The sequence below is a fragment of the Puma concolor genome, chromosome E2, assembly GCF_028749965.1.
Source record: "Puma concolor isolate L17-30 chromosome E2, mPumCon1.1.hap2, whole genome shotgun sequence".
NCBI classification, from domain to species: domain Eukaryota; kingdom Metazoa; phylum Chordata; class Mammalia; order Carnivora; family Felidae; genus Puma; species Puma concolor.
This window is the reverse complement of record NC_141681.1, coordinates 54,029,482-54,138,381: the sequence shown is the minus strand read 5'-3', so window position 1 is coordinate 54,138,381 and position 108,900 is coordinate 54,029,482. Positions and strand designations below refer to the sequence as shown.

The following is a 108,900-nucleotide window of genomic DNA, read 5'->3' as shown; positions in this document are numbered from 1 at the left end:
TTATTTCCGCCCAATGAATGAGCCCTCCCTTTGCCTTAATTACAGAGAAAAGAAGAAAGGGCTTTTTGATGCCCACCTCTCAACAGTGCAGCCTTTGAGCAGGAGGGAGAAAACTTTTTATTTTATTTTTTTAAGAAGGTGAGAGCACGAGTGGGGGAGGGGCAGAGGGAGAGGGAGAGAATCTCAAGCAGGCTCCATGAAGGGCTTGATCCCACAACTTGGCAATCCTGACAGGAGCCAAAATCAAGAGTTGGGATGCTTAACTAACTGAGCCACCCAGGGGCCCGGAAAACTTTTTAGCTAGTTCTGAAGTCAAAACTGTTTATAATAACAAGGATGCTACTTTGGAACTGTGAAACCCTCTTCCAAGATGGTTCCCAATGACTTTAGTCCCCAGGTATATTCATGCCCCTGTGTAGGGCCCTCCCACACTGAATAGGGCTAACCAGTGTGGCCAGTAGGGTATTGTGGAAATGACAGTGTGATTTCCAAAGTTAACTCATGAGTCACTGCAGCTTCAGGATGCCTGGGTTAAGCGTCCAACTTCATCTCAGGTCATGATCTCGTGGTTCATGAGTTCGAGCCCCGTGTCAGGCTCTGTGCTGACAGCTCAGAGCCTGGAGCCTGCTTCGGATTCTGTGTCTCCCTCTCTGTCTGCCCCTCCTCCACCTCTGTCTTTCTCTCTCAAAAATAAGTAAGCATTAAAAAAAAAAACACTTTTTAAAAAGTGTTTCTTGGGCGCCTGGGTGGCGCAGTCGGTTAAGTGTCCGACTTCAGCCAGGTCACGATCTCACGGTCTGTGAGTTCGAGCCCCACGTCGGGCTCTGGGCTGATGGCTCGGAGCCTGGAGCCTGTTTCCGATTCTGTGTCTCCCTCTCTCTCTGCCCCTCCCCTGTTCATGCTCTGTCTCTCTCTGTCCCAAAAATAAATAAACGTTGAAAAAAAAAATTAAAAAAAAAAGTGTTTCTGGGGGCGCCTGGGTGGCGCAGTCGGTTAAGCGTCCGACTTCAGCCAGGTCACGATCTCGCGATCCGTGAGTTCGAGCCCCGCGTCGGGCTCTGGGCTGATGGCTCAGAGCCTGGAGCCTGTTTCCGATTCTGTGTCTCCCTCTCTCTCTGCCCCTCCCCCGTTCATGCTCTGTCTCTCTCTGTCCCAAAAATAAATAAACGTTGAAAAAAAATTAAAAAAAAAAAAAAAGTGTTTCTGTGAACAAGGAAGAAATTGCAGTGCCTTTCCCACCAGCCTCGCAAGTCATGGAGCATCCGTGTGGCAAGGGTTACGAGTGAGTCATAAGAACCCTCCATTTTCAGGGAAGAGGAACTAGACTCCAACTCTCTTTTTTTTTTTTTTTTTTTAAGTAGACTCCATGCCCAGCGCAGAGCCCAATGCAGGGCTTGACCCTGAGATCGAGACCTAAGCTGAGATCAAGCAGACTCCAACTCTTAAAGGGGGAAGTAAGCAGGGACAGGACATATCTTTGGAAACTGGGAAGTGGCACACCAATTCAGCTGCTCTAGCAATGGCTAATGTAAAAGTGGCTTAAATAACAGTGAAGTTGATTGACCTCTTGTGTAACAGTCCGAGAGAGTATGCAATCCCCGGTGACATTAACAGGGAGTGAATTTCCAGTGTCAGGGACTGCCTGCTTAATTTTCTTTGTCAACTTGACTGGGCCACAGGGCACCCAGATATCTGGTCGAACATTCTCCGGGTGTTTCGGGTGCGATTAACATTTAAATTGGTGACTTGGTAAAGCAGACTAGGCTCCCTGCTGTGAGTGAGCCCATCCAATGAGATGAAAGGCCCATCCTCCTCAGAGGGAGAAAGAATTCTTTCTGCCTGATTGCCTTCGACCTGGGACATGGGCTTTTTTTCCGGCATCCAGACTCACACTGAAACATCAGCCCTTCCTGCATTTCCAGCTGCCCGCCTTCTGATGAGACCTACACCATCAACTGTCCTGGTACTCAGGCCTTTGGACTCGGACTGGAACTAAACATCGGCCTTCCTGGGTCTCCAGTTCACCAACTTGCCCTGCGGATCTCAAGGCCTGCCTACCTCCATAATTGTGTTTTTCTTCTAGCCTTCTAGCTTGTGGGTCCACCATCTGCAACACGTGGTTTCCATCTCGTGGGGGAAGAGGACACGCCAATGCCCGACACAGCTCTCTTCCAGTCCCAAGAAGGGAGAGGTTGAAAGGGAGGCCATCCTCTTTGCCTAAAAAAGGCCATAACTCAGATGCTGCACACATCCCATTGGCCAGAACCCATTCACGTGGTAAGACCTAGTTGCAAGGGAGCCTGGGAAATGTGGTCTTTAGCTGGGCAGCCATATGTCCAGTGAAAACTTTCCTATCGTACATGATTGAAGGGACATCTAGCAGTGTTTGCCACACAAAAGATTGAAACCAAGCAAACAGAGGGCTGAAGCCAATGTAGTGATACCTGAATGATGTGTAAAGAGACTTGGAATAGAAAACGCATTTGATTGACATCTAGTCCCTCTCGTTTGCCCACAGTGAGAATTATTCGTGCAAACCCAACGTATCCATCTCAATCTTCTAGAACCTGGCAGAATTGAACTTCCTGGACTCTCTGTGACTCACCAAGGTCACGTGACTAGTTGTTGCCAATGAATTTCACGAGGTTATGTATGTTGTTTATGTGTTAGGGCTTTTTTTTTTTAACGTTTATTCATTATTGAGAGAGAGAGAGAGAGAGAGAGAGAGAGAGGGACAAAGCATGAGCGGGGGAGGGGCAGAGAAAGAGGGAGACACAGAATCCGAAACAGGCTCCAGGCTCTGAGCTGTCAGCACAGGGCCCAACGTGGGGCTCGAACCCGCCAGCTGTGAGATCATGACCTGAGCCGGAGTCAGACGCTCAACTGCTTGAGCCACTCAGGCGCCCCCATCAGTTAACATTTTTTGAGAACCTACTGGATGCTGGAGGCTGTTCATATACTATCGCGTTTATTCCTCCCCAGAGTGTGGTTGGTAGTATGTCTCTTCTTTACCGATGATGAGAAGACGGGCGCAGGGAGGAGCTGCGGCAGAGTGCAGTTGGGGACACCTCCTACCCACCCACTCTTCCTTGCCCAAGGTCACAGAGTCTATGCTAGGCAAACCAAGGATCTGCCCACAGGTGTCTGCTCCAAAAACTTGTGAGAAATGTGGTCCTGACTCTGCCTTCCTCCCCTTCCCCACATCCTTCTGCCAAGTGTACTCACTAGTGACCCCTTTGATGGGTCGGCTTGCTCCAGCTCCCACCAAACCACCGTTGGCTAAGATTTCTGTGGCAACCATGCCTTTATTTATTCGGGGCATGCATCAGCATTTGTCTTGGGGGAAGGCGACCCCAATGGCCTTCCTCGCTTCCTCAAGGATGTCAGCCAGGAGTTCACTTTCCGCCAGGGGAATCACAGGACTCTCCTTCAGGCCTGGGGGAGAGTACAGTTGGGGACCCCTCCTATGCACGCCTCAAAGATCGAAAGAACTACCATCCCCAGAATCCCATGAGGCACAAAAGTAATACATGGGTTGTGCGGATGGATGCCCCCCAGGGGATCCTGGGAGTTGTAGTTCCAGACCGCTATTGGGAGTGGCCAAGGGGTGAGGAGTGGCCCACTCCCCTACCAGGCTTGCCTCTCTCCGCCCTGCCACCCTCTCACCCCTCCTCCACATCCTTACCCTTTCGTAGGCACTCCCGGACATGCTTGGCCTCATAGGTCATGCCCACTCCGTGTGTAAAGTTGAACTCCTTGCCTGGGGCTGGGGGCAGTGCAAACTCCTTACGCTCCCCCTTCACCACCAGCTCTGTTGGGCACCAGCAGGGGCTGAGGATCTGGGGACAGACAGGAGGTGGCTGCCTGGGGGGCTCCAGCCTAATGATGCTTAGGGGCCTCCCTCTCACACCTGGCGGCTAGAGGTTGGTTACCCTCCAACCTCAGGAGGGCCTGCCCCCCCTACCCCCTCACTGGGGGATTTGTTGAACAGCATGACTGTCCCACTAGAAGCCTTGTCTGTTCATCTCCCCCGGGGCAAACCCCTCTCTCACCTGATGCTTAGGCCCAGTGAAGACAGCTTATCTGTGTGTGAATCCCCTTTTCAGGGAGGAGACTTAGATAATCCAGCACCTTCTTATCTCCTAGGCGACTTGAGTTTTTGGCCCCAGAGCCCTGGGAAGCCTCCATTATTTCCATACCCAAGTCTAGGCCAAACTGGAAATAGAGATGTGGCCAGGGCAAGGTCCAAATTTTGCAGTTCAAGTCTGGGGCAAGGCCCAAACTCTTCTGCTAAGAACAGGATTTCTTTCTAGCGACAGGGCCCCACGAAGCCCAATGAAGCCGCTCTTTGGTCAGGCGCAGATCCCGTCCTGGAAGCAATCCCAAAGGCCACAGCTGCCCTCTAAGCACGGTCGATAACGGTTTCTCCTCAGGCCTAAGGGTTTCTGACGGACTAAGTTCACGGTCAGGAAGGAGCCCGGAGAGCCAAACCCATCCCAAAGCCTGGTGGTCAGGGATGGATTCCTCAGCAGTGCTGGGGGAAAAGGCCCACAGCCAGCTCCAGCAACCAGAGCGGGCCCACTCCTGTTGCCAGGGGCCACGGTTCCCGGTTCCCAGTTCCCAGCACTTGGGACCAGTCCCACTGGCTTGGCCAGTCCCGCCTCACCTGGGCCATGCCCTTGGTACCGCTCACAGAGTTCACATTGGAGAGCTCAGCGGTGATGCTGCAGGTAAAGCTGCTGTGGACCCCTCCTGGGTACTGGAGGAGCACAGTGACAGTGTCGTCCACACCTGCGGAAGGCACAGCACGGGAGAAGGCCTGGCCTCAGAGCCTGCCTAGGGCGCCCTGGGCAAGAGGTCTCATCTCTAACGCAGCCGCGAAAAAGCACCAGGCGAAGTGACAGAAGCCAGACATAAAAGTCGGCCTGCTGTCGGGCTCCACTTGTGTGAAGTGTGCAAGATTGGGCGGACCCCGAGACAGGGAGGAGATCAGTGCCCGCTTAGGGCTCAGGGCCATGGGAGGACTGGCTGTGGGGATAGGTTTTTGGGTGTCTTGTTTTTTGTTTGGAGTGATGAGAATATTCTAAAATGGATCCTGTTAACTGCACAACTCTGTGGATATACTAACGCCATGGAATTCTACACTTGGAAGGGATAAATTCTACGGTGTGCGAATTCTATCTCAGGAAAGCTGTTACCAAAATAAAAGAAAAAGAGAGGGACGGAGACTTAATGTATCAGAGCCTCAACATCATCCTCTGCAAATGCCCGTTTTATAGGTTTGGGAGAATCCGTCTCTTCGGCTCTAAAATGGGGATAATTGGGGCATGTGGGGGGCTCAGTTGGTTGAGCGTGGGACTTCGGCTCAGGTCATGACTTCACAGTTCGTGGGGTCAAGCCCCACATAGGGCTTTGCACTGACAGCGTGGAGTCTGCTTTGGATTCTCTGACTCTCTCTTTCTCTGCCCCTCCCCCACCAATGTGCGTGCACGCTCTCTCTCTGAAAAATAAACACTTAAAAATATTTAAAAATAAAATAAAATGGGGATAATAGAGGGGGGCACCTGGGTAGCTCAGTCGGTTAAGCGTCCAACTCTTGATTTTGGCTCAGGTCGTGATCTCACGGATTGTGAGTTCGAGCCTCCACACCGTCAGCGTGGAGCCTGCTGGGGACTCTCTCTCTCTCCCTCTCTCTCTGCCCCTCCCCCACTTACTCGCTGTCTCAAAATAAATAAACTTTTTAAATTTTTTTTTTTCAACATTTATTTATTTTTGGGACAGACAGAGACAGAGCATGAACGGGGGAGGGGCACAGAGAGAGGGAGACACAGAATCGGAAACAGGCTCCAGGCTCTGAGCCATCAGCCCAGAGCCCGACGCGGGGCTCGAACCCACGGACCGCGAGATCGTGACCTGGCTGAAGTCGGACGCTTAACCGACTGCGCCACCCAGGCGCCCCTCAAAATAAATAAACTTTAAAAAAATAAAAAATTTTATTTTTTAAAGTTTTTATTTATTTTTGAGACAGAGAGAGACAGAGCATGAGCAGGGGAGGGGCAGAGAGAGAGGGAGACACAGAATCTGAAGCAGGCTCCAGGCTCCGAGCTGTCAGCACAGAGCCTGACGTGGGGCTCGAACTCACAGACTGTGAGATCATGACCTGAGCTGAAGTCGGATGCTTAACCGACTGAGCCATCCAGGCACCCCAAAAATTTTTTAAATAAAATGGGGATAATTGAAACTGTCCCATCCAAGTTATTACAACTATTACATTAAATGACGTAAAATGCACAAAGCACTTAGAATGCTATTTAGATTACAGTAAGTGCTACAAAAGCATTAGTTGAGAATTAAATACAGCTTGTGGAGTGGCAGCCTGGTTCGGGAACACATCATGCACGCCATAGATGGAAGAACCTACTGACCTAATTCTCTTTGGTTCCAGATAAGCCCAAGTCCTTATGCTGGATCGACTCTGTGAGCCTGGATAAGTCACTGTCCCTGTCTGCAACTCAAGTGTCCTCATCTGTAAAATGGGGGCAACTATAATATATCTATCTCAGGGGGATCATCCTTATAATAACCCTAATGCAGAAGACGCACTTGATAAATGGAATCTGTCATTTATTTATTTATAAATTCTGTAAAAAAATTTTTTTAATGTTTATATTTGAAAGAGAGAGAGAGAGAGAGGGGCGCCTGGGTGGCGCAGTCGGTTAAGCGTCCGACTTCAGCCAGGTCACGATCTCGCGGTCCGTGAGTTCGAGCCCCGCGTCAGGCTCTGGGCTGATGGCTCGGAGCCTGGAGCCTGTTTCCGATGCTGTGTCTCCCTCTCTCTCTGCCCCTCCCCCGTTCATGCTCTGTTTCTCTCTGTCCCAAAAATAAATAAAAAACGTTGAAAAAAAAATTAAAAAAAAAAAGAAAGAGAGAGAGAGAGAGTGCTCGAGCATGGGAGGGGCAGAGAGAGAGACAGAGGCAGAATCCGAAGCAGGCTCCAGGCTCTGAGCTGTCAGCACAGAGCCTGATGTGGGGCTCAAACTCACGAGCCATGAGATCATGACCTGAGCTGAAGTCGGACGCTTCACCGACGGAGCCACCCAAGCACCCTTATTTTTAAATTATTGTATTTAACTTTATTTATTTATTTTGAGAGAGACAGAGAGCCTGAGCAGGGGAGGGGTGGAGAGAAAGGGAGAGAGAGAATCCCAAGCAGCTTCACACTGTCAGCACAGAGCCCCACATGGGGTTTGAACGCGCGAACGGTGAGATCATAACCCGAGCCAAAACCAAGAGTTGGACGCTTAACTGACTGAACCACCCAGGCGCCCTGATAAATAGAATCTGTTTTTAGAGCTACTATTTAGTCTAAAAGTTGGCCAGATACTAGCCTGAGAAGGTTTTCTAGGGTGTGACCTTCACCCATATATATTTTCCTGGGTAGTCATTGCCTCCTGGGGTACTGTTTGCAAAGATGGCCACAGAATTCCTCTCCTTAACCTGTGAGGGCCCCTCTGCAGTAGGACTCTGTAGCTCCTCCCATCAGGAGGTATAGTCTATTGGCTCACCTCTGAAATCAGGTGACGTTGGGCCATGGAACAGTAGCAAACAAGGGACAAAACGAAAGTTTGAACAATGCTTGCACGCTGCGCCCTGCCTTCTGTTTGTTGCACCGACAGCGTGCACGAGGCCGAACCAGCTAGCTGAAAAGACTTCGTTAATGAACTCTTTATGACAACCCTAGTATTATCTTCCTTCCTCCCTTCCTTCCTTCTCCACTCCCAACACGAGTCTCAAGCTCAAGACCTCGAGATCAAGAGTTGCATGCTCTACCGACTGAGCCAGCCGGGCGCCCCTACGACCACCCTATTGTCGACATTTGGCCAGTAACCAGGACTCAGAGCCGTTGAGTCCCTTGGCTAAGATTGCACAGCAATTCCCAGTGCAGAGCCTGCCCACACTCTCAACTCTGATCCTCTTTGACGTCAGGAAGAAAGTTCCTCCAGCTGTCTAACCTGATTTTCATGGGCCAGGAGACTTATTCCCGGCTCAGGGCTCCCAGCAAGAGAGGATGACTCTTACCTCTCTTGTATAGTCCGGGATAGACGGTACCTGTTTCATGGCGCCTTCCCATGGCTACAATCTTCTCTGGCTTCTGCCCACCAAAGACCATAGAGATGAACTGGATACAGTAGATGCCGATGTCCAGTAGGCCACCGCCAGCCTGGGCCCAGTCTAAAGCCCGGGTGATGTGGGTGAGGTCCTTCCCAAATTCTGCCCGAGCCACCCGGAGTTCCCCCAGAGTTCCCTGAGACAGAGTGGACCTCAGCGCTTCGGTAGCAGGAAAGAAGCGGGTCCAGATGGCCTGCACACCACAGAGGGAGAGAGCAAGAGCATTGAAAAGAAAGGAAGGGCGTCAGGACCCAGGAATTAACCAACCAGTTCCTCTCCCTTCTGCAGCCCAATCTTGAGAGGGTCCCCGCTCCTCCCCACTATCTAAACAAGACCCCTCCCCCTTCCTTGCACAACCCATCAGTCCCCAAGTTGTGCCCCTAACTCTCCCTGGCTCCACCTCGCCTCTCCATTCCCATAGGAGCAGCTCTAGCCTTATCTTTTCTCATCTGGACCATTACTCCAGTCCCCCAATGTTATAGACTCAACTGTGCCCCCCGCCCAATTCATGTTGAGGTCCTAACCCCCCAGGACCTCCCAAGGTGAATGTATCCAGAGACCAGGTTTTAAAGAAGTAATTAAGTTGGAATGAGGTCATCACGGTGGGCCCTAATCCAACAGGAAGAGGTTAGGACGGCGACACACATGGGGAAGGCCACATTTAGACACAAGGAGAAGACGGCCATCAACGAGCCAAGGAGAGAGGCTTCAGGAAAAACCAACCGTGCTGATATCTTCTAGCCTCTGACTTCTTCTAGACTTCTAGCCTCCAGAAGTAGGAGGAAATAAATCTCTGTTGTTTAAGCCACCCAGTCTGTGGTGGTACATTGTAATGGCAAACTGATAACATACAGACTCCCCCCCGGTTCGGACCACCCCCGACCTGGCCCCAGAGGCATCTTTCCTTCTCCTAGAGTTGCCCCTGTCCCACCCCTGCCCATGGCTCCCCAATGCCTAATATCAATTCCCATTTACAGAGCATGTATTAGGGGCAAGACACATACTTTGCATAATGATTCCTCCCAATCTCCCTGCCAGGTAGCTATCATATGTCCCTTTTATAGCCCAGAAAACTGAGGCCCGGTTGGGTCAAATTACTTGCCCAAGATCACAGAGCTAGGAACTGGTGAGAAGTCTAGAGTCCTCTGACTCCAAAGTCTGTCCAAGGTCAAGTTCACACTAAATAGGTGAAATCTGCCCATTCTTGTCCTCTTTAAGTCTTAACTCTGCTTTTCCTCTCTGGCCCATTTCCCTGTGCAATTTACTTTTCCTTTAAGGCTCAGTCCCTACCTGCACGAAACTTCCTTGACTATCCCCTACACTGGGCTGGTGCCCCCGTGCTGTGTCAACCGCCCGGTGCTGTATCCACGAAAGTCCGTGCAACTGGGCATTGGGAGAGCCCACTTCTGTGACCGTAGCGGATCTGCAGCTCGTGGAATTCTGAGCCTGTATCTCACACCTAATGAACCCCGGCTCCTAGGGTTGGATCTGAAATGTATTAGGTGCTAATAAAAATGAGGAAGCAATAAATTCAGAATCTTAGCACTGTCCAGGCACAGTGAGAACCAGAAGCACTGAGTAACCCTATCAAATCTTGACCGTCTATTTCTGAGGCATAGGGAACTTCGCAGACTAGGAGCAATATTGGGGACAGGGCAGCTAGATAGAACCTGGGGAGGTAAGAGGCAGCTGTTGCTACTACTGGCAGAACCTACAGCGAGGTAGCCTTTAAGAACCAAGAGACTCCTTAACATGAAAATAGCTTCTAGAGGTCATTTGGCGGCCATCTTAACTGCTGGCGCCATCCATTGCCATTTGGCAGCCATCTTAATTACTGGCATTCTGCAAGCTGTCAAATGGCCCCTGTAAGTAGCCGTGTCTGATAAGGGCGAAAACAAAGGCAGTTTGACCTTGAGAGTTGGTAGGTGTGCCCTCGGCCTTCTGACCGCTATCCTTGGAAATCCACCGAAAGTAAGCCCATTGCTCTTCTGTGCCATTTTCACGGCTGGCATCTCTCTTTGAAAAGCTGAGCAAAGATCTTTCAGGCTGCCATGTTTGCTAACGGCCAAAAGCAATGGCTCTTACTCCTCATAGATGTTGCTAGTAGGTTTCATGGCATCGCTCAGCCACGTCCGGGAAAACACACCAACCCCAGTGCACTTTGTGGACAACTTAATTCTTGACAAACCCTGCCTTTGTGTTCTTCCAAAAACGTCCACTGGCAACCATGTTTAGTAATGGCGACAAGCGCTACATTGGAGGTTGGAAGGTCGCACCCTCACCTCCATAAGGAAGAGACCTCGGGACCGGGCTTCGGCAACCATTTCTCGAACTTCCGCAGCGTTCACGCCCATGGGCTTCTCACACAGGACGGCCTTGCCCGCTGCCAGGCATAGTAACACCGCGGCCTTGTGCTGGGGATGCTGAGTGCCAATGTAGGCCACCTCTAGTTGGAAGGGAGAAGGTCAAGAGATCAGAAGCCCTGCCCACCCCGGACTTCCAGGACCCGCCCCCAACTTAGTGCTCCCGCCCCCAACATCCTAAGACCTTGGGCAAAGTTCTACGCCAAGAGGTAGCTACCATTATTTTACCAGCTGAGGCAGCTTAACTCCGGTCAGGCTGCTGTGCAACTACACTGTCTTGCCTTTCCATCCAGGCCATTCCAGAACACAGCAGCCCTGGCCCCAGAGCTTACTTAAAGCCTGAAAGGGCTCTCTTAGAAACTCAAGCCCCTCCTGGACTAGTCCCTAAATGCAATTTCATACCAGACCGCTAATCCCAGACCAAGCCCGTTTCTTACTGTTCTGCCTGCCAGCCCCAGATCCTTCCAGAAGCACACAGGGATTGGCCCATCCCGCAGAGCCTTGCTTATCCTACGGAGCAGCCTAGCTAGAGGCAGCGCCGCGGGGGCCTCGGAGGCCCTTGTCACTCACCCACATTCGGGTCTTTGGCCAGCTCCTCATAGGACCCATAGGCCTTGGGGATGTCATGTTTCCGCGCAAATTCCTTCGCCCGGCTCAGGTCGCGGGCTGCTACCGCCACCACCTGGAGGGGCGCTAGGGTCAGACTAGAGGGACTGGGGAAGGCGCAGGCGCGGGGCAGGTGGCTGGGAGAGAGGTGATGGAGAAGGCCCCGGGTGAGAAAAACTATATCCCCCAGGGCGGAGGCGGGGAGGTACGGTCCTGGGGAAGGAGGTGAGGGGGGCTGGACACGGGTCCTGGGAAAGAGAGATCTGGGACAAGCGACTATTTGACCCCTTAGCACCTAAATTTCTTCTCTTCACAGTAGCTCAGAACAAAACCCTCCCAAACTGGACGAAACTCCAGTTTCGGACAGAAGTGGAGAAAAGACTAGGAAACCCTAACTCCCTCCTCCCTCAGACCCAGGAGCCCCGGCTCCCCGGCCTGCTCTTCCACAGGATTCCGGAGGGAGTGTGGACCTGGTGCTCGGAGCGAGGCAGCGTCCGCAGCGCCGTCGTGAAGTCGCTGGAGATAAGGCCGACTGACACGATGCCCCAGCGCAGCGCCATCGCAAAAATGCTGAGTCCCAAAGTCCAGCCGCCTCTTGTTGCAAATTGAAAGCCTGACACCCCGCCCACAGGGGGGCGTGGTCATTTCTCCTCCCCCGTTGCCCCTACGCCACGTCTCATTGGCCACTAGGCCTGCGCGCCCCTCCAGTCCCAATGCAAAGGAGGAGGTCTTTTAAATGTAGCATCCCCATTGGAAGAGCGCACCGTTGGCTCCGCCTTGCAGGGGGTGGGATCAGAAATGCTTCACACCTCGCGGAGGGCGACTTCTCACCACCTGACATAACGAGAGGTGCTTTTTTTTCTTTTTGCTTGTGTAAACTCTATACCAGATATAGGGCCCAGGGATCAAGAGTCTCATGATCTATGGACTGGGACAGCCAAGCGCCCCAAGAAGGGCTTTTTTTCTTGTCAACCTTCCACCCTTAGGGGCTGTCCCTATTCCTCCTTCTCCCAACTCTTTTGCTCAGAAAGCTGCCCACCCTTAGGAATTGTTCAGAGGGAGGGACAAGATAGTAATAGAAAAGATAAGAACCACTAATGTTTCTAGAACACATGTCGTGGTCCAGGCCCCCAGCTCCACGCTTTACTTTCGTCATAAAAAAAAAAAAAAAAAAAAAAAAAAAAGTTAAATTTATTTATTTAGAGAGAGATAGGGTAAGCGAGCTGGGTAGGAGCAGAGAGGGAGAGAGAGAATCCCAAGCAGGCTCCACACTGTCAGTGCAGAGCCGGAAGCAGGTTTGGATTTCACAAAGTCGGAAATTAAGACCTGAGCCCAAATCAAGAGTCAGATGCTCAACCGACTGAGCCACCCAGGTGCCCCTTACTTCATTTCTAATTTCTCAACAGGTCTGCAAACTACATTCTACTGTTTACAGAGGGAGAAGCAGCCCCAGAGAGCCATGGGATATGACGGCTTGCAAATTGGCTGCTTCCAAAGATCATAGCTTATTTTTGAGAGAGAGAGAGAGAGAGAGAGAGAGAACGCATGGGAGAGGGGCAGAGAGAAAGAGAACCCGAAGTAAGCTCCAAGCTGACAGCAGAGAGCCCAATGTGGGGCTCGAACTCACGAACCGCAAGATCATGACCTGAGCCAAAATTGGACGCCCAACCAACTGAGCCACCCAGGCGCCCCAAGACTATAGTTTTAGAAACCAGGATATACTGCTTCTTAGGAACCCTGGAGCCAGGCTGATGGGTTCCCAGCCCCTTCTTGCCACTGCCTGACTGTATTGCTTTGTACAATTGCTTTCCCTATTGGAGCCTCAATGGCATCTACCTGCTGCAAACTGTAGTAAATTATATTCTTCAAGTCAACTGGCAGAGACTGGCCAACTTTACCCACAGCAAATCTGTCCACTTCTCTTGCCTTGTAGACATTCAATTAAAATCTGACTTCCACAGACTCAGAGGTTCCAAGTACACACAAACTGCTGAATAAAAATATTAATGGATCGCACCGAGTACGCGAGATCACTGCTGTGATGAAAAAGAAAAAAATACGGGGAAGATGGTCTTTGAGACATTAGTCCACCAGCTCCCCAGGTTGCCTGCTTCCTGAATAAAAAACTTCCCTTTCCCACCATCACTTGTGTATCGAGTATTGGTTTTGCAGCAGCGAGCGGCCGAACCTGAGTTTGGAACCTATTCTCTATCTAGTAACAATGGTGAGAGAGAACAGACCAGTGGTGTCAAGGGGTTAAAGTTTGGGGAAGCGTGCTGTTAGTAGCGGGTAACCGGAGGGAGTGTCCCTTGTAGGGATGAAACATTTCTGTATCCTCATTGTAGGAATGGATACTGGAATATTCACATTTGATAAAGTTTCATAGAACTGTATACCAGACATTTTTAAAGTGCATGTAAACCCAAAGAAATGCTGGAAAAATCCAAATCAGATCTGTACCTGATTAAACAATGTAGCCATGTCAATTTCTGGCTTCCACAATGCACTGTATTTACCTAAGATATCATCCACATGGTGGGGTTTGAGGGGCAAGCTAGGTGTAGGGTACGAAGGGACTCTCTGTACTATTTCTGTAAGTTCTTAAACAGTTTCAGAATAAGATGTTATGACTTAAAATTGTTGGCAGTGAGTTCGCGTGCCCAGAGGAATCATTTTTGCGATACCTGGTCAAGAAAAAAATAAGGGTATCTTCATGGTCCAGTGATCTCTATTGTGGGTGGAAGATACATACCCGTGAGAAACTGTCAAACTTGCGCTTGAGATGTAAGCACGTTTACTGCAACATCGAGTGTGACAGCTCAAAACTGGGAACGGCCATCAGTAGAAAAACGTATGAATAAATGGTGGGAAATTTAACAACAGAAAGAAATCTCATCGCAAGAAATCTCAAGAACTTAAACTTCACTGAAAAAAAAAAAAATCAAGGGACATCACAGAGATATAGCGCATGCACTGAACCGTGTCGGCTGTGTTTAACTTAATTCATAATTGAGTTTGGAAAAATCACCGACCTGGGACGGGAACCTGGTGCTCAGCAGGTCAGGCACCTTCTATTCCTGGGAGGCAGGCCATGAGTGTTAAGCACATGACTGCATTTCTGGGACCTAGAGCGAGAGCCAGGAGATTAACAAAGGGCGTAAGACAAAGTGAGATTTAAAGCAGAGCATTAAAATAAATAAACAAATAAATAAATAAACAAACGAAATAGAGGCAGAGCATCAGTGAATAAAAAGAAGTTCATTCTCTCTCCCTTTTTTTTTATGTTTATTTCTTTATTTTGAGGGAGAGAGAGTGGGAGGAACAGAGGGAGAGAGAGAGAGAGAGAGAGAGAGAGAGAATCCTAAGCAGGCTCTCCACTGTCACAGCAGAACCCAATGCTGGGCTTCATCTCATGAACCATGAGATCACTACCTAAGCTGAAACCAAGAGTAGGAGGCTTGACCTACTGAGCCGTCCTGGCACCACCAGCCCATTCTCTTGATGTCTACTGACAAGGGCTGCTTGGCTGGGCTCAGGCTGCCACACTGTGGGGGCTGTAATCTTAGAAAGACACCCACCTCCTACCTCTCTTACTCTCTTTATAGAGTCAAGAGAAACAGTGGTGTTGGAAGTGTGGCAAATGCAGTCCGAGCTTGGGCACCAGCACTTTCCAGGACTTGCTGGAAACATCACGTACAGACTTCAACAGGAAGTTGAAGTCGTGATCCTGTCCCAGTCAGCTCATAGCCAGGAATTCCAGAGAGAGCCTCCAGGATCGTTCCACAGACAGTCCTCCTGACAGAACACAAATATTTGTTGAGCATCTAATTTGTTCTGGGTCCTGAGGACACATCAGAAATGAGACAGACTCTCTCGGTCTTCACTCAGCTATCAGTCCGGTGGAATTGATAGTGTGGGGAACAGCATGACCAAGAGCTCTAAGGTGGAAAAGAGCCGGTTGTGTTCCAAGAACTGAAAATGGGCCAGCGTGGTTGAAGAAAAAAGACGGTGGGCAAGTGGGATGGAAAACAGGACGAGGGACACAGGCAGGGGCGGAGTCATGAAGGGTTTGGAGAGGACACGAGAGGGCTTTCAGCAGGAGCAGGGGCAAAGATCTAATGTGGGCAGCTTTCTTGTTTCAGCACGTACCACTGGCCTGACTCCCATATTCATTCAGCAAAATTTTTTACTCTTGACTTGGCCCTGTGCTGGTTGATGGTGGGTACCCAGGGATGAGCCTCACTCCACTTCCTGCTGCCCTCCAGTCGGGGAAAGAGACACAACCTGTGCTGGGCACAGTAACGCCCACCCCCTAAGCCCCCGCACAAAGATGTTCACGCTCTGATCACCAGAACTTGTGAATAACGTGACCTTAGGTGGTAAAAGAGATTTGGCAGATGTGACTGTTAACGCTCTGGGGATGGGGAGATTATCCCGGCTTTTGCGGTGGGCTCACTGTAATCACAAAGGTCCTGGCAGGGAACTCAATCAGAGAAGATGTGACAACAAAAGAGAGTAAGGGATTTGATGGGGCACCTGGGTGGCTGGGGGCGGCGGGGGGGGGGGGGGGGGGGGCGGGGAGTCGGTGTTAAGCGTCCGACTTTTGATGTCGGTTGAGAGACTTTTGATGTCGGTTGAGGTCATGATCTCTCAGTTTGTGAGGCTGCTTGGGATGCTGTTTCCCTCTCTCTCTGCCCTTCCCCCGCTCATGATCTCTCTCTCTCTCTCTCTCTCAAATATAAATAAATATTTTTAAAATCTTTGAAAAAGCTGTGCTGCTGGCTTTGAAGCTGGAGGAAACGGCCATCAGCCAAGGAATGCAGGCGCCTCCAGAAGCTGGAAAAACAAGGAAACAGATTCTCCCCTAGAACTTCCAGAAGGAATGTAGCCCGGCAGACATCTTGATCTTAACTAAGGAAGACGCATTTTATACTTCTGACCTCCAGAACTGCGACATGATACATTCCTGCTTTAAGCCATGAAGTTTGTGTTACTTTGTTGTAGCGGCCATAGGAAACTAATACACAGCTCCAGACCTTGTAACGAATACACAATCCTGGACACCCGCCATATGGTGGAAACACTAGGCAGTGTAGAGGCGGGTGGGGGGAGTGGGGCTACCCTTAGCTCAAGCTGGGGACCAGGGAAGGCTGGGCAGATTGATGCCCAAACTGATTTTTAATTTTTTTACTATTATTTTTTTATGTTTCATTTTATATTTGAGAAAAAGACGGAGACAGAGACAGAGAGCGAGCAGGAGAGGGGGCAGAGAGACCCCCCCAGGCCCCCAGAATCTGAAGCAGGCTCCAGGCTCCATGCTGTTAGCATCTCGCCTGGTGCAGAGCTCGAACTCACGAGCCGTGAGATCATGACCTGAGCTGAAGTCAGACACTTAATCAACCGAGCCACCCAGGCGTCCCCCAAACTGGTTTTTTTTTTTTTTTTTTTTTTTAAGTAGTATTCATGCCCAGCATGGAGAGCCCAACACCGGGCTTGAACCCATGACCCTGAAATCAAGAGACACTTAACTGACTGAGCCACACGGGTGTCCCTGCATTTTGAAAGATTTGGGTGGAGGTTTAGAAGGAATAGAAAGAGAGATGGCATTCCAGAGGAAACAACTCTTGCCAGCAAGAGAAAGCTGGATCATTCAGAAGTAAGAGCCTGGGGGCGCCTGGCCGGCACCTTAGGTAGAGCCCGCGACGACTCTTGATCTTGGGGTCACTGAGCTGAAGCTCTTTTAAGCAGAGCTTACTTAAAAAAAAATAAAGTAAGTGAGAGTCTGGAACCCAGGATGGGAGTGGGTAAAATGAGTGAAAGATAAACCTGGAGGGGTCAACTGGGCCATTTGGGAAGGGTCAGGAGCTCACCCGGCAGGCGATGGAGTGTGAAGGTGAGAGCAAAGGAGGTGAGGAATAGGGTCTTACTTAAGTGTTAAAAAAAAAAAAAAACACACTGGGGCGCCTGGGTGGCTCAGTCGGTTAAGCCGACTTCGGCTCAGGTCGTGATCTCGCGGTCCGTGAGTTCGAGCCCCGCGTCGGGCTCTGTGCTGACAGCTCAGAGCATGGAGCCTGCCTCAGATTCTGTGTCTCTCTCTCTCTCTGCCCCTCCCCTGTTCATGCTCTGTCTCTCTCTGTCTCAAAAATAAATAAACATTAAAAAAAATTAAAAAAAAAAAAAAAAAAACACCGATGAAATCAAAGGTCACACAGAAACTGTCAACCACATAACAGACGGGTGGACAGCATGCCAGGCAGAGAGCAGAGCATTTATTCATTAACTCATTTATTTAAAAATTTTTTTAAAAATATTTTATTTATTTATTTATTTTGAGAGAGAGAGAGAGAGAGACAGAGCGTGAGCAGGGGCGGGGCAGACAGAGAGGGAGTCACAGAATCCAAAGCAGGCTCCAGGTTCCGAGCTGTCAGCCCAGAGCCCAATGCAGGGCTCGAACCCACGGACGTGAGATCATGACCTGAGCCGAAGTCGGCCGCTCAACCCACGGAGCCACCCAGGCGCCCCAAAAAATTTTTTAATATTTTATTTATTTATTTATCTTATTATTTTTTTGAGAGAGAGAGAGAGACAGAGCGTGAGCAGGGGAGGGGCAGAGAGAGAGGGAGTCACAGAATCCGAAGCAGGCTCCAGGTTCCGAGCTGTCAGCCCAGAGCCTGACCTGGGGCTCAAACCCATGAACCGTGAGATCATGACCTAAGCCAAAGTCAGACACTTAACCGACTGAGCCACCCAGGCGCCCCTATTCATTAACTCATTTAAAAAAAAATTTTTTTTTTTTAAAGTGATCTCTGTGCCCAACACGGGGCTTGAACTCACGATCCTGAGATCAAGAGTTCCATGCTCTGATTGAGCCAGCCAGACACCCCTCATTAACTCACTTATTCACCAGATTTTTTTTTTTTTTTTTTTTTTAAGCACAGATTCAGTGCCCAAGAGAACTTAACATGATACTTCAGAACATGAACTTTGGATCCAACCTGCCAGCGTTCCAATCCCAGCCCTGCCACTGACCAGCCTGTGGGATCCCAGGCAAGCCACTTAGCTTTCTCTTATTAACTTCATCTGTAGAATCGGGTTGATGAGGGTAATTACCTCGCAGGGTTTTTATGAAGAGGAAATGAACTGCTATTTATAACGGGGGCTCCTGGGGGGCTCGGATGGTTAAGCGTCTGACTCTTGGTTTTGGCTCAGGTCATGAGCTCACCGCTTGTGGGTTCGAGCCCGGCCTGAGGTGCTGCCCTGGCAGCTCGGAGGCCGCAGCCCAGAGCCTCCTTTGGATTCTGTGTCTTCGGATTCTGCGCAAGAGGAGTGGAGCCCCACATCTACTACAGCGGAACTAGGACATTGGGAGAATGTGGTTCCCTGCAGGCCCCGGAGCCACGCTACCTTGGGACGTCTTGTGTTGGGAGATAATACTTTCCCTAGGCTCAGTGCAGAGCCCGATGTGGGGCTCAAACTCACAAATGGTGAGATCATGACCTGAGCCAAGACCAAGAGTCAGACGCTTAACGGACTGTGCCATCCAGGCACCCCTTTTCTAAGCTTTGCGGTCCTTGTGGCTGAGATCCTGCTGAAAGGTGTGTGTGTGTGTGTGTGTGTGTGTGTGTGTGTGTGTGTGTTCACACTGGACACATCAGGAGAGGACAAAAAGATGCCAGGATGTGGCCGCTCAGATACTATGCTTGAATTGAATTTTAAAGAATGAGGAAGACTTGAGGCGCCTGCGTGGCTTAGCGGGTTAAGCGTCTGACTCTTGGTTTCCGCTCAGGTCATGATGTCACGGTTTGGGAGTTCGAGCCCCACATCGGGCTCTGCACTGACCGCAGGGAGCCTGCTTGGGATTCTCTGCCTCCTCTCTCTCTGCCCCTCCCTGCCTTGTGCTGTCTCTTAAAAATAAATGAACTTTAAAAATAAAATAAAACAGGGGCGTCCGGGTGGCTTAGTCGGTTAAGCGTCCGACTTCGGCTCAGGTCATGACCTCGCGGTTTGCGAGTTCGAGCCCTGTGTCGGACTTTGTGCCGACAGCTCGGAGCCTGGAGCCCGCTTCGGATTCTGTGTCTCCCTCTTTCTCTGCCCCTCCCCTGCTCGTGCTCTGTCTCTCTCTACCTCTCAATAATAAATAAACGTTTAAAAAAAAAGTTAAAAAGTAAAATAAAACGACTTAAAAAAAAAAAGAATGAGGAGGACTTTAGCAGGTGAATTGGGGATGGGGCTTCAGAGGGAACAGTATATGCAAAGACACAGAGGCATACATTGTTCCAGAAAGTGTATTTGGATGGAACCGGAGGATAGAGCAGAACTGGGAGCTGTAGGAGATAAGGCCAGAAAAGGGGGGGGGGGGGGGGCGAGGCCTCCCACATGAGGCCGAGGGAGGGGCTGGAACCTGATCCTGGGGCAGAGTTGGCTCCAGGGCCCTTCTGGGGCTGTGGGGGGAAGGGGCAAGGAGCCAAGCAGTCAGGGTGGAGGTGGAGGTGGCTGGAAGCCAGGGTTGCTAGTTATCAGAGCTAATCAGCCCTGCTTAGGATTCTGCTGGCCTTCACACCCAGCCCAGGGGAAGACCCCGCCTTTGAGGCATCGGTGGTCCCACAGAAGGGAGGGAAATCTCTCGAGGGACCACCCAAACTGGGCGGCAGGCAGAATTCCAGCAGCTGTGGGGATGCAGGGTGCCAGCCAGAGTGGCCACAACCTGGGCAGCTGAGGCCTTACCATCTAGGGAGGCAGGCACGAAGCAGACCCTTCCCGGGAGGGAGGGGGCTTCTCTAAGTTGGGGTGACCCAGTGAGGGCCCTGGGCAGAGCTGAGAAGGTAGGTCCTTGGAGGGGATGGGCAAGAAGGGGCCGCAGACTGGGAGGCTGTGAAGGAGGAGGTGCAACACGCTGAGAGACGCGGGCTCAGGAAGCATCGTGTCACATGCCACCCTCCCCTCCCCTACCCCAGTAGGCCACCGGCATATTGCTGGCCCCCAGAGGGGGTGGACTGAGACTCCGCATCTCCCTCGCATCAGCTGCCTCAGTAGGAACCCAGAGTGTCTTGGGGGGTGGGGTGGGGAGTGGGGAGGAGTCCCAGGAGGATCACAGATGCTGGGTATCCAACCGGGGCAGCTCGGGGGGCTGATCGGGAACCTTCTTTTCTGAAGGGTCTACATCCTTCTGGTCACCAGCCGGCGCTGGGACAGGCGCATCATCTGGAAATGGAGGGAGGAAATGGTGGCGGTAGACATCCCAGTGTCTTTCTCCCGCGGACACCGACTGGCTCCCGCCCCGTGCGCCCCAGGGCCCACCAGAGCACCTGTGTCCTGGCTGAACTTGAGCTGTCCCTCAGGGCCAGGGGCTGGGCCGTTCTGGCTTTGCTGCTGCTGTTTCCTTTGTTCCATTTGCAGAACGGCCTGCAAGGGGTGGGGGAGATCGCACAGGCTAGAGGGTAAGGCGGCAGCTTGCTAAGTGGTGAACCAGCCCCTTCTCTATGGGCATCTTTTTTTTTTTTCTCTCACTGAGAGTTGAGCTTCATAACAGTTAAAAAGACCCAGTTCTCCCTCCTCTGGCAGGGCTCGGGTCAGACGCTGGGACAGGGAAGCCTTCCCTGAACCCTGGCTGAGTCTAACCTCCCCCTCTGTTCTTGACGTCTTCCTCCTCCCTTCCTGCTTACAGCCCCACTGCCCTTATCCAATATGGCAGCCACAGAGCTGTCAGGGATGGGGACAACGTCTGCCCTTACTCAAGATGGCGGTCACCACCTGAGGCTCTACCAGTGATCAACACGGGGGGCCACAGGCCTTCCCAGCCTCTGAACACACACGGATAAAGGCCACCAGACTCAGAGGATGGCCCAGCCTCCCTGGCCGGTCACCTGCTGCAGCTCTCTCTTCTGGGCCTCCAGGCGGCCCTGGGAGCGCCCTAGAGCCTCTGTCTCCTGGCTGAGGCGCTGAGCCTTGGCATTCAGCTCTGCCTCCCGGGCGGCCAGCTCCTCCTCAAAACGCCTTAGTTCCTCCTCTGTGTAGGCAGGGTGCATCTCCACTGTCTGCCGGAGAGGGGACAGGGGCCATCAGCAGGGCCATGCCGGCCTTGGCCCACTCACGTTCGAGACGGCGCCACTAACAGAAGGTTTGGGCAAGGCTGGGAGGCCTGGGCCACGCGTGTGGATGGAGGAGACTGAGTGCAAGCCGGAGAGGGGGATAAAGACCCAGAGAAGTGGGGGGAACAGAGACCTAGAGGGGGCACTGAGACAACCCAGAGGCAGAAGGAGGCAGAGACCCATGGTAGGCGAGCAGAGGCCCAGACAGTAAGAGAAGTGGCCAGAGAAGGGTCAGGGCCGGGGGCCAGAGGTATTCAGGACCCAGAGAGTTCCTCAGGTCCTCACCTCCCAGCCTTCCCCGGTGTCCCCGAATTCCTTCCTCTGGGTGGATGCGAGGAACTCCTCCAGGGTCACGAGGCGGTCCTGGTTAGTGTCCACCTACGGAACCAGGGTGACAGAGCTGGGCCTCCCTCCGGCCCTGCCCCCTCCCGCCCCATCCATGGCCCCGGCCCCCTCCTCTCACGTTCTTCATCACGTGCTCCCTCATGCGAAGCCGCTCCTCCTCCATTTCCCTCATGTCATCTTCTTCATTCTTTGGGTCATACACCTTCTCCAGCTGCAGGGTCAAGTGACAGGCAGGACATACTGAGGGGTCCAGGACAACCTCTTCCCTTGGCTACTCCACCTCCTCACTCACACAGACAGGCAACTTCAACTTCCAGCAGCCCTCGGGGCACCTGGCCACGCGCGGCAGCCTCTTTTTGCCGTGGGGGCTGCTGGGAGTTGTCGTTTCCCCTGAATTCACCTCCAGGGGGACCCGAGGGGACGCAAGGCTGACTGGGCATCTTCTGCACCCATGGCTTCCAAGATGCTCACCTCCTTGGTGAAGAGGGCCTCCAGCTCCTGCTCATCCAGGACACCATCACTGTTGATATCTGAGGGGGAGACAACAAAGTATCTTGGGGGACTGCGTACAGGGTGGGTACAGGTGGGGCTAGAGAAGGAATTTGGGGTTGGTGTGGGCTCCGTGTTCAGAGGTCAGGTGTCCCTGGGTCCCCAACGACAGAGTGATATCCTTCCAGCTTCAGCACCCCATTGGCTCATTGCTTGGTCAGCCAGTTCCCTACCAACCAGGGTCCCAGGAATGGAGTAAATGAATGTGGGCTTCACCAGGACTGTTCTTGGGGCAGTTGTCACACAAGACAACTTGATCCCTAACGCCTGGTGATCTGGGCACAGGATCAACTCCCTTGCCCAGGATCCAGGGTGTCAGAGGCCTCTGCCTCCCAGAGAACCAGGCCAGAGGAACCCCTACCTGCCTCTCCGCGTGTACAGCTACAGGGCTCCCGGCTTCTCAGCCACGTGGGCCATGTTCACTGTCTCCCCCCCTCTGCTTACTCAGATCAGCACCCACCCTGGTCCTTCATAGATGGCCAAGAACCCTGACCTTGCAAATCCAGCGCTTAATTTTTTTTAAAGATTTTATTTTTAAGCAATCTTTACACCCAACGTGGGGCTCAAGCTTAAACCCTGAGATCAAGAGTTGCACGCTCCACCGACTGAGCCAGCCAGGTGCCTCGCCAATGGTCAATTTTTAACTCACATTTTACTGGACTTTCTGCCCTTGGCCTCTAGAACATCAAACGCTTTTCTCCAGATGCCCCTCGTTCTCCTTCATTGGCTCTGTCCTCCTCCTGAATGCTACATATTGGTGCACCCCAGGGCTCAGTCCTGGGACCTCTTGTCTAACTAAGCTTCAAGTCCAAAAGTAGGCTTCATGCCCAGCAAGGAGTCCAATGCAGGGCTTGAACTCACGACCCTGAGATCAAGACCTGAGCTGAGATCAAGAGTCAGACGCTCAACCGACTGAGCCACCCAAGGCGCCCGTGAATTTAAATTAAGATAAAAAAATTTCAGTTTATCAGTCCCACTTGTTACATGTCAAGCATTCAGTAGCCACACGTAGCTGGTGGCTGCCATATTGGATGGGACGGGACATTCTCCATCGTTACAAAAATAGTTTGATTGGCCAGCGCTTCTTTAGATGGGTTCCTCCAATCCCTGGGCTTCCAGTGCCATCCACGAGCTGCTTCCACACCTGAATATCTGACTCCCAACTCTCATCTCCACATGACTGTCCAATCGACATCTCCAATTTGACCTGAACGGACACGGTTCCCAACTTCCCCTGCCAAATATGCTTGCTCTTCCCCATCCATCCTTCCAGTTGCTAGGGCCAAATACCTTGGAGTCACCCTTGACTCTTGCTCACTCATACTCCTCATCCAGTCCATCTGTGAATCCCACCAGCTTGACCTTCCAGATAAATCCAGTCTCCAACCATTCTTCCCTACTCCCCATGATGCAGCCACCAGCATCTCCAGCCTTCTCCTGGCTTTGGCCCTGACCCCGCCAGCTGGACTCTGTCAACCCTTAAGGCAGATGGTGTCAGTCCTCTGCTCAACACCCTTTTGCGGTGTCCGATCTCAGAGAGGATAAAATCCAGATTCCTTAACCCAGCTGGAAGGCTTGGAGCAAGCTGGCTGTTACCTTGGAGACCCACGTTCACTCTTCCCTGGGTGTCTGCTGTTCCCGCCACCTAGAACACTCTCCCCCCGAAATGTCTGCAAGGCTCAACCTCACTTCACTGAAGTCTAAGTTCAAACGTCAACTCTCTGGAGCTGCACCGCCCAATAGAGTAGCCACTGGGACACGTGAAATGTAAATGAATAACAATCACATACAATGAGAAATTCAGTTCCTCGGTCGCTGCAACAGCTCGGTAGCCAGATGGGGCACTACATGCTCCAGGCCCTTTAATGGGCAGCTTATGTACAAATTCTAGAGTATCTCACACTCCCTGGTTTCTCAGATTCACTGGAATACGGCGTGATCTATTTGCCTGATCACCGGCTCTGTGAGAGGGGGGACCTTTGTTTTGTTCGCAGCAGTATCCATGGGGTCTCCGTGAAGCTGGGTCTTTAGAGGGAGCTTAGTAAACGTCTGCCGAATGAATCAGCCGTGCCCTGTTAAGCCTTGCTGACCACCTGCAGCCTCTGGGACAGGGTCCTAGGCACATCTGAGGTGGCCTGGCAACCCCAAGCTATGTTTCTAGATGGGAAGAGAATGAAGGGGAAAGTGCCTTTAAACCACCATGGGGAAGGTGCTTCCCAGGTCCCTGGAGGCCTGTTTAATTAGGGAACGGCCCACTGTTGGCAATAGGGTTCCTGGCGGGGACTGGGGCTTCTGGGCTGCTGTGGGAAGGGGGGACCCAGGCCTAGCCAAGCCTGAATTGCTTACTTGGTGGACATCAGCCAGTCCTGAGGACGGAGAAGTCTGGTGTATCCCAGAAAAGAGGCCTAGCTCTTCTATGGAAGATCCTAGCAATGGGGAGGGGTGCAGCCTTCTAGACCAGCAGGAGAGATGGGCTCAGGTCTCTTTGGCCTGCCTAAGCCCCAGTGTCGGAGCTGCCTCCTTAGTATTCAGACCCCAGAAAGGCCAGAGGCTCAGGGTTCAGCCTGGGTCTTGGGGCTCCCTCCCCACCTTACCATGCAATATGAAGAAGGTCTTGGGGTTAAACCTGTTGGGGTCCAATCCATCCAGCTCCTCCCACACCTCCTTCAACTGGGCTTGGCTGCCCTGTGGAAGGGAGAGCCAGGGGCTCATGAGCAAGAAGTCTGGGTCCCCCCCCCCCCATCCCTCAAATGTCATTTTCTTCAAGCAAGCAAGCCAAAAAAAAAAAAAACTCCCTAAAACTACAACGCCCAGCAGCCCCTGGAGTGACTGGGCATATTTAAACGGGCTTTTGGCCTCGGGGCCTGCTGGGAGTTGTAGTTCTTTAGCTACTTGTTCATCTCATGGCGCTTGGAGAGTTGAACTCGGCTGTGGGGTGGGCACAAAAGGGGGTCCTTACAGGTACATTGACTTTGGGATGCTCTCGGTGCCGGCGCTGTTGCTCTTCCAGCTTCCTCTCTGCCTCCTTTCGCTGTTCCTCTCCCAGTGACTCCAGATAACGGCGTCTCTCATGTTCCTTGAGCATCTCGTAGCGTTTGAACTCTTCGTGATGGGCTGCATCATACTGGGCAAGGTCTCGGGTAGCCTGGGGAAAGGCAGACGGTCATTCTCATCTCACTGCCGTACACAGGCCCTAAGTTTCAACCTCCAAATTCCAAGCCCTCAGCCTTGAACCTGGGCAAGGGCCGCCCCGACCTCCATCCAGTCCTGAGTTCCATGTCCTGAGCTCAGTTCTTGATCTCTATGACCCACTCTTGCCTCATAACATAGCCACCTCTATTTGTTCAAAGGAGATTAGGATGGTTACACAAGAATGATTTTTTTTTAAGTTTATTTAAGTAATCTCTACACCTAGCACCAGGGCTCGAACTCACGACCCCAAGATCAAGAGTCACACACTCTTCTGATTGAGACAGCCAAGCACTCCTACACAATAATAACTTTAACCCACCTCTTTCAAGTCCTCCACAATCTCAAGATCTCGGAGGAACAGGGCACCTGGCTGGCTCCATAGGTGGAGCGCGTGACTCTTGACCTGGGGGTTGTGAGTTCAAGCCCCACATTGGGTATAGAGAGCACTTAAAAATAAAATAAAGAAAGGGGCGCCTGGGTAGCTCAGTCAGTTGAGTGTCTGGCTTCGGCTCAGGTCATGATCTCACGGGTCATGGGTTCAAGCCCCGCATTGGGCTCTGTGTTGACAGCTCGGAGCCTGGAGCCTGCTTCGGATTCTGGGTCTCCCTCTCTCTCTCTGCCCTTCCCTCTCAAAAATAAATAGACATTAAAAAAGGAAAAGAAAAGAAAGATCTTGGAGGAATAAGCAATAAGGAACAACATACGAGGCAGACTATGGAGAGCAGCACAGCTAAATGGTAAAGAACCCTGGGTCTCCAATTGTTTTGCCCAGGGTTCAAATCCAGGCTCTGGTGTGTGAACAAATTCCACTAGGCTGTGTGATCTTGGGCAAGTTACTTAGCCTCTCTGCGCCTGTTTCCTCCTCTGTAAGATGGAGAAAGCAATACCACACTGGGTTGAATAGTATCCCCCCACCCCCCAAATTCATGTCTACCCAGAATGTCGGAATGTGAACTTATTTGGAAATAGGACTTTGTAGATGTAATTAGTTACAATGAGGTCCTACCAGACGGGTGTCGGCTCTAAATCCAAATGATTGGTGCCTTTATAAGAAGGGCACAGAGAAGATGCAGAGACACAGGGAGAATGCCATGTGACAATGGAGACAGAGGCCGGAATGATTTGTCTACAAGCTGAAGAGTGCTGGTAGCTTCCGACAGCTGGAAGAGGCAAGGAATAGGTTTCCCCCTAGAGCCTTTAAAGAGAATAGCTCCGCCAAAAACAAGGTTTTAGCTCAGGGATACTGATTTTGGACTTCTGACCTCCAGAACTGAGAGAGGATACATCTTTGTTGTTTTTTAATTTTTAAAAAAAATTTTAAGTCATCTCTACACCCAACGTAGGACTCGAGAACTCATGACTCCCAGATCAAGAGTCGCATGTTCTAAGGACTGAGCCAGCCAGGTGCCCTACATTTCTGCGGCTTTAAGCCACAGAGTCTGTGGCAATTTGTTATGACAGCCACGGCAAACTAACACACCCGATAAGGTCCTTCCTGGCTTCTGATCTATATTATAAGATGATAATTTCAAGTTGTTTTCAGCTACGAAGTTTGCGGTAATTTATTCGTGGGCAGCGCAGGAAACTAACACAGCTGTTATGTGGGGAACAGAGCACTGCAGGGTTCTCAACCCGGGGAGATTGGCCCACAGGACACCACTGTCAAAGGCTGAGGGCATTTTTGGATGCCACAACGGGGGTAGGTCTACAGGTGCCTAGTAGGTAGAGACCAGGGATGCAGCCAAACATCATACAACGGGGGCGCCTAGGTGGCTCAGTCAGTTGAGTGTCCAAGTTTGGTTCAGGTCATGATCTCGCAGTTCATGGGTCTGAGCCCTGCATCGGGCTCAGTGCTGACAGCTTGGAGCCTGGAGCCTGCTTCGGATTCTGTGTCTCCCTCTCTCTCTGCCTCTCCCCTGCTTGCACTCTGTCTCTCTCTCTCTCTGTCTCAAAAATAAATATAAGCATTAAAAAAAATTTTTGGGGGGCGCCTGGGTGGCGCAGTCGGTTGAGCGTCCGACTTCAGCCAGGTCACGATCTCGCGGTCCGTGAGTTCGAGCCCCGCGTCAGGCTCTGGGCTGATGGCTCAGAGCCTGGAGCCTGTTTCCGATTCTGTGTCTCCCTCTCTCTCTGCCCCTCCCCCGTTCATGCTCTGCCTCTCTCTGTCCCAAAATAAATAAATAAACGTTGAAAAAAAAATTTTTTTTGTTAACATACAATGCACAAGACTTCTCCCACAACAAAAGATTATTCAGCCCCAAATGTCAAGAGTGCTAGGTTGAAAAGTCTGGCTGGTGAACTTGGAAGGCAGAAGCAAGGAGCCCAGTGAGGAACTGGCGATGAGAAATGATGGGAATTAAAACTAGGAGATGACTGGGGGCCTGGAGAAAATGGACAGTGTCTGGAATGTTCTAGAAATATGTGGCAAAAACATCCCTCAGGGACGGAGTCCAATGCTGCATGGACTCAAACGGCTGCTGCTATTATCTTCACGGCCACTAGATGGAGCTCCAGTAGGCCAGAAAAACGGGGCTCAGGCCAGGAGGAGGGTGGGGGCTTTGCGCTGGGGGTGTTGGGGACTTGCCGAAGAAAGAGGAGGAGGGGAGAGGCAGGGGCAGGTCTGGGCATCCCCTTCCACTCCCCAACCCCGTGGCCCTTGGCCTTCCTCATGAGGCTGGGCTCGAGATCCCATTTCTCAGATAAGGTCTCTATTACTTCTGTGCCTGCTGTAGCAAATTATCATAAATTTGGAGCCTTAAAACAATACACATTTAGGGGTACCTGGCTGGCTCCGCCGGTAAAGTGGAGGACTTTTGATTTCAAGGCTGTGAGTTCAAGCCCCACACTGGGTGTGGAGAAGAAAGAAAGAAAGAAAGGAAGGAAGAAAGAACAATAGGGGCACCTGGTGACTCAGTCGGGCGACTTCAGCTCGGGTCATGACCCCACAGTTTGTGGGTTCGAGTCCCATGTCAGGCTCTGTGCTGACAGCTCGGAGCCTGGAGCCTGCTTTGGATTGTGTGTCTCCTTCACTCTCTGTCCCTCCCCTGTTCACTCTCTCTCTCTCTCTCAAAAATAAAGAAACATTAAAAAAAAGAAAAAAGAAAAAAAAGAAAAAGGATGTGTAGGGTGTGACGTCTTTGGTGCGGGGGGGCCATTGTTCTGCCTCCCACAAGGACACAGAGGAGACAGCCCCACGCCCCCCACCCTCACAAGTCATAGGGGAAGGACGAGCCAAGGAGGGATTTGAATCCGGGTCTGAATGGAGCCAAGCCCACCTGCCTGTATCTGTTTTCCCAGAGAGAATCTGGGGAGGCCTTTTGGGCACCACCCGGCCCTCTGCAGCCACCGGCCTCACAGAACACCAGGCAGGGGTGAGCGGGCTCACGTCCCAGGCTCCCTTCCCTGCTCCCCTTCCACAAAGCCTCCTTCAGTCCTCTGCCTGTCGGCCCCTTCACGGCTACCGTCTGGATCAGCAGCTCTAGGTCCCGAGCCTCGAATGTGTGCTGATTCTGAGGGTCCAGGTGTTCAAACTGCTTCAGGAGGCTCAAGTGATCCAACTGTACATCTGGATGAGGGAGAGGTATTAAAAAAAACAAAACAACAACGACAAAAACTCAAAAAGAACACCTCATGGAACGTTCTTGCTTTTAAAATCCCTACCCTGGGCTAGATGTGCTCTAAAGGAAGTCAGCTTAAAATAACAATAACCATAATAATAACTAACACGTATCGGGGCGCCTGGGTGGCTCAGTCGGTTGGGCGTCCTGACCCTTGATTTCGGCTCAGGTCACAGATCTCACGGTTCGCGAGTTTAAGCCCTGCATCAGGCTCTGCACTGACTGTGCTCTGCCTGCTTGAGATTCTCTCTCTCTCCCTCGCTCTCTGCCCCTCCCATGCTTTCTCTCTTTCTCTCTCTCAAAAATAAACATTTAAAAAAAAAAAAAAAAAAAAAGAGAGAGCCCAGAGAAACAATGTCCCGGCACAGGGAAATGCATGGAGCCAAGGTCCAGAGGTGGCCGGGGTGTGTTGTTAAAACTAAAAAACACTGACATGAGAGGATGAGGGAGAGGGCGCCTGTGAAGGGAGGGGCAGAGGAGCAGAGATGGCTGTGGGCTTGGTCCTACAAGCACTGGGGAGCCATGGTGGGTTCTAAGCAGAGGAAGGACAGGACTTGGGTTAGGTGCCGTGGTGGGCTGGGTAACGGCCCCCACGATGCCCACGCCCTAATCCCAGAACCTGTGAGCACGTCACATGGCAAAAGGGACTTTGCAGCCGGGATTAAATCAAGGATCTTGGGATGGGGAGACCACCCCTAACTGCCCAGGGGACCCTATGGCATCATAAGGGTCCCTATACGTGGGAGGCAGAGGCAGACCCGACCACAGGAGAAGACTGCGAGACTGAACACAAATGTGACACGGCTGGCTGGCTCTGAAGACAGAAGAGGAGGCCACCTGCCAAGGAAGGCCGCGGGAGCAGCTGGACAAAGCAAGGCAGCAGGCCCTCCCCTAGAGCCTCTGGAAGCAGCGCAGCCCTGCAGACGCCTCGATTTTCGCCCCGTGACACTGATTTTAGTCTGATCTCCAAACCCGTGTGTGTCGTTTGAAGCCACTCGTTGTGCTAATCTGCTACGGTGGCCACGGGAGACCAACACGGGTGTTAGCAGCACCCCACTGGCTGCCGTGCGGGAAACAGAACAAAAAGCCAGCGCGGCGGCAGGGGGCCCGGGGAGGAGGCGACCATGGGGCTCCAGGCAGGGCCCGAGGGGCGGCAACGGACGTGAGAAGCGGTCAGATTCTGGAGATGCCCTGAGCTGGTGAAGGGACAAGAGTCGAAGCGCGCGGCGTAGTGCAAGGGACACAACAAGCCGCCAATTCACAGGCGGGATTTTTTCCCATTAGTGACGAGGGGACGTCTGGTTTCCTGGAGAGCAAATCGGACTCTGAAACTATACTAATTAAAACAGCACGACAGGGGCGTCTGGGTGGCTCAGTCGTTAAACATCTGACTTCGACTCAGGCCATGATCGCACGGTTCATGAGTTTCAGCCCCGCGTTGGGCTCTGTGCCGACAGGGCCTGCTTGAGATTCTCTCTCTTTCCCTCCCTCTCCCTCTCTCTCTCTGCCTCTCAAAATAAAGAAATTAATTACATTAAGTAGCAAATAAAATACACAAATAAAACCGAAGGACGGAGAAGGCGTGGGTGCATAGTGTGGAGGAGGCTGTCGGGTCACCTTCGAGATCTGGGACCCGCCTGGTACCCAGCACACGGTAGGACTCAAGGCATGTTTGGAGGATGGATAAATGGAGGCAGACAGAAATGAAAACAAAGTTCAGTTGTCCCGTTGACCCTCAACGCCATCCACGCCATCCGCCGATGCCCGCCATCCCCGTCCGGAACATGGGAGCCTCAGGGGGTGTCAGGAAACGAAAGGAGAGGCGTGGGTGAATCTCAGTAAAAGGGCCACGTTCTTACACTTAGCGACAGGCGGGAAGCTGTCCGAGCGGCGCCAGAACACCACAAAGCTACGGGAAGTATAACACCACGGCCCGTCATGGCCAAAGCGGGCAACCACCGAGGAGCCCATCAACTGATGAATGGAGAAACCCCGGTGTGGTCTATGCACACCGTGGAATATTACTTGGCCCTAAAAAGGAACAAAGGGCCGATACGTGCTACGTTTCGGCTGAACTTGAAAACATTATGAAAGAAGCCGGGCGCAAAAGGTCACAGATGGCATGATTCCATTTATGTGAAATGTCCAGGAATAGGCGAATCCAGAGAGACAGGAAGTAGGTTACTGGTTGCAGGGGCTGGGTGGGGGGTGATAGCTGAGGAGTTCGGGGTTTCTTCTTGGGGGCGATTACAACGTCCCAAAATTGACTTGGGTGATGGTTGTATATACCTGTGAATATACTAAAAGCCCATGAATTGTACCTATTAACTGGGTAAACTATACGACATATGAGTTACATTTCAATAAAGCTATTAAAAGAAATAGTGTGTGGGGGGGTGCCTGGGTGGCTGTTGGTTAAGCATCTGATTTTGGCTCAGGTCACGATCTCAGGGTTTGTGAGTTCGAGCCCCACGTCAGGTTCTGCGCTGACAGCTCAGAGCCTGGAGCCTGCTTCAGATTCTGTGTGTCCCTCTCTCTCTCTGCTCCACCCTGCTTGTGCACTTACTCTCTCTCAAAAATAAATAAATAAACATTTAAAAAAAAAAAAAAGAAATTGGGTGGGATCTTGGAATCTAAAACTGCCTCTCTCCTCCAGGTACGTTTTTTTTTTTTCTTTCTTTTTTCCAACCAAATCATTAGACTATAAAATATAGTCTCAGATACAAATGCCTACAAATTAGAATCACGCCAGCTGGGGAGATAGAGAATAACAGAGCAAGGAAAAATACAGTGCACCCTTTGAAACTTCCTGACTTTGATCACTGCATTGTGGTTATGCAGGACCATGTGGCCGTTCAGAGGAAAATCACATTGAAAAAGGGGGGAGAAAGAGATACAGTCTGCAAGGAACTGGCGAATGTCGCTGAAAGGCAAATAGAACAAAAGCTAATAACTGGAGAATCCAGGTCAAGGGTATTCAGGGACTTTGCGCACTATGCTTGCAACTTTTTTTCTGGAAGTTTGAAGTTACATCAAAATTTTGAATGACCATGGTTTTTTAAAATAAAAATTAAAAAAAAACCCAAAAGACTGAAAACAAAAAACCCGGGTGGCTCAGTCGGTTGAGTGTCCGACTTCCCCTCAGGTCATGATCGCGCATGCATGGGTTTGAGCCCCGGCATAGACAGCTCAGAGCCAGGAGCCTGCTTCAGATTCTGTGTCTCCCTCTCTCTCTGCCACTTCCCTGCTCATGCACTGTCTCTCTCTGTCTCTCCAAAAACAAAACATTAAAAAAAAAAAAAAAATTAAAAAAACAAAAAACTAAATAAACCCACCAAGCAGTTATGTTAGCGGTAGAATGTTCTAGAAAGAAAACTCGATCCCTCTTCTATGTGTATTATGGGGCAGGGAGGCCATCCCACCCTACCTGCCCCTGCTTACTGGGCTCCTGCTCGGCGTCCATCTTGGCCTTGAGGAGCATCCGCAGCCGGGACACCTCTTGCCGCTTCAGCTCGTCCAGCTTGGTGCGGACATGATGGCTGACAAAGTCCAGCTCCCGGCTCAGCTTTCCACTCTGCCCGAATAGGGACGAGACACTGGTCAGGCTGGGAGCCTGGGAGGGGGCACACTGGGAGGCCTCATCCTTTCTCTGCCCTCTCCGGAACTTTCTACCAGCTTTTGGATGCTGGAAAGCTTATAGACCCATACCTGCCCCCAGAGCCTCCGACATAAAATCCCAACCCCTCAGCCTGGCATTTGAGGCCATGCCCACCTCTGTAGCCCCATCTCCCATCATCCATCAAATCGCACTTCCTTCCGGCAACACTAACGGGGCATCGGCGCCTACACTCAAGGCTCCTTCCCACCTCTTGGCCTTTGCACACGCTGGTTGGTCCCTCTGCCTAGGATTCTCTTCTGCCACCACTTTTCAAGTCTAAGCAGATCCTCACTGCTCTTCACAATTCAAAGGGCGGGGGGCGCCTGGGTGGCTCAGTCGGTGAAGCGTCCGACTTCAGCTCAGGTTATGAACTCATGACTCGTGAGTTCGAGCCCCCCGTCGGGCTCTGTGCTGACAGCTCAGGGCCTGGAGCCTGCTTCGGATTCTATGCCCTCTCTCTCTGCCCCTCCCCCACGCACGCTGTCTCTGTCTCTCTCAAATAAATAAATAAATAAACTTAAAAACAAACAAACAAAAACCCTCAAAACAGATGGCACCTCCCTTGGAAAGAAGCCCCCCCCCCACTAACTCCCTGTCCCCCAATACACACACCCCTGAATAGGGTGCCTTCCCTGAGCCCCCTTGACTGTCACTACAGATTATGTCTGTTTCCCAGAGTCAACCCCACCCCTCTCCGCTCAAGGCCCCCAAACCTCCCCAGTGCCCACAGGACAGAACCCCTGTCTCAATAAAATCTCAATTTATTGAGAGAGACAGAGTGCAAATGGGGGAGGGGCAGAGAGGGAGGGAGACCCAGAATCCCACGCAGGCTCCGAGCTGTCAGCACAGAGCTCGACGCGGGGCTCGGACCCACGGATCCTGAGATCGTGACTTGAGCTGAGGTCGGACTCTTCACCGACTGAGCCACCCGGGCGTCCCCGACTACTTCATTTGTACACACAGTTCCCACTGTCTGAAATGCCACCGCCCCACCCCCCCACCGCAACTCTACACCACAGACCTTCCCACTGAGACTTTATACCTCACTTGGGGGCATCCATTTTCTAGAAACCCTCTCTCACTTGTCAGACTGGCCTTGGCCCTCCCTGAGGCCTCCCCAGCACCCTCTACGATCTGTCATTGCTCAGCCCGCTTTCTCAGTCACTCGAGACTCACACGGTCTCTCCAGCCCGCCTGGGGCGTGGCCCTCGAGAGGCAGCAGTGACAGTCATATTAACCTCAGCCAGTGAAGCATCTACTATGGGTCAAGCCCTGTGCCGGACTCCCTGAGTCTGTCCCCTAATCCTGCCTACAACCTCATTTTACAGCTGGGTAAACTGAGGCCCGGGCGGAGACGCCACTTGTCCCAGGGCCCTCAAACAGCGACTGGTACCAGATCATGTCTCCCCACATCCTTTTCCTGCTCTGGACCTCAACACTGGAGCGGAGAGGTGCCTGGGTGGCTCAGTCGGTCACGCGTCCGACTCTTGGCATCGGCTCAGGTCATGATCTCGCGGTTTCGTGAATTCGCGCCCCACGTTCGGCTCTGCGCGGACCCCACGGAGCCTGCCTGGGATTCCGTCTCCCTCTCTCTCTCTGCCCCTCCCCAGCTCGTGCACTCTCTGACTCTCTTAAAATAAATAAACTTTAAAAAAAAAAAAAAAATGAGGATTACCTCAGTTCCTCGGGAGGCCTTCCGCGAGCTAGAGGTGGTGCTAGCTAGTGCCCCCAACATGTCCAGGGTTTGAATTCTTCCCGAGCAGAACGCACGACACTGAACATTCCGGGGAACCAGCACTCACACGGCAGGTCCGAGGACCGCTACCCCGCATGCCTCAGCCCTTTGTGCGTCTTACCCTTGGATGATCCTAACCCGAGCCCTGTCATGCAGGTTCTAGTTCTAACCCTCGGTTTTACAGATGGGGAAACCGAGGCACCGCGAGGGGCGGTCACACAGCATGTAACGGAGCCTGCGCCCTCTGCAACTATGCTTAACCACACGTTCTGTGGCCCCTTGAGAGAATCCAGTCCGTTCCTGGACTCTGTCCTCCGAGCGTGCACCCTGCCTCCTCTTCCCCGCCCAACCTGGCTCGCGCCCAGCCGCACCTTGATATCCTCGGCGTTGGCAGCCTGCAGCTTCTCGCGGAAATGCCCATCTGTCTCCAGCACATTGATGACTTCCTGGAGATACCGATGGTAGTAGAGGCCTGTGTCCTAAGGCAACAAGAACGAACATAGCAGCCCAGCCTTCACCCTTCTCCGGCTCCTCCCTGCAGGTAGGACCCAGGCCCCGCTCGCCTGGGCACCTGCTGAAGGACCCAGAGACACCCTGCTTGGAGCAAGGGGCAGGCCTGCGCCGTGGCACAGAGGCTCTGGGGCCAGCCGACCCCAGTTCCAATCCCCATCTGCTCTGTAACCCCAGGCAAACAGCCCGATCTTCGGGGCCACGGCTCTCCTCTCTTCCCAGGCCTGCAGTGGAGACGAAGTGAAAATCACGTGGGTAGATACCCAGCCCCAACACCGAGCACAGAGTGGGTGCTTAGAGTGGACACACCAGTATTTGTTCGCAAGTGAAATATACCCTCATTCATCATTCATCAAGCGCTCACCGAGCCCCTACCGCGTGCCAGGCACTGGTACAGGGGATATAACTGAACAACTGAACAAGACAGACAAAAACCGCTAGGCTCCTGGACCCAGACCTGCCCCTTGTAGATGGCCAGCACACTCTTCTCCCCGGGCCTCACTCTTCCGTTTTAAAATAGGCAATAAGGGGCACCTGGGTGGCTCAGTCGGTTAAGCTTCTGTCTTTGGCTCAGGTCATGATCTCGTGGTTTGTGAATCTGAGCCTTGGCATAGGGCTCTCTGATGCGAGCACAGAGCCTGCTTCAGATCCTCTGTCCCCCTCTCTCTCTGCCTCTCTCCCGCTTGCATGCTCTCGCTCTCTCAAAAATAAATAAACATTAAAAAAAATTAGGCGGGGTGACTGGGTGGCTCAGTTGGTTAAGCATCCGGTTTTTGATTTCGGCTCAGGTCATGATCCCACAGTTTGTGGGATCGATCCCAGGTTGGGCTCTGTGCTAACACCACGGAGCCTGCTTGGGATTCTCTCTCTCTGCCCCTCCCTCCCCCATCTCAAAATAAATGAATAAACATTTTTTAAAAACAGGCAATAAATTGGGGCATCTGAGTGACTCAGTCGGTTGAGCCCCCTGACACTTGATTTCGGCTCAGGTCATGATCTCACCGTTTGCGAGATCAAGCCCCACACCAGGCTCTCTGCTGTCAGCGCAGAGCCCGTTTCAGATCCTCTCCCCACCCCCACCACTCCCCTACTCACACGTACGCTCTCTCTCTCTCTTAAAAATACATAGGGGTGGGGCGCCTGGGTGGCGCAGTCGGTTAAGCGTCCGACTTCAGCCAGGTCACGATCTCGCGGTCCGTGAGTTCGAGCCCCGCGTCAGGCTCTGGGCTGATGGCTCAGAGCCTGAAGCCTGTTTCCGATTCTGTGTCTCCCTCTCTCTCTGCCCCTCCCCCGTTCATGCTCTGTCTCTCTCTGTCCCAAAAATAAATAAATGTTGAAAAAAAAAATTAAAAAAAAAAAAAATACATAGGGGCACCTGGGTGGCGCAGTCGGTTAAGCCTCCGACTTCAGCCAGGTCACGATCTCGCGGTCCGTGAGTTCGAGCCCCGCGTCAGGCTCTGGGCTGATGGCTCAGAGCCTGAAGCCTGTTTCCGATTCTGTGTCTCCCTCTCTCTCTGCCCCTCCCCCGTTCATGCTCTGTCTCTCTCTGTCCCCAAAATAAATAAACGTTGAAAAAAAAAATTCTTAAAAAAAAAAAATACATAAACATTGGGGTGCCTGGGTGGCTCACTCGGTTAAGCCTCTGACTTCGGCTCAGGTCATGGTCTTGCCGTTCACGGGTTTGAGCCCCACATCTGGCTCTGTGCTGATAGCTCAGAGCCTGGAGCCTGCTTGGGATTCTGTCTCCCTCTCTCTCTGCCCCTCCTCTACTGGCGCTCTGTCTCTCTCTCAAAAATAAATAAACATTGAGAATAATAAATAAGATGAACATTAAAAAAAGAGAGAGAGGGGCGCCTGGGTGGCGTAGTCGGTTAAGCGTCCGACTTCAGCCAGGTCACGATCTCGCGGTCCGTGAGTTCGAGCCCCGCGTCGGGCTCTGGGCTGATGGCTCAGAGCCTGGAGCCTGTTTCCGATTCTGTGTCTCCCTCTCTCTCTGCCCCTCGCCCGTTCATGCTCTGTCTCTCTCTGTCCCAAAAATAAATAAATGTTGGAAAAAAAAATTTAAAAAAAAAAAAAATAAATAAAAAAAATAAAATAATAAAATAAAAAAAGAGAGAGAGTACCCACCGAAACTCTGAATAATCTACCCCCAGGCTCACTCTGCTCTGGTCACACTGGCCACCTCCATGCCCTTCTACTTGCTCTGCTGTCCCCACCACACAGCCTTTGCTCAGGCTGTTCCCTCTGCCTGGAATGTTGTTCCCTGCACTTCAGATTTCAGCTCGTGACCCTTCCTCCTTGACTATCACACTGATGTCCATTCTCAGGGAGGCCCAATGTCTTCCTGGTCTGTGATGGCCCAGGGCTCGTGTTAGCACTGTGTCTGGCCCACAGGAGGTGCTCAAGAAACGTGTGCAATGAATGAAGGGAAAGGGAAGTCAAAGGTGACCTTCTGGGCCTGCAAAGATTTCACCAAGCAGAGGCCTAACTCACAAGGTCTGGACTGCCACACAGGAGCACGGGATGATATGTTCCAGAGACAGTAACGTGCTCTTTACTGATAGGTGCTATGTGCGGATTCAGGCCACAAATCAGGGCACTGGCCTTGAGGATCTTTAAAGTTCCAAATTCCCTAAGAGAGAAGGTTTCCTAGCATTTGATAAACACATGTTGGAATTAACACATGGGCGGTTTACCCGTCCCTTCCCAGGAGCTCCATGAACTGAGAACACCTCAGTTGGCTAACATCACCTGCCCCAGGTGCTACTGGGAAATGTAGTTCTTTTTTCCCCTCCATTCCTGCTTGAGAGCAGAGGGGCTTAAAACAACAGAGGTTTAGGTAGGGGGTAATGCAGATTTGCCACTTAAAATCTGACCTGATTTCCCACACCTCAGGGCCAGGGACTTAGAAATATGCAGTCCCCCCCCCCCCCCAAGTTTTTCACCACGTCAAAGCCCAGGCGACTGCAAAGAATGTCAGGCAAACTTCAAGCTGCGTCCCTGGGGGAAGTATCCACCCAGGGGCGACGGGGATCCGCGGGAATTGTAGTACCACTTGCAAACACCTGGCTGGAGAGGAGGGCAGGGCCACTCACGGGGCTCTCGGTCGCAGGGCTCTCCTGCTGGGGCGTCCCCCACTCCAGGGGCACCGCCAGAACAGCGCGCAGCAGCAGCAGCGGTAGCAGGAGAAGGACTGCGCGGGGCCCGGAGGAAGGCATGACGACGTGGCCTGTGGGGGGCAGAGGGGTGGACGTCTGTCCCAAGTCGCCTACTCCCCTGGACCCAGGAGTCTGGGCCCCCAGCATTCCCCCCCCCCCCCCCCCGCCATCTAAGAGTCAAGACTCAAAGCGTCTCGTTTCCCGAGACACAGGATTCCGAACCTCCAGTTCCTCCTTCCTTAGACCCAGGAGTCCTGGCTCCCAGCACCCAGCCTCTTCGCTCAGACTCAGGAATCCGGGATCTCAGTCCCCTTCGCCAGAACCGAAGGTTCAGAACCACCCCCCGCCCCCCCCGCCCCCCCGCAGCCTCCTCTTCTGCCAGGATCTACAAATACTGGTGCCCAGTCCATCCTTCCCGAAACCCAGTTTTCCAGCCCTCTGGGCCCCTTCCTACCGCTCCTCCCAGGACCCCATCTGGGACGCCCCAGCCCCTCACCTTTCCCTCACCGCAGAGGGCGTTTTCCCGGGCTCGGACCTCCGGTGCGTTCGGGTGATTTCCCCCCTAGACCACGCCCACTTTCCCGCAGAGGACCCGCCCTCGGCGGCCTGATTGGTCCGCGCTGGCTTCAGTCCCCTTGGTCCCTGTCTAGGGGCCCGCCCCTTGTAGAAGTCGCTAGCCTGTTCTCGAAAAGCTCTCCTCCTTTCTCGGAAGCTCTTACCTCTTGACCCCGCATTTCCTGCCTTTTAGGCGAAAGGAAAGCGGAGGATTTCAAAGAGAACTACATTTCAAAGGGCAGGAGGAAAATGAGGCCACTTCCGCGGGCCTCTCGGCCCCTTCGCCTCATGGCTGTTGTAGTTTTCCCATTTATTTTTCCCCCTAGGAAGTGGCTGCGAGTTACAGATAGGTCGGTAGCTGTTGGCACAGGTCATATTCTAAGTTTTAGCATATAAGCCGAGAGAGAGAGAGAGAGAGAGAGAGACCCTGCGATGCTGTCTAGGGTCCCTTTAAGGAGCACCTGCATGCCCTTCCAATTCAGAACCCCTGGAGCAGGGTTGCCCGGCTGCAGCTGGAGGCCAGGGTTCATTGCTTTGTTGGAAGTGGAGTGTGGTGGGCCAGGAGGGAGGGGATTAGGGCAGGTCCCAGTGGGAATCCCCGTCCCTCCCTCTGAGCCCTCTTTCTTTGCCTGCTTACTTCCCAGAGACCCAGAGAGTAGGTCCCCAGCTAAAAAGAGGGTCAGGTATGTTTAGAAATTGGCCGGAGAGGCAAGGTATGGAAGCGTGAATGTGAAAAGCTTCTCTGCAGGCAGGAGGAGAGGAATTTCCACGATTCCAGGCAGGTGGGTGCCGGAGGCCTGGGGTCACTGAGGGTCGAGTGTTGGGGGTCCAGGGTCCTAAGTTCCCATGCCTGGGTATAGAAGAGTTAGCTATTTGGGGGAGAGAAAACCAGATTCCTGTGCCCCTGAAAGTAACGAAAGCTGGAAACAGGCTGCTGGGTCCCTGGAATTCCGGCTGTCTGGGTCCAGGAGAAAAATTTAAAGCATAAGATCAGGTGTTGGAGGGCAGAACATCCACTGGGATGTTGGATCTGTGTCCTGACGCCTCACTCTTGCTTCTCCAGGATGTCTCAGGAGAATGACACATGGACGAAAGAGTGAGTGGGGAGAACAGGATGGGGAGAGCAGGCATGGAAATGAGGGCTCAGGAGGAACTCAGAGTTTGATAATGCCCACACCCATTTAACTCTGGCTTCTTTTTTTTTTTTTTTTAAATGTTTTTTTCTTTCAACGTTTATTTATTTTTGGGACAGAGAGAGACAGAGCATGAACGGGGGAGGGGCAGAGAGAGAGGGAGACACAGAATCGGAAACAGGCTCCAGGCTCTGAGCCATCAGCCCAGAGCCTGACGGCCTGATGCGGGGCTCGAACTCCCGGACCGCGAGATCGTGACCTGGCTGAAGTCGGACGCTTAACCGACTGCGCCACCCAGGCGCCCCTAACTCTGGCTTCTTAACCTTGTTGGTGGATCCGGCACCATCAGTCTAGCAGTAAGGGGCAGGGGCCTGGACTCCTGAGTCCTGACAAGGAAGGGCTCGGGGTCTCTGACTCCTGGATTCCAGACAGGCCAGTGCTGGGAAAAAAGAGTTTCAGAACTCTTCTGTGACCTCACAGAGTGCTCAGCACCCTAAGTTGGGCCTGGAGACGGAAGGGAAGGAGAGGCTCTTGGGCAGTTGGGGGGCGGGGAGGGGAAAAGTGGGGGGAGGTGTTGCCCTGCATGTTGTCACCATGAGCCTGCACCTCTCTCAGGTTGCTGGGGGATGAGCTGACCGCCATGAGGCTGCAGAAGCTGGAACAGCAGGTACTATGCGCGGGAGTCCTGCCAGCCCCTCTTCCGTCTTCCATAGCTTCCAGGAACACCACCCCCAGGACTTGCTCTGGGACTCCTGGCCCTCTTTGTCTCCCTCCAAGCCTCAAGTCTGCAATCGGGAAATGAGAAAATAGGAAGTTGGGCTTCTAAAGAAGCAAACCTTGGTGATGAGAGTCCAAAATTTCTAAAGAACTAAGGTTCTGGAGGGCAGGCCTGCTAGGGTCCTGGGGGAAGAGGGGATTGGGTGCGAGGACTGCTGGATCTGAGGAAGGAGGGACTGAGAGCCTGGACTCTCCCTCCCATGCATGCCTCCCCTTGCCCCGGGCCCTCTTTCACCCCCGTCTTCCGGTCTGGTTCCTGGTCGCCACCCCCTCACCCCCTTTTCCCACTCCTGCAGCGGCGGCTTTTTGAGAAGAAGCAGCGGCGGAAGCGCCAAGAGCCCCTCATGGTTCAGGCCAATCCCGACGCTTCCCTGCGACCCCGGCGACCATGGAGGCGGAAGGAGCGCCTCGCAGGGGACCGCGGTGAGGAAAAGTTCCCAGTGTCGGGCAGGAGCCTAGGCCTAGAGGGAGGGGTCTGCGGGAATTTGGGACGGGGCCTAAAGGGCTCAGGGTGGAAGGGCGGGATGGAGTCCAGAAGAGCCCAGCGCAGGCCCCTTGGGGGCCCAGGAGCAGGACCCGTGTGAGCTCAGCGGCGGGATAGCCAGAGCGCGGGGCAGGGCCGGGTACAACTGGAGAGTGGGGCCGGAGAGAATCCTTTGATTGGGCTTCTTGGAGCTCTGGGGCGGGGCTTGAGGGAGCTGCGGGGGCGGGCCCTGGAAAAGCCCTAGGGACTTGATTCGGGAGCGCCTGAAGGCTGGAATTAACAAAGCCTGGGGGGCGGGGCCTGGATAATTTAGACACACGTCCTGGAGAGACTGAGAGCCCCCTGTGGGATTGTGTGCCCGCGCTGAGTCCGCAACAATTTAGCCGGAGAGCTGTGCTTGCTTGAGCCTTAGGACGGAGTTAGCGTTCTGAATGGGTCTCAGGGGTTTGGGTGGTCAATCAGAGACAGTGCCTGGGAGTCTGTGAGGAAGCAGCCCTGCGCAGAGGACGGAAGTTTGTACATCGTGTTAATGGGATCCGCTGCACCTTCTCCCAGGCCTTGGGAACCCTTTCCTCCAGGAGAACATGCCAGAGGCACATCTGTGCTCTGGCCTCCACAGTGCCCTGGGCTTCACGATCTGCGGTGGAGATGGCAGCGGCGAGTGTGACCCACTGGTTTCGCCGACAAAAGCAGGTAATCTCGAGTCCTTGGACCTGCCTATATCCTAGAACTACACTCCCTCAGAATTCAGGACTCTGGAACCTTTCTCTCCAAAGGAGCCAGGAGTCCAGTCCACTCTGGGCTCTGTCATTCCTCACAGCAAGGAGTCTAGGTCCTGAAACTCCTTCTTCTCCAACACTCAGGAATCTGAATCTACCGGCCCCCTCCCCTGCCCAGCCCAGCCATCCTTGTCTCTAGTCTTTCTCCTTCTCCTGGCTTCCAGATAGTTCCGATCTGGAGTTGGAGGAAGTGTCCATGGAGGATATTCCTGTTTCTCCACCTCCTTACAAAGAGCCTCCCGGGATTCGACGCAGGGGTTGGCCAGCCCTCCAACGACCTGGTAATTTCAGGGACACTGGGTGAAATCCTCTTCCCTTTTTTGTAACAGCATTATTGAAATACATTTCACATACCATACAATTCATGCATTTAAAGTTTACCATTCCATGGTTTTTAGTATATTTACAGAGATGAGCAGCCATCACCACATTCAATTGTAGAACATTATCATTGTCCCAAAAGAAACCCTGTACCTTTTAGCAGTGACACCCTCCTCCCCAACACACACACCTCATTTCTCCAGCCCCAGGCAAACACTAATCTGCTATCTCTTTAGATCTTCCTATTCTGGACGTTTCATTTAAATAGAATAATATAGTATATGAACTGTGGCTTCTTTTACTTAGCATATTTTTAATGTTCACTTTTGTTGTAGCATTATCAGTACGTCATTACTTTTTATTTCTTGATGATATCGTATGACAATTCCTTCTGTTCTTATAGACCAATGATTCAATATGACCAATTGATTCGTATGACCAATGATTCAACAACAGGACTCCTTTTGAAAAAAATTTTAATGTTTGTTTACTTATTTTGAGAGAGACAGAGAGAGCAGGGAAGGGGCAGAGAAAGAGGGAGGCACAGAATCTGAAGCAGTCTCCAGGCTCTGAGCTGTCAGCAGAGTCCAACGCAGGGCTCCAACCCATGAACCTCGAGATCATGACCTGAGCCGAAGTCGGAGGCTTCACTGACTGAGCCACCCAGGCGCCCCAATAACAGAACTTTTAATTATCGTCCCAAACTTCATTCCTCCGCTCCATTTTAGCTCCTAGTCTCTCTCATGTGGTCTTTGGGAGAAGGGAAATGGAGGACTTTAACCCCTCTCTATTCTTAGATCCAGGGATCTAGAGACTTCTCAGTCAGTGTAGGTACCCATGTACATGGGGGAGAAGGAAGATCTGGCAAGTGTGAGGAGTCATACAAAGAGGCCAGGAACCCAGGATATCTGGCCTTTTCCAGGTGACCTTGTCCCAAGTTCCTGGGACCCGGGTGTCCTGAGCCAGCCTTCTTCTGGCTTCTTCCACCCCTTAGGGGCCAATGCACAGGAAGAGAGCAAATTCCAGGATGTTGGAGACGAATATGAGGTACCCAGTCCAGGACCAAACCCTGGAATGAATGGTGACGGGGGACATGGAGACTTGTTAGCAGGCGGGCTAACCTGGGACTCTAGAGTGGGTGGGTGTAAAACTCTGCAGCCCAATCAGAGGCCCTTTTTACTGGTGGGCGGAACCTGTTATGATTGGTCTAGTAGTTTCTGTCTGTGTGTACCATTTATGAAATCAATCTAGAGGACTTAAATTTATGTAAGCACATACATTAAAATCCAGCCCACCAAAAAGTAGCGAGCTTTGGAGAGAAAGGGTGAAACAGTGATAGGGAAAAACTAGTTGGCACTCGCTCTGGTATTGATGAAAGTAAGTTAAATAGTTTCAAGTGGGTCGCTCTGGGCCATATTATGTTATCTAGACCGAATCAACACTGGTTTTAGTTGAAGGGACGGTGCTTTCAAAGGGATTCTCCAAGCGGTAGGTGGAGTGGCCGTGGCTTCAGCGGGACGTTATTAGTGGTTAGTGGTAACCAATGAGGACTTGGCTGGGTGGGCCCCTTGGAGGTACTGGCCAATCAGCAGGTGACCGGGATGTTTGGCCAATAGGCAGAAGACATGGTTGAGGGAGGGCGTAACCCTGAGCTGGCGTGGCCAATCAGTAGTTGACAAGCCTGGGGTGGGGGCGGGTCTCAGCTCTGTCCCCTAACTTGAATTTGGCGTGTGGGCTAGGACAAGCACCCGGAAGAGAAGAAAGAGGAGTCGGAGTCTACAGTGAACTCCCCAGGAGCTGCCGAAGAGGAGGTGTCGGAGGACCCGGAAGGCGAGAAAGACGCAGACAGCAGTGATGTAGGAAGCTTGTCCTGCTCGCCAACCCGCGCCCTAGGCCCTCGACTGGGAGAAGACATGGAAGCGTATGTCCTGCGGCCAGCGCTGCGCGGCCGCATAGTGCAGTGCCGCATCAGCCGCGACAAGCGCGGCGTAGACAAGGGCATGTTCCCTTTCTACCATCTCTACCTGGAGGCGGCCGAAGGGCGGAAGGTGCGGTCTGACAGCCTCTGGAACGAGCTCCACCTCCCAGGGACAAGCCCCGCCCCTTTCTGAGCCTTGTCGAGACTTAAACGATTCCAGGCCTTGCTCGTCTTTGAGCTGGGACTTGTGAACTCCAACGCCAAGCCCCGCCCTTCACAGAACTTTCTGTGAAAGTCTCCTTTCTCAGTGGCCTTAACCAACCTCATTACTAGGCTTCGTCCCCTCTTGAGATAAGCCTGCCTTTCTCAAAGTCTCAGCCTTGGTCTCAAAGTCTCAAAGTCTCTTTGAGTCTCAAAGTCTCAGCCTCCAAAACTCCACCCCTTACATACCCTCTCAAGGTATTGGCCCCATTGTGTTTGGCCCCTCAAAGAGCCTTCTTATCTATCAGGCCCCACCCATGCCTGGGATAAACCCGGCCCCTCAGGAACCAAGCCCCTCCCCCAGAGCCAGACCATGTCCCTCTCAAGCTGGCCAGGTCCCCCTCAGCGTGGTGGTCTCTCTTCAAAGTACTCTCCCTAAAAGAGGCCATTTCCCTTCTGGGTAGTGCCAGACTTGCTCTTCCCCGGTGAAATGCCTACCAAAGTCCTGCAGTGTTCCACTTGAGGCTCTTCCCTATTCTCCAAAGCGGCCCAGCCTGGCCACAGTTGGGCTGCCCTCTGCCTGGGCTCAGCCCTGACCCAAGTCCCAGTTGCGGAACGGATGAGGGGGAGATATTAAGATGTGAAGCGCCGCTTCCGGACCTAGCAGATGACTTCGTTCAGAGAGAACCACATCTCCCAGCAAGGCTTGAGATATTTATTGCTCCATTACCCTCTCCTCTGTCACGGGGACGTGGTGTTTCCTTGTCTTAGACCCCTGCCCCTAGCCGGATACCAGAAATCAATCCCGATGGGCTGTTTTTCCTATCCACAGCACTTCCTCCTGGCTGGACGCAAGAGAAAAAGGAGCAAAACCTCTAATTACCTCATTTCCCTGGACCCCACAGACCTGTCTCGGGATGGGGACAACTTTGTGGGCAAAGTCAGGTGGGCAGAGCCCTGATATGTGTGAGAAACGGGGGCGGGGGAGGGGCGGCGTCAGGGGAGAAGGGCAAGTGAACTACATTTCCCAGAAGGCCACAGAGCACAAGCTCCACCTGTTCAAGGACCTTTTGTCTTAGACTGATGGCTTCTGTTATTTCTTCACGTGGTAGCCCCAGGGTGGTTGGGAATAGGAGAACTAAGGGCTTTGGAGCAGAGGTTGACATTTAGGACAAGTTCTGGGGCTGCCTGGGTGGCTCAGTCTGTTAGGCCCTGGACTCTTGATTTCGGCTCAGGTCATGATCCCATGGTTGGTGAGATCTAGCGCTGAGTCAGGCTCTGTGCTGACAGTGTGAAGCCTGCTTGGGATTCTCTCTCTCAAAATAAATAAGTAAACTTAAAAAAAAAAAAAACAAAAAACAACCATTTGACTTCTGGAGAGGCAAGGGGGGGTGGGACTCCTAAGTTCCTGTGGGAGAGGGCTGTAATGTATGGATGTAATGTAATGCATGCATTCTTGAATCTCTGGGGGAAGAAGGTTCCAGAAGGCCAAGGCAGGAGGCTAAAAGTCATGGCTTATCAAAGAAACAAAGGGGCTGGGACTGTGGATACATGGAACACAAAACTTAAATCTCAAGCAGAGGGTTAACGGGAAGAGTTGATGACATGGGAAAGCACTCAAAGTACAGCAAAACAGTAATTATTATTTTTGCTCTGACCACCCCCCCTCCTGGAGCAGATCTAATGTCCTGGGCACCAAGTTCACCATCTTTGACAATGGAGTGAACCCTGAAAGGAAGAATTTTGTCCCGGAGACCACTCGGATCAGAGAGGAGCTGGGGGCTGTGTGCTATGTGAGTTTCCTGGAGACAAGAGAGAACGAAGCAGGGCGGTGGGGAGGAGAAAGAGCCAGGCCAACTGGAGCATAATTCCCACAGGAGACCAACGTCTTGGGATTCCGAGGGCCCCGGAAAATGACTGTGATCATTCCGGGAATCGATGACCAGAACCAGAGACTCCGCGTCCAGCCACAAAACGTGAGTTGGCTAAGGCTGAGACTGTCTGGGTCAGTGGGAGAGGAAGGTCTGGGTGACTGGCCATAGGTCCTAAGGGAGAAGGGGGCCCATGGCTTGCAGAAGGTCATATGTGAAGCCAGAAGGACTTTGTTAGACTTCTATGTTTCCCAGAGAAGAGAGACTAGAGACTCAAAAATCTGCATCTGGAGGAAAAAGGCCCATTGGTGGTAGGTTAAACAACCCCCCTACTTTATCTTCTAGGAGCAGGAGTCACTACTGTGTCGCCTCCAACGGGGAGCTAGCCAGGGATTGGTCCTGCTACAAAACAAAGCCCCTTGGTGGAGCTACAGGAGCGGCGCCTACGTACTCAATTTTCACGGTCGAGTCACTCGGGCCTCAGTCAAGAACTTCCAGATCGTGCATCCGGATGACCGTGAGCTCCTAAGAACTGTTTTACCTGGGCGGGGGGGTAAGGGGAGGTTGGAGGGTGGCATGAGCCGACAAGAACTACATCTCCCATCAGCATTTGAGCGTTTGTCTAGGCTGGGCCGAGTCCATGCTGTTGCAAAGCCTGTTGGGAAATGCAGTTTTTTAAACGGCCCTGGGTTTCTGGGCTTAGCAGGTGCGCCGCCCAGCCTTTGTGTAGTTCTGGAAGCTCAGAGGACCTCGGAAGGGAATTGAGGGGTGGGGCTGGGCTTAGATCCTGACTTCCTCCTCAGCCGATGCCCTCGTGCTCCAGTTCGGCCGCGTGGCCCCAGACACGTTCACCATGGACTTCTGCTTCCCGCTTTGCCCCCTCCAAGCCTTTGCCATCTGCTTGTCCAGTTTCGATGGAAAGCTGGCGTGTGAGTAATCCAATGAAATACCATACCCTCGTCAGCTTCTGTTGCCTGCTCATTGGGGGAAAGGCCCCAGTGCGCCTTCTTTTGCACCACCTTACTATTAACACCTCGTACGCTGCCTGGGTGCCCAGTTGTGTGATTCAGGGAGTGGGCTTTTCAGCAGCACCTGCTTTCCCGGGACTCAGAGTCGTGGGAGATGGGTCTTAAACAACAAAAAATCAAAACGCATCTTAAGAATCACGAGGACCGATTCTGGAATCGCCAGAGGGGGTCGGGGGTGGAACATCAGGCGGGTAGGCATAGCTTATACAAAGGTCTCAAAGTGGAAGGAGACTTGATTGGCTTGGGAATATGAAAACCTGGGGAAGCAATGGAGAGGGGGCAGGGCCCGATGCTGGACAAAGGACAGGATGTTTGGGCCATTCTTCTTTGAACTGTTGAACAGATCTGAGGTCAGAAAAGACTTCTGAGTTGGAGGCAAACTTGAATTCAAGACATGCATGGGTGAGAGAGTAATTACAATACTGGCTAACACCTGTATAACATTTTGTTATTTGGGGGCGCCTGGGTGGCTCAGTCGGTTAAGCCTCCGACTTCGGCTCAGGTCATGATCTCATGGTTTGTGGGTTCAAGCCCCGCGTCGGGCTCTGTGCTAACAGCTCAGAGCCGTGGAGCCTGTATCAGATTCTGTGTGTCCCTCTCTCTCTCTGACCCTCCCCCGTTCGTGCTCTATCTTTCTCTGTCTCAAAAATAAATAAACGTTAAAAAATAAAGCTCAAAAAAATTTTGTTATTTGGCAAGGATTATTTTTGCCAGTTTTTTTTAAATTTATTTTTTACCTTTTTAATGTTTATTTGAGAGAGAACACGTGTGAGCAGGGGAGGGGCAGAGAGAGGGAGAAAAAGGATCCAAAGCCGACCCTGCACCCAAAGGAAACAGCCCGATGCGGGGCTCGAACTCACAAAACGTGAGATCATGACGAGCCGAGGTCAGATGCTTAAGCAACTGAGCCACCCAGGCGCCCCAATTTTTATTTACTTATGTTTTAAGTTTATCTATTGTTTTGAGAGAGAGCACAAGCAGAGGAGGGGCAGAGTGGGAGGGAGAGAATCCCAAGCAGGCTCCATTGCCAGCACAGAGCCCAACATGGGGCTCAGTCTTCTGAACCACGAGATCATGACCTGAGCTGAGTCATTTGCTTAACCAACTGAGTCAGCCAGGCACCCCTGGCAAGGATTGTTTTACATATGAACATCTTGGGGTGTCTGGCTGGCTCAGTCATGAGAGGGTATGACTCTTGATCTCAAGGTTGAGTTCAAGGCACACATTGGGTGCAGGAATTACTTAAAATCACTCAGTAAGAACTCCTTTGGGGCCTTACAATCCTGTAACATATGTGCTACTGTTAGTCACAATCTCTGGAACAGGGCTTATAAATATGAAATTGGACAGCTGGGAGCCTCAAGCAATTCACCATTTAAATGGCCAATAGGAGGATGGGTATATTCCGGGGAGGCATGGAGGACTAGAAATGAACCCCCCCTCCCATTTTTTTGAACGTTTATTTATTTTTGAGAGAGAGAGAGCGTGAGTGGGAGAGAGGCAGAGAGAGAGGGAGGCAGAATCCAAAACAGGCTCCTGGCTCCGAGCCATCAGTACAGAGCCTGACACGGGGCTTGAACTCACAAACCGTGAGATCGTGACCTGAGCCAAAGTCAGATGCTTTACCCACTGAGCCACCCAGGTGCCCCTGAACCCTTGTTTTTTTGTTTTTTTGAGATTACTGAGTCCAGCTCCTAGCCCCCCTTGGGGAGATAACTGTCCCAAGTTTATTTGAGAGAGAGAGAGAACGGGTGGGGTAAAGGCAGAGAGAGGGGACAGAAGATCCGAAGCAGGCTCCATGCCAACACCAGAGAGCCCGATGCGGGGCTTGAACTCACCAACAGGGAGATCATGACCTGAGCTGAAATCAGACTTACCTGGCTGAGCCACCCAGGCGCCCCTGTCCCAAGTTTAATAAAATTTAGGCAGAGGCCAAAGAAAAATTAACAAGACCCACCAGCCCTTAGTTCAAAAGCCTCAGGACAAGAAGCAAATTTGAGTGATGATGGGAAATACAGTTTATTCTCTATTGAGTACTCTCCTTTATCTCGAGGGTAGTGGAGATTGTCAGTTCAGACACACACAGTGGCAGGGACATTGCTTGCTACAAATCACAAAGTTTTATTTCTTATATAAAACAATATACAAAAAATAAATAATTAATATAAACATGAAACTACATGATCTTAGCCACGCCTCCCACTGAGGTCCAAGCCGGGAGACAGGGACAGAGGGGCGAAGGGAGATGCCGTAACAGGGCTCAAGGCTGTGGCCTGGACAGAGGACAATGGTAAGATCTGGGTAGGAGCAGGTGTGGCGGCCAGAGGAGGCGTAGGGTTCCCAAAGCGTGCCCAGGCCCTGGCCCGGGCAGCAGGAGTGAGACAGGGGCCCAGCTGCTCCTGGGCCTGAGCAATGCGACGGGCGAAGCGACTTCGATCTCGGGCTAGCTGCTCCCAGGGTCCCCGGCGGGCGGCCCGGGCTGGTCCTGCCCAGACAGCCAGGAGATGGACAGAGACCTTCTCAGAGAAGCGTACCTGAAGGGGGACCAGCACAGACACAAGACGCACATGTCCACAGGGAGAGGGGCGGGGGGAAGGGACCGGGAAAAGAGAGAGAGAACCAAACAAAAGTTAGTTACACAAGAATGCTTGTGATCTGGTTAGTCACCTGCTAGCCATTCACCCACCAGATCCGGCCCCCTGCAGATGGAGGCGGTTGGTTCCCTGATGCTGACAATGAACCACAGCTGCCCCCTCTCCTCACAGGGGCCCAGCCTCTTGCAAAGGATTGCGTTACCGTGAACACAGCCCTCCCAGCGGAGTTCACATGCAACCCTCTGCAACACACAGGGGACCCAGAAGTTGGGGCGTTCAGCCCCTCCCCCGCCCCAGCCCAGGAGCTCCAGGAAGGAAGATAAGAGTTCCAGCCCCTCCCTAAGACTGGAGAACTTGAGCCCTCAGCACCCACCTTTCTGGCCTTTACGGGAGGCTCAGGGTCAGGATGCCGGGTGGGGGTTTCCGTGGACTTAAGTCGCCTCTGCAGTCGGATGGGTAGCCGAGGGGGAGCCCAGGGAGGTGGTGGCCTTTCTCCAGGTAAATAGATGGCCACTCGGAAGGGGCGGGGCTCAGCTTCTCCCTGCTGCTTAGCAACTTCCCTTCCTTCTGTGTCCTCTCCCGGCCGATACATCCAGCCCCTGAGGAGGGCGCTCTGAGCCTGAAGGGAGGGACTCAGCGCTGAGTCAGTGGCTTCTGAGTCATCATCCTCCTCATTCTCATCTTCCTCTTCTGTGTCCTCTCCTGGCCGATAAACCCAGGCCCTTAAGAAGGTACCTGTTGGGGGGACAGAAGAAGAAGCCTCAGCTTCTCCCTCCTCCTCAGCTGCTCCTGAGTCACTGAACTCCTCTTCCTCCTCATCCTCCGTGTCCTCTCCTGGCCGATACACCCAACCCCTGATGAAAGGATTTGTGGATGGGATGGAAGAGGGACCCTCAGCTTCTCCCTCCTCCTCAGCTGCTCCCGAGTCACTGGATTCATCTTCCTCCTCCTCCTCCTCCTCCTCCGTGTCCTCTCCTGGCCGGTACACCCAACCCCTGAAGAAAGTATTTGTGGATGGGATGGAAGAGGGACCCTCAGCTTCTCCCTCCTCCTCAGCTGCTCCCGAGTCACTGGATTCATCTTCCTCCTCCTCCTCCGTGTCCTCTCCTGGCCGGTACACCCAGGCCCTGACGAAGGCATTTGTGGATGGGATGGAAGAGGGACCCTCAGCTTCTCCCTCCTCCTCAGCTGCTCCCGAGTCACTGAATTCATCTTCCTCCTCCTCAGACTCCTCTCCTGAACCATGCTCCCAGGCCCTAGCGTGAAAGCCTGAAGATGAGGGGAAAATGGAGCTCTTTGTGGCTTCTTTATTTTCTGTTCTTCTTTCCTCTGTCGCTTGACCCTCTTCCTCCCCAGCACGATACCCCCGAGCTTTAGGCTTGGATCCTGGAGACAAAGGAAAAGCAGGTGCTCTGGCAGCTTCTTTCTTTATAGCTCCTCCTTCCTCTTCCTCCTCCCCTGGACAACACTCCCAGGGTGATGGAGGAAAAGAGAAAAACGTGACCATTTCAGTTTCAGCAGCTCCTCCTTCCTCAGACTTCTCCTCTCCAGGAGGGTCCTGCAGGGCTCTTACTGGAAGGGTAGGGGAGAGGGGAGCAGGCTGGCCACCTACAAAGTCACTTGCTTGCTCTTGAGGGACACTGGTTGTTTGCTCCCCACCATCCTCTTCATCACCATCATCTGAAAGTCCCCAGGCTTCAAGGAGAGAACTACTGGCTTTTAGATCGTGGCAGGCCCCCCGGAATGCGTCTCCATCGTCCTCAACTGCTCCACCGTCTCCAGTCTCCCCTGGAAAGTGCCTGCCCTCCGGGGCACAATGGATGCCCACAAAAGTCTGAGCCGCTCCCTCCAGACCAGCTTCTCCTTGATCGGCTCTGGCTACTGGTTCCAACAGCCAGGGTTCTGGAGGTCCTGGGCCCCTCAGGTGGCTCCAGGCCCTGCTGAGAAGGCCCATCAGCGGGGACAGGAGGAAAAAGGGGTGGGTACCCCTCCAGGGGGCAGACTGATGGGGCGCTTGGCCTGGGGCCATCTGTCTGTGCTGGGACAAAAGGAAACAAAGCTCAGAAGCCATTTAGGGGAGAGCATCATGGGATGACTGTGAGTCACAGCCATGGAAATAGTGACACAAACAGCAACGTGAGAGTCCCTCCCCCACATTCCTTTCTGAGCCCTGCCACTCCCTTCTCCAGCAGAGGTAGACGGTTCCCACCTCCTCCCCACCTCCGTTCTCTCAATACCCAGGAGTCTGAGTCCCCACTTCTCTCATTTTTCTTAGGCCCAAGAGTCCAAGCCCCCCCAGCCTCTTCTCTCAGACTAAGAAGGCTCAGTTTCCAGAACTGAGAATACAGGGTCTCTACTTGCTTCCCTTGGGGACAAGGTCCTAGCCCCTGCTTCTCTTATCCATCCTGAGGACTGACATATCGGGCCCTCAAGACCTTCCTCCCTCTGAGACTCAAACGTTCCGACCCCCTGCATGGTTCCATCACTGGGGATCCAGGAGTCTGGCTTCCAGAGCCCTCCTCCCGCCAGGCTCCAGGCTCCCAATCCTTTCTCCTTCCTAAGTCCGAGCCCTGGAGTCCGTCCTGGCCGCACCTGTTCCCAGACGCAAGAGTTCAGGCTCCCAGGCCACCCTTCCTCGGAACTCACGAGTCCCGGCCTCGAACCCTCCCGTCTACGTACCTAGAAGTCCAAACTCCCTCTTTATTACTGACCCGGAGTCTGATTCCCAGCCCTCAACCCCTCAGGGCCCTGGCGTTCCGACCCCTCACTCACCGACTCCGGGCTGCGCGTCACCCTGGGGGCAGGAGGGCCGGCTCGGGCTGCCACAAGCGATCGCGGATCTGGATGGCTCGGGAAGCCAGCGCGTTCATCTCGCCCTCCGGTGTCGGGCTCTGGGACTCACGTTGTCACCGGCTACTGCAATCGCTGTCGCTGCAAAGGAGATCTGGCGTCCGGCAGGTACATGAGCTTGATCCACAGCTAAGCTTCTGAGAACTGACGCAGCCCGCAAGGCTTTTATAATCCGACGCGACCGGGCGTGCAGACGTCACGGAGAGGCGGGGTTTCGAAATCTAGTCGTAAGGGGTGGGTAAAGGAAAGTTGGAATTCTCGCGGAGATTCCGGGTTCTGTGACGACACGGGGACGTTTCCCAGCGTGACCACGCCCCGAAACAGGCGAACTGTCAATCAAACGCGGCGACAGTGTAAGCAGCCGGGCCGCTCTCCCAACTCCTGTCGGGGTGGCAAGACGCCTTCCTACCCCTTCCCAATTTAACCAGCAGGCCCCAGTCTAGAGTCTTCCACCTTCGCAGCCGGTCCGTTTCCTTCCCGGTGAGGGAGAGCATCGGTTCCATTTCACAAATGAGAAACTGAGGCTGGGGAACGAAGTCGCTTGCCCAAAACGGTCATGGCAGAGCCTAGACTTGACTGTGAATGAAAACAAGCATGTAAGCACCCTGAAGTCAGGCATTTGACTTTGCTCACTGCTTTTTTTCCTCAGTGCCTGGAACAGAGTAGGTACTCAACAAATATCTAGTGAGTGGATTCTTTTTTTTTTTTTTTTTTTTTAGTTTTTTAAAAGTTTATTTACTTCGAGAGAGAGTGTGCACCTGGGAGCAGAGGGAGTGGCAGAGAGAGGAGAGAATTCCAATATCGAGGTGCCCCAAGCAGGGCTCGAACCCACGAACCATGAGATCACGGACCTGGGCTGAAATCAAGAGTCCGAGGCTTAGCCGACTGAGCCACGCAAGCGCCCCTGGTGAGTAGATTCTAACCCCCAAATTCAGACTCCTTCCTGGTCTCAAGCACAAGGCTCCACACCTGGATTTCACCCACTTAAAACTCATACAAAACTCATACACAGACTGGAATTCCGGCTGGGTACCATCAACTGAACCTCATGGGAATGGGGTCTCCTGCCACAAGTTCCAGGCCCAGGGACGCCGTCCCAGTTCCTCGGCCCCTCCCCCCTACCTGGTCCAGAATTTTGCTCCTCCAAATCTGCCCAGGAACCACGTCTCCCTCCCGAGGGGGGGCATCCTCAGTCTAGAACACAATTCTCACCTGGATCTGGGGTAGATGTTTGACCGTGGCCGCTTGACCCTGCCCTAGCCACTACCCAAGAATCCAGGGTCACTCCCTCCTCCCTGGAAAACCTGGACCCGTCCACTCAAAAACACACTTCCGGGATCCCCGGCTCCATGAACAACTCAGGAGTCCTGACTCCGGGCTCACACCTTTTCAGGTACCCAGAAGTCTGAGCCCCCTCTAGTTCCAGGATCCCAGCTCCCTTCAGGGTGCCAATGAATGACCCGGGCCCTGGAGTCCAGGCCACAGCTCCTCCTCTCCAAACTGTTAGGAATCCGGCCCAGCAGGGACCCAGGAGTCAGGGCGGGGTGGGGGGGGGCAGCCCCTCCCCTTCGCGGTGGGGGCAGCTGAGCCAGGGGTCGGGCTGGCGGGGGGGGGGGGGGGGGGGGGGGGAGAGGGGCGGGGTCAACCGGGATTGGAAGGGGAGACAGCAGCGTGGGCGGCTGGCGGACCAGCAGAGAGGAAAGAGAAACGGAGAGGGAGGAAGAAACAAGGGGAATCTGAGGGAGAGAAGGAAACAGCGGCGGTGGGGACGGAGAGAGAGAGAGAAAGAGAAAGAGGAAGAGCTTGAGTGTGAGGGAGAGAGAGGGGGAGAGAACGAGATGGAGATCTAAGGAAAAGAGACTCTGTGAGTCAAAGAAAAGATCTGGAACAGAAACAGAAAGACTGGAAGAGAAAGTGCTGGTGGGGGGGGGGGAGAGGGGGCGCGGGCAGGGGAGAGAATGAGCCAGAGAGAGACTGGAAGAGACAGATTAGAGACAAATAGACAAGCTGGGGCCAGAGACAAGGTGTTAGGAGCCTAAAAAAAGGCAAGAGGGACCAGAAGTGACACAAAGCAAGAAGTGTGCGAGTGAGCAGGTGAGCAGGTGAGAAGGCAGACAGGTCTGAGAGGCAGCACCCAAGAGCCAGAAAAGGAGGGAGACTGCAGCTGGGTGCCCCAGCGCCCGCACGGCCCTCTTACCCCCATCCTTGGGACCCCAGAGCTGGTAAGTTCCCTGGCTGGCCTGGGAGGGACTGCCTGGGTGTGCATTCCTGGCGTCCGGGCTTGGCAGGGATGGCCTAGGGGTGCGTGTGGGAGGGCTGGAGACAGGTAGCTGGGGGCAGCCGCGAAGGAATGGGGCTCCCTAAGCACAGAGAGGGTCAAATTCCTGGCGAGAGTGCAGGGGGCAAGAATAAAGGAGCCCCTATTCCCTGTCTTGGGCGGCAGACAGCTGCCCCCCTCCCCGCAGCTGCCAATGCCGCCCACCTCTCTTGGCATCGCTCTTGGTATGCAGTCCCGGGCCAGGGCCTCCCCCAGCCCCCCAGTCCCCAGACAACAGGCTCTTTCTCCTCAGCCTCCTCCGACCTGCGAGCCCCTGACCCCGTCTCTGTCCCCAGCCGGGTCAGCTGCAGAGACACGCACACAGCCCCTTTCTTTCTCTCCCCAAGCCCTTGATGGAGGAGGGCAGACCCCGGAGCAGCCTCAGCCTGGCCAGCAGCGTCTCCACCATCTCCTCCCTGGGCAGCCTGAGCACCAAGGTTTGAGCTTCTTGGAAGGGCCGGGGAGGTAGGCGGGGCTCTGGGCTGCCCCATCCTCTTTTTTCCCAGCCCTGGTTCCGTGCCAACCCAAGGGATTCTGTTGTTAGGAGCCAGGATCCTTAGCGATGGGATCTGCCACACCTAGTAAGGTCCCCAGTTGCCCACTAGCCCCAGCTAGGAATTTAGAGACGCTCCCAGCTGTCTCCACCCCTCCTGTTTTCCCAATTCAAAGCCAGAGTCACAATCTCCCTTGACTTGGTTGCTAAGTTAAGGCTACTCCCCAGCCATGAGGCTCTCCCCAGGAATTCAGGCGGTGACTACCCTTGACTGGGACTGAAAACTCCCTGTCCCAGCTCCAGCCATCCAATCTACCCAGTTCTGAAACCCGAGAAGGAAAAGACCTTTCTCAAGAGGGCTGAGATAGTTGCCTCCCAAGTCATCGCCCCAGCCCCAAGTTCAGTGACACTCATTTCCCTGTCCTCTGCCATTCTCTTCACTCATTTAGACTTTACCAAGCTCAGAATCTAGAGATTCAATCCCAACTCAGTGCCATCCCCAGGGCAGGGCATCCTGGGGGACGCTGGCTATGGATGCTGGAGATGCCTGGGTCAACAGGAGAAGGGGCTCCTCTCCTATTGGGAGGGAGGGATTTGGAACCGTCTGTCTCTGGTCATGGTTGCTCAGGGATGTCACTCCCTGGCACTGAAACATCCTTCCATTCAGCTGACCCATCACCAGGGACTCTGCATGGAGATCTTTCTTGATTATGGGGACCTCCCAGGCAAGACCTCCAATTCAGATCCCAAAGACTGCACTACATCTCTGGCTCAGTTAGACCCTTGATCCCCAAATTCCTTCCTCGTCAGCCAGTAGTCTCTTCCTTTCCCCCAAACAGCTCCGTCCGCCCATTAAAAGCGTCCGTTAGCTCTGTAATGCGCACATCCAATTCTGATCTCAGAATTCAGTCCCCTCCTTGGGTGGTTTCTGAGGGCGGCTGAGGTTGGGTCTTGGGTTGCCTGACTCCCGATGCACCGCCTCCCCCAAGCCCATCCAAGGCCCCATTCACATCTGTCCTCCTTCTCTCCTCAGAAGCCTACCCGGGCAGTAAGCAAGGTGCACGCCTTCGGGAAGAGAGGCAATGCACTCAGAAGGGACCCCAACCTTCCGGTGCACATCCGAGGCTGGCTTCATAAGCAGGTGGGGAGAGCGGGTGAAGGGAAAGGACACCGAGTGATGCTAGAGGCTGTCCCCCTGGCTGTCCCCTGTTTCTCTTCTTCCAAGTCTCCAAACGTGTTTTGTTTTTCTTTTATTAAAAAAATAGATATTTATGGGGCGCCTGGGTGGCGCAGTCGGTTAAGCGTCCGACTTCAGCCAGGTCACGATCTCGCGGTCCGTGAGTTCGAGCCCCGCGTCGGGCTCTGGGCTGATGGCTCGGAGCCTGGAGCCTGTTTCCGATTCTGTGTCTCCCTCTCTCTCTGCCCCTCCCCCGTTCATGCTCTGTCTCTCTCTGTCCCAAAAAAAAAAAAAAAAAAAAAAAAAACCGTTGAAAAAAAATAGGTATTTATTTAGTTTTGAGAGAGAGAGCACAAGTGGGGGAGAGGCAGAGGGAGAGGGGGACAGAGGATCCAAAGCGGGCTCTGTACTGACCGCAGCGAGCCCGATGAGGGGCTCGAACTCATGAACTGTGGAATCATGACCTGAGCTGAAGACTGAGCCACCCAGGCGCCCCACCCCTCATTTTTTTCTAACAATCCTTCCCCCCTTTTTCTGTCATTGTTCTATGCACCCGTTCATTCAGCAACCGCTTCCTGAATATTTACAAGGTGCCAAGCCCAGATAAGACAAACAAGTATAGTATATTCAGGATGGGGCAGGGCAGAGACGGATAATACATTAGCTTGTTTCAGATTGTAGGAATTGCTTTGAAGAAGTAACACAGAAGGATGTACTAAAAAGTGACAGAGGGGGGCGCCTGGGTGGCTCAGTCTGTTAAGCCTTCAGCTTAGGCTCAGGTCCTGATCTCACAGTTCGTGAGTTGGAGCCCTGCATCGGGCTCTCTGGTGTCAGTACAGAGCCTGCTGTGGATCCTCTGTCCCCCCCTCTCTCTGCCCCTCCCCAAGTCTTGGTCCCTCTCTCTCTCCCTCTCTAAAATAAATAAAAACCAGGGCCCTGGGTGGCTCAGTCGGTTAAGCACTGACTTCATCTTGGTTCATGATCTCGCAGTGTGTGAGTTCGAGCCCCACGTCCGGCTCTGTGCTGACAGCTCAGAGCCTGGAGCCTGCTTCAGATTCTGTCTCCCTCTCTGCTCCTCCCCCACTTGTGCTCTGCCTCTCTCTCTCTCTCTCTCTCTCAAAAAATAAACATTTAAAAACTTAAATAAAAGTGGCAGAGTACCATTTGACTCTTGGTCAGGGAAGGCATCTCTGAGATGACATTTGAGTTGAGGCCTAAGTGGCATGAATCACTTCATCACATCGTGACATGAATGAGGCCAATCGTGTTAAGATCTGGGGGCCAAGGGAATCCGAAAGCCAAAGGCCCTGCAGCAGGCCAAAGATTGGTGTTTGGAGCCAGCCAAGGGTTGAGACAGAAGGAGTGGCAGGGCAGTGGTTCTCAAAGTGGTCCCTGGCCAGTATCCTCAGCATCATCAGGGAACTTGCTGGAAATGGCACGGTCAGCTCCCACCCACCCTAGATCTACTGACTCAGGAACTGTGGGCATGGGACCCAGGAAGCTGTAATGTAACAAGCCCTCCTGGTGATTCTGATGCAGGACCAAGTGTGAGAGATTCCCTGCCAGCCTGTAAAAGAGAGTAAGGAAGGGCGCTTAGGTGGTTCAGTCAGTTAAGCGACTCTTTTATTTAAATGTATTTTTTAGGTAATTTTATTTATTTATTTACTTGCTTATTTACAGAGGGAGAGTGTGTGAGCGGGGGAAGGGCAGAGAGAGAGGGAGAGAGAGAATCCCAAGCAGGCTCCGCACTGTCAGCGCAGAGCCCGATGCAGGGCTCGAACTCACGAACCGTGAGATCGTGACCTGAGCCGAAACCAGGAGCCGGACGCTTAACCGACTGAGGCACCCAGGCGCCCCAAGCGTCCAGCTTTTGATCTCAGCTCAAGTCTTGATCTCAGGGTTGTGAGTTCAAGCCCCAAGTCGGGCTGTGGACTGGGTGTGAAGCCTACATTAAAAAGAGAGAGAGAGAGAGGGGCGCCTGGGTGGCGCAGTCGGTTAAGCGTCCGACTTCAGCCAGGTCACGATCTCACGGTCCGGGAGTTCGAGCCCCGCGTCAGGCTCTGGGCTGATGGCTCGGAGCCTGGAGCCTGTTTCCGATTCTGTGTCTCCCTCTCTCTCTGCCCCTCCCCCGTTCATGCTCTGTCTCTCTCTGTCCCAAAAATAAATAAAAAACGTTGAAAAAAAATTAAAAAAAAAAAAGAGAGAGAGAGGGTAAATAATTTGAGATTTATTCTAGGTGTGACTGTAAGCTCTGTTTTGAGCAGGGGACTCCCCCAATCTGGCTTCTAATTTCAAAGGATCATGCTGGCTTCTGCGGGAAGAGATTGAAGAAGAGAAGAGGGCAGGAGGTTGGAGAGAGAGTAGTTCTGGCAGAGGAGATGGGGAGATACAGGATTAGGGTTGTGGCTCAAGCCACCTTCCTGGCCTCTCTGTGCCTCAGACTCCAGCGTAATCAGACCGAGTCGAGGTATGTGAAGTGCCTGCCCACGTGTTGTATAGTATCTCGTTCCAGCCTTCCAGGAACTTCTCAATCCCCAGTTGACAGATGAGAAGACACAAGTGGCCTAGCCAGGAAATGACTAGTCTGATGGCATAGTTTGAGAGGGGTGGAGCTAGGAACCAAACGCAGGTCTGACTGTCCAGAATCTATGGTCGCTCGACCACGACGCTCTGGCTTCCAGCTCTCCAACTCCATCCATTGCATCAAACGCGTTTCTGTTGCGCTCTCTCTATGGGTCCCCGTCCCCAGGTGTCACTGTCTCCGTTCCCACATTTCCTCTCCCTACTTCCCCTCTCCTCAGGCCTCCCCTCCTGCTCTGTTTCCCCAGGACAGCTCCGGGCTGCGCCTCTGGAAACGCCGCTGGTTCGTCCTCTCCGGCCATTGCCTCTTCTATTACAAGGGTCAGTGCCCTGACCTGCGTGGGGTGGACGGGCCCCCCCACCCCCCACCGCCTCCGTTTCCTCTGGCCTCTTGGCCTCCAGATCCCTGTGTGATCCCTGAGCCCAGCCCCTCTTTTGCAGACAGCCGCGAGGAGAGCGTCCTGGGCAGCGTCCTGCTGCCAAGCTACAGTATCAGGCCAGATGGGCCAGGAGCCCCCCGAGGGCGGCGCTTCACCTTCACCGTGAGTCCGTCCCTGGGGTCACTAAGGCACTAGGCAATGGGGGCAGTCATTGGGGCATCCATTATTGGAGATAAAAAGTCTTGACCAGGGTCCGTGGCATCCTCCTTTCTAGAGGTCGCGGGCGTCCACGTCCCCAACTGTCTTTCCCCGCAGGCTGAGCACCCAGGCATGAGGACCTATGTTCTGGCCGCTGACACGCTGGAGGACCTGCGGGGCTGGCTGAGGGCGCTGGGCCGGGCCTCTCGCGCAGAGGGGGACGATTGGTGAGTGTAGGTCCTGGCCGTGGCCCTGACGTCCAATCTGGGTCCACCTAATCCCCAGCCCCTGCCCTTTAGGCGCTGCCTCGTCAATGTCCAATCACTTGTCTTGTAGCTCAGGAGACTCCGCCCTTCAAGTCCCACCCCCAGGGAAATTCATCTCCTCCAATCAGCAAAGTCTTTCTCTTCTAGCCTCCACCCACCACTTTGTCCAGCCCCCGCCCATCAATACTCCACCCTCCCTGGTTGGCTCCCTCGGAAGTCTCCATCCCTAAGGATGCCACTTAAAGAATGTCAAATATAGAAAGACCGTCACTGCCCCAGCCTGACCCACGTTTCAGGCTGGAGACTCATAGTCTGGGACTTTGGGTCCAGAGACCCGGATGGATCTTCTTACACTCCCCCCTCCCCCCCCCCCCACACTAGTCACTGCCACACTCTGGGCCTCATTTTTCCCATCTGCAAGATGGGAACAATGATTTATACTGCACCACCTTCGCTTTATTCTGTGTATGTTCCCGTGTGTGCTCATCCGTGAAGTGGGAATAAGGGTTGTTATGAGGCACAAAGGAGTGTTGTCTTTTTCTGTACCCACTTGTTAGCGGGCGACCCAGGTCACCTGCACTTCCCCAGCCGGGAGAGGGCCCTGGCGGCCCCGGTGGCCCCCCGGAGGTGAGCAGAGGGGAAGAGAGGCACAGCTTAGAATCACCGGAGGTGGCTCGGCTGTCCAGAGGTCGCGGACGACCTGGGCTGCTCACTCCCAGCCCCACAGCCGACCTCCAGTCTGGACCTCGGATCCGGAGGACTAGGAGCCCCGAGTGAGTTGACGGAGTCTGGGACAAGAAGGTTTTACAGGGCCGAGCATCGAGCATCGGAGGGGAAGAAGAAGGGGGTGGGGGGGGGGGAAGAAAAGGGAAAAAAAGAAAAAGAAAAAAGTTGGGGGCGTGGCCTAAGAGGAGGGCAGGGACTGGGACTGCTTCCCCTAAGACTTAGAGCTTTCTTTCTTGAGTAGGTGGGAGTTGCTGGAGATCTTATGGGGTCAGAACCCATAGGGGGCAAGTCCTAAGGAGGAGATGCCACAAAGGGGGAAAATATTCATGCTCTGGCTAATAGAGGGGAGTTCTACTCCAGAGGGACCGTCAGACACATTGGAAGGAGACGCACACATGATGACTGGGTGGGTAGTGGGGTGAAGGGGCTCGAGTTGACCTAGTTCCCCTATTCTCTCTTCCCAACAGCCTGTTCACACCCCTCTCTCGCCCTCCATCCCCTCTGAGCCTCCCCCGGCCCCGTTCTGCTCCTGCGCGTAGACCCCCTCCGACCTCGGGTGACATAGCACCTCTTGCCAGACCCCATACCCCTCTGAGTCGCATCGATGTCCGGCCTGCCCTGGATTGGGGCCCCCAGCGCCAGACACTCTCTAGGCCCCCCACTCCCCGGAGAGGACCTTCCTCTGAGGCTGGGGGAGGAAGACCCCCCAGGAGTCCCCAGCACTGGAGTCAGGAGGCCAGAACACAGGTCAGCAGAGAGGTAATGGGGAGGGGGACTACATTTCCCATATGGCTACGGGCTGTCTTTCCAGGCTGGTCTGCGGGCCATGGCCCCTTGAGCATCATGGGGATTGTGGTTCAGCATAATCACAGCTGGGTTCAGATGTGAGGGGAAGTGAACTTCATCTCCCATCAGTCCTCAGGGCTGTCTTTTCGGGCTGGTCTCTGGCCATTACCCCTTAAGTATTATGGGGATTGTAGTCCAAAATACTGTCCTGCAAGACCATGCTGGGAGAAGCAGTGTGGATTACATCTGTCTTGTGTCTCCAGTTTCTTTCCAAGATGTTCACTTGCTGTTTTTCTCTGAGCATCATGGGATTGTAGCCCAGAATATCTACAGTTCACCAAAGATGTGAGAGTGAGAGTAGATTACAACTTCCTTTGGTCCCTGGGGCTGTTTTGCCAGGCTTGTCCCATTAGTATCATCCTATGTGTCCCCACGGTGGCACATAGCTGGAGGACAGGTAGTTGAGAAAGTTTTGGGGCTCAGTTCTGAACCTCAGTGAGTCTCCTGAGTCACATCAATTCTGGACACATCCACTCTAATATTTGTTACCAAAACATGCCAATTTCTAACCATCTCTGTTTCGATATTCCTCCCAGGCCCCCTCTGGCTCCACGTATCTCCAGCTCCCCCCGAGAGCTCCCGGGACCCGGGCTTCCATGGTTTTATTGGTAGGTGTCCTGGAGCACCTTGAATCTGCCAGAGCCCCCTTCCTTGCTTTCTTTGCTATGGAGAATGTCATCTCCCGGACTTGTGTGCCTAGAGAAGACTGGGTATTTCCAGGTCCCTTGGCAGACTCTTCTGTGAGTTTCCCAAGACTGTTGCAAACTGGGTGGCATGCATATAGGATATCTCTCCATTCATTCATATCATCTTCCGGGTATATATTTGAGTTTTAAGTTTTTTTCTGCAGGGATCTTGTGTGCTCTTAGTTAAGGTAATTCCTAAATTCCTGATAGTTTTTATAGCTATTTGAATGGTATCTTTTTCTTTTTTTTTTTTTTTTAACGTTTATTCATTTTTTGATAGAGAGACAGAGCATGAGGGGGGGAGGGGCAGAGAGAAAGGGAGACACAGAATGCAGAGCGGGCTCCAGGCTCTGAACTGGCAGCACAGAGCCCAACGTGGGACTCGAACTCACGGACCGTGAGATCATGACCTGAGCTGAAGTTGGACGCTTAACCAACTGAGCCACCCAGGTGCCCCCCGCCGCCTTTTTTTTTTTTTTTTTAATTGTTTTCTAGCTATGGATGGTATAGAGATATATGATTGATGTTTGGAACGTCATCTTTCCTCTGGGATCCTTTCTGAATTCTCTTATTTTTTATTTATTTATTTTTTATTTTTTATTTTATATATTTTTAAGTAATGTCTACACCCATCGTGGGGCTTGAACTCACAAACCCCAAGACCAAGAGTCACATGCTCTCCACTCATTGAGCCAGCCAGGCGCTCCTGAATTCTCTTATTCTGATCACTCTTTGATTTTGTTGGTTTCTCTGGGTAGGTGAGCATATCATCTGTAAATAATAGTGGTTTTACTTTTCCCTTTCCTATCCTTACACTTCGTTTTGTTTTCTTTTTCTTTTCTAATAGCATCGGTCAAGATCTCTACTACTGTGTGAAACTGTAACAGTAGTAGTGAGCATCCTTATTTTATTTTCTCTTGTAAAAGAAATGTCTGTGCGGCGCCTGGGTGGCTCCGTCGGTTGAGCGTCCGACTTCGGCTCAGGTCATGATCTCACGGTCTGTGAGTTCCAGCCCCGCATCGGGCTCTGTGCTGATGGCTCGGAGCCTGGAACCTGCCTTGGATTCTGTGTCTCCCTCTGTCTCTCTGCCCCTTCCTTCCCTGCTCGTGCTCTGTCTCTCTCTGTCTCTCAAAAGTAAATAAACGTTTCAAAAAAAAAGTTTTTAAATTAAAAAAAAAAATAAAAAAGGAATGTCTGAATTTTCTCCCCGAGTCATAACATGGCTATAGCTGTTTGGTAACAGAGCCCATTGGATCTCCCTAAAGCCAAGAATCTGGCGGTTGGTCTACTGAGGTTTGCTAAAGCTTGGAACAAAGCTAGTAAGGAGAAAGGTGTCTGTCATTAGAAACAGGGCTTGATTCAGCACTGAGCTACAACAAAGACCTGTCTGTCCATGTGACCCCTGGCTTTTCTCTTTCTCCTCAGCCGGGTCCCCCCCTAGACTCAGCTTTTCACCAAAGCTTGGAGACAGATGTAAGTCCTCCCTGGCCCAACCCCTGCCGAGTTCTCAGAGGCGGGAAGAGAACACTTTAGATGGTGGCGGTGGTGGTGGCCGTGGCCGCAGGGAGGACAGGGGAAGAGCCAGATCTGGTCCATAAATAGCTCCTGTCCTCCTCTTTCCAGACTCTGTTGACCAAGTTGTGTGGGCAGGACCGGCTCCTGAGGAGGCTACAGGAGGAGATAGACCAGAGGCAAGAGGAGAAGGTATGAGGCTCTGAAACGGGGGAGGACTCTTGGCCTCTCCACCCATCTCTCCCTTCCTGAGCCCCAGCGTGCCCCAGGATTTGGGAGGACACCGTCTCTCTCTCTCTGGGGCTGTACGTGGATTCAGAAGTTGAACCACCTTCCGTCTCGGTGCAGGAGCAGCTAGAAGCAGCCTTGGAGTTGACCAGGCAGCAGCTGAGCCAAACAACCAGGGAGGCCGCGGCTCCGGGGAGGGCCTGGGGGCGCCAGCGCCTCCTGCAGGACCGACTGGTCAGTGTGAGGGCCACTCTCTGTCACCTGACTCAGGTGAGCGTCTAGGAAGGAGCATGCCCTCCCAGGAGGCCTGAGGACGCTACAAGTTGTCAGTGAAGGGGACCTGCCAGCAGAGGCTTATGGGAAGGTGGTTCTTGAGCATTCCCCTCTTTCCAGGTTTTAAACCAGTCATCTTGACGGTCTTAGAGAGTGAGGGGCAAACAGCCAACAAACAGCAGACTTAATTTAGTGGTTTGAGAGGGTGAATTTGACATGGGCTTCCTGGTTTTGAATCTCAGCTCCTGCTGTGTGACCTTAGAAAAGTTACTTGACCCCTCTGAGCCTTAGATGCCTCTCTCTCTCTTTCTCTCTCTCTCTCTCTTTTTTTTTTTTTTTTTTTTTTTGTTTTGAGAGAGAGAGAAGACGAGTAGACAGAGAAGGAGAGAGAGAATCTTAAGCAGGTTCGACAGCCAGTGCACAGCCTGACCCGGGGCTTCATTTCACAAACAGTGAGATCATGACCCGAACCGAAATCAAGAGTCAGACGCTCAACCGGCTGAGCTACCCAGTTGCCCCCTCAGATGTCTCTTCTATGAACTTGAAATGATAAAAATAGTATTTAGTACATACAGTCATTGTAAAAATTTCTTAAATACATACATATTTAAACATATAATCTATATAAATATATAGATTATATATGTTATATATATATTTATATATATATAACATATATTAAATGAGTGATGATTTAACACTTATATATTATGTAATATATTTTCTATATATATCATGTATATATCATATGTTTGTGAATATTTAAAAGTTAGGTACCTGGTAGATGGTAAGAAATATTTAAATGTTAGCTATAATTATTGTTATCTGTAAAATGGGGACATTAATAATACCTACCTCACAAGAATTAAATAAGTGAGAGCTAAGTGTAGTGCCTAGTACATGGTAAAGCACCTAATAAGTATTAGCTGTGATGATAATGATTCTTCCTTGGGGGTGCTTAGAGACCCTGGGGGTCTCTCTCTCTCTGTCTTGACTGTCCCAAGAATTTGTTAGATCTGTAGACTCTTCCACCCTAGCGGAGTTCAGAGGTAATCAGAGAATTTAGGGAAAACTGTTATTTGTCTACACTAGCAGCTCATTGGAATGGCAGGTTCCTTATAGACTCTGGGGAATCCTAGTAGTCTGAGCAAAGGGGCTCTTGGGAATTGTAGTCCATATGTGTCCTCGCCCGCCCCCCCCCCCCCCCCCCAATCCGGGCACTGGGAACCAGGCCTTCCTTCCTCCTCCTCGGGCTGGGAAAAAATGGAGTGGGGAAAGATCTGGTGGGTGGGCGTACTAACCCTGTGTTTCCCTGTTTTGGGCACCTGAGGAGCGAGAGCGGGTTTGGGACACATACAACAGCCTGGAACAGGAACTGGGCAGCTTGAGAGAGACTCTGGAGTACCTGCTGCACCTTGGTTCCCCCCAGGTATACATACCCCTGCCCCAAGACCCCACACTCCACCCTCGGCTCCTTGTCCGCCATTGAAACCCTTTTGGCGTTTAAGCCCCTCCCACTTCGTTTCAAACTCCTCCCCTTACATCCTTTCCTTACATTTTGAACCCTTTATTGTAGTTAAGACCTTGCCCTTCGTTTTAAGACACACCTGTTTGGAATCACTCTCTCTTCTGGTTCTAAATCTCTCCTCTAATTTTGAAGCCCTGTCCTCTGGTTCAAAATTTCACCCCTCAGCCCTGCCACATCCTGTGTCCTGACTTTTGCTGTTTCATTTATCCTCTGGAATTTCTAGTTCCAAATCCAATCACTTGGTTCAAGTTTCACTACTTTTTTTTTTTTTTTTAATATTTATTTGTTTTTGAAGGGGTGGGGGGGAACGGGCAGAGAGAGAGGGAGACACAGAATCCGGAAGCAGGCTCCAGACTCTGAGCTGCCAGCACAGAGCATGATGCGGAGCTTGAACCCACGAATCATGAGATCATGACCTGAGCTGAAGTCGGAGGCTCACCCGACTGAGCCCCCCAGGTGCCCTATTTTTTTAAATGTTTATTTATTTTGAGAGAGACAGAGAGCACAAGCAGGGGAAGGACAGAGAGAGGGAGGGAGAGAATCCCAAGCAGGCTCCGAACTGTTAGTGCAAAGCCCCACTTGGGGCTGGATCTCACGAACCACGAGATCACGACCTGAGCTGAAATTAAGAGTCAGATGCTTAACTGAGCCCCCCAGGTGCCCCTAAAGATTTTATTTTTAAGTAATCGCTACATCCAACATGGGGCTTGAACTCACAACCCTGAGATCAAGAGTCACATGCTCCTCCAACTGAGCCAGACAGTCTCACCCCCTACCCTACTTCTTCATTCTAAACCTAATAATCAAGTTTCTAGATCATATATCTTTAGTTTAAAACGTTGACTTCTAGTATTAAATGCATACTCAGATTTAAGCGCTGCTCTCTGCATGTTAAATCCCTCCCCCTTCTTCCTAAAATCCACTGTCACTGCTAACCCCCCTCCCCACTGGTGGTAAAAATCACTTGGCACCAGCAGTATATGCAAAGAACCAAATTAGGTTTATTACAGGAATTCAAGGTTACTTTAACACTTGAAAATCAGTCCATGTATTTTTGTAAAAAGGAGAAAAGCCTTCATCTCAAGTCTAGCAAATAAAGGTATGAGGAGCAGAGAAAAAGAAGTAAACTTATTTTCATTTATAGATGACATGATTGTATATATGTAGAAAATCCAAAATAATCTCTGGATAAGCTAGTAGAATAAACAAATTCATCAAGGTCACTGAATGCGAGGATAATACGCATAAATCACTGGTCTTCCTGTATGTTAGTACCAAATGAATAGAGAATATTTATAAACAATAGTGTTTGTAATTGACATAAACAAGTAAAATATCCAGGATGAAATCTAATGAAAGATATGCAAGGCATCTATTCGGCACGCCATAAAACATCACTGAGAGAAATTAAAGAAGACTTATATAAATGGAGAGATATACCATGTTCATGGATAGGAAAGATACCATACTATAAAGATGTAGTCTGTCCAGATTGATTTCCCCAGTGGGGATTTACAATCCCAGTACAAATCTGGGAGGTTTCTGTGTAGAGATTGACAAAATGACTCTAAATTGTATCCATCAGAGCAAAAGACTAAGAGTAGCCAAGGCAACCTCCAAAAACAAAGCTGAAGGACTAAGGCAAGTGAATGTCATGTCTGTCTGCAAAGCTACAGTTAATAAGACAGTGTACTAATGTCACAAGTTTAGACAAATAGACAAAAGGGATAGAATAGGATATTCAAGAGCAGATTCACATATATTTATATGCTCTCAAACTTATAATGGAGATAACTGCAGAGCAGTATAGAAAAGACAGTGTTGGGGCGCCTGGGTGGCTGAGTTGCTTAAGCATCTGACTTCGGCTCAGGTCACGAACTCACAGTTCATGAATGCAAGCCCTGCGTCGGGCTCTGTGCTGACATTTCAGAGCCTGGCACTTGCTTCAGATTCTGCCTCCTTCTCTCTCTGCCCCTCCCCTGGTTGCCCTCTTTCTCTCTTTCTCAAAAATAAACATTAAAAAAAAATTTTTTTTTTAAAAAGAGTAGGATAAAATTATCCGAGTAACCTCACTTTGTGCAGAAATCTCTGTCCCCACCCATTGCCCTGTTCTCTCCCACTCTCTCTCTCAAAAATAAATAAACATTAAAAAGTTTAAAAAAAAAAAAAAAAGAAAAGAAAAGCCAGTGTTTGTGATAAATTGTGATGGGTCAAAGGGATATCTGTATGGAAATGGATATCCACAAATAGAGCCTCCACATGCACACATCATGCGTTCATGACTCCATAAATACAGCCTCGCTGATTTCAGACCCATCTTTAACCCTCCTGGCATTTTTCCACCTTTTGAGTAGCGGATTTCTCTCCTCCCCCCCAGGACAGAGCATCTGCTCAGCAGCAACTATGGATGGTGGAAGACACGCTGGCAGGTCTGGGGGGCCCCCAGAAACCACCCCCCAACGCTGAACCTGACTCCCCATCCCCTGCACTCCAAGGCGAGGAGTCCTCAGAGAGGGAGGTGAGACGCACAAGCCTCTCTCCCCGCCCCCAGCTCCCTGTCCCATCTGCCCTGGCCCAACTCATCACCCACTCCCCTGTTTCTCTCTCCCTTTCTTTCTCTCAGCTAACCAACCCCAGGCAAGTATCCTAGGCTCTAGAAGTATCTAGGATACTGTGCTGATCAGCAGAGAGCCCTACATGGGGCTCGAACTCATGAACCGTGAGATCATGACCTGAGCCCAAGTCAGACCCTTAACCTACTGAGCCACCCAAGCACCCCTCCCCTTATGTTGAATAGGGATAATAATTGCCACCTTGCAGGAGGGGATTCAATGAGATAATGCAAATAAAGTGCTTATCATGGCGCCAGATGCATAATCAGTATAAAATCTTGCACTTAAAATGCCTTGCTATGTGCCAGGCACTGTTCTAAGTGCCTTACATGCATGGATTCAATCTTCAGACATGGATTCAAAGGTGAAATATGGCCCAGAGAGGGAAAGTAACTTGAAGAAGGTTGCACAGCCCCTAGGTGGCTGAGCTGAGATGTGAAACTAGGACGTCTGGCTCCTGGTTTTCAGTCTTAACTCCTACTCATGCTGTGTCTTGATGGCCGAGTGCCTGAAAAATGACAATGATAAGCATTATTCTCCTTTCCCGACCGTGCCAGAGCCTGCCTGAGTCCTTGGAGCTGAGCTCATCCAGGTCCCCTGAGGCTGACTGGGGGCGGCCGCCTGGGGGTGACAGAGACCTCCCCAGCCCTCGCTCAGGTGAGTGTCCTGGCCCGGGTGGGACTTGCTTGGCATTTCCTGTCCTCACCAAGTCCCGTTCTGTCCTCCCAGGTCTTGGATCTCCGAGGGTCTCCCGGGCCTCCAGCCCTGAGAGTCGTCGTCCTGTTTCCCCGCCGCCAGGAACCAAGGTAGGCAGCCCATCCAGCCTCCTCGGGTCCATCTTGTAACCCTTTAATCTGACCACCCCCCACTCTGGGGAGACAGCTGCGAGAAAGGAGTTCTAGGGCCACACCCCAGAGCAGAGAGAGAGACTGGTTGAGTGTTGGGATTGAATTCTGTCTCTGCTGCTTCTAAGCTGTGTGACTTTGAGTCAGTTATTAAACCTCTCTGCCTCTATGTTCTCATCTGCAAAACGGAGCTAACAGGAGTACCTACCGCCTAGAGCTGATGTAAGTATTCAAACTAAGTGAATGCCCATTAGGTTGAAAATAGTGCCTAGATGTAGCATCTCATTCATTCATTCAACAAATATTTATTAAATATCCCTTTGGCTGTCCAATAAGGTAGCCAGTCGCCACATGTGATTATTTAAGCCTAAATGAATTATAATTTGGGACACCTGGGTGGCTGAACTCTGTTAAGCATCCGACTCTTGATTTCGGCCCAGGTCATGATCTCACGGTGCGTGAGTTCCAGCCCTGCATCAGGCTTTGCATTGACCGCACGGAGCCTGCTTGGGATTCTCTCTCCTTCTCTCTCTGCCCCTCCTCCTCCTCTGTCTCTCAAAAATAAATAAGTAAACACTTAAAAGAAATCAATGAATTGGGGCGCCTGGGTGGCTCAGTCGGTTAAGCGTCCGACTTCAGCTCAGGTCACGATCTCACAGACCGTGAGTTCGAGCCCCGCGTCGGGCTCTGGGCTGATGGCTCAGAGTCTGGAGCCTGCTTCCGGTTCTGTGTCTCCCTCTCTGTCTGCCCCTCCCCCATTCATGCTCTGTCACTCTCTGTCTCAAAAATAAAACAAACAAAAAAAAAAGAAATCAATGAATTAAAACGAGGGGCTGGCTCAGCTGGCTTAGGCAGTGGAGCGTGTGACTCTTGATCTCGGGGTTGTGAGGTCGAGCCCCATGGTGGGTGTAGAGATTACTTAAACATAAAATCTTAAAAAAAAAAATGCACTAAAATGAAGTAAAATGAAAAAATTCACTTGCACTCACTGCATTTCAAATTCTTAGGAGCCACACTTGGCCAGAGGCTACCCTGTTGGACAGGGCAGATACAAAACATTGCCACCATCACAGAAAGTTCTATTGCACAGAGCTGTTCAGGCGCTGAGGGCACAAACGTGAACAGAATGAGGAAAAAAAAAATCCTTCCCTCAGGAGTCTGACATTCTAGTGGGAAGAGGCAGATTATAATTTACTGTACATTATTTTATACGTTATAAGTGCTGAAGAGGTAAAAGCAGAAGGTCTGGAATGCCGGAAGAAGGGGTGCACTTGTAAATGGCTTGGTCTAGGGTAAGCCTCATGCAAAGGTGACGCTTGTGCAGCTACCTGAAGGAGGTGAGGGAGCGAGCCTTGGGGATATCTGGTGGAAAAGCGTTACAGGCAAGGGGAACAGCCTTTGCAGAGGCTCTGGGGCAGGACTGGGCCTGCGGTGTTGCGGAAGCAGGTAGAAAGTCAGTGTGTCTGGAACCGAGTAAGCCAGCGAGGGGGAGAGGGGGAGAGGGCAGGAGACATGGGCCAAGGGCGTGGATCGCGCATGCGTGGTCCTGTGGCCCTAGGTGAGCCCGGAGCCCTGGAGCGTTCTGAGCTGCCCGAAGCGGGAACCGGCGCCCTCTGACGGCCGTGCGGGGAACAAGCCGCAGGGCGAACGCTGAGGCCGGGACCCAGTGAGGACAGTCCAGGCAGGAGATAACGGTCATTTCCACTAGGTTAGAAGGAGTGGAGATGTTGAGAGGGAGGCAGATTCTTGTTCAACCGGTCTGCAAACTTTATCCAAAACTCTCGGGACCAGATGTAATTCAAAATGCAAACATTTGCAGACTCCAGGCTGGTAATATGATGCCTATGCTGTGTATCCTATAATCTCCCCCCACAGCGCCACCCTTAATCAAACACGTTACATTTCTCTAGCAAAATGTATGAATGTTCATACTTAAACGGGATTTGGTTTATAAATAACGTCTGAATTTAAATGTCAAGTTTTTAAAAATATAGCAACAAACAACCAAATGATCGATTGAGTTCCGTGGAATAAAAATTGATTATAGGGGCCCCTGGGTGGCTCAGTCGGTTGAGCATCCGGCTTCAGCTCAGGTCATGATCTCACAGTCCGTGGGTTCGAGCCCCGCGTCGGGCTCTGTGCCGACAGCTCGGAGCCTGGAGCCTGCTTCACATTCTGTGTCTCCCTCTCTCTCTGCCCCTCCCGGGCTCCCGTTCTGTCTCTCTCTCTCTCTCTCAAAAATGAATGAACATTGAAAAAATTTTTAAAAATTGATTATAAATACCAGGCACTTTTTTTTTTAATTTTTTAAATGTTTTATTTATTTTTGACAGAGAGGGAGAGAGAGACAGAGCATGAGCGGGGGAGGGGCAGAGAGAGAGGGAGACACAGACTCCGAAGCAGGCTCCAGGCTCTGAGCCGTCAGCGCAGAGCCCGACATGGGGCTCGAACTCACAAACCGCGAGATCATGACCTGAGCCAAAGTGTGTCGCTTAACCGACTAAGCCGCCTAGGGGCCCCAAACGTTTATCTATTTTTGAGAGAGAGAGACAGAGTATGAGTGGGGGAGGAGCAGAGAGAGAGGGAGACACAAAATCCAAAGCAGGCTCCAGGCTCTGAGCTGTCAGCACCGAGCCCGACGCGGGGCTTGAACCTACAAACCACAAGATCATGACCTGAGCCGAAGTTGGCCACTTAACCGACTGAGCCTCCCAGGCGCCCCTGGGGTGTCTCATTTTAATTGAGCAAATCGGTTGGGATCTCTTGGTCACTGAATAAATCCACACTGTTGAAGGTCAGCAATGAACTGTGTAAGGGCTGAGGGCAGGCCTCCCCAAGATGGGCCACTTTAGCATGAAGATTATTCTGAGCTAAAGGCAATCAAGACCCTGGGGGCCCAAGAGAAACATTGGTGCCTCCCTTAACTACGTAGAAAAATCGAAATGGGGGCTCTTTCCCAGAATAAGGGTTATTGGCTGAGATAAGTTTTATCTGAGTGGCCCATCTGTATGGCAGGACAACCATCTCATTACCAAATATCTCCTCCTCTTCTTGTCTCTCTGTGAAGTTCGTCCCTTCCCGTCTTGAGATCAGAGTTGCCCGGTCTTTGGACTGAATTCACCAGCCAGGGCGCCCCCTGCAGGGCCATTTGAAACATTCTCGGAGCCCTAGATCTGTGCTTGGATTTTTCTTCTGAGCTCTTAGAAGTCACAGATATTTCTTTTTTTCTTTACTTTTCTTTTCTTTGTAAGTTTATCCATTTATTTTGAGAGAGAGAGAGAGAGCAGGAGCACGAGCGGGGGAGGGACAGAGAGAGAGAGAGAATCCCAAGCAGGCTCCACACCCAGGACAGAGTCTGACACGGGGCTCAATCTCACTAACTGTGAGATCATGATCTGAGCCAAAATCGTCGGTCGCTCGACCGACTGAGCCACCCAGGTGCCTGTTACCAATATTTCTGTTGCTTCTTTTCACCGTAATCCACGGGGCCGTCTTGGGCTCCTTCGTTTATCTTGGAGATCAGTTTAAACCAAAAGTCATAAATAACAAAAAGCGAGAAAGTAGCCACGGATGGCAGGGGCCCGCATGACAGAGGATGTGCTGAGACTCAGGTGACGATGCTGTACGTCATAATACCAGGTGGATATCGGCACCAAGTTTAAGAAAACGTGTCCGTTTTTAGGTTTTGTTTGTTTGTTTGTTTGTTTGTTTGTTTGCAGTGGCAGGGGAGGGAGAGGGGATGTAGAATTGCTCAGAGGAGATTTTTGGAACTGATCTGGAAGGTGGAGCCAGTAAGATTTCTTGGCACATTACAGGTAGGGTATGAGGAGTCGGGGAGTGACGATTGGGTCCTTGGCCTGGGCCTCTGGGGCAGTGCAGTTACCATGCAGGAGATAGTGGAGGGAAGGTGAGGAATCCAGGTCTGAGTATGCTGATTAATTCCGAACTTCAAGTTTGAGATTATTCAAGTCACCGGGGCTGTTGTAGGCCCTGGGCTCATGTGTACTGGGTTTCGCTGGACGCTGTGATTGCTGAGCTGAATCAAGCCACATCTCAGGCTTTGGGGAGCCTCAGATGGGATCATGATGAGAAGAGAGGGAGGCGTGTGCGTGGTGCAATGGCAATAGCCCAGGGGCTCTGGGGGACACCAGCGGGCAGCTCCCAGACTCAGCCTAGGCGTGTTGTGGGACAGTTTCCTGGAGGTAGAGAGACCTTCAAGAATAGGTTAGAATTTACCAAAGGGGAATTTACTAGGGAAACAGCTGGTGCAAATGTTTCTAAAGCCAGCATCTCTGCTAGCCTACAGGAAGCCTTTTTGTGAGTTCGGAGACAGGCACGCACCCCCTCTGGGAGGGCAGAGCATGACTTGGTCGGTGGAGGGCTCAGCCCTTGGGCAGTGAGCAACACATACATCTGTACAGGGCCGCTCAGGAGCCCAGAACTCTGGCCTCCAGAACCCCATCCGCCAACTGCAGGGTGGTCCAATTCAGAGCTACGAACATCTCCTGTGGGAGAAGTCCCTCACAGTGTGGGACACTCCAGAGGTCACTGCCTGGAGGTCATGGCCCAGAAGCTCGGATGGTATGTCTCCGGGTCAGAGAGCTCTGCTTGGGGTCTTATAGCTGCAGCTTTGTTGTGTCTTATCTGTGGCTGGCTCCCTGTATGTGTCTGTGTCCACACGGCCCCCTTTCCTTAAGGACACGTGTCTGTGGCTGGAGAGCCCCGTCTGCCTGTCTCCTGCCCGGAGCAGCTGACAAGTCCCGACAGCCTTCCTGCATCTCAGTCCCTCTCTGTCCCCTCCGGTTCAAGCTGGCAGTGTTCCTGCTGAGATGATTTCCTGGATCCCCATGTCACATGCCTAATCTCTTAGCAAACGGGTTGTCTGGCCACACCCTTGGGGTTCTCTCCAGACTTCTGGTTTCTTTTTAGCACACTTTTCTCCCCCCCCCCCCCACCCCCGGCTTTGATTTAGCTCTGTCCTCTTGCGTTGTTTTTTTTTGTTTATTATTTTTTAATGATTTTATTTATTTTTGAGACAGAGCATGAGTGGGGGAGGGGCAGAGAGAGAGAGGGAGACACAGAATCCGAAGCAGGCTCCAGGCTCTGAACTGTCAGCACAGAGCCCAACGTGGGGCTCGAACTCACAGACTGCAGGATCATGACCTGAGCCGAAGTCGGACACTTAACCGGCTGAGCCACCCAGGCGCCCCTGTCCTCTTGCGTTTTAAGCTCTTCAGGCTAGAAGCCCATGATCAAGGTGTGAGCAGGGCCGTGTTCCCTCTGAAGGTGCCAGGATCTGTTTGAGGCCCCTGTCCTAGCTTCTGCTGGTTCCTTGGCTTGTGGGGGCCGACTCCAGTTATACGCGGCATTTTCCCTGTGTGTGTTGTTCATCTGGTTTTGATGGCCAGAGAGAGCTCCCCAAATCCTTTCAAAGGCCAACCCAAGTCGATCCTCTTGACAATTTAGTCAATGCATCTCCTTCTTGGGGCGCCTGGGTGGTTCAGTCGGTTGAGCGTCTGACTCTAGGTTTCGGCTCAGGTCATGATCTCATGGTTCATGGGATCGAGCCCCACATTGGGCTCTGCACTGACAGCACAGAACCCACTTGGGATTCTCTTTCTCCTCTCTCTCTGGCCCTCCCCCAACTTGTTCACTCTCTCTCTCAAAGTAAATAAGCATTAAAAAAAATTATTATTTTTTTTTTTTTAATTTTTTTTTTTCAACGTTTTTATTTATTTTTGGGACAGAGAGAGACAGAGCATGAACGGGGGAGGGGCAGAGAGAGAGGGAGACACAGAATCGGAAACAGGCTCCAGGCTCTGAGCCATCAGCCCAGAGCCTGACGCGGGGCTCGAACTCACGGACCGCGAGATCGCGACCTGGCTGAAGTCGGACGCTTAACCGACTGCGCCACCCAGGCGCCCCAAAAAAAATTATTTTTTAAAAAATACATCTCATTCTTCCTTTTGTTGTGTCTAAGTTGACTCAAGAGTTGTTTCCTGGGGCGCCTGGGTGGCTCAGCTGGTTAAGCGTCTGACTTCAGCTCAGGTTGTAAACTTGCGGTTCGTGAGTTCAAGCCCCACGTCAGGCTCTGTGCTGATGGCTCAGAGCCTGGACCCTGCTTGGGATTCTGTGTCTCCCTCTCTCTCTGTTCCTCCCCTCCTTGCACTGTGTGTCTCTCTTTCTCTCAAAAATAAGTAAAGACTGGGGTGCCTGGGTGGCTCAGTCGGTTAGGCATCCGACTTCGGCTCAGGTCATGATCTTGAGGTCCGTGAGTTAGAGCCCCGTGTTGGGCCCTGTGCTGACAGCTCAGAGCCTGGTGCCTGCTTCGGATTCTGTGTCTCCCTCTCTCTCTGCCCCTCCCCAGCTTGGACTCTGTCTCTCTCTCTCTCTCTCTCTCAAAAATAAATAAACACTAAAAAAAATAATAAATAGATAAATAAACAAACAAACAAAGAGTAAAAACAAAACAAAACAAAAACAAAAAAAGCCCAGAATCTCGACTACTCATGCAGAGAAGCTGGATATGTCCAGAAAGTGTGGGTGCTTGTTGGGCTGGGGGTTTGGATTCAAACAGGGCGGCTGATGGAACTGAGGCCAGAGAAGCCGGTTGGGCCTTAAACATCCTGAGGGTGCTCGGAGCCGCGGGAGGACAAAGCCTGCTCTCGGCGCAGAAAGATCTCCCTGAATCTGGTGGGGACCTTAACGGGAGAGGGCAAGACTGGAGGCCGAGAGAGGTTCAGGGAAGAGATTAAGGGGAGCACCAAGGTTGGGGCCTCAAGCGTTCCTCGTCTCCCCAGGCCCCCCTCGCCCGGCCTCGGATGAGTGCCCAAGAGCAGATGGAGAGAATACGCAGAAACCAGGAGTTTGGACGGCCTCTCCCTCGCCCTGCTTCCCCCCGGCACCTCACTCTGGGGAGAACACTGTCCCCAGCCAGACGCCAGCCTGACAGAGAACAAAGGGTGAGGGGAAGAACAGAGGGCGCAAGGTGGGGTGGTAACGGATCCTCTCCTTCAAGTTTCAGGCTCAGTTTCCTTCTCTGTAAAATGGGGATTTCTCTCCCGCTTTACCCAGAACTGGGTTTCCAGACTCACCCCTGATCTGTGTGCCCATGTGATGGCTCCCCTAGTGGGGTGGGGGTGCGGCAGGGGAGGCAGAGACAGTGTCGCTTCACCAGTGTTGTTCTTCCTTCAGAATGGGGGTCACAGGTCCGGACTGTGGGCCCAGCTTTTCTTTTTTAGTTCCTCTGTGTGATCAAAGCCGGGGGGGGGGGGGGGGCGGGGGTTGGGGAGGGAAGTGAGCAAGTAAGGAGATGATTATATTCATACTGTTGCAATGGGGAGAGCATTCCAGAGCTGAAGATACGATCAGCACGATGTGTGTGAGACTTTTCTAGGAGGAATTAGACAAGTCCTAGGTGGGTCATTTTACAGCTGGGATTGTTTTTGTAATCAGAAGGTGTCTCAGCCAGACACCAACAGCTCAGGGGTGTTAGAGGGGGTTAGAGGGGACCAACAGCTCAGCTACTCCATTATGAGGCGTAAATTGTGAATTTGGAGGGTCTGTTTCTGGCCTTGTCTTGTCATAGGTGAACAAGAGGGTGGTCATTTGTCAGTCTTATGTAGGTCATATGGAGAAGGGTGCTTTGCAGTAAGCCATTTCCCCAAATGCAAATGGCTGGGGGGGGGGTACTTTCTTAACCCTTGCTGTTTTCCAGGAGTGCATGTAAAGTTAAACATTGTCAGTGTCTCCGGGGCAATTTCATTCCCTCTCTGAGCCCCCTTCATTTCACCCTCAAAATCAGACCATGAGGACTTCCAGGTGAGGAATTTTAATGCCCCGATTCCTTTGCAGCCTGTCCAGGGACACTCAGGAGCCCCCAAATGGCTCAGAAGCTCTGGATCCTGGAGCAGGTAAGGAAGTGGAAAGTGAGGCAGGAAGCAGAAAATCAATTTGCCAAAGGCTGCTTGCTGTCTCTTGAGTACTAAGACATACAGACTGCAGAAGCTTCTAGAGATGCTTGAATTCCTGGGCCACCAGAAAGGCCAGGATCCGCAGTGAGAACTGGAGTTTCCCAAACTGCAGAACTGGATAGATATGAATCTCCTTTTCTCTGTTAGGAAAGCGGGTGAAATTTAACAAGGAATAGACTATGAATCCCATAATGCAAGCTCTGTTTAGAGTCCTTTAGAGACATGTGCTAGGGACTACAACTCCTGGGAGGACATGCATGGCCCTGTGGTACTGGCTAATTGTAGACGCCCCCCCCCCAATCTCTTTTTTTCTAGTCCGAGGACCACCACCCCTTATTTGCCAACATCCGAAGGTCACCGGGAGAGAGTCCTCAGCCTCTCTCAAGCTCTGGCGACTGAGGCGTCGCAGTGGCACAGAATGATGACTGGTGAGGAGGGGCTGGGGATCTTGGACTCCTGGGTTTTAGGGAAGAGGGAGCCAGACAGAGCCTGGAATCCTTGGTGCAGGTCGGGAGGGGTCTGAGAGCTGCTGGAAATCCTTTGTCTTGATGAGGAAAGTGCCCTTGAGGGCCCGGAAGTTCCAGATCCCAGGAAGGAGGGGACAGGGTTTCAGGACTCCTGGGTCTGGGGGAGGAGGGGGTTGGGGCCAGACCTGTGGGTCTGAGGGAGGAGAGGGTGGGGACTGGAATCCTGGGTCTGAGAGGAAAGGCCTGGGGGTCTGGACTCCTGTGTCCCAAAGTTTGCCATTCTCATCCCCCCAATCGTGCTATGCAGGTGGACATTTGGACTCCCGAGGAGACCCTCTTCCCCCCGCGCCACCGCCTCTGTCAGATCCCACCCCCCAGGTGACCTCGCCCCCGAGGTCTCCAGTGGCTAATTCCAGTGATTCCAGCTCGGCTGGGTGCTCCCACCGGGGTAGTGGGCGTGGCGCAGGCCCCGCCTCTTGGGAGCCCACGTGGGAATCCGGGACCGCCCCTCCCGCCCTGACCCAAGAAGAGGGGGCGTGGCCTCTGCGGGTCACTCTGCTGCAGTCCAGCTTCTGACCTGCCCCACGCGAGCGCCGCAGCCAATCGGGACGTGAGGGCGTGGCCTCGAGGTACCGCCCGGAGATCTGGAGCCACTCAGGGCGCAGTGGGGGCGTGGTCTGGTCTCCACGGTGGCCTGAGGAGAAGTGTATATCGCCAAAGTTTGATTTTTCCCAGTACTTGTCCAAATGCGGATTAAAACTTTGAACTTTTAGTCAATAGCTTTCTCTCTGTCTGTTTGGGGTTGTGACACTGGGGTCTCTTAGGGGCAGAGCTGGAGTCGTGGACTCCAGCGTCCCGAGGAGTGAAGAGAGCAGGGGCCTCGAACCTGTTGGTCTAGAAAAGGAGGCAGCTCCAGCCTGGCTTTCTGGGTCTGAGGGAGGAGGGGTCTGGGGCCAAACTTCCAGGCTTCTGCCCTTCCTGGCAACGCCCCCCCCAGGGCCGGGCTTCCAGGATCCAACCCCTATTTATGGGCTGACTCCACGGCCTCAACCCTGACTCTGGAGGTGGAAAGAGGCACCTAGCGAGTGGCAGGGAGAGAGGGACAGAAGCAGAATGGCCACGGGAACGCGCTATGCCGGGAAGGTGGTGGTCGTGACAGGGGGCGGGCGCGGCATCGGAGCCGGGATCGTGAGAGCCTTCGGTGAGTAGGGGCTCTGACTGCGCGGGAACACCGGAATCTGGGAGAGGAGAGACCCTGGGAACGAGTGGGGGTGGGGACCTTCAGTACTGGAGTGGAGATTTGGATCCTATAAAAACTCATTTTGCAACGCTAATGAAGGAGTAGGCAGTGTTAGCCTGGGGCCTGAGCTTTTGGAAGGTCTCCAAAACTGGTTAGTCCCCTTCTCTGGGTCTCAGGGACTGTAACTACGAAGTCGGTGGGTGGAGAAGGTCGCTTGCAGGTTTGGGGGTTATTCTGGAACCCAGGGTTGGGGGCTCAGGAACCCCAGCAGGCACCTGGAGTGGCCAGGGAGAATATGGGTCAAGTCTTCTGCCCTTTGCTCTAGAGGATCGTCATGAGACTTTGGGGTCACGAGGGGGAACCGTTGGGAAGAAAGGATAGGCCCCCCACTCCAAGTGGCCACCAGGGGGCAGCAGAGGCCTTTGCCAGGTCCGTGCTGGAGTAACCTGTTCTCCTATTCTCAGTGCAAAGCGGGGCTCAAGTGGTCATCTGTGACAAAGATGGTGAGTGAGCTTCCCTCAGTCCTCACCTCCTCCCTCAGACCCAGGAGTCCAGGCCCCCAGCCCCTCCTCCCTCAGACCCAGGAGTCTTGACCTCCAGCCCCTCCTCCCTCAGAGCCAGGAGTCCAGGCCCCCAGCCCCCCTCCCTCAGACCCAGGAGTCCTCACCCCCCAGCCCCTCCTCCCTCAGACCCAGGAGTCCAGGCCCCCAGCCCCTCCTCCCTCAGACCGAGGTGTCCTCACCCCCCAGCCCCTCCTTCCTCAGACCCAGGAGTCCTGACCCCCAGCACCTCCTCCCTCAGACGCAGGAGTCTTGACCCCCAGCCCCTCCTCCCTCAGACGCAGGAGTCCTACCCCCAGCCCCTCCTCCCTCAGACCCTGAAGTCCTGACCCCCAGACCCTCCTCTCTCAGACCCAGGAGTCCTGCCCCAGCCCCCTCCTCCCTCAGACCCTGAAGTCCTGACCCCCAGCCCCTCCTCCCTCAGACCCAGGAGTCCAGGCCCCCAGCCCCTCCTCCTTCAGACCCAGGAGTCCTACCCCCAGCCCCTCCTCCCTCAGACTCAGGAGTCCTGACCCCCGGCCCCTCCTCCCTCAGACCCTGAAGTCCTGACCCCCAGCCCCTCCTCCCTCAGACCCAGGAGTCCTGCCCCCAGCCCCCTCCTCCCTCAGACCGAGGAGTCCTGCCCCCAACCCTCCTCCCTCAGACCCAGGAGTCCTGACCCCAGGCCCCTCCTCCCTCAGACCCTGAAGTCCAGACCCCCAGCCCCTCCTCCCTCAGACCCAGGAGTCCTGCCCCCAGCCCCTCCTCCCTCAGACCCAGGAGTCCTGCACCCAGCCCCCTCCTCCCTCAGACCCTGAAGTCCTGACCCTCAGGCCCTCCTCCTTCAGACCCAGGAGTCCAGGCCCCCAGCCCCTCCTCCCTCAGACCCTGAAGTACAGGCCCCCAGCCCCTCCTCCCTCAGACCCAGGAATCCTCACCCCCCAGCCCCCTCCTCCCTCAGACCCTGAAGTCCTGACCCCAGCCCTTCCTCCCTCAGACCCAGAGGTCCAGGCCCCCAGCCCCTCCTCCCTCAGACCCAGGAGTCCAGCCCCCAGCCCCTCCTCCCTCAGACCCAGGAGTCCTGTCCCAGCCCCTCCTCCCTCAGACCCAGGAGTACAGGCCCCCAGTCCCTCCTCCCTCAGACCCAGGAATCCTGCCCCCAGCCCCTCCTCCCTCAGACTCAGGACTACTGTCCCCAGCCCCTCCTCTCTCAGACCCAGGAGTCCTGTCCCCAGCCCCTCCTCCCTCAGACCCAGGAGTCCTGACCCCCAGCCCCTCCTCCCTCAGACCCAGGAGTCCTGCCCCCAGCCCCTCCTCCCACAGACCCAGGAGTCCTGACCCCCAGCCCCTCCTCCCTCAGACCCAGGAGTCCTGCCCCCAGCCCCTCCTCCCTCAGACCCAGGAGTCCTGACCCCCAGCCCCTCCTCCCTCAGACCCAGGAGTCCTGCCCCCAGCCCCTCCTCCCTCAGGCCCAGGAGTCCTGCCCCCAGCCCCTCCTCCCTCAGACCCAGAGGTCCAGGCCCCCAGCCCCTCCTCCCTCAGACCCAGGAGTCTTGACCCCCAGCCCCTCCTCCCTCAGACCCAGGAGTCCTGCCCCCAGCCCCTCCTCCCTCAGACCCAGGAGTCCTGACCCCCAGCCCCTCCTCCCTCAGACCCAGGAGTCCTGCCCCCAGCCCCTCCTCCCTCAGGCCCAGGAGTCCTGCCCCCAGCCCCCTCTTCCCTGAGACCCAGGAGTCCTCACCCCCCAGCCCCTCCTCCCTCAGACCCAGGTGTCCAGACCCCCAAACCCCTCCTCCCTCAGACCCAGGAGTCCTGCCCCCAGGCCCTCCTCCCTCAGACCCTGAAGTCCTGACCCCCAGCCCCTCCTCCCTCAGACCCAGGAGTCCAGGCCTCCAGGCCCTCCTCCCTCAGATCCTGGAGTCCTGCCCCCAGCCCCCTCCTCCCTCAGACCCAGGAGTCCTGTCCCCAGCCCCTCCTCCCTCAGACCCAGGAGTCCTGTCCCCAGCCCCTCCTCCCTCAGACCCAGGAGTCCTGACCCCCAGCCCTCCTCCCTCAGACCCAGGAGTCCTGACCCCCAGCCCTCCTCCCTCAGACCCAGGAGTCCTGCCCCCAGCCCCTCCTCCCTCAGACCCAGGAGTCCTGCCCCAGCCCCCTCCTCCCTCAGACCCAGGAGTCCTGCCCCAGCCCCCTCCTCCCTCAGACCCAGGAGTCCTGTCCCCAGCCCCTCCTCCCTCAGACCCAGGAGTCTTGACCCCCAGCCCCTCCTCCCTCAGACCCAGGAGTCCTGACCCCAGCCCCTCCTCCCTCAGACCCAGGAGTCCAGGCCCCCAGCCCCTCCTCCCTCAGACCCTGAAGTCCTGACCCCCAGCCCCTCCTCCCTCAGACCCAGGAGTCCAGGCCTCCAGGCCCTCCTCCCTCAGATCCTGGAGTCCTGCCCCCAGCCCCCTCCTCCCTCAGACCCAGGAGTCCTGTCCCCAGCCCCTCCTCCCTCAGACCCAGGAGTCTTGACCCCCAGCCCCTCCTCCCTCAGACCCAGGAGTCCTACCCCCAGCCCCTCCTCCCTCAGACCCAGGAGACTTGACCCCCAGCCCCTCCTCCCTCAGACCCAGGAGTCCTACCCCCAGCCCCTCCTCCCTCAGACCCAAGAGTCCTCACCCCCCAGCCCCTCCTCCCTCAGACCCAGGAGTCCTGCCCCCAGCCCCTCCTCCCTCAGGCCCAGGAGTCCTGCCCCCAGCCCCCTCTTCCCTGAGACCCAGGAGTCCTCACCCCCCAGCCCCTCCTCCCTCAGACCCAGGTGTCCAGACCCCCAAACCCCTCCTCCCTCAGACCCAGGAGTCCTGCCCCCAGCCCCTCCTCCCTCAGACCCAGGAGTCTTGACCCCCAGCCCCTCCTCCCACAGACCCAGGAGTTCAGCCCCAGCCCCTCCTCCCTCAGACCCAGGAGTCCAGGCCCCCAGCCTCCTCCTCCCTCAGACCCAGGAGTTCAGCCCCAGCCCCTCCTCCCTCAGACCCAGGAGTCCAGGCCCCCAGCCCCTCCTCCCTCAGACCCAGGAGTCCTCACCCCCCAGCCCCTTCTCCCTCACACCCAGGAGTCCTGTCCCCCAGCCCCTCCTCCCTCAGACCCTGAAGTCCTGACCCCCAAACCCCTCCTCCCTCAGACCCAGGAGTCCTGCCCCCAGACCCTCCTCCCTCAGACCCAGGAGACTTGACCCCCAGCCCCTCCTCCCTCAGACCCAGGAGTCCTACCCCCAGCCCCTCCTCCCTCAGACCCAGGAGTCCTCACCCCCCAGCCCCTCCTGCCTCAGACCCAGGAGTCCTCACCCCCCAGCCCCTCCTGCCTCAGACCCAGGAGTCCTGCCCCCAGCCCCTCCTCCCTCAGACCCTGAAGTCCTGACCCCCAGCCCCTCCTCCCTCAGACCCAGGAGTCCTGCCCCAGCCCCCTCCTCCCTCAGACCCAGGAGTCCTGCCCCAGCCCCCTCCTCCCTCAGACCCAGGAGTCCTGCCCCAGCCCCTCCTCCCTCAGACCCAGGAGTCCTGTCCCCAGCCCCTCCTCCCTCAGACCCAGGAGTCTTGACCCCCAGCCCCTCCTCCCTCAGACCCAGGAGTCCAGGCCCCCAGCCCCTCCTCCCTCAGACCCTGAAGTCCTGACCCCCAGCCCCTCCTCCCTCAGACCCAGGAGTCCAGGCCCCCAGCCCCTCCTCCCTCAGACCCTGAAGTCCTGACCCCCAGCCCCTCCTCCCTCAGACCCAGGAGTCCAGGCCTCCAGGCCCTCCTCCCTCAGATCCTGGAGTCCTGCCCCCAGCCCCCTCCTCCCTCAGACCCAGGAGTCCTGTCCCCAGCCCCTCCTCCCTCAGACCCAGGAGTCTTGACCCCCAACCCCTCCTCCCTCAGACCAAGAGTCCAAGCCCCAGGACCCTCCTCCCTCAGACCCAGGAGTCCTGTCCCCCAGCCCCTCCTCCCTCAGACCCTGAAGTCCTGACCCCCAAACCCCTCCTCCCTCAGACCCAGGAGTCCTGCCCCCAGCCCCTCCTCCCTCAGACCCAGGAGTCCTGCTCCCAGCCCCCTCCTCCCTCAGACCCAGAGTCCAGGCCCCCAGCCCCTCCTCCCTCAGAGCCAGGAGTCCTCACCCCCCAGCCCCTCCTCCCTCAGACCCAGGAGTCAGGACCCCCAGCCTTTCTCTCCCTGCAGAGTCTGGGGGCCGGGCCCTGGAGCAAGAGCTTGCTGGAACTCTCTTTCTTCGATGTGATGTGACTCAGGAGGAAGATATGAGGGTGAGCTGTTCTTGTCCCTGCCTGGTCACAAAGGTTTCAGCTCAGCCTCCTATCAAGGCTTTCCCTGATTCTGCTGGCCATGTTCTGGGTCTCCTGGGAAGGTTCTCCTTTGTATCTTCCTTCCTCAAGGCTCCCGTCACACCAGTCACGTAGATCAGAACAAAAACATCCCTCCCGGTGGATCTCCAGCTGTGAGAGTTTTTCCCTTCTGCCTCTGCGGTTTTTAAGTCGACTTACTTATTTTGAGAGAGGGCGAGAGCACGGGCCCGGGAGGGGCAGGGAGAGAAGGAGGGAGGATCCCAAGCAGGCTCTGCACTGACGTGGGGCTCGAACCCGAGAACGGAGAGATCGTGACCTGAGCCATGAGAGTCAGACGCGTAACCGCCTGAGCCGCCCAGGAGCCCCTCTATCCCTTCCCTTTAGTCAGTGTCTCTCGGATGTCCCCACCGCCAACCCCCACCCCCGTCCCAACACCCCTCCCCCGGGTCTCTGGAGTCATGGACGACAGTGTGAATATACCCAGCCCTCTGCTCCCTGGCATCCCTGGCTTCCTGTCTCTTCTCCTGTCATCCTTAGTGATGTGGGGCAGTCCCCCACTTCCTGTCCCCTCGGCTGTGACTCCAGCTTCCCCCTCCCCACCTTGCCTTTGGGAGTCCGGGCTTGTCAAGCCTGGGTGCCAGCGCTGCTCCCTCACGAGACGTCTTTGTCCTCAGGTCCTCATTTCTGAGACCATCCGCCGATTTGGCCGCCTGGATTGTGTGGTCAACAACGCTGGCTACCGTGAGTTGTGAGGCCCAAGGCCATTCTCCGCTGGTGTCAGCCCGCTCCCTGGCTTCCCGTCCCTTCCTCCCGTGCCTCAGTTTCCCCTTTGTCTTCCCCATTCCCCTCTGCGTCCACTTGGATGGGGTGGTGTCGCTCTGGAATCCTCGATGCCTGGAGTTTTCATCCGGGCTCCGTTCTCTCCCTGCCGTGTGCCCCCAGCCCTGTGCCCTCACCTCTTCAAGCCTCAGTTCCTAGGTTTCTAGAATGGGAATGCCGATAACGATCATCACCATCGTAGCGCTGTTGGGAGTCAGGTAAACCACCCAGCCTCGTAATTACCAGAACCATCTGGGGCAAACAGCTTCCGTCTTGTAGCCTGACGTCATCGTCGGCCCTTCCCTCCACTGATGACTGTAAAGACACACTCATGCGTGTCGTTTTTAGGTCTCAGTGTGGTGGCTTTGAAGGTAAAATTCCATGGGCTTAATAACTACCTTTCATAAGGATCCCTCATGTTGGCAAACCAAGGCTCAGAGAGGTGAACTGATGACACTGAGGGCACACAGCAAGGCCATGATAAGAGAGACGCCTCCCCCCCTGGCCCCTTCCTCCCCCTCCCTCCCCCCATGCCTTGCCTGGCTGAACAACTTTAAGCAAGTGGCTTACCCTCTCTGGGCCACATTTTCCGCCCTATATTGTAAGGATCAAGATGTCAGATAACCAGTTCATCCTCTCTCTCTGTGCCCTTTGTGCAGTCAAGAGATACTTACCGAGTGCCTCCTAGGTCCCAGGTTCTTTCCTAGGGACTGGGGAGTTAGCAGTGAACAAAAGAGACAAAACATTCCGGCCCTCGTGGGGTTTACCTTCTAAAGTAAGAAAACAGACCAGAAAAGACATGGTGAATCCTCCTTGTTTGTGGACTTCGTGTCTGTGAACTCACCAAGCCACAAGACGAGCTTCTGTGCCACCCCAGGAACCTTCTAGGTGTTCGTGGAAGTGGCAGAAACTCAAATTGCCTGTAGTGCGTGTACCCAGTTGAAGCCAAACAAGGAAGACCTGTGCCCTCTGGTTTCCCATCTCAAACAGAGAGATGCCCAGGGGACAGCGCACAGAGCTGGCTGGCTTAGAGCCCCAGTTTTGGCGCCTGTGTGCCAGGCAGCCTCAGGTCAATCACTTAGCGCTTTTTTTTTTTTCTCCCTAATATTTATTTACTTTTGAGAGAGAGAGAGAGACAGAGTGTGAGCAGGGGGGCAGGCGAGGGACAGAGGGAGGGAGACACGGAATCCGAAGCAGGCTCCAGGCTCCAAGCTGTCAGCACAGAGCCTGATGCGGGGCTCGAACTCAGGAGCTGTGAGATCGTGACCTGAGCCGAAGTCAGCCACTCAACGGACTGAGCCACCCAGGCGCCCCTGGGCTCTCTTTTCTAAGAGCGCAAATCCCATTCATGAGGGGTCCATCCTCTAGGCTTAAAATCACCTCCCCTAGACTTCACCTCCAAATGCCACCACACCGTAGGTTAGGATTTCAACACACGAATTTGGGGCGGGGGATACATTTAGTCCATAACGTTTACATAGTATTATATAGCACGTGACTCTTTCCCTTAAGAGCAATGGATCGGTATTCGCTGATTCAGTATTCGCTGGAATTTTATAGACCGCGACTGCCTCCCATAATGAGAACCGACTGTCTATGCTAGCACGGTTAGTGGTGATACAGGCTATGAAGCAATTGGGGCGCCTGGACGGCTCAGTAGGTAGAGCACGTGATCTCTGGGTCGTGAGTTCAAGCCCCATGTTCGGAGTAGAGCTTACTTTATTTTTTTTTTTTAATTTTTTTTTTTCAACATTTATTTATTTTTGGGACAGAGAGAGACAGAGCATGAACGGGAGAGGGGCAGAGAGAGAGGGAGACACAGAATCGGAAACAGGCTCCAGGCTCTGAGCCATCAGCCCAGAGCCCGACGCGGGGCTCGAACCCACGGACCGCGAGATCGTGACCTGGCTGAAGTCGGAGGCTCAACCGACTGCGCCACCCAGGCGCCCCTAAAGCTTACTTTAAAAACAAAGCAAAGCAAAGCAAAAAAAAAAAAAAAAACAAAACCGATCGAGGGCCTAGAGAATGGCAGGGGCTGTGTTAAACAGGATCCCGTGTGGATTCTCTGAAGATGTTTGAGCAGATCCCTGAAGGAAGCAAAGCCACAAGCCCTAGGCCCCGGGGGAAGACAACCCAAGAGTCCTTCAGCTTTCCACCCACCATATTGAGTTTTCTACCCGCCATCCTGGGTTTTCTTCCCCTCTGTGCCTTCATCCCCCTGTCTCCTAAAGCTTTGGAGCATTCAGGGGGCGTTCCTCCCACTGCCTGTCTTGCCCCCCTGTTCCCACTCCCCTATCTCTCTAACTCCTTGTCTTCTGAAGACAGAAGCCCAGAGCCCAACAAGGGGCTTGAACTCATGAACCGTGGGATCGTGACCTGAGCCGAAATCAAGAGTTGGTCGCTTAACCAACTGAGCCACCCAGGCGCCCCCAAACTCGTGAAATTTCTAAGCCCAAGAGCTACATGTTATCCTTGTTCTGTAGATGAAGAGGCCGAGGCACAGAGAGGCAAAGTGACTGGCCCAAGGTCACACAGCCAGGAAGTGGCAGGGCTCATATTGGAGCCTGCGTCTGCTGGCCTGAGACTGCTTTTTGATGAATTGTTATGCAACCTTCGTTCCTTTTCAAGATCCCTGACCCTCTTGTCTGCCACGCTGCCACCCTGTGACCCCTCCCTCCCATACCCCTATTTCCCTTCCCTGGTTTCTGTGTCACTCCCTCATTCTCTCTGTCTCTCTGTCTCCCACCCCCACCCTTAGATCCGCCTCCACAGTGGCCTGAGGAGACCTCTGCCCAGGGCTTCCGGCAGCTGCTAGAGGTGAACCTGCTGGGGATGTACACCCTGACCAAGGTGAGGGCTGCAGGCCCGGGTGGCCTCCTGACGATGAGATTGTCAGACCCACTTTCCCTCAGAGCAGAGCGTTTCCTCTGCCTCGGTTTGATCTGACTCCAAAAGGACTCGGTTCTTTGTAGAAAATAGGTGGGTGCAAACCCCTGTTAGAACTGACCGCGTGGCTACGCAGCCCGGTGTCCTTGAGGACCTTCCAGAACCTTCCTTTTAAATTTTCATTTTTATTTATTTATTTTTAATTTATTTATTTTGAGAGCGAGAGAAAGAGAGCAAGTAGGGGAGGGACAGAGAGAGAGGGAGGGAGAGAATCCGAAGCAGGCTCTGCACTGTCGGTACAGAGCCTGATGCAGGGCTCGAACTCACGAACCGTGAGATCGTGACCTGAGCCGAAACCAAGAGTCGGACGTTTAACTGACTGAGCCAGCCAGGCGCCCCAAGGACCTTCCAGAACCTTCCAAAGTGGTGTGCGGATAGCCTTGAGGGATGTTAGGAACATGGGGGAAGGGGTTGAGACGGGGAGTCTGTGATAGGCGGTTAGAGCTCTGTCACCCTATGGAGAGCAGTGGGTCACAAAGAGCTTTTCTGTCTACCGTCCTGCCTTCTGAATCTTCCCATAGTGGCCTCCTGCTTTCCATCTCAGTTCAAACCCCACCTCTTCAGAACCTCCTGTCCTTCCCGGCCACCCTGACTTACATGGCACCCACGTGTACGTATTCATCCTGTGCAACAGCTTATTTTTTTAAGTTTACTTATTTATTTTGAGGAAGAGAGAAAGCATGAGCGGGGGAGGGGCAGAGAGAGGGGGAGACACAGAATCCGAAGCGGGTTCCAGGCTGTCGGCACAGAGCCCTCCACGGGGCTCGAACTCCCAAGCCATGAGATCGTGAGCTGAGCTGACGTCGGGCACTTAACCGACTGAGCCATGCAGGCCCCCTTGTTTTGTTTTTTTTTGTTTTGTTTTGTTTTTTCGGGTATGTGTGTACTCTTTTAGACAGGGTGGGGTGGTCAGAAGACTTCTTTGAGAAGTGACATTTAAGCCAGACTTCAAGAATGTGTGTGGGGCAGAGCAATCCAGCAGAGGAAAAGCCAGTGCAAAGGCCCTGGGGTGGCGCTGATCAGGGTATAGGAAGAGCAGTGTGGAGGCCAGTGTGACTGAAACAGGGTGAGCAAGGGGGAGAGGGCCAGAGGTGAGGGCAGAATGGGGGCAAAAGGGCCTAGATCATATCAAACCTTGTCAGGCTGGGTGAGGACTTGACTTTGACACTTGAGCCTGAAGGCAACGAAGTGAGCTCCGTAAGCGGAACTGGCGCCCTCTGGTGGCCGTATGAGGAACAGGCAGGGGCGAGGGCGGAGGCCTTGGGCCCAGCCAAGGGGTTGACCGGATGGTCCAGGCCGGTGATTCGAATCCCACCAGGCTTGTGGCCGTGGATTTGATGAGAACTGGTCTGCTTCTGGATCCCTTTCGAAGCTAGAATGTCAGGATTTCCTCGCAGACCAGATGTGCGGGAGGGCTTGAGACCGAAAGGCGTGGGGTTTGGGTTTTTTTCCCCCACCCCTACCCCCACCAACTGGTAGGACTGAGCTGTCATCCACTGTGACCCGGAAGCCTGGGGAGGAGCGGGGGGGGGGGGGGACCTTTTGCGTGGGGCGGGGGGGGGTGCCCACCCGATGTCTGAGTGGGATTCTCGTGCCTGGGGTGAGAGTGGAGGCCTGGAGGCTGGAGTAGGTCGGAAAAGCCAGTGTAGACAGAGAGGGGAGGAGAACCAGGAGTGGGCCAGGGGTCACGGGTGTGGGGAAACTCGGGCGCCGACCTCCAGGTCTCACCTGAGATCCAGGCGAAGTGGTTCCGGGCTGCTGGGTGTCCTTGCTTCACCCGTGAACCCTCGTTCCTGTGCCTAACTTCTGTTTGCCACTGAGATTGCCACCCCCGGACAATTAGACACACATAAACATCAGCCCGTAAAGGGCATATTGTATATACAGTGAAACCTTGGGTTGCAAGTGACTCGTCCCGCGAGTGTTTATTTATTTGTTTGTTTGGAAGACGAGCAAACGTTTCCAATAAATTTTAACTTGGTAAACGAGCGACGCCTTGCATTACGGGGTCGCACGTGACGCGGAGCACGATCACGTGACGACGACTGAGCCGCTGGTGCTCGAAACCCCCCTTTGGTATTCAGGTGCCTTGGATCACCAGCCTGTTTCTGGAACGAACTAGGCCCGCGGCCCAAGGTTTTACTGTATATAGTATCTCAGTATATAGTATCCAGTTCCCAGCGTTTCCAGAGAGAGAGATTTCCCACAAACGGCCAGATTTCCGGTTGCTCTTGAAAGGGTGGCACACGGGACCCCCGGGGGGAAGAGCGACAGTGTGCTACATGGGGCGCGGCTCTCCGTGGTACCCCAGTCCCCACCTCCCCCTCCTGAGCGCTCTGACTCTGTTACCCGTGAGCGGCTGGTACAGAATCCTCATGGGGGAGTCAGCGGCCCAGATCTGAGGCCCGCCTGCCGAAGTTCCCCGACACTTCCTACCTGCAGCGTCTCTCTGTGCCCCAGGTTTCTCACCTGCAAAATGAGGCTCATCGTGGTACACGATTCGCGGGGCTGTTCTGCGAACCAAGCGAGGGTAAATTGCATAACCCCCGGAGCCCTTAGAACATGCTTGGCACCGAGTTTACCGCCTGCACATTTTTATTGCTTATCGCGAACATCACCCCGTTCTGTTTCCTGTGGCCACTGTATCTAACTCAGGTTGAGGTCACTGAGAAACATGTTGAGCAAATGAAGCCTGGCAGAAGGGAAAAGGCGAGGGTTGAGCTAAGCCCTGAGTGGGAGGGAAGGAAGCGGAGAAGTAGGGCACAGGGTGTTTTATTCACAAAGGAAAGAGTGTGCAAAGGCCCTGGGGCAGAAACCACTGGGATGTGTTTCAAGAACGAAAGACAGTCCTCTCCATCTCCACTGCCAGCTTGGCAATTAGAAACATTTTATTAAACTGTTCTATCCATTGCCCCTGCCATCCCCTACCCAGACATCATATAATTTCATCAGTGGGAACTTCATAAACTCTACCAACGGATTAGAATGTTTACTGGTTTTTGTTGACATAATTTAAGACTTACAAAATATTGTCAGTACACCCAGACTCCCGATTGTCAATATTTTATCCTGTTTGCTTTATTTTCCTACCTCTCCTTGAGGGTAAATCGCAAGCATGATGTCCATTTACCCCTCAGTATTTTGGGGTGTATTTCCTAAAAACAAGAACATTCTCCAGGCGCCTGGGCGGCTCAGTCGGTCGAGCATCCGACTCTTGATTTCGGCTCAGGTCATGAGCCCAGGGTCGTGGGGTCGAGCCTTGCGTTGAGCTCTGTGCTGAGCTCGGATCCTGCTTAAGATTCTCTCTCTGTCTTTCTCTCTCCCTCCCTCTACCCGCTCACTCTCTCTCTCTCTCTCAAATTAAAAAAAAAAAAAAATAGTATAGGGGCTCCCGGGTGGCTCAGCTGGTTAAGCATCTGACTTCCGCTCATTCATCTATTTATTCACCAAATCCTGAGCATTCGGGAGGTGTCGGGCAGCGTTGTGGGAGCTGGGGACGCACCGCGTGGTCTTTGCCCTTGTGGAGTTTACAGTCCCGAGTAGTCCGGCGTCCGTGCCTAAATGCAGAGATGAGTTTCTATGGGTGAGTGTTTCGCGCTAGGAAGGAGACACGTCTGGGTTCTGGGAGGTGTGTGACAGGGAGCCTGGCTCCTTCTGGGTCAGGGTGGGCTTCCTGGAGGAAGTGAAAGACGAGCAGTGTTAAATGGGGGGTGGGGGGGTTGGCCCTCCAGGTTGGGAGCAGCGGCCAGGGAGAGGCCGGGCAGGGAGAGAGCCTGGTGCCGTCGAGGGGCTGAGTGGACGAAGGGGTTGTCGGGGAGCAGATCGCAGGGGGCCTGAGGGCCATGCTGAGATGTCTGGTCTTTATCTCAGGATCAGTAGGGAGCCATGGGAGGTATTTGAGCAAGAAAGTGATGTGACGGCGTTAATACTAACAGATCGTTTAGGTTCAGAGATCACTCTGGGGGCACCTGGCCGGCTCAGTCGGTAGAGCTTCCAACTTGACCCCAGGGTCGTCAGTTCGAGTCCCACATTGGGTGTTGAGATTACTTTTACTATTTTAGTTTTTATTTTTATTATCTTTTTAAGTTTATGTACTTATCTGGAGAGAAACCACCAGGGAAGGGCCAGAGAGAGAGAGGGTGACAGAGAATCTGAAACAGGCTCTGTGCTCACAGCACAGAGCCTGGTGCAGGGTTTGGACTCACAGACCGTGGGATCGTGAGCTGAGCCGAAGTCAGATGCTTAACTGACTGAGCCACCCAGGCACCCGTAAAAATTGTTTTTTAAAGATCACTCTGGCTCTTGCATGCAGATCAAGTCAGAAAACAAAGTGTGGCGGGTAGGAAAAACAGGAATTAGGAGACAGTGGCAGGATACCTGGGTAGCTCAGTCGGTTATGCGTCCAACTGTGGCTCAGGTCATGATCTCACAGTTCATGTGTTTGAGCCTAGGCTCTGTGCTGACAGCTCAGAGCCTGGAGCCTGCTTCGGATTCTGCATCTCTGTCTCTCTGTGCCCCTCCCTTGCTCGTACTCTCTCTCTCTCTCTCTCTCTCTCTCTCTCTCTCAAAAATAAATAAACATTTTAAAAAATTAAGAAAAAAAAAAGGAGACAGCAACATTTGTGCAAGTAAAAAGAGGTGGCCTTCAAGGCCCCTAACATGGTCTGGCCCCTCTTCCTCCTCTGACCTCACTTCCGGCCACAGTGGCCTTGTTGAGCGTAACAGGCAGGTCTGTCCTGCCTCGGGGCATTTGCATATGCTGTTCCTTCTGCCTGGCCCAGACTTCTCCAAGACCTCCCCACAGCTCCTGCCTGAACACCCTTTTTGCAACCGCACCCAGCCCAATAGTCTCATTCTCCTCATCTTGCTTTACTTCTTGTTCCTTATCCCTGATCACATTCTAGCACATTCCATCAGGCACTTTTATGTGTTTACTGTTACCTCCCCCCAGAATTTGGGCTCCACGAGGGCAGAAATCTCTCCCCATCGCGTTTCCTGTGGTATCCCCAGCACCTACCACAGGACCTGGCACGTACCAGGGGCCCAGTGAATGTTTGTTGAGCGAATGAATGAGGTGGCGAGAATCGTATGGATTAAAGAGGTCCTTAGAAAGCGCAATGGCCAGGCTTAGTGACGGATCGGATAAGGAACTTTGGGAGAGGGAGGAGGCTCTGGAAGGCCCTCAGGTCTCTGGCTTGAGAAGCTGGGTAGGAGGGGACCCCATGTCTGAGGCTGGAAATGAGGGAGAGAGGCAGATTCTTGGCGACGATGGAGGGGGTTTTGCACTGGAGACAGACAGACGGAGATGCCCAAAGGGGGCAGGTCAGGAACTCCAGAAGGCAGTTCCAATGTAAACGGGAAACCAGCAAAGCGGGGGCTCCCCTGGCAGAGCTCGGAGAGCAGACCCAGGAACCCCAACATTTAGGGGAAATAGGAGTCAGGCCAGAGCGTGGCTGCACAGCCAGGCTCTCCTGGGCAGGTGTCCAAAGGGAGGCCAATAAGGTTCCAGCTGGTCCTTGATACGGCTACACTGATGCGTGCTAGGTGACCTTGGTTGGGAGCGGGGTGGGGGTGGGGGATATGGGCCAAGGAATGTGTGGGAGGGTTGAGCAGGGGTCACAGGGAATGTGCCACAAATATTTGTTGAGCGTTAGCTGTGTGCCCAGTGCCACAGCCCTCAGGGACCTCACATTTGCCAGGTAGGGGTGGGGAGGAAGTTCAATACCTACGTGGAGAGTGATAAGGTTTACAAAAGAAATGGGCAAAAAAAAAAAAAAAAAAAAAAAAAAAGAAAGAAAGAAAGAGACAGGAGCGCCTGGGTGGGTCAGTCCCTTGTTTGGTTGGTTGGTTGGCTGGTTAAAGCGTGGACTCTTGATTTAGCCTCAAGTCATGATCTCAGGGTTCAGGAGTTCAAGCCCTGTGTCCGGCTCTTCGCTGACAGTGTGGAGCCTGCTTGGGATTCTCTCTCTTCTCTCTCCCTCTCTCCCTCTCTGTCGGCCCCTCCCCTGCTTGCGCCCTCTCTGTCTCTGGCTGAAAATAAATAAACTTAAAAAAAAATAGGCAGGGACGGGGCCTGGGGTAGGGGTTGGGCAAGCCTCAGGGCTGAGGGAGGAAGGTTCTGAGGCTGATGAGAGAGCGTGGGGAAGGAAAGGACAGGAGTGTGGGTGGTGCCTGAGAAATTGGGAGGATCAGAATTCCACCCCCGCCCTCCCCTGCCCAGGGCCCACATACTCCTGGCACTTATGCTCGTATTATCTCCAAGTTATTTTCCTTTTGTTTCTCACTCTCTCTCTCTTTTTTTTAATGTGTATTTTATTTTTGAGAGAGAGAACATGAGGAGGGGAGGGGCAGAGAGGGCGGGGGACAGAAGATCCAAAGAAGTCTCTGCACCGACAGCAGTGAGCCCGACGCGGGGCTCGAACTCACGAACCGCGAGATCACGACTTGAGCCGAAGTCGGGCGCTCAACCGACTGAGCCCCCCAGGTGCCCCTTGTCTTAAAGTTCTTACCACTCAGAAATTCTTTTTCTTGGCTACGGGTTTTGGTCCCTGACTGCTCACTGCTGGGCCACAAGTGCTGGCCCTGACATCATCACAGTGACAGTCCCCTCTGTCCCCTGGTCAGTCTCCTCACCTGGAAAAAGGAGCTATGGATAGTCCCTCCTTCTAGGGTTGTCCTCAGGATTAAATGAGTCAATATGCGTGAAGACCTGACAACAGGGCGGGGCACGTAATAGAGCCTCAATAAAGTCATTCATTTCACGCAAAAGATATTTGTTGAGCAACTATTATGTGACAGACACCTTAGCACTTCAGTTCTGAGCACACTGGAATGGCTGGTCACCCTAGGGGTGAGTCCCCTGGCTATGTCAGGAAAAGTATTCCAGGCAGAGGGAACAGCAAACGCAAAGGCCCTGAGGTTGGAAGGCTCAGGGTGTGTTTGAAGCTACAGTCCTCAGAATAGGTGGAGGCTGTTTTTGAGGGAGTGGAGAAGGTTTGAAAGGGCTGGTCGGGTGGGGCATCTGGGGGGCTCAGTCGGTTGAAGGCCGACTCTTGGTTTTAACTCAGGTCATGATCTCACAGTTCATGAGATCGAGCCCTGCATCGGGCTCTGTGCTGACAGTATGGAATCTGCTTGGAATTCTTTCTCCCTCCCCCATCTCTCTCTTTCTGTCCCTCCCACTCACCCACTCTCTCACTCTCAAAATATTCATTTAAAAAAAAATTTTTTTAAGGTTATTTATTTTTAGGGGCGCCTGGGTGGCTCAGTCAGTTGAGCATCCGGCTTCGGCTCAGGTCATGATCTCACGGTTTGTGAGTTCGATCTCACGGTTTGTGAGTTCGAGCTCAGCGTTGGGCTCCATGCTGACAGGTCAGAGCCTGGAGTCTGCTTCAGATTCTGTGTCTCCCTCTGTCTCTACTTCTCCCCCGCTCGTGCTCTCTCTCTCTCTCTCTCTCTCTCTCTCTCTCAAAAATAAGCATTAAAAAAAATAAAGTTTATTTATTTTTGAGACAGAGACAGAGCATGAGCGGGGGAGGGGCAGAGAACGAGGGAGACACAGACTCCAAAGCAGGCTCCAGGCTGTGAGCCATCAGCACGGAGCCCGCCGCGGGGCTCGAACTCACAAACCGTGAGATCATGACCTGAGGTGAAGTCGGTGGTTCAAGAGACTGAGTCACCCAGGCGCCCCTTTAATATTACGTGGCAGGAACAGGTCTTGCCTCCGGCCAGCTCAGCCGTCAAAGGAAAGAGAGGGGAAGGATAGAATTTGAGTTTATTCAAGGTCATGTGTAGTCCAAGAGCTGAGACACAGAGAGGGAGGGAGGAGAGGGAGAGAGAATTAGTTTAGGGGCCTCCAAGGAGGTAGGGAGCTTCATGAAGTGGGGTGCATGTCACACACCCCCCCCCCCATCACATTCGGACCACAGGGCTTCCCCTCATGGATAAAAGAGTCTCCTCTCATTTTTGCAAAATATGCGGCCATCTTGCATTTTCCTGTCTCGATCTGGACAGGAGTCTGAGTAACATACAAAGACCCAGAGTGGGGAGACAGAGACCTAGAGAAGGGGGGACAGGGATGGGAAGGAGGACAAAGACACAGAGGATGGGGGAGAGAGAGAGGGAGAGGGGTAGTAGAGGTGAGGCAGAGAAAAATGCCTTCCAGGCATGGAGAGACTCCTTAAGCACTGAGACCCTGGGGCAAACCAGTGAAGGTGCTCTCTGGGGTTCTGGAATGCTGTCCCTACAAGGCACAGAGACCCAAGCAGTGAACATACCAGAGCAATGGCCATTGTCCCAGACATCAGGGTGTGTTTCAGTGTGGCTGGGGGCAGCTCTAGGAGCTCAGGTGACTTACTTGGCCTTCTGTCTCCCCAGCTTGCCCTCCCCCACCTGCGGAAGAGCCAGGGGAACATCATCAACATCTCCAGTCTGGTCGGGGCCATTGGCCAGGTCCAGGCAGTTCCCTATGTGGCCACCAAGGTACCCTGCCCCTTCCTTCACTCCCCACCAGGGCCTCCAAGGACTTCAGCCCTGAGGCATGACAACCTGCAGCCAGTGCCTCCCAAGAAACAGAGCCTGGGGCATCCCATAGAAGCCCTCAGGGAAGGCATGGCTACCCCATTCTGAGGTCCCAGCTTGACACCCCCTGGTTGGAGGAGAGAACAGGAGGAACCTCAACTTCCCTGGACTGAACTCTCCCCCACATCACCTTCCGCAGGGGGCGGTAACAGCCATGACCAAAGCCTTGGCCCTGGATGAGAGTCAATATGGCGTCCGGGTCAACTGGTGAGCAGCTCCAATGGGCGGAGAAGGCAGGAAGTGAGCCCACGAGGCCATGTTTGTGGCACACTTCCCTGATCCCCTCTTCTCCCTCCCCACAGTATCTCCCCAGGAAACATCTGGACCCCACTGTGGGAGGAGCTGGCCGCCGCCACGCCTGACCCCACAGCCACAGTCCGAGAAGGCATACTGGCCCAGGTAGGAGTGGGGGGCCAGAGCCATGTGGTATGGGAGGCTTAGGGTGTAGCAGTCAGGCGGGGGCTTCCCTTGATCTCCTTTTTCCCTTGTCTCTCCCCAGCCCCTGGGTCGCATGGGCCAGCCAGCTGACGTGGGAGCGGCAGCCGTGTTCCTGGCCTCTGAAGCCAACTTCTGCACTGGGACTGAGCTGTTTGTGACCGGGGGTGCAGAGCTGGGGTACGGGTGCAAGGCCATTCCCGGCACCCCCTTGGAGCCCCCCACCAACCCATCCTGATTTCTCACGTTTCCACTTGGGCCTTCCTAACTAGGACTCCCAAATTTCAGCTTCGACCCACCCGCTTCTTAGATGCACACCCCAACTCTAGACATTAAGTCCACTAACCAACGTGCCAAACCACCCCCCGCAGGTTCCCATAAAAGTAGTTTGCAGCCAGAAGGAAGAAGCCTTCATGTCATTGATCTTCTGCTCTTTTGAGTTCTGCCACGCCGGGAGCGCGTCCCGCCAACCCCCGCCCCCCGCCCCGCCCCTTGCAGCCCCACGCGTTCCCACGAGTGGTCTTGACCCCAGGGACTACGACTCCCGGCAGGCCTTGCAGCAGGAGCCCGTCCCGGAGGGCTCCTGAGAAAAGTATTGCCGGTCGGCTTCACCCCTGCTAATAAAAAGGCCCGCAGGGGAGAGTAAATTAAGCTCTATTAGGAGATAATGGTAGAGGAGGCGAAACGAAAGGGCCTCCTCTTGGTTATTCTTGGTCCTTAGGGGAAAGGAATTTTGACCTCGCCGGCTGAGGAATTGGAGGGTGGTGGGCTCCACAAGTTCTGAGGGAAGAGGCAGCTGGGGTTCAGACTCCTCTGAGTCAGAGGGAGGAGGGGCTGGGGCCCGAACTCCTGGGTTTGGGGGAAGGGGATACTTAGAGGGCGTGAACTCCCTAGCTAAGGAAGAGCGGGCCCTGGGTTCCTGATGGGGCGCGGGGCGCGGTAGGGGGTTAGTCTCCCCGGCCAGGGGGTGGGGCTGCATAGCTGCTGCGGATTGGCCGCGGCGGGGGTGTGCGGCAGTCGCTGATTGGCCGAGGCGAGCCGGGCGCGGTCGCGGCCCCCGGGCCCCGGGCCAGGTGGTGGCCGAGGAGGACCGGGACGGAGAGAAGCGAAACGGGACTCCGAGGAGGAGGAGGCTTGGGAATTTGCCGAGACCTGTGGCTCTTAGGGCCGGGGGACAGAATTGGGGGGCAAAATATCCCAGGGTGGGATTACGGAGGCACAGCGGCCCAGGAATCGGAGTCTGAGGACACAGCGCGAACATTTCGGTGTCACAGTAACCCGGATGCAGGAGTTGGGGGAAACTCTGACCACGGATGGTTTTGGGGCCACAGTGGCCGAGGAGTTCGGTATAGGGGGCACTGATGCAGGTTTGAATCGCTAGGGATTAGGTGGATCCTGGTGCGCTGTAATTAGCTAACTCTGTCCTTCGGGGTCCTGTGGGTGGGGAGACACTCATGAAGGGGCATAACCAGGGAACCCTGCCTGAGGGGCTGTCCTTAGAGGCTCACTGATGCGGTGGGGGATTAAAATTTTCCGGGCCTCGCTGATGACAGGGACCGGAAGGAGGCATGATGAACCACGTGCGTTGTATCTCCTAAAAAGTTACAAAGAAGACACATTTTCCCTTGGAAAGAAAAAAAAAGTATATTCAAATACGGGTTGACTGTGGGGCGCCTGGGGAGCTCATCAGGTTGGGCGACCGACTTGGGCTCGGGTCATGATCTCGCGAGTCACCAGTTCGAGCCCCGCATCGGGCTCTGTGCTGACAGCTCGGAGCCTGGAACCTGCTTCGGATTCTCTCTCTCGCTCTCTCTGCTCCTCCCCTGCTCACGTTCTCTTTCTCTCAAAAATAAATAAACGTTAAAATTTTCTTGAAAAAAAAAAAATAGGGGTTGATTGCAACCCCCTCATTCATCCCTACCTGCTACCCTCTTCCGAGGCCTTTTTCCCAAGTCCTTTCTCATTTACGTGATCTATTTACAGACGTTTACAGCGAGAGCTTTTCCTTATCACCCAGGGATCGAGATATGCGGAGGTTTCTTTCTGTTCCTGGCCTTTCCTCTCTCACCTCGAACTGCTTATCCTCGTTAGCGTTCCGCGACAGTACTTTTGCATGAAAGCAAAAGAACGAACAGAAACAAAACTTCCATGTACGTTCTGGTACAGCAGTTGCGTGGCTGGAACAGAAGCTGGGTGGGGGTGGGGAGGAGGGCGTATTTCAATGGACTCCCCTTCGCCTCGCGGATTCCAGCGCATGCGCTCTCCAGCAGGGCCCAGCTCCCCATGGGCGCCCTATAGTCGGGGAGGCCCGGCCGGCCTGGGGTGTCAGAGGAGGGGCCCTCCCGCGTCGGGGGGCGTGAGCGGGGCGGGGCCGGAACGTCTTTCTTCTGGGCGGCGCCCCGGGCGGGTACAGTTTGCCCGCCGCACCGACCATGGCCGCAGCCGCGCTGGGGCAGGTGGGTTCGCGGCCCCGGGCCGGGGCAGGGTTGGGTGGGGAGAGAGGCTGGGGGGAACCCCTCCGGGAGGCCCACTTCCGGGAGGCCCACCAGCTCCCGGCTCGTCCGGCTTTGCGCCGCTCCCTCGGTGCTCGGGTTCCGCTGCGGGGCCCCGAGGAGGAGGGGGCCCCGTGGCAGGGAGCACGAGGCTGTGAAAGGACAGGGTGGTGGGACCGGGACGCCGACCGGAGGTATGTGGGGGGAAACACGGAGGAGGGCAGAGTAATGGGACAGGCTCTGGACTGGGGTGGGTGGGGGGGACTAAGGGGGGAATAGTCAGCGCGTGGGGGCGTCGGGAAAAGACACCCCCCCGGAGGGCTGGGGGTAGGATGAAGGCACAGATCTCAGGTCTGGACTGGGAATTGGGCCCAAGGCCCGATTTTCTTGGAATTAAAAGGTTAAGATCTATGTGGAATGTTGTGTCCCGGAAACCTCTTATCTGAAAGCCTGCGTCCGGGTTGGAAGTCGAGGCAGCTTCGCACTGTCAAAGTGACAGATCGTCCTGGCAAGAATGGGAGGGGCTGTTCTTCCTGATAAGATGCCAGTGAGCAGAGTTTTGGAGAGTATGATTTTAGAGAATCAAGTTTCTCGGCGAGGAAAGAAATAGTAACAACTCAAAGAAGGGATCTTTAGAACCCGGGACAGCTGCTGCTTAACCTTGGGGAAAGTGTTTTTCACGATAAGTCTGCACCTGACTCTGTCTGGGACTCTTATGCCAGCGTGGTGGATAGATAGGGCAGATTTTTACGTTTCGGAGTCTTTGGTGACGGATGCTGGGCTGTGACAGGGACAACTGGGGCTTTGATGGGGACATTCCTGGGCTGTGGTGGGAAAGTCCGGGGCGGTGATGGGGACAGTTTGGGAGAGTCTTGAGCTATCATGGGACAGACCTGGTCTGTGATGTGACAGTCCCAGGCTACAATGGGACGGTTCTCCATGTGATGGGATCAGTCCTGGGCCATGACAAGGACAATTTGGGGGCTTTGACTGGGAGAGTTTGGGGCTGGGGTAGGGACAGTCTCTGGCTGAGACAAGGACAGCACTGCATTATGAGGGGGACTCTTCCTGGGCTGAGATGTGGGGGGTCGTCTGAAGTGTGAAAGACAGGGCTGAACTGTGACAAAAGACAGTCCTGGGCCTTGCTGGGAGGACAGTCCCCCATGGGGACAGTCCTAGGCTGTAATGGGGACACAGGGGAGGCTCCATCGCGTTGCAGAGCCCTGCCCTGTGCCCCTCCGCTCCCCCCCTCCTTGTTTCTTAATTCAGCCCCCACCCTTTTACACCCTTTGTCCCAACAGCCCATCTACCATCTGAGGGTATCCCTTGGGTCCGATCCCCGTGGCGTGGGGTGTCAGAAGGTGGAGCACCTTCCCTGAGCTGAGCTGAGACCCCTGTGCCTGCAGAAATGTCCTGGGAAGACGAAGACAGCTTCTCTCAGGACAACAGGGTCTTGATGGCCAGTGCAGATTTATAATCTGGACACTGTCCGGCCCCTTCTCTGTGCCCTGTGGGAGAGGTAGAGATATCTCTATCTCCTGGGTATCTCTGTCTGTAAATATCACCGAGACAGCTTGTTTCCTGGTGTCGGCTTTGCTCGTTTCCCCTGGTCTTCTTTCACTTTGTGCTGTCTGTCACCTGAAGCCTGGTCTCTGTCCACTTCTTCCTCCTTCCCTCAGCTTCTCTATATCTCACCCTCGGAATTTTTCTGGATTTCTCCAGACTTGACTTGACGTGAGTTTGTCTCCCTATCTGTCTCTCGTATCGGTCTGTCTTTATGATCGAATCTCTTTTGGCATCTCTTGTTCCTGATTTCTTGTTCTTCTCAGTTTTGTCTTCAGTGTGTCTTTTTAAAGGCTTTATGTGTAAGTAATCTCTCCACCCAGCGCGAGGCTCAACCCTCCAGCTCACCAACCCAAGATCAAGAGTCCCACGTTCCTCCGGCTGAGCCAGCCAGGCGGCCCCTGAGTTTTGTTTTCTGTTTCCGTCTGTCTCTTTCTCGTTCTTGCTCTTCCCTCTCTTTTTTTTGTTTTTCTCCATGTGGCTCCTTCTGAGGGCCACTCTCCTGCCCGGATACCTCTGTCCCCAGCCTGGGTGGCCATGCTGTCTCCATGCTGTGCAGCCCGGTTCCCTCCGGGACAGAAGCGTGGCCACAGACTTGTGTGGGCAACGCAGCGCCACCTAGAGGCCACGATGCAGACCCACACCCTGCTCGGCCGGCTGCTCTTGGGCCCACGCACTCCAGCCCCACTCCTCTGACTTCAGGGCCCAGACTTTAGGACCTGGCAGCCCAGCACCCCCCATTTCCCCAGGACTCACCTACTGACCAGTGACTGCTGCCATTCATGCTCACGTCCGCTCACCCAGCGCACAGGGCAGGAGCAGGCTACGTCCGCTGTTGTGGTGGCCCGAACCTCATGACCCAGCTGCTTTCCTGCCAGGCTGGGAAGGAGGCACTGTGAGGTCAAAGAATACTGGGGAGTCACGATCTCACGGTCCGTGAGTTCGAGCCCCGCGTCGGGCTCTGGGCTGATGGCTCAGAGCCTGGAGCCTGTTTCCGATTCTGTGTCTCCCTCTCTCTCTGCCCCTCCCCCGTTCATGCTCTGTCTCTCTCTGTCCCAAAAATAAATAAAAACGTTGAAAAAAAAAATAAAAAAAAAAAAGAATACTGGGGAGAGGCCACCCTGATGGGCACAGACAGACCTGCTCTCCCTTGTTTGCCTCAGGCAGGACCACAAGTGTTGATCTGAGCAGGGTCTCTGTCAATGACTAGGGGACGCCCCCCCCAGGCCCATGTGGTCGCCTCAGCCCTGGGATCCGTAGGGAATTAGAATCATTGGTGTCTGAGGTATGGGGTTGGGAGCCTCAGGTAATCTGAGGCCTGAGAATAAGGCCTTGGAGTCCTGGGTCTGAAGGAGAAGGAGCCTGGGGCCTGGACTCCTTGGTCTGGGGGAGGAGGGGCCTGGGGTCCTGGACTCTTGGATCTGAGGGAGGAGGGGGCTGGGAGCCCGGATTCCTGAGTCTGAGGGAGGAGCAGGCTGTGGGCCTGGACTCCTGGGTCTGGGGTAAGGGGAAGCTGGAGGTCAGGACTCCTGGGTCTGAGGGAGGAGGGGATACAGGCCTGGGTTTGGGGTAGGAGGGGGCAGGGGGTCTGGACTCCTGGGCCTGAGGGAGGAGGGGCTGGGGACTGGGTCTCCTGGGTCTGAGGAGTCCAGAGTTCTGGGTCTGAGGGAGGAGGGGGCGGGGGGCCCAGCTTCTGGGTTCTGGGGAGTTATGGCCTATAGGTTCCTCAGTTTTCTAACTCTTATCAGGATTTGGGTCCCCCAGGGAGGCCTTCACTTACCTGTGCACTTTCCCTCAGTCGGTTGTCTTCTGTCTGAGCTGATTTCAGGGCTGGGGACAAAGTTCCCCGGGGTGGGAGGTGCCTGTGTTTAACTTTGCCCTGGCAAGGAGGGAACAGGAGCTGATTCAGCTTTTTCTAGGGATTTCCCTCACGAGGGCAGGGAAGGGACTTGGCCTCCTTTGGGATTCCCTCCCGCTATACGCTGATCTGAGAGGGGGGCAGACTTGGCCAGGGCTACATGCCCCATCTAGAATGCACCGAGCCTGGGATAGAGCAGGCCAGAGGGACCTCCCAAGTTCAGGAAGTGGCAAAGCAAGCGCCAGGGTCCCCTGCTCGCTGTCTCTCTCTCTCTCTCTCTCTCTCTCTCTCTCTCTCCTGGCCTCACTACCTTTCTTACTTCTGTCCCCACCCCCCCTCCAGATTTGGGCCCGCAAACTCCTCCCTGTCTCTTGGCTTCTGTGTGGCCCCAGAAGATACGCCTCATCCAACTTCAAGGTGAATGGACGGGAATATACTTTTGGATCTCAAGGAGGGGCTGGGGCCTGAACGACTTACTGGGTCTGAGGGAGGAGGGCACTGAGGGCGAGGACCCTTAGGTTTGAGGGAGGGGCCGGCAGCTGGATTTGGGCATCTCCAAAAGGGTCCAGGGTCCAAAGGTGAAGGTGGTTGGTGACGGGCTGGCCTCATAATCCGCCATAAGGCTGTGGGAGAGATTGGATACTGCATGTCCCAGAAGCCTCTGGGGCCACAGGGGGCGGGGGTCTCTTCTCTCTCTCTAGGTCTTAGCCCCAGAGATTCATGGGGGTTGTAGTTTTTCAGTTTGAGGTTGGGCCCGGAGTTCAGGATACCCAGGTCCCCCGTCTCTTCTCAGGCTGCAGACCTGCAGCTGGAAATAACACGGGAGCCTCGCGAGAAGCCTGACCCCAGCAAGCCCCTGGCGTTTGGGAAGAATTTCACTGACCACATGCTGATGGTGGAATGGACCGAGAAGAAGGGCTGGGGCCAGCCCCGTATCCAGCCCTTCCAGAACCTCATGCTGCACCCAGCCTGCTCCGGCCTCCACTACTCTCTACAGGCATGGCGCCCGGCCTCCGTCCCCGCCTTTCCGCATCCGTTCCCTCTCGCCGGCTGCACCGCCCTGGGTTTGCTTTCCGTGTGTCCCTTCCTTCTCAGGTCCCTCGTATTCCAGGCCGAGCCCCGAGCTGGGTGACGCCGGGTTCCCCGAGATGAACAGACCCAGCTCTCTCCTTTGAAGCCCCCGTGTTTCGGTTACAGCCCAGCATGATCGTGACGGCGGGTGGGGGCGGGGAGGCACCCGAGGCATCGTGGAAGCCAGAGGAGGCACCGATCCTACCTGTAACTTGAAAGAAAGTAGGGTCTCTTCTGGCGGAGGGAAGCCTAGAGGGTGTTAGCAGGAGACAGAGCAGCGAGTACAAAGACTCGGGACAAAGGAGAGCCCGGCGTACTGGGGGGATTTGGGGACTGGAGTGAGGCAGGGGAGGCTAAGGATACCCTCAGGGCCACAGAGGAGCTGTGAGGCCGGCACCTTGTTGAGGGCCCCGGGAGCCATGGAGGGCTCGAGCGCAAGCAGGGGAGGGTCAGAGAGACACGGCGACAGAATCCGAAGCAGGGTCCGGACTCTGAGCTGCCAGCACAGAGCCCGACGCGGGGCTCGAACCCACGAACCGCGAGCTCACGACCTGAGCCGAAGTCGGACGCTTAACCGACTGAGCCACCCAGGCGCCCCAAGGCATTACATTTTAATTAAATAAATTTACTTTGGAAGAAAAAAGAATGCGATAACTGCCGCCCCTTCCCCACTCCATCGGCTAGCACACGTGCCGATCACTGTCTCATTTCATCAGGACTCCATCCTCTGTCCCCCTTTCTGTAAGATTTTTGAAGCAAATCCTGGAAGCTGTATCATTACATCCGTAGCTGTTCCAGTGCTTCTCAAACACAAGGGTTCTTTAAAACCAGAGCTTCTGGGGCGCCTGGGTGGCTCAGTTGGTTAAGCGACCGACTTCGGCTCAAGTCATGATCTCACGGTTGGTGAGTTCAAGCCCCGCATCGGGCTCTGTGCTGACAGCTCAGAGCCTGGAGCCTGCTTCGGATTCTGTGTCTCCCCCTCTCTCTACCCCCTCCCCTGCTCATGCTCTGTGTCTCTCTGTCTCTCAGTAATAAATAAAAACATTAAAAAAAATAAAAAAAAAAATAAAATAAATAAAAATAAATAAATAAATAAAATAAAACCAGAGCTTCCACACCATTGTTGTTCCCGAGAAATCGTACCATGTAACATGGAAAGGGTTTAAGTAGGGTGTTGTCTCTGCACCCCTGCCTCTGGGTCTCTCTGGCTGTTACTGGTGTCTCTGTCTCTTCTCTTTCCTTCCTCTGTGTGCTCCGTTGTTAGTCTCTCCCCAGCCCCGTCTCTGCATCCGTGTCCGTATCCTTGTGTACCAGGCTCTGATCTGGTGTCTCTCATGGCTCTCTGGGGTGGTCTCTGAGCTGAGTCACCTACGCCCCTGTCCCAGCAGCTCTTTGAGGGCATGAAGGCGTTCAAAGGCAGCGACCAGCAGGTGCGCCTCTTCAGACCCTGGCTCAACATGGACCGGATGCTGCGCTCAGCCCTGCGCCTCTGCCTGCCGGTGAGGGGCCGGGGCTGGCCCCCGGGGGGGGGGGGGGGAGGCGCAGGGGGTCCCCCTGACTCATGGGAACCCCGCCCAGAGTTTTGACAAGGCCGAGTTGCTGGAGTGTATCCGCCGGCTGGTGGAAGTGGACAAAGACTGGGTCCCTGATGACACCAACGCGAGCCTCTATGTGCGACCTGTGATCATTGGAAATGAGGTGGGCCTGACTCCGGCGCGGGATGGATGTGGGGCGGAAGGCGGGGGGTCTGCTGAGGGGCAGCCGTGGGAACTCCAGGGGAGAGGGAGGGGCTGGGCTGGGGGCCTGGACTCCTGGGTCCCTGATGCCCCCTTCTGCCCACTGCAGCCCTCACTGGGTGTCGCCCGTTCCTCGCAAGCTCTCCTGTTTGTCATTCTCTGCCCTGTGGGCCCGTACTTCCCTGGAGATGCCGTGGACCCTGTCTCCCTCCTAGCCGACCCAACATTCATCCGGGCCTGGGTGGGTGGGGTCGGTGACTACAAGGTCGGGGGGTAAGTAGTCCCTCCCCCGACCCCACATGTCGTGTGCCCTGGATTTCAGAGGCACTGGGTGTCGATTTGTGTCTTTGGATGTCCACTGTCCTTCCCCTCTTACTTCACATACCTGGGACAGCTCTGCTTGCCCGTGGGCTGTGATGTTGGCACTGGGGGGGGGGGGGGGGCTCTAGGGGAGAGGGTCTGTGCTAAGCATTCTGGACAAGTCGGCTCAGAATTAGGAAGGGGTGGGGTGCCTGGGTGGCTCAGTCGGTTAAATGTCCAACTGCCGCTCAGGTCATGATCTCATGGTTTGTGAGCTCGGGCCCCACATCAGGCTCTGTGCCGACAGCTCAGAGCCTGGAGCCTTGCTTCAGATTCTGTCTCCTTCTCTCTCTGCCCCTCCCCTGCTCATGCTCTCTCTCTCTCAAAAATAGATAATTGTTAACATAAAAAAAAAAAGTATTAGGAAGGGGTTGGGTGAAAGGCAGTGGGGAAACCAGGATCGGCCCCCTGGCCTCCAGAAATGAAGTTTATACTTAGCTCATTGGTGTCTCCCCCACGCAGGCTCCCCTGAACACCCAAGCTCAGCCAGCACCCCACCTCCCGACCCCCATGCTCAGCTCTCCCAGTCCCCTGGGGCCTCCAATGATCATCCCCCCCCTCTGTGTGGGCTTTCTGTGTAAATCTGTCCTGCCAGGGGCCTTGGCCTTGGCGGGGAGGGTCTCCCACGTGGTGATCCCGACAGAAGGTGGGGTACAGGCGTGTTGGGAGAGCGAATGTGGCCCCAGCTGGGAGTTTCATTCAGGTCCTTTCAACCTTGTGAGGTCTCCCGAGGGCCAGGCCCTGTGCTGGGTGAAGCTGGGGACACGGATGAATCAGGTCCGGGCCCTGCCCTCCAGGGCCTCCCAGGCTGGTGGGAGCCCCTGCATGTGCTGTGATGGAACCGGCTGGGGGCGTCGTAAGAGTTCACAGAGGAGGTGGTTGCCCCTCAGCGGAGTCTGAGGAAGAAGACGGCTCCCCGGTCAACCCCGTTGCCCTCTCCCAGGAATTACGGGCCCACAGTGTTGGTGCAGGAGGAGGCGAAAAAGAGGGGCTGCGAACAGGTCCTCTGGCTGTATGGGCCTGACCACCAGCTCACCGAGGTGGGCACCATGAACATCTTTATCTACTGGACCTACGAGGATGGGGGTGAGCCCTCCCCTGACCCAACACAGGCCCTGGCGGGAGTGGGCTACCGTCACTCCTAGCAGATCGCAGATCTGGGGGTGGGGGGTTCGGATGGCTCCTAAGGGGATGGCAGGGTGTGAGGGGACACCCCCATCCTTACACTTGCCCCAGTGCTCGAACTGGTGACCCCCTCGCTGGACGGTATCATCCTGCCTGGAGTAGTCAGACAGAGTCTGCTGGACCTGGCCAGGACCTGGGTGAGGGCGCAGCGTCTGCGGGAATGATGGGATCCTGCGGGGCTGCGGGCCAGAACCTTCAGGGGGAAATGGGCGGGGGACGCCGTGGCGCACTGGCACCCGCCCCTTCTCTCCGGCTGTGTCTCCTCGGGTCTCTTTCTGACCCTTCTTGGGGAGGCGGGGGAGGCCGGGCTCCGCGGCAGCGCAGCCCCCCCGGGCGCCTGTGTATCGCCCCGCAGGGTGAGTTCCGGGTCGTAGAGCGGAAGATCACCATGAAGGAGCTGTTGCGGGCGCTGGACGAGGGACGGGTCCGGGAAGTCTTTGGCTCGGGCACCGCTTGCCAGGTCTGCCCTGTCCACCGGATCGTGTACCAAGGCAAGGTGAGGTGGGGCTGCCGTTGGGGACGGGAGGGAAGAAGGCGGCGCGCGGCCCGGGCCTCACGGCGCTTTCTCCTCCAGCACTTACACATTCCCACCATGGAAAATGGGCCCGAGCTTATCCACCGCTTCCTGAAGGAGCTGAGGGCCATCCAGGTGAGGTGCACCCGCCGGGAAATGGGCTGGATGGGTGCTGCCCAGGGAAGGTCACGTTCCATGAGCCTCCTTCCCCCCACCCCCCGCCGCAGGCCGAAGAGCCAATAATGGCCCCTGCCATCGGCCTCTGGGCCCCAGACGGTCTCCTTTTCCGGGAGCCTCTGTGGCCTAGAACACTCTTTGGCGGGAAATGACCCTTTCCTGGGAGCCTCTAGAACCCTGGCTTGAGAACTCGCCTTCCCTGCCCTTGTGCCTCCAAGGGGGGCACTTCCGGTGGGGGCACTCCCTTCCCATGAACCTCTGGGACTTCCGGTGGGTATTTGGCCCAGAAGCCCGCCGCGCGTGGTGGCCCTGGAGCCCTGGGCTCTCCTTTTGGCCTGAGGACTCTCCTGCCAGCCTCTGGACCTCAGCCCCCACTGTGGCCCAGGAATATCTCCTCTCCTAAGCCCCTGGAGGTGTTTCCATTTCATCCCAGCCGAGAGAGCTTTCCTGAGAAGCTCCGGGCCCCTTTCCATGGCACTCGACCTAGAACTACATTTCCCGGGAGCTTCGGTAAAGTCCTGTGCCTCGGGACCTAGAACTACACGTCTCTGGACTTTCTGGGCCTTCCCGGCCGGAGAGGATTTTTTTCCCCTAGAGCCTTCGGGGGCCTGACAGTGACCCTTGGCGGAACTACCTCGCCCTCGAGCCTCCGCGCCATCTCGGCCCCGATTCCCCTTTCCCTATAGCGGTAGGCAGTCTTCCGGGAAGTGGACTACATTTCCCATGGAGTCGTGGGGACGCAACTCCACAACCCTTTAGCGTGGGACGCCCCAGGGCTTGCTGGGAGTTGCAGTGTGGCTTTCCTCTCACGGCCCACCTCTGTCGTCCCGCAGTACGGAACGGGAACCCACGAGTGGATGCTCCCGGTGTGACGCTAAAGACTGACCTACCTCCCCTCGGACCCACTGACCCGTAGCATCTAGTCCTCGCCGGAACCTCGCCTCCCTACCCTTGACTCACCTCAAGTGCAATATGAAATAAAAGGCCAGGGGGAGCCGGGACGCCTGGGTCTCTGGCGCCCCCGCGTGGTCTCTACACTCCCAAAGCCATAAGGGCCCTACCCAGGCGTCTGGGCCCCAGCCCCGCCTCTCAGGCCTTTGCGGGGGGGATCTGGACTCCCCGCTGCTCCGTTTCCTGGGGTCGAGGATGCACTTTGGCCCCCCAGCTCCGCATCTCTCCGTTCTCAGGCCGGATCTCCCGGTGCTGCTGTCGATTTTTTTTTTCCCTCTTTTATTTTGAAATAAAATGCCAAAGAACAAAACATCAGCTTGTCATCCCCGATGATGCACCTCAGGGACTCCAGGGTTTCAACCAAGAATCCCTGCCCTGGGCCCTTTTCATTTTCAAAGACCCAGCGATGGGAGCTCCCAGTGTCCTGGCCGTTTCTCATTTCTCTGACGTGGAAGCTTTTTCCGCCTCCTCGTAAACTGAGTTTGGCCTCTTGGCCCAAGAATTCGCGCTTCCTCTA

At 54.0% G+C, this 108,900-nt stretch overlaps 7 protein-coding genes and 2 long non-coding RNA genes across 23 annotated transcripts; 4 read left to right on the top strand and 5 right to left on the bottom strand.

Annotated features, from left to right (window-relative positions):
* Nucleotides 1-3,280: 3,280 nt before the first annotated feature.
* DHDH (dihydrodiol dehydrogenase) lies at nt 3,281-11,765 on the bottom strand. The gene is made up of 7 exons (XM_025914715.2): nt 11,609-11,765; nt 11,103-11,214; nt 10,452-10,615; nt 8,110-8,362; nt 4,667-4,791; nt 3,686-3,839; nt 3,281-3,435 (listed from the first exon to the last, which is right to left on the bottom strand). Exons 1-7 carry the CDS (start codon nt 11,696-11,698, stop codon nt 3,326-3,328), a joined length of 1,008 nt encoding a protein of 335 aa, XP_025770500.1. The 5' UTR covers nt 11,699-11,765; the 3' UTR covers nt 3,281-3,325.
* A 7,640-nt stretch (nt 11,766-19,405) lies between these two features.
* On the bottom strand, nt 19,406-38,635 carry NUCB1 (nucleobindin 1). Of its 4 annotated transcripts, none has more exons than XM_086690334.1 (13): nt 38,487-38,635; nt 37,898-38,061; nt 34,694-34,801; nt 32,371-32,503; nt 28,774-28,877; nt 25,080-25,265; nt 24,715-24,805; nt 22,043-22,101; nt 21,690-21,782; nt 21,512-21,604; nt 21,002-21,172; nt 20,444-20,540; nt 19,406-20,339 (listed from the first exon to the last, which is right to left on the bottom strand). In XM_086690334.1, exons 2-13 carry the CDS (start codon nt 38,048-38,050, stop codon nt 20,227-20,229), a joined length of 1,401 nt encoding a protein of 466 aa, XP_086546460.1. In that variant the 5' UTR covers nt 38,051-38,061; nt 38,487-38,635; the 3' UTR covers nt 19,406-20,226. The 4 variants fall into 4 exon arrangements, with proteins under 4 accessions (XP_086546460.1, XP_086546462.1, XP_086546461.1 ...); XM_086690336.1 differs by having other exon boundaries at nt 37,928-38,061; nt 38,487-38,634; XM_086690335.1 differs by having other exon boundaries at nt 38,498-38,516.
* Nucleotides 38,636-38,745: 110 nt separating this feature from the next.
* On the top strand, nt 38,746-46,992 carry TULP2 (TUB like protein 2). Of its 5 annotated transcripts, none has more exons than XM_086690330.1 (13): nt 38,746-38,895; nt 39,609-39,641; nt 40,294-40,345; nt 40,752-40,878; nt 41,495-41,632; nt 41,883-41,999; nt 43,034-43,086; nt 43,779-44,087; nt 44,991-45,103; nt 45,837-45,951; nt 46,036-46,134; nt 46,375-46,546; nt 46,833-46,992. In XM_086690330.1, exons 1-13 carry the CDS (start codon nt 38,795-38,797, stop codon nt 46,964-46,966), a joined length of 1,563 nt encoding a protein of 520 aa, XP_086546456.1. In that variant the 5' UTR covers nt 38,746-38,794; the 3' UTR covers nt 46,967-46,992. The 5 variants fall into 5 exon arrangements, with proteins under 5 accessions (XP_086546456.1, XP_086546459.1, XP_086546455.1 ...); XM_086690329.1 differs by having other exon boundaries at nt 38,764-38,895; nt 42,962-43,086; XM_086690331.1 differs by lacking the exon at nt 38,746-38,895 and adding an exon at nt 38,960-39,327 and having other exon boundaries at nt 42,962-43,086.
* A 2,166-nt stretch (nt 46,993-49,158) lies between these two features.
* On the bottom strand, nt 49,159-52,651 carry PPP1R15A (protein phosphatase 1 regulatory subunit 15A). Of its 3 annotated transcripts, XM_086690328.1 has the most exons (4): nt 52,424-52,651; nt 50,496-51,684; nt 50,025-50,363; nt 49,159-49,591 (listed from the first exon to the last, which is right to left on the bottom strand). In XM_086690328.1, exons 2-4 carry the CDS (start codon nt 51,678-51,680, stop codon nt 49,244-49,246), a joined length of 1,872 nt encoding a protein of 623 aa, XP_086546454.1. In that variant the 5' UTR covers nt 51,681-51,684; nt 52,424-52,651; the 3' UTR covers nt 49,159-49,243. The 3 variants fall into 3 exon arrangements, with proteins under 3 accessions (XP_086546454.1, XP_086546453.1, XP_025770422.2); XM_086690327.1 differs by having other exon boundaries at nt 50,025-51,689; XM_025914637.2 differs by having other exon boundaries at nt 50,025-51,684.
* Nucleotides 52,652-52,835: 184 nt separating this feature from the next.
* Nucleotides 52,836-78,380, top strand: PLEKHA4 (pleckstrin homology domain containing A4). 5 transcript variants are annotated; one of them, XM_086690323.1, is made up of 21 exons: nt 52,836-53,097; nt 53,221-53,408; nt 55,166-55,255; nt 56,345-56,452; nt 59,317-59,389; nt 59,510-59,610; nt 59,764-59,873; nt 60,470-60,685; nt 61,106-61,397; nt 62,021-62,092; nt 63,596-63,643; nt 63,794-63,874; nt 64,031-64,180; nt 65,514-65,612; nt 68,089-68,229; nt 68,881-68,980; nt 69,053-69,129; nt 75,969-76,130; nt 77,023-77,081; nt 77,457-77,569; nt 77,916-78,380. In XM_086690323.1, exons 3-21 carry the CDS (start codon nt 55,172-55,174, stop codon nt 78,182-78,184), a joined length of 2,355 nt encoding a protein of 784 aa, XP_086546449.1. In that variant the 5' UTR covers nt 52,836-53,097; nt 53,221-53,408; nt 55,166-55,171; the 3' UTR covers nt 78,185-78,380. The 5 variants fall into 5 exon arrangements, with proteins under 5 accessions (XP_086546449.1, XP_086546450.1, XP_086546447.1 ...); XM_086690324.1 differs by lacking the exons at nt 52,836-53,097; nt 53,221-53,408 and adding an exon at nt 54,163-54,723 and having other exon boundaries at nt 61,106-61,385; XM_086690321.1 differs by lacking the exons at nt 52,836-53,097; nt 53,221-53,408 and adding an exon at nt 54,163-54,723.
* An 18-nt stretch (nt 78,381-78,398) lies between these two features.
* Nucleotides 78,399-96,876, top strand: HSD17B14 (hydroxysteroid 17-beta dehydrogenase 14). Of its 2 annotated transcripts, XM_086690338.1 has the most exons (9): nt 78,413-78,809; nt 79,313-79,351; nt 83,575-83,657; nt 84,371-84,437; nt 87,274-87,365; nt 95,838-95,942; nt 96,181-96,248; nt 96,344-96,440; nt 96,541-96,876. In XM_086690338.1, exons 1-9 carry the CDS (start codon nt 78,722-78,724, stop codon nt 96,712-96,714), a joined length of 813 nt encoding a protein of 270 aa, XP_086546464.1. In that variant the 5' UTR covers nt 78,413-78,721; the 3' UTR covers nt 96,715-96,876. The 2 variants fall into 2 exon arrangements, with proteins under 2 accessions (XP_086546465.1, XP_086546464.1); XM_086690339.1 differs by lacking the exon at nt 79,313-79,351 and having other exon boundaries at nt 78,399-78,809.
* Nucleotides 94,942-95,856, bottom strand: LOC147573734 (uncharacterized). The gene is made up of 2 exons (XR_015244998.1): nt 95,738-95,856; nt 94,942-95,263 (listed from the first exon to the last, which is right to left on the bottom strand). It is a non-coding gene; the product is annotated as an uncharacterized LOC147573734 (long non-coding RNA).
* A 238-nt stretch (nt 96,877-97,114) lies between the features above and the next one.
* Nucleotides 97,115-102,422, bottom strand: LOC147573733 (uncharacterized). Its single transcript, XR_015244997.1, has 4 exons — nt 102,312-102,422; nt 101,288-101,410; nt 98,398-99,120; nt 97,115-98,070 (listed from the first exon to the last, which is right to left on the bottom strand). It is a non-coding gene; the product is annotated as an uncharacterized LOC147573733 (long non-coding RNA).
* On the top strand, nt 98,894-108,693 carry BCAT2 (branched chain amino acid transaminase 2). Its single transcript, XM_086690340.1, has 11 exons — nt 98,894-98,932; nt 102,732-102,806; nt 103,183-103,386; nt 104,849-104,959; nt 105,039-105,158; nt 105,306-105,469; nt 106,500-106,642; nt 106,793-106,878; nt 107,097-107,237; nt 107,316-107,390; nt 108,266-108,693. Exons 1-11 carry the CDS (start codon nt 98,909-98,911, stop codon nt 108,302-108,304), a joined length of 1,182 nt encoding a protein of 393 aa, XP_086546466.1. The 5' UTR covers nt 98,894-98,908; the 3' UTR covers nt 108,305-108,693.
* The last annotated feature ends 207 nt before the right edge of the window (nt 108,694-108,900 follow it).

Excerpts from the sequence above, each read along its gene's own strand:
- DHDH (XM_025914715.2), bottom strand. The coding sequence starts at position 11,698 with ATGGCGCTGCGCTGGGGCATCGTGTCAGTCGGCCTTATCTCCAGCGAC. Across the intron at positions 4,792-8,109 it reads GGGAAGGCGCCATGAAACAG|GTGTGGACGACACTGTCACT; the intron begins GTACCGTCTATC and ends TGCCTTCCGCAG. Across the intron at positions 3,840-4,666 it reads GTACCAAGGGCATGGCCCAG|ATCCTCAGCCCCTGCTGGTG; the intron begins GTGAGGCGGGAC and ends GTCTGTCCCCAG.
- NUCB1 (XM_086690334.1), bottom strand. The coding sequence starts at position 38,050 with ATGCCTTCCTCCGGGCCCCGCGCAGTCCTTCTCCTGCTACCGCTGCTG. Across the intron at positions 24,806-25,079 it reads ATCCCAAAGTCAATGTACCT|GGCAGCCAAGCCCAGTTGAA; the intron begins GTAAGGACCCCC and ends TCCCTTCCACAG. Across the intron at positions 20,340-20,443 it reads CAAGTTCAGCCAGGACACAG|ATGATGCGCCTGTCCCAGCG; the intron begins GTGCTCTGGTGG and ends CTCCATTTCCAG.
- TULP2 (XM_086690329.1), top strand. The coding sequence starts at position 38,795 with ATGAGGCCACTTCCGCGGGCCTCTCGGCCCCTTCGCCTCATGGCTGTT. Across the intron at positions 40,879-41,494 it reads GCGCCTCGCAGGGGACCGCG|GCCTTGGGAACCCTTTCCTC; the intron begins GTGAGGAAAAGT and ends ACCTTCTCCCAG. Across the intron at positions 45,104-45,836 it reads AACTTTGTGGGCAAAGTCAG|ATCTAATGTCCTGGGCACCA; the intron begins GTGGGCAGAGCC and ends CTCCTGGAGCAG.
- PPP1R15A (XM_086690327.1), bottom strand. The coding sequence starts at position 51,680 with ATGGCCCCAGGCCAAGCGCCCCATCAGTCTGCCCCCTGGAGGGGTACC. Across the intron at positions 49,592-50,024 it reads CTCCCGTAAAGGCCAGAAAG|GTACGCTTCTCTGAGAAGGT; the intron begins GTGGGTGCTGAG and ends GTCCCCCTTCAG.
- PLEKHA4 (XM_086690323.1), top strand. The coding sequence starts at position 55,172 with ATGGAGGAGGGCAGACCCCGGAGCAGCCTCAGCCTGGCCAGCAGCGTC. Across the intron at positions 55,256-56,344 it reads TGGGCAGCCTGAGCACCAAG|AAGCCTACCCGGGCAGTAAG; the intron begins GTTTGAGCTTCT and ends TTCTCTCCTCAG. Across the intron at positions 69,130-75,968 it reads CCCCGCCGCCAGGAACCAAG|GCCCCCCTCGCCCGGCCTCG; the intron begins GTAGGCAGCCCA and ends TCGTCTCCCCAG.
- HSD17B14 (XM_086690338.1), top strand. The coding sequence starts at position 78,722 with ATGGCCACGGGAACGCGCTATGCCGGGAAGGTGGTGGTCGTGACAGGG. Across the intron at positions 78,810-79,312 it reads CGGGATCGTGAGAGCCTTCG|TGCAAAGCGGGGCTCAAGTG; the intron begins GTGAGTAGGGGC and ends TCCTATTCTCAG. Across the intron at positions 79,352-83,574 it reads GGTCATCTGTGACAAAGATG|AGTCTGGGGGCCGGGCCCTG; the intron begins GTGAGTGAGCTT and ends CTCTCCCTGCAG.
- BCAT2 (XM_086690340.1), top strand. The coding sequence starts at position 98,909 with ATGGCCGCAGCCGCGCTGGGGCAG. Across the intron at positions 102,807-103,182 it reads ACGCCTCATCCAACTTCAAG|GCTGCAGACCTGCAGCTGGA; the intron begins GTGAATGGACGG and ends GTCTCTTCTCAG. Across the intron at positions 104,960-105,038 it reads CCCTGCGCCTCTGCCTGCCG|AGTTTTGACAAGGCCGAGTT; the intron begins GTGAGGGGCCGG and ends AACCCCGCCCAG.